Raw genomic sequence first — 134,972 nt, 5'->3', positions numbered from 1 at the left:
TCCCAAGTAAACAAAAATGCCAGAAGGTTTTTGCTGAGTCTACTCACAACCAGCTTCTGCTTCCCTTTATGTACATAGCAAGGCATTTTCTCCTCCCTACACTGCACAAAATGGTCATTATAACTGGCAACTACAGCACCAACACTAAAAGCTCTACAGGGTCGTGGAAGGTAGTGTCCTCTCAGTCCACATCTTGTTTTCTCCAGGACAACACAGGAATGCAGCTATAGTCCAACCACTTGCCTTTAATTGTGAATGCAGGACTTCAGTCTCCAGAGCAGAGTTGTCAGCCCTGTACCTTCCCTCATGCCTGCCTTCATTTAGTGGTGCTTAAAAATGTATGCTTAAAAAGCAAAGTTGAGTTGTCTAAGTGCAAAGGAAAGCCTTTTAATTAGAACTCAAATCAAAACAAGAGGGGGGAAAATGAAGGAAAAGCATAAAGTGATTCAACATTTCCAAGTTAATTTCCCAGACCTTTCCCCTGCTCCCTCCACCTCTTTTATTTTTATTTTTTTTCTCTGAGTCTACCAAGACAACAGCCCCTTTTGGGCCAGTTGGAGTGGAGGGTGTTGTCTGTAAAGCACTGCATTGGGACTGCCAGTTCGTTTCACCCTGGTGGCACTGATTTATACCAGTGCCTGGTCAAGGATTAAGCCCTTCATCAAATTTTAACAGCCCTTGTCCCTTTAACAGTAAAGATTTCAAGCAGGAACCCTTCCTAGACCCTGGGTGTCTCTATGGTAACACAACAAGATCGTTTTGTTCTAGCTCACAGCATTGTGTGCATATTGAAAAGCACAGTTAAGATATTTTGAAGTGGAGAGTCCAGATCAGCCAATTCTGAAGCCCTGCAAGAAAAAATGATTATGCAAATTAAACTCCTAAAGGTGAATGGCAATGAATGCTTTCAACATAGACGGTTACAGTATGAGAAATTAGAGCAGCAGTCTCAGCAAGGTGCCTCGCTCAGCAGTACAAAACACACTACACCAGTTGCCTTTCTTTTTGCTTATTTTAGCAAAATGGTCTGGGACAGAACAGGTCACACCGACAAAACTATTTCTGGGTTTTGTAGCTGTTGCTGCAGTACAGCCAAGACTGAGCATAGCTGCTACATGGAGAAATTAAGTCTCCAGGAATCATAACAGCGTCCCTCTCATATTAAGAGAAAGGAAGTAAAGATGCAGCACTGAGTTCAGGACTGGACTAGAAGAGGCAGAAACTTAGAAGTCTGCTTGATGCCCGCTTCAAAGGAAAATTTTCCCTTGTGCCAATTGACTTGTGGTTGGTAGCAGTCTGTGGTATCTCTCACTTGCTGGCTTCTCCAGAAAACATCACAAGAGGAGCTTGGTCTTACGGAATACCACAAGTTGGAAGAGCAGGAGAATGTCTCACGGTGGAGGCCTAAGGAAGTTATTCCTTCTTACATTAATTGTTTCTCTTTTATTTTTTTCATGCCTATCACTCACCTGCTAACAAGGCCAAGGGCCAGGTCCTGCACATTGGTCACAGCAAGTTCAGGGAGCACTACAAGCCAGGGGAAGAGCAGCTGGAAAGCTGACTGGTGGAAAAGAACTTGGGGGTGCTGGTTGACAGTGGCTCCACATGAGCCAGCATGTGCCCAGGAAGGCCAATGGCATCCTGGCCTGTGTCAGCAGCAGCATGGCCAGCAGGACCAGGGCAGTGATTGTACCCCTGTGCTTGGCACTGGTGATGCTGCACCTTGAGTGCTGTGCCCAGTTCTGGGCCCCTGACTGCAAGAAGGACATTGAGGTGTTGGAGAGTGCCCAGAGAAGGGCAACAGAGCTGGGGAAGGATGTGGAGAGTGAGTGCTATGAGGAGTGGCTGAGGGAGCTGGGGTTGTTTAGCCTGGAGAAAAGGAGGCTCAGGGGTGACCTTATCACGCTCTACAACTCCCTGAAAGAGGTTGCAGCCATGTGGGGGCAGCCTCTTCTCTCAGGCAACCAGTAACAGGAGAGGACATAGCCTTAAGCTGTGGCAGGGGAGGTTTAGGTTGGACATCAGGAAGATGTCCCTTTCACAGGGAGAAGCAATGGAGAAAGAATTGTCAAGCATCAGAATGGGCTGCCCAGAGAAGTGGTGGACTCACCACTCCAGAGGTGTTTTAGAAAAAATTGGATATGGCACTTTGCATCATGGTTTAGTTGACAAGGTTGTTCAGTCAAAGGTTGAACTCAATGATCTTGAAGGTCCAACCTAAATGATTCTGTGATTCTGCTGGCTGGCACAGTTACACTCAAATCCTTTCTTACAGACAATAAAGAAACAAGTATTATATACAAACCTAGGAATTTACTGTTAGTACAATTGAAATCATAAAAGTCTAATCAAGAAATATTATTTACCTAAACCTAATTATTAGATGGAAAAAAATAAAAACTATTATCTGGAAAAAATCTGAGTAATAATACAGCTGAAATCAGTTTCCACGCTTCCTGGCAAACATCCCATTTTTCTCTTTGCAGGGAAGAACATAATGCTGATATATTCTTCCTCTTCCATCTAAGATTCATATGGAGCAGAGTTTATACATTTTTTAGCAACATTTTATATTTCACTCCTCTTTCTTTGGCCTGCAAGTCCTCACTGCATCCAGATTTACTACACATGGAGAATTCTTACATATATTGATTTTTTTCTTCTTCTTTTTTAATACTTGTTTTGTCCAGCTCTCATGTCCCCATTTCTTTGTCTGATCATTAGTGAGCAGAGCTGATGTCCACATTGGTATCCTGCACCTCTTTTGTCATCACCCCAATGCTTCTCCTCTGTACTGCATCCTCTGTCCCTTCTTTCAAGGTCTCTGTTATCACACCATGCCTGCATTTCCCTCTGCTGTATCAATATGAGGAGCAGGGAGCACATTACCTCATCTGAGTTTGTCTTTTTGAAAACAGGGGCTCCCAAAAAGATACAAAGGAATAGCAGCTGCATGTTGGTCAGCCAGAGAGAGCCTGCTCTGCTGGGGAAACACAACAGCACTTCCAGCCCAGCTAGAGGGCTACAGGGGATCAGATTTTTAGGAAACCAATTGGAGTTTTCAGTGTGGTAGCACAGATTCAATTCAATTTAGCTAAATTAAGCCCTTAATAAAAAATTCACTTTTTTCTTCATCTGCCTATTCTTCAAAGGCATGTGGACCAACCTATGGGGGGCTCCATTACCAGTAGGCCCTTGGGTGCAACTAGAATGTGAATATGAAATAATTCTGAGGAGTCCTAGTTACAGTCCCCAGTGTTGTTCACTTTGCCTGGACACATCTGAAAGTAAGCACAGACCTGAACCAAGTTTTTCAACCAAAATTCTACCAAAACTGTTTTCTCCCCATATTGCATCCTTTTGTCAAGAGATTCCAGTTCAGCTTCTATATTTGAGCTTCTCAAATATAGAAAAAGTTTGAGAGATTTTTTCCTTAAAGCTTTGAAGGAATAGTGTTGTCTATGAGTCATCTAAGTTTAGCAAAAGTAATCAAAAAAACCCAAAAAAACCCACCAAAACAAATACCACTCACTTAAAAAAAAAATAGCAAATTAACAATTTCAGTAGGGTCAAAATTTAATTCAGACTATGTTGCTTGGAGCTCTGACCAGTCAATTCTTCAAAATCTCATGGACACTAATTCCAAAACTTCTCTGCCCTTCTCCACTAATTATCCTCAGTAAAAAGGGTCTACATCCATATTCTTTATGACTTTCACATATATATTGGCAAACAGGTGCCTGTTCCCCTATCCCCTCTCTCCTCCAGGCTTCAGAAGCCCAGCTTCCTGAGTGTCTCCTTGTTTTCTTGTGGCAATGGATCAAGCCCTCTACATCCCTGCACCAGTACTTCAGCTCAATCTGATTTAATCAGCAGAGGATGACAGCAAGCTCATTCTGCTAACAGGGCATGCTAACCAAAGCAAGTGTTCTCACAGTAGTATCTGCATAAACATAGTTTAACAACTTAAAGTGCCTGTAGGACAGGAAAGGTCCAAAAAGACTTCTCTGGACATACCAGCATTTGAAAGATGATGCAGGTACTGCTGAATTTGGGACTGGGTTTACACTTGTATGTAAGGTTGTATTTACTGGTGTGTAAAGTTACATTTGAGCACCTCACATGGCCTCCTGATCCTCTCTCTAGTGCTTCAAAGCAGCTTTTTTGCTCAAGTTATCCTCCCCCATCCAATCAACTCCCAGTTTAAGATGGCACAGATTTCTTCTGCGTATAGAAATATCAGCTCCAGTTACCACGGATACTATTTTCTATAATGATTTCCAGGAGGTGTCATCTCCAAGGATGAATCCCTCTCCCAAAAGAGAAAAAAAGCAGCTAGATTTCTCTAGGATATCAAACAGCTACAAACCAGATTTTTCTAAGGCATCTCATAAAATGGATCTTGATGTTATAAAAGAGACAAGAGCACAGTCCTTATCCATACCTGGATCCCAGAGCGACTCAGACAAATGACACTGTTGATTCTTTCCTCCTTAGCCCCATTTTCATTACTGACATGTTGCTAGTAAGGAAATCAGAGGACCGTACAATAATATATTCCTGTTGTTGGATTGAAAGTTTAAAAGCTTCCCCGTTTGATTAAGTAAATGCAGCAAGCAACGTGCAATCAAGGGCCAAAATATTCCTTGGCCTGCAGCCCAATAAATGAATCCTTAAGGAGCTGGCATCTCACTTCCACACAAATATAGCTCTCTGCTCATTACCAATCCAGTCTGAAATACTGGGGAAGGCTACAGGAAAACAGACACCTGGCAGATGCTAAGTTAGTTTCCTGCATATTGATTTATGCAGCGATACTTCTGAAATCACTAACAAGGGGAGCACAAGCTCTGCAGTGAGCAGCAGCCCCAAGGTGTGCCAGAGGTGCAGAGCAGAGCTCCTACAACAGCCTTGCAAGCCCTACAGGTAGGATAGCGAGATCTTCAGTGCCACAATAGCAACATGGGGTTTTGACTGACATCCACTTCACACCCATTGGCAGGCGGTCCTCCCCCACAGTGCAAAGGGGCTGGAGTCCATTTTGAACCTGCTTTTTCCCTTCCCCTGCTTGATGTTGAGAGATGGGCCCACAGCAAGGGCAGCTACTGTCCTTACAGAAGCCCAAAAGCTCCAGCCTACCTAGCTTTCCTCATCGCTTGGGTCATATCTACAACAAGGCACATTAACTTGTTCCTGCATGGGATAGACCCCTTCCTTTACAGGCAAATTCCCTTTCTCTTCTATCATTCTGTCCTACAGTTTCAGCTTACCAGAAAGCGGGAACCCACACATCCCTCATAAGCAAATCTCTGGTGACCCTGGCATCCAAACCCCACATCATCTACAGCATCACTAGACATCTGCCTTTGCAATGCTTGTCCTGCCCTCTCAGCTTATTTCTCCTTGGAATCAAACTTGGCCTCCACGAAGGAATGGCTGCAAAGACAGAAACTGGGACATTTATGGAAATAGTCATCAAGCATGAAAGCTTCAATAGTTCAATATTTCACTGGTGAGCAGGATTGCCTCCCAAAATAGTCTCAACATTATTCAGGTGTGCTCTTTCTCTTTCACACTGTACCTTTATTTCTGTACTTCTGTTTGTGTGCAGCACCAAGCACACTATGGCTGACATCAGGTTTGGTATTCCTAGGCTCTACAATTGTAGAAATAACGAATGTGATATGCCTAACTGAAGGTGTGATCCAGGCTATAAATTATACAGTCTTGTCAAAACTGAATTAATCATGTACCTTTCACCAGCTCAGCTGTACTCTACCCATTAATTCGTCTCCACCAAATGTATTCTAGTGTTACAAATAACTCATCGGTTTCAAAGGCATTTCTCCCCACACTATCCCCACTCAGGACAGTTCAGACAAGATTCAGATTCAGCCTTGGGCAAGTGATGCTTTTCTAGGCATAAAAACCCTGTACAACAAAAACCCTCTCATCTTTAATGCCTGGTGGTTGTGAAGGGATAGAAATAGGAGCCTCATGCTATTAGGAAGGGCAGTTCCCAGCTGCACAAAGGGGACACATGTCCTGAAAAGACTCGAGATTTTAATGCTATGACTTCTCTGCATAGAAATGCATTTGAGTAATTTTTAAATGGTTGCACAGATAATTCCTTTTGAATTCTACACAGTTGGATTCATTGAAATGGAGGCAACTTTGTTCACAGTAGTAGTATTGTTGTAGTTGTGAATTCTTTAGGCTGTAGCTGAGACAACATTTCTAGGGAAAGGAATTAATTTTTATTAGATCACTAAGAGATGAAAAAAAAAATCAGATAATCTTTTGCAAAGCCTTCAAGATTAAAAAAAAAATCTTTGGATCTGAACACTAGGGAGGCAAGGAGGAAGAATTTTTCCAAACAACATTTTAAATTCACTACTATTATTCCAAGGTTGGGTTTTTTTTCCCCAGCAGTAGGCATGCAGTGGGCTAAAAGGTTATCAGGGCTTCTTCAAGATGAGCCACATAAACAACTTGTACTCCAGGATACATTAGGAACAACTCCCTTGTCAACTCATTCCAAAACAAAGCTTACCTGACATGCAACTTGTTCCCATCCCCACACCACACCACAGCAAAGTCTTTCCAGCTGACAGCTGGCACCTGCAGTTCACTCTTAGATGAGAGAACAAGTAAGAACAAAAGAAAACTTTTGCTGCTGGAGTTTTGCAACTTTCTTTTGTTGGTTTGGTTTTTTTTCCCGAGCTGTTTCTAAAAAAAAAGGAGAAAAAAAAAAAGATAAAAATTAATTCAACAAGTGATGACATGAATAGAAGTATTATGAACTGAAGAGGCTGGAAGAAAAGCTAAAACAGCAGAATGTCGCAGCTTCAGCTGGAAGGAAGCCAGGATTGCCAGCCCAAACTTCCTCAGCAGTTGGAAAGTACATAACATACACAGTTGAATGTTTCTCCAAAAGAGAACAAGCCCAGCACTCCCTAACCTTCAGAAGAAGCAAAATGGGCTGTTTCTTAGGGTTAGTAATGGCATGAAGAGCAACACTTGTTACAGTAACAATGCGCCATTAGGAGGGAAAGGCAAGAGGGCTTAATTTGGGAAGATCATTTAAGTCTGCCCTCAGCCAAACTGAGCCAAAAGCTTTTTGGCCTCTTCCAAACATAAGATATTAGCAGTCACTGCTAACTTTGCATCCATTGGGATCTATGGGCATTTTAACACCACAAAGAAGGGAAGAAAACCTCTCATTCAATATCATCTTTGAGCTGAATTAAACTCCAGGAGGCCCACTGGAGACAGGCAAAGGTAGAGGCAAAAATCATTTCCCTCAGTGCTCTAGAGCTCAAAAAACTTTTTAGGCTAACTGGGAAAGCACTGCCCCAGTTTGGGGCTTAGACAGGTCTGCACAGGCTAGTTCAGATCAGTCACCAGTGAGTGTCAAATAGGCACAGTGAAACAAGGCAGAGCAAAGTTCCCATCAGCACATTGCAAGAGAAGGCACTTACCCGCCCTTTACAGGAGCAGATAGTGTAGTAAAGTTTATCTGGGATGGAAGAACATCAAAACCTAGAAGAGTCAAGCCTTTTTTTAATTTACTTTTACTGCTTTTTAAGCAGACCTGCTGTCACCAGAGGATGACCCAACACAGTGCCACAACTGGCCCTGTTTATATAATAATAACCATCAGCAGGACTGCAAAGGAAAACTTTGAGGCCCTGCCACTTGCCTCTATTAACAGCATTTCCTCATTTAGCTCTCACAAGTTTCCTAGCAACATCCTTGCATTGCACATTAACACATTCATTAGATTTTGCACAAGCACCTGTAGAATAGTCAGAGCTGAAAAACTTTGCTTTCATGCTGACTCAGAGGGGAAATCAATTTGCTTCAAGAAGCAAACCCTTTCAGGGCAGCAAAGGCTACCACCACGCTTATGACATGCTTGTGAAGCCTTGCAGCTCCTAGTGAAGGAAGAACCCACTGCATTCAATTTCATTATTGGTATTTTCCATGTAGGAAAGCAGGGGATAATCCTCTCCCTGCAGCTTTCAAAGAAGGCAAATGTCGATACACAGCATAATGCTCTGAATAACACAGAAAGAAGTCCAAGCAGCCAGAGAGGCAGACTGCACAAAGGGTCAAAATGTACAATAATTCACTGCTACACAACCTGTGTCAAACTCTCCATGTGTCTAATACCTGCCTATTGAGGCAGATGGATGCTACCCTTTTTTCTCATTGCCTGTGACAGTGGCTTTCTTGCCCATAGCAGCTAGTTGACTGATTCACCCTCCCCAGCACCATCTCAATGAATCCATAATGCAGGAAGGACTTGTCCCAGTCTGCCAGGTGGGTTCAAACTTCACACTTTGTGCACCCACAGTGTCTGCACAGGGAGATAGGGATTCACCAAGTGCCCAGAGCAAAATCTCAGTAACTATCGGGAATGAGAAAATCATCCTTGTTAAATCTCACTTGCAGCAGTGACAGAGGGAAAAATAACACCCTGGGCTGGGGTGTTCATGCCAAGTTCCTCATACCATTAATGTATACAAGCACCTCCCAGGAGTAGCAGCAGCATTTACCTACCACATTTGCTCTGTGAGCACCACAGAGCTGTGTGACTGACTTGGCCTGAAATGACTTGGAGGCTCCTAGACAAACAAGGAGCATTTGGGACATCCCTAAAGGTGATCTGGAGGGCTTGGAGGTCACAATATTCCCAGTCCTCTTCACCCTGCACTCCCATTTCCCTTCTCTGCAGCAGTAAGTTGAACTGCAATTTTTCACTTGTCTGAAAAGTGATTTGAAGCACTCTTTGAAGCCCAGGTGTACCCCACATCCTGCCCTGATGAAGCTTCATGCACTGGAGACACACTGGTGTGAGAAAATTGCCTTGAGCCAAAATGCACACTTTGGGGAGAGCGCTTTGCTTTTGAGGCAAACACAGCCTCATCTTGCCTGCTGCCTAAAAAGTGGTCATGATAAGCATCCCAATTTCCTGCTGCCTTTCAAATGGGGTCCCCAGCCCTGGTAAAAGCTAATGCTGGTGTGCAGAGCTCCTCCAGACTCGGAGGGAAGCTGGTGCCCTGCAGGGCCATACCCTGTAGCAGGGAAGCGGCAGGGAGCTGGAGCAAAGCCACTGCTGGGAAGTGTGCATCTCTCTGATTAATGCTCTCAGGCTGCCTGTTGACAAAAGCAGCAAGAGGATTTGTAATGCCTAAGCTTATCATCATCACGCTCTGAGAAAATCCTTTGCTGAGAAGCAGCGTAAATAAGTAAAGTTTTACAAGTTAGTGGACTCTCTTAATTGAGTAGCCCTTGTAAATTAATAACATTGAAGTAAATGTGCAAAGACTTTGCTGACTTTCTAAAAGATGTCTAATAAGGTCCAGGTTTACTAAAGTGCCCAAAGGAGCAGGTCCCCAAACTTTTTTTGTAATTTGTTGAGACACTAATGATAGTTAACTTCTAGTGGTTTATTCAAGAACATGAGTATGAGGACAGCAGAACCATCAGTAAGTCTTCCCTCCCAACACAGCCAAGCACCAGTCCTTCTATTCCTACTATCTGCAGTCCTACAGGAAAGGGTGTGGGGGGAATCTCTCCTTCCTTCACATGGGTCCATTGAAAACCATCCTTGGAGCACCTTTCAGAGCCAAAGTGAAAAGCTCAGAGGTATCTTTGTGTACCACTGCTCCTGCCTGAGAGCTTCATATCTCACATCCTTCTATCCTGAGCAAATGTGTTTAATAGTTTAGTCTCAGTAGCTAAAACATGAAAAAATACTTTGTTTCCATTTCTCTTGTACTTTTTGCTTTGCTTTCTCCCATTCCAGATATTAACAGCTTGGTTTCCCTGAGAAGCTGTGGTTGGGTGAATAATGCAGACTGAATATATTTTTTTATTTCTTTGAAGGAACTTTGTCTTTCTTTGTTCATGGACACTGACAGCAGTTCCTGCTACTGCATTGACTGTTTGAATCTGTTAGGTCACCCACACTGTATTTATTTTGACTTTAATGGCTGTGAATATTCACATGTCTTCAGTCATGCTGATCAGAGCTTGCCTACCCATAAAATTGTGCTGGTGTAACACACATTTAGTGGAAGCCCCTCCCGACTTCGCTTGTACTCTACAGGATTGAGAAAAGCTTATGATGATCCAAGTTAAGTCTGTAAGGAAATTATGAATTAAAAAGCAGATGTAAAACACTTTTAGACTAACATGGGAGAGCTCAGGGAGAGGATTGTGGTGCTTTAATTAAACCAGGGTAAGGCTGTGAGTGAGAAAGGCCTCAGGTAATGAAGAGGTGCCTTCCCTCAGGTTCAGCCATGCCAGTGGAAGAGCAGATGTACCTCAGTGTCATCAGAACGGCTGATGTGAGCTAAGCTTGAGGTTTGTGCACAACTTGGATGAGGGAGGGAAACTTGAACAGCTTCCCCAGCAGATTGTGCTGGGCTGGCAACTTCCAACAGGGTAGCAGTGCCTGGGAGTTGGGACAGCCATCCTTTCAGCACCATGGGGCCCTTGTGTGCTTGTGTTAAAATGACTTAAACTGGCCATCCCTTTCTAAGTTGTGGACAGTTTTGGTCAATGAAATACACGTGATTTGTGGAAAAAAATACCAGAGAGCCCTCACGTGGGCACCTCTCTCAGCATGAGACAGCCCCAGCTCAGGCAGTGGCCTATACATGGCAGAAGTGCATTCCCACTTCATGCAGCATGATCAGCACCATGCAAATACACATCCCTCTTCACACAGGGCTGGGAGGCTGCTTCCCATGCTCACAGCTCCTTAAGCTCTTCCAAAAAGGAAATGGATGCTAGGACCCATGGAGCAGTGATACCTACTGGGTTCTGGCCTCCTATAAATTCACTCACTCAGAAACTCACCACCCAGAGGGCAGGTAGACCTGCTGTTACCACAGACAGCAAGCATTTTCTGCAGCCTGGTTACACTCAGTCCAGCAATCTCTAGGACTCTTGACTGGGACCTCTTGAAGGTGGTATAGCAAAGGAAAAATGAATGGACATGGGGACAGGGATTGATATCTGAGCCAGGCTTTTCATAGCCCCCAGATCCCATTCCCTTTGCCCTCTTACACATTGGATATGTGCAGTAAGCTCTAGATCAAGCAGAAAGTGAGAGAGAATGGCTTGTTTCCAAAAAACCAAGTCTTCCACAACACAAAACAACATCCCTTTTTTCCCTGACCACAAGAGAGAAGAACAAGCAGTGCTGTGACCTTTTGAGGAGTATGGAGTAGGATGGGGATGAGGGACACAGTGCACAAGACCATGGCACTGTTCTCTCAGGGGTCAGCTGAGCTTTGGTGGACACACAGCCACCACAAGGCACCAATTGCTGCAGATCAGAGGGGCTGTCACTGGCCAACGATAACTCAGCTTTTTTTTGCACAAATAGCTGCAGTGGACAAGAGACAGTGACTGTGTTGCTGCCTCCTACAACCTCCTGGCCTGGGTAACCTTGTGCCTAGACCAACCCCGGAGCTTGGAACTTGCTGGGGCAGGGTAAAGAACCTGATGGTGCCATCACAGCTACCAAAAGATCTGCTGCAGGCAGGTTGTTATCCCTTAAGGAGTGGCTTGGCCCTCACAAAACCATCCTTCTTTTTCCTCCTCTCTGCTCTTCTCTCTGAGTCCCTGGTCTCTTCTCTGCTTCTTGGTGCAGCACAGCTCATGATCCATTCCCCAGAGGAGTCCCAGAGGAGCACTCCTCCACTGAGCCCAGCATAGAAATCAGGAGTGAGACCTTCAACACCACAACAGGATGTGCAATCTATGTGTTCAAAACAGGAGAAAAATATCTCTTTTATCCTACCAGAAGCTAAACTTACTTCTGAGCTTCTCAAGCTAGAGACACCATGCCATGGCAAGGTCTTGTTCTTAATATTTAAATATGAGTAACATGCCCTTGGCAAGTAAGTGCCTGTCTGGTAGAACAAAGAGATTTTTTTGCCAATCATCAAGCAGAGGTGAAATTTTACTTGCATGCATCCCCAAGATAGCACAAAAAATGCTCCTGAACTTTGGGCCATATTTAAGTGTTAAAGCCAGCTCTCTGCAAGTGGAATTCTATTCCAGGTTCATGGCATTTGCACACTTACAAATTGATGTGCCACAGAAGAGCACAGAGGAGATGATGTTAAAGGAAATACACACTCACAAAGCATCCACATTGTGCAGCTGCATTGTGCATTATTAGACTGGCTTCTCATTTTATTAAATCAGATCACTGCAGAAAAGAAAGAGCTCAGATGTGATGGTCTAATGAAACATCAAATATGAAAGTTGCTTGTTTAAGAAAAAAAAAGCATGAAAGCTGCTGATAAATCCCACAAAATTGACTGGTATATGAAAACATTCAAGTAAGTAGATATAAAGGTGAAGGAAATGGTGAGAAACAGCTGCTAAGATGCTCATAGAAAAAAAAAAAATAAGATAAAGAAGCAACTCAGTAGTGCTTATCTCCTCCCTGAGGAGCTCAAGAAAGCCCCAGAGCTCCTCACAGCCTTACGCTTCAGGTAACCAGGACCCTAAGCCAAGCCAGATCCCAGGGCTGTCCTAGTTCTCATGCAAGCCCAGCCATGCCACTTGCTGCTGGTTAGATCCCCTGCTTGGCTTGTTTGGGGAACAGGTCCTTGATGTCCTTTTGCTGGATCTTGGTGCAAGGCAACTGTGGCACGAGCAGGTGACACAGGTCAGACTCTTCTGCTCACAGCCATCCAGTCCCCCACAGCCCCTGCCAGGAAAGCAAATCAGATCTACCCAGGAAAGTGAGGCACCACGCTTCCCCAGTTTTCATGCTACCAGCTGGTCTAATTTCTCTTGACATTTCTTCTGTAACAGCAACTGCAATGTGTCAGGATTAATTAAGCCAAGCAGTGGGCAAGTCTCAAAGGAGAACACACATCTTCCATGACCTACCCCCACCTAAAAGCCAAGGAGTCTTTCCTCCCGTGGGGATGGAAGGGAAAAGGGAGAAGGAAGCAGGGATGGTGAGGTATCGTCCAGTGGAAGAAGCACAGTGAGCAGCTTGAACTGCTGGTTCAGATGAACACCAGCACAGCTACAGCACTCCAGCTCAGAGCAAGCACCTTGGGCCTGGTTATTTAGTCATTCAGACAGACCCCAGAAGATTTTGCAAGGTGTGCATCAGAGGTCTGGCACACAATTAAGGCTACTTCTCCCCAAATCTGAACATGGCGCGGAGTTTGTTGGAAGATTGCCAGTGAGAAGGTCAGAGATGAGTGTGTGCCTGTGGTCTGGAGACAGGGCTGACCTTCCATTCACAGCCCAAATGGTGGCCTAGCAGTGAGGAGCACAGCTATGCTTCCCAGTTTCAGGCTGAGAAGGAAGATGGATCCCCAATATAACTAAAAAGCAACACATCTGGTAACAACACCACAAGACATTAAGTGCACAGCAGCTGCTTTTTGTGAAGTCAATGCTCCCTTCCTGGCTGTGGCCAGGAGAGGGGTTTGCACCAGAGCCTATGCAGCAGCAAAGGATGCTCCTCCCTCTGGATAGGTGCAATAGCAAAGCAGTGGCACAGTATGCAGCCATTTCCCGGGGGCCCCTTTTCCAGCTGGAAGGCAAGACATGGATCAGCCCCTCAGCTTAGTGGGTCTCAGTGGCAGTCATCTTGTCCACTAACAAGAGAATATGACACTTGGAAATGCTGGGATGTTCTCACGTCCCCTTCTTTTTAATTGCTTCTTTCAGCTCCAGCCCTGCTTCCACACCTTTCATGCTTCCAGTAGTCAGATGAGGAGCCATAGCTAGTCTCCTCTGTGCTTTCAGCATTAATTCACACAAGCTGAGCTCTGTCATTTTCATCAAGTGGTAGGTGGCTCAGTAATAAGAGACATTCCCACAATTATCATAATGTTTTCAGGCAGGAAAGGTATATTTTAGTTATAAAAAGAAGCTGTCTCAGTAACTGGTACTACACGTAAGATAGAGATGTCATAACATCCTTTACAGACATAATTACCTAAATACTAGTGTTGGTTGATTATCAGAAATCCTGATCCGTGAATCAGCCTTCCGCTCGACTCAGTCTGTGTGATGTTGTATGTCAGTGTCTGGATAACAGTGGAAATACTGCACTGAATGTCTTCTAATTTTAGCAACGATTTACATTTGTCCAAAATACTTTAACGACAGTATATTTATTATCATGCTCTTAAAATTAATCTCCTCATCAGAGACCACCAAGAGAGATTGCTGCATAACCAAGGAGGCTAACTACATATACAACAATGAAGAGTACATTGCAAGACCTGAAACTTACTAGTTAAAATTGTTTATTAATAACTTTCAAGAATCTACTGGGAGAAAAACAGGATTGAGACACAATTCATTTACAGAAAAAATAATGTTATATAAGCACTGCACCATTGAGCCCACTTTACTAGGTAGTAATACCAGAACAACAATCTCTAAGCTGTGTTGTACAGATGTTACAATGCAGGGTGTTAAAGGGTTTGACCTTATTTGATATACTCTGCATTCTTCAAGTGCTAAGACAAAGTCTCAGATGAGATACTCCACCATACTTCTGCTCCTTTTCTATCAAAATAAGGAAAACTATTTGGTAGAAGGTACACCAATCAAGCCAGGTTGGGCACAGAAAATGATGGTTTTTTTCTATACATGCTGTTCTTGCAAACATCCAAAGCCGTGGATTCTCTCTCTGAAACACTCTTGACGTATATTGGCCTATACATTATGAATACATATTATTATAAGGGTGTATACAACCCTTTCCAGTAAATCTCTCATGCTCAGACATCTCTAGATATACCTGGACTGCAAAATTCAAGCCTGGCTCCAAATCTAAGTCCTTCCTTGCCCCACCACTGATGAAGAGCTCCATGTCTGTCAGGTTCATAATGAAGAGGCACTATATCTCCAGAGACATGGCATAAAATTCTCAAGGTCACTGTTTGTCCTTAGGCATACTCCATCTGCAACCACACCCCACAGCTTACTGCACTTTAAGCCTGTCCACATGGTAAGTGGTTTTCTAATACCAGCCATAATTTTGCACCCAGTTGGCATGTGGAAGGCTATATTAAGCCCAGACGATTAATGCTGTCTTTGCTAAGAAGCAAGAAAATAGTCTCTGTGCTATTATACTTTGTCAGCTTTCCCAAACACTTCAGGCAACTAATTCTGAGGACTTTTTGACTGAATTGACATAAAATACATCCTTCCCCTCCAGTTGCTTTTTAGCTGCTTTAGGTTAATTTTATATTGCAATCTCAGCAGTCATTGGCAAGAGCATGTTCTGCTACCCACCAGGCACTTGAGGAAATTTATGAAGACAGTCAGGTACCATTTCTTCTGGTCATCCTTGGTGGGTTTACATGCCAGTGTATTGTATATGAACATCAAATTCCTCTTTGTCATGAGAAGCTCCCTGGATCTGTCCATGGGGAGCTGTTTTGGAGCAGATATAGTGGTCATTGCCTTCAACAGACACAGGAAGAAAATGTGGTCATCAGTACATATGAAGCTGGAGAGAGGCCACCTGGAAAGAAAACTCTAGGAAATCCATCAGAGCAAGTCAGGAGAAGAAGTCATTTATAAGATAGACAGGGTGGGCAAAAGGTTTCCCTTTTGCAAGGGGGAAGACATTTATATATACATTTATACATTCTTGACTTCTGGGATTAAATGTTTTGTGAAAATACCCTTCAGAAGACATTCCGACTCAAGACTCAGCTTCCAAACACTTTCTACATCCTTATGGTGTGAAATAAGGTGGAAGGACTGGTCTTGAACACTAAACTGATAATATTCCCAGGGAATTGGAGATTATTCTGTGGCAACCACCTTTTCCAGCTGCTTGCTTTTGTTATTGACTGACATGGTGCACACCAAGGTGAGGTTTGTAATTCAGGAGTGAGAAGAACTGTGCATACTCACAGATAGTGTGAGATGTGGCTGTCTAGACTGTGGGTACCTGCATGTGACCTTGGGGCCAAATGTCTGCTTTCAGTCAACAGAAAAGGAGTCAATGCAGGCTGCAGACTCTGGAGAGCCACTCAACCCATCAGCTGTGTCTACTGCGTCTAACAAGAGCAGCACAACTCTCCAATGCACCACCTGCATTGACTGGATCTCTGCTGATCTCTGCAGTGTCACAGCTTTCCACATACCCGCACTTTAGCAATGCAGTTGGAGGTAAATCTTGCTGTCAGTAAGAATTTTTGGAAATTCACTCACTGCCAGATTCTAAGTCACTGAATATTCAGTTGGCCTTGCCTTAATGTTGTGGTCTGCTTTTCTTGTAGCTTGCTCTAGCCTTAGGTATCTGCCTTCAAAGTGTCAATTGCAAACACAACATGCCCTGATATCAAATAGGTAGGTTATTCTTTTGCAGACTCAGATTGCCTTATAACATCATAATCAGTGAGACTTTAATTTCTCTGACTCATATCATCCAGGTAATGGGGCTTCAGCAATTTTGAACAAAAACCAGTCTGAGGGCAATCAATCAGATCATTGATTTCTATGCACAAAATGAGATGTTGCTCAACTGCAACAATTTGACTTCCACTAAGTAGGAGATGCAGTGGTACAGAAGTGAGAACTGAATGTTTAAACTCCTCACTGTAGATAAATTGTCTCAGCAGCATTTTTCCTGTCCACAGAGTTACCATCTCCTAACCAATAAGCACTTACTGTACAGACACTGCATTTTGCTGGCTGCCTTCCCACGAGATTTGTGAATAGGTAGTTCCAATGGTGCAAGCTCCTCACCTGGAACAGGGAGGGTGTTGATGAAAGCTGCTTTCAAATCAGTTCAATCCCTCTGGGATCAAATGACATTTGGAGACAGAAGACCTTCTGTTACATCAGACAGAACGAAGTTACCTGTTTTACTGTGGTTTACTATGTCAGTGCAGCCATGTGCAGAATACAACCAACAAAACCACTGCTGTTGTGCACCACCATTTCACCAGGAATGCTAGAATCTGTGTTAGTTCCTTGGCACATGACCCTCAAAAAGGCCAGTGAATAGTGGAGGTTTAAATCTTATCTCTCTGCATCTGCTCTGAAGTTGCTGCTTTTTGTTATGGAGAGACCTAGCAGCACACTTTCTACAGCATCCAAATGACTAAATTTTCCAGTACTGGACAATGAAATCTCTGATAAGGCTGAGTTGCCCATGCAGAAAACAAGTAAAGAACAGTAAAGATATCATTCTCTTGCTATGTAAGATATTCTAACATCAGAAGGGATCATGTCTTTCTCATTCCTGACACATTTTGAACTGGCAAAGAAGTCCAGGGACCCATCTCTCCTCTTGTTGGATGGATTGCAGGGCCAACTTCTCAGGTCAGGAGCTTAATGGTGGGAGCTCCTGGGGGATCAGGTATTTCATGCCTGAAGACTATTGCCTTCACCAGTCTCATAAATAACACAATAGGAACTTCAGTAAGATAGACTGTATCTTTTTCTTGAGGCACAAAATCACACACAGTTCCATGATTTATACAAATGCAGAGCAGCCATTTGCCTTGTAAGACAGATGAACATTATGGAGATCTTTTCTCACATGTTGTTGAAAGCTGAAAGGCAATCTACTACACAATCAATAGTAAGGCTTTGCCAAAGAAGGAGGAAATAGTCTTTCCTCCATATCCTGACTGGAGAGGGCAATATACTGACAAGGTGGATTATGACAATGAAACACTGGAATAGCTGCTCAGGTGGGGAGGTGTGGAGCCTCTACCCCACAGATGCTTTGGGAAGTGGTTTTACATCTGTCAGGAAGGACACTAGTGAAGCTGTTGCCATCTTTTGAAGGAGAATTGATTAGCCTAACTTCCCAAAATCTGTGAAGGCCTACAGTTCAGTAAAAGCTACAGTATCTAGTCAGGAGCAAGGCCCCACAGGCAGGCATTGTTAAGCCAGGCCAGACAAGATGGTTGACACATTAATATGAGGCCCCCAGCTCACACTGCACTGACTTCTGCACTGCAAAACATCTGCTGAAGACAACAAGAATTCAGATATGAAGAAAAGCAGGACTTGTTCTTTATATTCAAATAGCAAGAAGCTCCTATGGTTTGGGCAGAAGAAAGCACTCTGTCTCATACAAAGACATTGCAAAATCCTTCACTTGAGTTACTTGATGCAAAATATCTCTGCTCATTCGTGCTGGAGCAGCTAAATTAAGTGTGTTGCTTTCTATAAATCCTTCCTGTTGTCAGTGGGTTGCCTTTTACTTATGGCCATTGTCCCTTTTGTTGCTACCAAGGAAAGAAACATAGCAGAGAGCTTTTGTTTAATGAGCCATCACATTTAAACATCATTTGTCTCAGTTGTTTTCCTTTTCTCATCTACCTTTGCTCATTAAACTCCACCCTGCTTGGATGTTAACAGCATAATCATGGGGAGCAATAGCATCACGAGATTCCTTGTACCAGCGTGATGCTGCTACCCCTGCTGCTTTCCCCCTATTCACCAGCTCTGATGGGGCTGTGGTTGCCTAGCATTACAGCCAGGGTAGCAGCAGCTTCAGAGCCAGCTTACTCTGAAGGCTGAACAGCTGGAACTGTACTTCCCCATATGGAGCAAGGTTTCAGATGGATTTTCTTGGTGCTGCCTGTGACGTTCACCTTGTCCTTCTGCCCGTCTGTTGCAGCCAGTTGCCAGCCCCTTGCCTCTGCAGAGGGCAGAGGGCAAGGGAAAGGGCCATCAGTCTGCTCTGTACAGATGGCACGTCAGCTGTGGCAACATTCACTGGGGACAGGGACAAAAAAAGTGAGGCAGAAGCGTGGCATTTGTGCCCCTCTGCAGAGCTGCTGCAGGAGAGTCTACAGCATAAAGGTTCTCTTGTGCTTCTTTCCCTATCCAGGAACTTCAGCAATCCTAACCCAGGCAACCTAAGCCAAGCAAGCAGGGGAAGCAGTAACAGGGCAAGGCTTTGGGATAAGGGAGCTACTTGTTCCAGTCATTGTATGACTGCAGAGATCATAGCCAGAGCTAGAGTGAGCAAAGACAAACATCATTTCTACAGTTCTTCATCTGTGTGCCAACATATGAGCCAAAAAATTCCCCTTACATCTCTGAACTTCTTTCTTAGTCAGTTTTGGGGAGGAAGGGTACACCCATTGACTCTTACCATGGCTCATTTTAGCATGAAGAACTATAATGAAACTCAGACTCAGAGTCTGTTATTTACCTCTGGCTTACGCTGCAAACTCTTCTCAGCTGCCCAGCACAGGAACATTCAGATCCTGATGGATGCCACTTGGTATCTGTGAGGGTAGTACTAGGACCAGAAAGCTGCAGCAGTATCCTGCAGTACCTGTTGCTTGTCATGTTACCTGCAGGAAGGAATACGTGATGAGTTTAGCCTGCAGCTCACAGCAGCCAAGTCCAGGAACTGGTGGTGGGAGATACCAACTGTGGAGCTGTCACTCTTCTGCCTCATGGGCAAACATCTGAGTCTGGAATAGCCATGAGTGGGACAGTGACCCCACAGTGCTAACACAGGCCTTGCTAGCCCTGTCAGGAAGGCAGGTCCTCAAAGAAAGCGTCCTTCCATCTGCATCACCATTAGCTGGTTCTATCACGTTTCTTGCCTATACCAGACAGATTGAAGGTTTGCATGGGATCTTATCAGAGGATAAACCAAAAACCTGAAGTTCATTAAAACAGGGAAGAGTGGATACAAGGAAGACATTTCTGAGAGCATATTGTAAGATCAAATCCCTGCAGAGATGGTCAAATTTGAATATTCTTCCCAGACCATTAGGAATACTCAGTCGACCCTGTAACCTGATGTTAACCCAGTGGAAAGGTTAACATCAACCTCAAATAAAGTCCACATGCCAGTCCTCCAGTCCTCAACCTTCCTGTGAGCTGAAGGCAGCCAGGACAGAAAATATTCACACATTTGGATGTGCAGATTCCCATTCTATACGAAGTCACTGGGTGCAAGCAACTCTGCCTTGACCCCTGGGTAACCCTGAGCCCCTTTTCTCAGGCTGAATTGGCCATTACAACTACCAGGATCACAAGGAAAAGTATTCCTATGGCAGAATGAGGAACCAAGGGGCAGAACTTTTCTAATGGGTGACAATTGTGCTTCTTTGTCAGCACCAAAATCACGCCACATATACATGCACACACAGTGCTGGGCCCATCTTTCTCAACTAGACAAGTTGTGGCTACTTTCTGCAGACAGCTCAGCCTCAGCAAGTCAGAGCTGAACATCTACTTTTCCAAGGCTTAACCCAGTGAGCACTGAGAATGGGGCTCAACCTCTTTCATAGTGCAAGACCACTCTAGACTTACAGAGAAGAAGAGTTGCAACTCCTCCCTACTCACCCAATGTTGCTGATCTTCATCTCTCCTTTTTGCACTCAACCAGATTGGAAAAAACTCTACCAGCCTTCTTAAATATTCGGTGTACCTTTCCTTCTCAGGAAAAAATGGCACTTTCATAACATCATGTCCAACTGGCACAGCACAGCTAATTTCTCTTTTATGAAGGGCTTGATCCAGAGCCAGTGCAGTCTCTCTTGCTCCTCTTTGATTCTTGTTGTCCAGACCCAACTCATTCTTCTCAAGCTAAGCTCTTTATTCAGCAATACCCTCTATTTAGTCAGTGCAGGGAAATTTTACCAGTATAAACTAGGTTATGAGATTGAAAACTAAATAGTTTTACTGGTGAATATATGGATAGAAACTCCTTTGCCCCTTTGTTTTAGTGATGTTTTGGAAGAGGCTTAAATTAAACCAAAAAGTCATTTATTCTAAAAGAATGTCTGCAGGGGACATAAACCAATAGTGCCTTAATTATGCCTGTATGCTCATTTTGATTGCTTTAATGTTTCTAATTACAGTGTTAACACTTCTCCCATTTGACAAGCAGGGAAGACAATTTGGCTCAACCAAGGAAGCTGGAGCATGGGTTATGGGAGATATACATCACCTTCCAGAATGGCTTGCTCCTGCCAGCTTGGAAAGAAAGGATGCTCTCATTGGCATTCTGTTATTTCAGCTTGTTCTTCTGCTGGGGCACTGATGGGGTAGCATTTTCAATGACAATGCAGTGGCAATGAAAATGCTGCTATTGCCACTTTTGGCAAGAAAACTTTGTGGACATTTGCCGAATCATAGAAAACACAGTTGAAAGAAACTGCAAAGAATGATCTCTGCTTTCCTTGTGGGAGAAGACAAGATTCAGTGTGTTCATCCAAACTTCTCTATAGGCAGAAGGCCTCGAGCCATTTATTCCTGTGCTTAATTACTGTACCATTAGTAAAGGCTTCTTAATGTCTAACGAGATCTTCCTTCTGCTTAAGCCAATTACATATTGTCCTATCCCCCTGGAGACACAGCACTGATTATTACTTCAAAGCATGTTAAGGCCAATACAAATTTAACAGCAAAGGCTGGATTGTGAGTGAGGTATCTCAAGACTGAAACTTACATACATTTGGATGAAAGCCATTGCCTGGACAATTTTTAAGGAGTCTCCATAGATAAGTGCTAAAAAACTTCACTACAGAAAATTTTAATCCAATTTGTTTAGATGGAAGAAAAGGATGGGAGCTTTTAACTATTGCCTGTAAAAACATGCTCTTCTTACATCCAGAAGAATGCTAATTCAGATCCCTTAATAAAATAATCTGAACTATAATGTAATTGGTAAGCAGTAGATGATATTTATATCTTAGTAAACTTAATCAATGTATTGAATGCAGGAAGGGCTTCTAGTCTCTCAGCTCTAAGATTGCAGTGCCCAAGATTTAGACACAGCCCCATGATCAGACAAGGTTTTCGTCACAATGTTATTCACTGCTGAGCGAAGACAACCCATCTAAAACAGTAACAAGGGCAAGAGAAAGAAAAAAACCCACAGAATTCAATAAAGTAATGCTTCAGATAACTGTATCACTCTCTTTGTAATCAGTTCCACCTCATTTTTAGTCTCAGATTTAGAGGTCAAGTCCTCTGAAGTCAACATTTCTTTCCTGGTTCATTATCTAATGCCCTCTTTGACCACATCCCAAGAAAGTTGCCAGTATCCATCCTGCCCCTTTCACCCATCATCCTAGATCACCTGTCTGCAGCATCTGGCTCCCCTGCTCCCAGGAGAGCACATCTGGTCTGATTTCTGTAGGCACCGAGACTGGTCCAGGTTTTCCAGGAACAGTAGGTATTCAGAGCCACGTGCAGCATGCCCTTCTCCAATCCCTACAGATTAGAACAGTCATGAAAGTTAAAATAAATTACCAAAGATGTGAAATGAGTGCACGGTAAAGCATGTTAAGCCCTGCATAAATATAGGGAGATAAAGAGACCTTTGCTTTGCTTTTGTTTAATTGTCACCATAGTAAACCATGGCCATTTTCCTTCTGTATCAGAGCCCCCTCACAGAAGTTAAATGCACTTCAACTTCTGCACATTACCTCACACCTCACACTAATTTGTCTTAACTCCCCATGTAAACAAGCCCTCAGAGGACTGTTTTTTTCCTCTCTCATGTGATGGTTCACTTTGTCACAAAGTGAAATGCATTGGAGAAAACCATTTGCAGTGAATTTTCCCTCAGTTGTGCCTGGAGTGACATCTTTGTTGTGAATTGCTGCAAAACTTCTCCCTCTGCCTAACCTTATCTGTTTTTTTTTTTTCTCTTTCACACACCTATATTAGAACAGCTTATAACTAGTAAAGAACCATCCCTCTACCAGGCAGAGAGGGAACTGTTGGCCTGGTCTACAGGTGAGGTGCAGAGATGATCTAGGGAGATTAACTGCTGGGCTAAGGATCACACAGGCTGTCTATATCTGAGCATAGAAAACATGTAAACCCAGACCTCTTCTGTCCCTGGAAACATATTTTCTTTAGTCAATGAGCTTCTTCAAACCTCAGGATCATGCCAATTTTGTGGGAAAGAAAAAACCAAAAAATACTGCCATCTGCATGACTCCCATCAGGGGACAAATCTTTCCCTCTCCCTCTCCCCCTTGTATTCCATCCTCCCTTTTTACTTAAGAGCAGTAGGAGACCTTCACATTAAGATACTGAACCCATCACAGTTAGAATAGACAAAGTGAAAAGGGAGGTGATGGAGGCTGAGACAATGTATTTTTAGTCATTTCGATGAATTATGGAGATGTGAAGCTGATAATTTATTGAAGAAGGGAAACGGGGGACTCTATGTAAATGTTTTCAGATGAATAATTAATGTGCCTTTCTAGCATCAGGGGGTCTTTAATTAAAGCCTCTGTTAAACAAGGGAAGGCAGACAGGCCTGGCTCCTTGCAGCAGCTAATTGCACCTTTCCCATGTACAGCTACAATTCAGAGACAAAGTATCACTTGCACAAATAAAGAAGGACAGATCCTACCTAGGGTGAGTGGTGGGAGGCTGTAGAGGCCATCTGAGTGACCCCAGGGCTGAGGTGGTCTGCATCACATTTTAAATTAGATGGCATACAGGCCAAATAAGGGGGTGTGCGGAAGGGAGGGTGAAGAGGGTATTGTGGCCACAAGGCTTTGAGGAATGCAGAAAGCCCCTCACAACCATCTGTGGAATACAGCCTCTTCAAGAGGGACCTACTGCCAGGGTTATCCAGGGTCTTGCTGTCACTGCGTGATAAATTTGCCTTCCAAAATCCTGTTCCATATCATGCCTGCCTCCCTGTTCCAATGCCAGGAATGGGTTCACAGCAGAGAGGAACACAGAAATGAGGCACAGTTCGCAGGATGGAGCAAAAAGGCAAACTGGGGTCTTCTTAGTACCCAGCTGCTGTCCTTATGCCCAATATCCTCCACAGGCACCACTCCCTCAGCTGAACTTCACGTCTGGACCCTTCATTCCTTCTGGGGTTTCATAGCTGATGGAGACAGGATTGGATGAAGGTTCCTTGTGGACTTCAGCCAGAACACAGCATCCCCTCTCTCTCATGCCATGTGATAGTGAGACCAAATTTCAGCCCTCTGCCTTACAAGGACTGGGCCTCCCAGAAGGTCTGTGATTATTTTCCAAGAGAACGTATAAAACCATAATAGTTTCAGGAACTAGAATGAGACAATTAAGGAATTACAAAACCAGTCCCAGTTAATATTTCTGAGGACCTTCTAATACAATCCCAAATTTTACTTATTTAACTGCCATAGGAACAGCAGGGAAACTTCCAAACAGTGAAATAAGTCTTGTTTTCCTTGAGAATGTTATCTAAACTAGACACAGATTAATTCTTTTTGACACCTTGGCAAAGAAACAATCCCACTTTTTTCATTCATCTTTATCTCCAGTAACATTCCTGGTAACATTACAAATGAGGGAAAAATAGTCAGCTGAAACCTTATTTTTAACAGAAAGGGTTAAATCTAAGGTAGGCTAAACAGGTTCCCAAAAAAAATATTTCCAAGTAGAGAAGCTAATAACACATCTCTTTCCTGCACTGCTGAAGGCTGGCCTGAAGGCGACCTTGAGGGGTTACCTAGTCTTTGCTGGTCATCTGTGAAGGAGGTTTGCTTATCCTGTTGCCCCCACTTTCTGAAGCCATACTTGAGGCACTCCCTTTCAGGAAACTTCGAGCAGAAAGACAATGTGGAAAACACCTCTTCAAGAAAAGTCTCACTTATTTCTGCAAACATCTTGGTTTTCAGGAAACCCCCGAATCTTCGTTATTGAGAGTATGTGTCTTCTGTTTGCCCACACCAATGCTCTTGGTGAGGCAAACCAATGCCTGACATGCCTGCGAGCTCAGCGAAGATTTACTGACTGCTGTGCTTTGCGGAGGCAAGCGCTGCCAGAAGGTCCCGGAGGCTGCCGCACTCCGAGGCCCTGCGAGCAGCTACGAGGCTCTGCTGCTCTCTGCTGGGAAATGCGGGCAGAGCCCGAGCTGCAGGAAGGGCTGCGGGAAGAGCTGCATTTGCCGGCACATAAACACTCAGAGCCACCTGTACAAGCACAGACACTGGGTACAGGTGTCTCCTCTTCAACATCGCTGCCAGAAGTACGCCCACACCAAAGTTTGTTGGTACAGGAGCAGCCTGGATGCAAATCCGCAGCCCCAGACACCTCTCTTCCACCCGCAGTCCAGCCCTCTATCTCTTGCACTAATACCTGCTCTCCTCCCAGCCAGTTTTTTTTTCTCAAAACCCTCTGGATCGAGAGCAGAACAATTAACCCACCACTGAGGTAAGGAACCAACGTGCAGGGCAACCTCATGACCCCACAGAGTCCGATCAGGACACAGATGAGCAGAGATGTCTCTCCAAGGACCCCAGGCCTCTGCCTCACAGCCTGGGGGGGTTTTTTTGATCATTGTTCCGTGACCTGAAGCTGCTCTTTGTTCACCAGAGGTCAGGAAGGCTTAAACTATGTCTGGCCATACCTTTGCAAAAGCACAGGTCAGATAGTTTTGGGGCTGCAGTGTACAGAGAACGAGGCCCTGGCTGTGGGTATCGACTGGGCTGCCGCAGTTCATGGATCATGTGGCAGGTGAGCTCCCTGCTCCAGCCACCAACCTCAGCCAGGGAGAAACCCCAGCTTTGGACAGCAAATCCCACACAAAGAAGAGGAACAAATCTCTCAGCGCAGTGCTGACCGAGGCCCTCTGCCCCTTTAAGCAATGACATTTAAATTTGCTGATATGTTTCATCCCATGCATCTCATTACGATTTTCAAGCAGTGGATGAGGCGACCAGAATTTGAGATAGGCACTTTCAGGATTTGGCTATTATATACATATATTTACAGCTCAATAAAATAAGAAGAAATATTCAAAGTAAACAGACTGTGGAAAGTGATTTCTTCCAACTCTCCACTGCAGACTTGCAAGAAACCAATCAAAGAGGCTCAAGAGTGGTTTGAGCATAATTTATTAACCCAAAAGGAGCCGCATTGTTAACCAACATTATTTATAGTGAGCAGCTCAACCATCTCTGCTGAACAACTGTGCAATACTGCAGGGACAAATGCAGTGAGTTACTACAGAGATAGGACAAAACCAGCAGCATGTCTTTGTTACAGCTGTTAGAAAAAGCATCCCCAGGAGACAGACACTGAATCTCTAATGGCTATCTTATTTCTCTGACAATTTATTTAAGTTTTAACTTAACAGCAGGAATGATAGCCACAGTTACACAGTGACTCTCAATAAAGGAGTGTATTGCTAATCTGCAGCTGGTGTTTTCTTATTTATTTCAAAGTCTTTAAGTTCCAGACTTAGCATATGGTGCCATATAAATAATGATATAATAATATGCTTTTGCTTTCCATGTGCCTGTGTAGAAAAAAGCCATGTGATTTATCTTACATGAGCGTTGTATTTAAGGCATTATTTTGCTCAGAATTTTTAATGCATTTAAAATGCATCTTCTGGTTTTTTTAATCTGTTCTTTTGAAAGAATAAACAGAGCAGTGATGTTTATTTAATAGAGTCATTCATCTTACTTCCCTGTGCAAAATCCTAGCTTTGCAGACCCAGCAGCCAGATCCCTGCAGTAGGCAGTGGGGTTGGAAATAGAGAGATCTGCTGTTTACCAATGAGGCACAGATGAAAGGAACACATGGGGATCAAGATTTACCCACAGCATGACACTATCTGAAACCAGCAGGCAGCTGAGAACTGCTTAGTTCCATCCAGTAGAGGATAGAGAGGAGAAACCCATGGGAGAAGTCCTGCAGGGAGTCATGCTGCAGAGAACACAACTCTGGGATGGCTCAGCACACAACCACCCTAATACACAACTGATATCAAGATGCCTCCATCAGATAAAACTGTATCAGCAGTTACAAAAAGCCGGCAGTCCCATGCTGTCTGGAACCATCACTGTCACATGGAGGAATGGGAGATGCAAGAAGGGATCAGAGAGGGAATGACCTGGCATCTCATGAGTGCAAACAGTAGTGCTCCAGTGCAAGAGGATCTGAGTGGTCAGCGTGGCTGAGGATATGGACAGCACTGTCATGAACCTGGCACTGAAGCAGTAAGGAAGCTGTTTCTCTTAAAAGGCCAATGGCATAACCTGAAAAACACACACAAAGTGAACTGCTCTGAATGGAAGTGACATCTGTAAGTTTAGAACAGCTTTTGAAGTCCTGTATCTCCCCTCCTCTCATCCCCATAAGCCCCCATGGCATTTTCAGCCAGTTGTTTCAAACCCAGCTCTTGTCAGACTGGAGCATGAACCAGAATATGTCAGAAACTTGTTACTGTGGTAACACAGCAGAGCTTTTATCTTTCTCCTTTCATCTCCTCTTTGGGGAAAACTGGCAGTCTGTTTATTTGCTTTTTCTGACGAAGTTCATCACACAGAACACAAACTGTCTGGATCTGTGTAAAACTGAGGACAGGAGAAAGTACCTCTCATATCAATGTACATGGAAATATTCCTCTTGGCACTCTAATACCCTACCTCTTGCTTCCCTGCTTTCCTGCACAAGCTATTTGACATGTCCTTTTCCAGGACTGAGACCAGAACCAGACCCAGAGCCAGGATGAGGGCCAGGGCCAGGCATCACCACCAGTGACATCCTGGCCCATATCAGGAATTGTGTGAGCAGCAGGACCAGGGCAGTGATTGTCCCCCTGTATTCAGCCCTGGGGAGCCCACTCCTCAAATCCTGTCTCTTCTGAATCGAGCCCACTTCTGGGGGCCTTCACTACAAGGCATTGAGGTGGTGGACAGAGTCCAGAGAAGGCAATGGAGCTGGTGAAGGGTTTGGAGCACAAGTCCTTTAAGGAGCAGCTGAGGGAGCTGGGGGATGCTCAGCCTGGAGGAAATGAGGTTCAGGGGGCCTTATCCCTCTCTCCAACCACCTGTAAGCAGATTGTAGCCAGGTGGGGGTTGGTCTCTTCTGCCAGGCAACCAGCGATGGGAGAAGAGGATACAGTCTTAAGCTGTGCCAGGGGAGGCTTAGGTTAGACATTAGGAAGAATTTCTTCACAGAAAACATGATTAGACATTGGAATGGGCTGCCCAGGGAGGTGGTGGAGCCACCGTCCCTGGAAATGATTAAGCAACGATCGGACATGGCACTTACTGCCATAGTCCAGCAGGCATTGTAGCGCTCGGTGACCGGCTGGACTCGTGGATCTTTTCCCACTGACGAACTCCGGGATTCCCGCCCCGCCGCCCTGGAACTCCGCCCTCACCCAAGATGGCCGCGCGGCCCTCAGCCACCCGCGTGACGCCGGCCGCGCCGCGCGCCGAGTCACGTGACGGCCATTACCGTGGCAACCGCCGCGGCTTCCCGCGCCCACCCACCCACCTCTCCCTCGGCTACGGCGAGCGGCGAGCGGCAGAAAGAGCCGGCGCAGGCGGGGGGCGAAGCGCCCCCTGCCCTTCCCTGCAGACCCGGGGGCAGGTGAGGGAGAGCCCCGGCCGGGAACTGCTCCCCCCGCTTCCCGGGCTGCACCGCCCGGCCCGGCCCGGCCCGGCCCGGCCTCCCACCGCCTCTCTTCTCCTCGGAGCGAACCCCGTTGTCAATAGGAACAGCGCCCTCCCTCCCAGTTCCAGGAGGGTGAGCGCAGCTGCTGCTCCCGCTCGGTCCTCCCCCAGCACCCCGCTTCAGGCAACATTGCAACAGCCGGGACTCGGGATGGGAGAAAGAAACAGGGCCGGACTGCCCGCGCTCAGTCACAGGTCTAGGGATGGGAGTGAGGGGCATGGACACAGCACAGTCCACGGCCAGCTGCTCAAGGGGTACATGGGCAAGCCTGCCCAAATTTCAGCTGCTGCTGTCAGGGAGCAAACCTGGAGGTGCACCAAGCAGGGAATGAGGCAGGAGCTGAGGGCAGCCACAGTGCAGGCAGCGCGCACATCAGAGGGGTCACCAACAGTCACAGGCAAGGAAAGGTCATGGGTCAGGTCTGGGATCCATCCAAGGAACTTCCATAGACACAAAGCTACCTAGTATATACACTCAGAGTCACCCTAGGAAGACTAGTCAGCGAGGATCAGGCACAGATACAACTGCTGAATAGTTCAGTTCTGAAGGCTTGGGCCGAAGCTTAAGTAGATTTCCTGTGATCATGTAGAAGGTGCAGGTGGAGCCAGTCACAGAAATAAACCCTGTTAGTGCATGCTATAAGTGTGCATATTACTCCATCTTCTGCAGCATATTTATTTGCAGAGGATGGAGTAATATGCTATGTCTAGTCTGTGGAGGTAGATGTTTTAAATACTCTTGTTCTTTATCTGCTAAATATTGTAGCAAGGGTTCAATCATCATTCAGAATCTGAAGTGGAGGAATCTGAGGACCACACACCCATAGTTGAATCTCCACCATCACTGGATGACTTACGTGGCGTGGAAACACCAGCATCTGCAGCCCAGCCGTCTGTAGTGGAATTGCCAGTACCTGCAGACCAGCTGGCTGTCAAGAAGCCACCACATTCTGAGCACCACTTCCAGCTCATTGTATAGTCTGCATCCAGGGAAAGCTCACCTGAGATCAGATCACCTGTGGGTGAACTTCCAGGTTTCAAAGTCAAGATGCACACCTCTGAATCCACACAGGATGGCAGTAACACCGTTGAGGCTGTGTTGTCAGCAGCAGAGATTGCATTTGAATCATTGGAGAATCCAGAGGATTTTGGAGACCCCTATCAAGTTGCCATGAATTATGTGGAGGAACATAAAATTCTACAGATATTTCAGGTGAAATACATATTTCTTATCTTCTTCCAGAGGCTTATATGAGGAGCTTGGCCTAAAGTTAGCTTGAATCAAATTATCCCTTCCCCAGATCCCTCCTTGTCCTGTGCTGTCTTAAGTATTGACTTAAGAAAAAGCAGTAGAAAAGGACCCTAGATCATCTTTGGTGTCTGAAGAGATTCTTGCTTTTTAAAATGCAGATGGCATTGGAACAGGAAGTGCACCCATCTATTCAAAGATCAATAATTCTTTCCTCCTGTTTCTCTGTCTCAGGATATCACAGAAAAACTGCTGATCCACAAGCCTGATGACCCCTTGCAGTTCATATTGCTGGAGGTAGGATGCCTTGCTGGGGCTCTGTGGAGACAGGGTCAGCTTTGCAGAGCACATCAGAGTTATGGTCAGCCCAGGACTGTATCCCTGACTGTGTGTCTGCTGTCCTGGGAGGAAGAAAAGCACAGGCAGCAGCAGAGGGCCTGGGGTGCAAGGGACCATGTGTGCCCTGAGAGGAAGGAAAGGTATGGGAGGGTGGGGCAAGAATGGGGTGAGTGTGCCCTGGAGTTACCTGAGAGGTGAGGGAAGCTTAATGACAGAGATCTCTGTGACCCTTCTCTAGCTGCCTCTATCCCAAACTGGGAGGGAGCACTTTTTCTGCCCACACCCCCCTATTCAAGACAGCTGTCTCTGCTGATCCTGAAGGGTATTAAAACACAGGTAATTCAAAGTCAGTGAAGTAAGACAATAGTTGGGAGTGAGTTAGAAGTGTGGATTGCTTCTTGGGAGGAGGAGGAGGTTAGAAGAAAGAAAGCAGAGAGAGGAAAAGAGTGCCTTCATTGCCCTCCAGTCAGTCAGGAGAGGCACTATCTTTGAAGTTTGCTGCTGGGTTCATGGTGCACTAAGCACAAAACCTCCAGAGGAATGGCAGGGTCAGTTCTGGGCATCAGTGGGAAAGCAAATAAGCTCCCAAATGACTCTTTTCCTTTTCCTTTTGCCCAGGTGCAGTCTATGATAAATGCCAGGCAAGCAGAACCAGAGAAACTATCGGAATAGAACGAAGATGTGTAGGTGTTTCTAGAAGAGGGCTTGTGCACTCCTTTTGGCACCCATTGACCTTGCTGTTGTGGTATTGCCACACCATGCCTTCACAGCACTGTGTAGTCATTAGCAATAACTTGGAAAAGATCTGCTTGTCTGTCTCTTGCCTGGTTTCTCTGTTTTGTATGCTTGTGCTTCTCCTTGGGTTTAAATCCTGCATCCAAGTTTTGGTTTGGAATCACAGACTGAGATCTAAGTGTGCATGGATCTGCATACACATATGGCACATCTTGAAGAGGCAGGTCTGCTGAACTTCTAGGAATATAAATGCATAAATCTCATATTTAGGCCAATCCACACTCTGCCTCTCTGTGCAGAGAAACCTCACAGCTCAGACAATGCAAGGACAAAAGCAAGTAGAGTTAAAAAGCAGCCCTGGACAACTCACAGCATTCTTTTCTCATGCTGCATTGGTGGCTTACTGTGTCCAGTTATGCAGCTGCACCAATGCCTATCTTGTCCTTCGATAGTTTGTGTCTGGGCTTTCCCACTGCCCCCAGAGCAGTGCAAGACGCTGTCTCTCTGCCTCTTCATACAGATGTCTCACCCTTAATCACCCCTGCTGGACACTGATCACTCTGCTTTTTGGGATGGCCCTGCCTGTATCATTGTAAGTACAGTGTATAACCAGAACAGTAAAGCAACAGTTGCACACACCCTTTATGCTTTCAGGAGACATTGTCACTCAGGAATGTGGGAGGTGAATAAAAGCAAACAAACCAAAACCAAGCACTGCTAGCCTAGAGAATTAAGAGTCAAGGTACATTTCGCAAGCTCATCCTTTGAACTGTGTTTGATTTTTGAAACAATTTTTTTCTTTCTTTTTCTTGTCTCTTGCCTGACTGTTATTGAAAATGTGCAACAGAGCATACTGTTACTTTGGCTTAATAGATTGTCTTATATGCAGATGCCAGAAAGGGTTTTTATGTCACTACAGGCTTTTCTCTTTTTTAGGCAAGTGCTCTAATTTCCTGATGAATGGTGGTGTATTCCCAAATGACTGTTTCTATGGCTATGAAAAGAGCACCATAAAAACTTACATCTATTTATTTTTAAAAAAATAATGTATGATGATTGGGTTGTGTGATTCTACACAACACAGCTTGGGCACCAAAAGTCTGGGAATAACAGAGGGGAAGTATTTGGCATAAAAATTCCATATGTGAGATGAGTTTCTATCTGAGTTTCTATCTGAGTTTCTCAAAAAGGATCAGTTAACTCATGTGTTTCAAGATTGAAAACAGGTAAGCACCCCTGTCATTCATAGGGAAGGGAGTTTTTCAAGGTTATTGTGGGCCTAAAGATGGCTCAAGATTCAGATTAAATCTTCATTGGCTTTATAAGAATTTTAATGTAGACTTAAGCATCTAGGTGCCACTGCAGCAGTGAGATACTTTTGAGATCCCTATTTATCTCCAGCAACTGGAAAAATCTGACAGTGAGAATCTGAGATTGATCTGCTTACAAATTCTTGACCAAAAATGTATCAGGCTGAAAAACAATGCATCCACGCCCTGTCCTAATGTATCTCTGTGGAACAGGACATGTATGGAAGATGGTGTTTGAAGCCTTCTCATCTCTATGGTCATTTGTCAGCACATTGTACCAGGAGATGGAGAAGCTGACATGTCTTTGAATTTTGTTGTAGAGCAGGATTAGGATGCCTTGGGGTACAGCCTTCACTGTGTATTTCCTGCCTCTGTCATTTGGGTATTGCAGTTTGTTGTTGTCTTTTTTCCTTACAAAAAGCTTTTGTTCTCAGACTATATGTATATGTTCTCAGACCATAAGTATATGCCTTCAACTTCATGTCAGCATTAAGGGAGTTATGCAAGGGAAGATCCTTAATTCCTCTCTCAGGTAGGTTGAAACGAGCTGGAAAGCAGTCTTCTTACAGGTGACAGAAGTTTTGCAAGAGAGGCTCTACTCGGTGTTCCTCAGTAATCTCAGGGCCACAATTTTCCTTTGGTGGCCTGGCCACCTCATCTCGTGCTAACAAAGTTACTGTGTGGCAGCAAGAATTCCTCCCCAGTACACATAAGAGAGAGCATCTGTCTTGTCTATTTCTCAGAAAAGAGAAACTGTGTTTTCTGTTCTTTTCTTTCTATTAAGGAGAGGTCCTTCTCCATTGAGGAGCAGTTTTCTAGAGATGAATGAGGCTGTACCCAGGACAAGCTCTGTGGGCCTGGAGTTGGCATGTGTAGATGGCATGAGACTGGGGAAGGCAGTGGGCCAAGGAAAATCCTTCAGCATTCAGAGTTGGGGGGGGGATATAATCTCTGAGCAAGGACTTAAATCAGAAATGTCACTTCCTTTACCTCAAGCCTCTCAGATGATCTAACTTTATTTTATAAAAACAAAAAAGCGTCCTCTAGAATGTTTGCAAATTACAGTGTTTAAAGTAGTGTCACACAGCTGTATTTTTTGATCTACTTCAGAATTATTCTGAGAAATACACTCTAGCTCTAGAAAAAAATCTACTTCACATTAAGGCTCTGCTGTTTGTATATAAGGCTTTTCTGTGCTGAAGAAAAGAAGAAAAGTTATATTTTAAATGGAAACTTTTACTGTAGCCTTAATTCCAGAGTGACTGTCCCTTTTCCACAATTTCTTTCCAAAACCATTGGATCCTTATTTCTTCTTTGTAAGTGGACATTTATCAACATGACAATAAACTGTCATTAAATTTCTTGCCTTGAGTGCTCAGAAGGAATTAGCAGTTCCTCGTGTGTAACCGAAACTCTTCCATATAAGTCCTTACAGCACACTAGTCACAGCACATTTGAATGCCCTCCAGAGTGCTAAGCAACGTGACTAACATCTGCTGTTTGCTCTTTCTCCTCTCCACAAGGGAAATGGCTGTGCACTGAAGTGCATTCTTCTAGAAAGGGTTGGTTTGGGGTTTTTACCACACCTGTGTATCTCTGTGTACTTCCAATGGGTAAGTCATAAAGTGGAAGGTGTGGAAGTTGGAGGTAGTTTGTAGTTCCCGTGGATGATTTCTCTGCAGTATGAGCTGGGTACTGAGAAAATGCATTCTTTTCAAGGGAGAGATTTTTTTGTTCATCCATGGACAGGCACAGAGGTGCAACACCCATCTAATCTGCCAAATGGCATGGTCTTATGGTGCCCAGACTGTTTCTGTTGTGAACCTTGTGCTTCTCCAGAGACAGGACACAGAGGAGCCAATCAGGAGGAAAGTGTAGTCCCTGTAAAATAGGTCTCTTGGACCAAAACATCAGTTTCTTTTTTCTGCCCTCTCTGTATGGAACTTGAAAAGATTCAGCTGCCCCAAGCAATACTGAAGTTGCCTGTGTACTGCTTCTAACCAATAGAGGAAAAAAAGTTGTAACAGCTGATTAAAAATCCTTTGAAAAGTTCACACAGCCTCTGCTCTGGTTCTTAGGTGCAGGGCACAGGCAAGATCTCCCTTCAATGGGCAGCTGCTTACAGCATGAGACATTTCATTGTGACTCACTGGATATGAATCACTGCTACATAACACCAACTTTAAGCTAGTTGAATGCCATTGATTTCAAAGTTTCACAATCATGTGGAACTCATAGTAGGCAGTAGCAACTGCTTTCATGTCTGAAATGGAAGAAAATAACCTCTGGGTAAAGTCCAACAAAGAGCTTAGCTAAAGAGAGCTCCTCCAGGCTGAAGACTGGAGAATGTGCTTGGAAAGGCAATATACTGAGGCAAATTGATCAAACCCTGTCTGACATGCCTCCAGGTTGTATTCCAGAGAAAGCTTCTCTTGACCATTCTTTCATCCAGATAAATGCAGGAAAAAATGAATAAACATTTCCTTAAGGTCAGGAATTATTATCCATGGCTGCATTCCTTTTTTGGGGACTGTCCTTACGGACAACACTGATGCAGCAGCATCACCAAAAGCTCATGGCCACAGTTTGACATAGAATAATGAAAAGAAGAACTTTGAGTTCTTGAAGAGACATGGATTGGATGAATATTCATTCATCATCTCCTGGAGAAAGGCAGTGGCCTGGAATGTCACTGCAGAACAGATGAACTTAGGCAAAGCAGATGGAAGAGATTTCTGTATATATAATTCAACACTGGAAACTGACTGTGGACACCCCAGTAGTTGGTCTGTTTTAGAAATTCCTGGTATGAATGAATGGTGTGGCTCTTCTCCCTCAAGGCTATCATCTCAATTCCCCATGCAACTCCTCTCACAGATGGGAGTAGCTCACCCTCCTTTGTCACAGACCCTATTGTTCTCAAGCACTAGGAAGGAAATCTCCATGGCTTATTCATCCAGGAGTCTGGGGTAAACTATCTTCCAAGGCAGAAAAGAGGAAGAACTGCTGGTGTCATGTCATAAACTGCGCTGAAATAATACCAGGAAAGAAACAAACAATGAGATGGACTCATTTTCTTTTTGACTTTGTTACTTTGAGACCAAAATGAGCATCTTTGTCATTGTCATTAAAGAGGCAAGAGGTGGAGGGACATACAGTTGCACAGAGCCAGAGTTATGAAGGTGCACAGCTATCTACTGCAGTTCTCAAAATTAAAAGGGAAGCATTGTAGCTAAGGGAGTGCAACTCTCAGTTTACACTTGCCATGAAAACTTCACTATAAACTTAAAAGTCTTTAAGGCAAATACCTTATTTAGAATCTTGTGGTCCAACCTTAAAAATTATTATTAACTGGGAGGCAGGATCCATGTTAGGGTTAGGGAGTTGGTAAGGAAAAGAGATGACCTCTGTCCTTCCTCCTTCCTGTTCCTCAGCTTAACTTCTAGCATAAAACAGGAAATGGGTGAATAAAGGATGTGTAATACTGCAGTTGTTTGTTAATGGAAAAAACAGATGTCATACCAGCCTTTGAAGAAAAACAGTTCCCACCTTGAGGTGCTTTTGGAGTTTAGACAGGTGAGTAGACATTAGAGGGAAGGCTGTATTGCATGCAGGCAAATGGTCAGAGACTCAAAGGTTTTTAACAGTGTCTCAAATTTACATAAACATCATGAACACAGTCTCTCTGAAGAGCAGATCGATTCCAGCTCAATCCCAGTATTGTTTATACTATATATATATATATATAAAAGTATACCGTGGGTCTAGCATATTATCCTGCCTCCCTGCAAGGAGATTCAGTGAAGGACAGCATTGCCAGTTTGCTGAAACCCCACAGTATTGAAAGCAAGCACTGCCCATTGGAGAACCCAGCTTTTGGCCCTTTTGTCTGAATCCTTGGTAGTGTAAGAGAGCTATCTTGAGAGACTCCTTGACCATGGTGTGATGCCATGATGAAAATATATGTTTGCCTTGGCGGATGGGAGCACAGATGGGAGAAGTTTAGCAACAGCTCCCCACGTTTTGCCCCGTTAGATGATTGAATCTTTGTAAATGAAGAGCGAAGCCCTTTAGAAAGGTAGAAGCTGAGCAAACTTTTTCCTAGTTAGCTTTCATAGACCTCTTAGTAGTTGTTCTAAGCCTTCCTGGCTTTTCAGAAGTCACGTGTGGAAAAACAGTGTTGGAGTACCAGGTTAAAGAGCATCTTGAACTAAAAAATAAAACCAGAATAAAGCATAATCTTGCCTATGTGTGCCCATGAGAGGGCAGCACAGACCGGCTGAGCCTTTGCTAAAGGCTAGTCAGAGGCATGAGTTTACATCCCATGGAGGAGCTACAAGCAGAGGCAAAAAGATCTGTGTAGAAGGGCTAGAGGGCCTAAAGCACAAGCTCATCCATCGTCCACCTGAAACTGAAACCCAGGTGCAGCAGCTCGGTACAGGCTTGGCTGGGTCAGACCCCAGGTGCACAGCAGGGTCTGAATCTCACAGATTTCTCAGGGAAGTTTCCCGTTAGATACTGGAACCTTGAAAGAGCTTCAGTGGAAGAATTTTGGACAGTGCCAACAGTTCTGTTAAGGCAATGAGTCGGTGTGTGAGACATCAACCACACCCTTTCCAAGGCAGAGGCTGTCACCCCAGGAGCACTATAAACTCGCCCCAGGCGAGTGCTATTTATTTCCATCACGGTGTTGCACCAGCCAACACCCCTCTGCTGCTCCCGCTCCTCCCACTGCCAAGACTGCTGTGATGCAGCTCTAATTGACTGTCCTCCTTCTTTCTGCTGGGTGCTCCAGCCCTCTGGCAAGGTGGATGGTGGAAATGCTGAGATAAGTGAGACATATGCTTGCAGCAAGTGTTTTGGAAACTGGGTACTGACAGGCAACCATATGTAGATGGCAGTGCTCCACTGCCAGCCCTTTGTGGCCTCCTGCATCAGATGCAGCTAATGCAGAGGAGGCAAGCAGTGGGTTTGGGAGGAATGAGGTATCCCCAAACACTCTTCAATAATAAGCTGGAATCAATGTGTACAAGTTTCTTTGGCACCTTGCAAACAAGCAGTAAACATTCCAAACAAGATCGCTTCTTTGAAGCGTGTTGTGGCTCATGACTGACAGAGGGGATTTTGGAGGAGAGGTTTCTAACCATCAGCAAGATCAATGCAGTCACTAGATCCAGACAGAACAGCTTGTTCCCAGTCTGTTAGGGGAAACTCAACTGAACCAACAGTAGTAAAGGACCATCATAGTGCCAAGCCTGTTTGGGAGCAGGATTGCATCCTAATGGCTGTATTGACACTGACATATGCCACCTTTCAGAGGCCAGGTTTCATAACCAAGAGCAATACAAAGACACTGTCTAGCAGATCTTCCCTGGACAGCCTTTCAAAGAAGATATCTAAAAGGCAAGCAGAAAATTTCTGCCTTCTGAAAAGTATTTTCTCCTGCCAAAGATCTCTGCAAATCCCAGGCAATCATTTGCCAAGGCATAATGAGATTTCTATCCTCCTATGAGCCTTGCCTGTGAGCTTCTCCCCTATAAAGACAGGCTGCCAGAGGTCAGGTTGTTGAGCTTGAAGAAGATAAGGCTTAGGGGAAACCTCATTGTAGCCCTCCAGTACAAGGGACTTATAAAAAGGAGGGAGAAGGACTTTTTTATATGAGCAGGTAGTGATAGGAGAAGAGGCAATAGCTTGAAACTGAAAGAGGGCAGGTTTAGATTACATGTTAGGAAAAAATTCTTTACTCAGAGGGTGGTGAGGCACCGGAACAAGTTGCCCAGAGAAATTGTGGATGCCCCATCCATGGTAGTGTTCAAGGCCAGGCTGGATGGGGCTCTGAGCAACTTAATCTAGTGAGTGGCATCCCTGCCCAGGGCAGAAGGGTCAGAACTAGATGATCTTTAAGGACGCTTCCAACCCAAACCATTCTATGATTCTGTGATTCTATGGTTGCCTGTGGCCAGGCTCCTCTTCAGAGTGGGCTGGCCTGCCCTCATCTGAAGATGAGATGCAAGAGAGCACCGTGTCCCTTTTACTGGCCCCTTTATGCCCTCAAGGGTGTTGGCTGTGGAGCGTCACTCTTGAGCTTGGCTCCCCTTCCCTGCCAGGAGAAACTACTGCTGGTGATAGGGGAGTCAGGGCAGAGCTTGACCTCTGCACTCTCCCATGCTCCTCCGTGCTTATTTTATCTTCTGGTTCTTGTGTGTACAAAAATGTGACCTGTGGGTTGCTGAAAGACCTGGGTGAGATCAGCAGCTCTAAGATGCAAATCCTTTGGGTCTGGATTTTCCTCTGCAGAAACTGGCCTTGGGCATGTGTTGAGGGTCTCCTACAAATTCCCTTCATAGTCAGCATAGTAAGAGACATCCTTAGGGTGAGATTTAGAGCCCAAATCTCTCTCAGTGAGTACAAGAAGGCACCCTGAGGGTCTCCTTTATTAAGTAGTAGCAGCCAATAAAGATTAATCTTTACAAGAATCCACTACTTCTCCATGCTTTTGGGCTGAGACCACTGAGGAGGGGAGCAAGAGCATCTGGTCTAATTGTTAGCAGTGGAGTACCAAAATTTAATTTGTTATTGCCTTTACCCACACATGCAAATATCACTATGAATACTAGCCCAAACCTCCCTGGGGAAGCAGTTCCCTGCCTGACCTCAGTTCTTTATCAGACAGCAGCTTTCTCCAAGTTGTTTGTCCTTTCTGCTTGCTCACATTCAGGAGAAACATTCTCTCATGAAAGGCTGAAAGTACAGATTTTCATGCAATCTCATGATTGCAGTAGCTTGGGCTTTACACAACTACCCAAAATTGCAAGCTTTAATGATACTGAAATACAGATGTGGTTATGAGCTCATGAATAAAGCTACCCTACAAAATTGGAAAGATAAGGTGCATCCCTCTCCTAACCCAAAATATTTTAAAAAAACCCATTCCTTGAGAGTGTGCCCTATAAGCACTCTTCTTAGGAATGAAGAGTGCAATGCCATATTCATGGCTAAATGCAAAACCCCAGGATTGCCAGCATCACAGAGGTGCTTGTATCTGTGTTCTCTGTAACACTCTTTGCCAAGGTAGCTGAGGTTTCAGACAGAAGTTACTGACTGCAAAGTTACTGACTGCATTCCACATCATACTAAATATATATATATATATATAAATATATACAGTTCTGCTTTTCAGCCTATATGTTTGCAGGTTTAGCAGGGGTGGCCAGCCCAGTGGCCCGGTGGTTTATCCTAACCCACTATAATTAGCCCGTGGCTGTTGCTCATGGTATGCCATTTGTCTCCCCACACTCAGCACTGTTTGGTAAACAATTTCAGAGACAGAGTTGCTCTCCCTGATCTCACTAGGTGGTGTTCACTTATTTATTCTCTGCACCCCGCAGTTATTCCTCTCTTTTGAGGTTGAGAGGTATAGAAGTGGCAAAAAAGGGCAAAAATGTTGCCAAAAGGGGGAGGCAGCTGTAGCAAAAGACAGGACTCCACTGGGGAGGCGGGATGCGAGGCTGGCAGGAGGCCAGGCCAGCTGCAAACCCAAGAGGCACCGTGGACATCTGTCCCCCACCGCCTGCATCCTCACCCCCTGTGCAGAGGCACTGAGCTGGGAGAGGAGGCAGCCATTAGGAATTCCCTTCTACTCCGAGGAGGAGCTGGCTCCCAGCCATGGCACGTGGAGGGCTTGGGTGGCAGACACAAGCTTCAAACCCAAATCTGGCCCAGGGAAGGAAGGTCAAACTGCGGACTGGGAAGCAGCTGTTCACAGCCCTCCTGGGAATGCAGGAGCAAAGCTGGGTGGCAGGAATTGGGGCTGGGGCTACTGGGAGCAGTGCCCTCAAGAAGGAGGCTGCTGACCCAGCTGATGAGGTCGAGACTCTCCCAGGAAAGGTGGCAGCCCCTCCAATCATGGGCAGCCCCTCTGCAGCACGCTGCAACAGGGATGCTTGGCTTTACTCTCAGCAGCGCTGCCATGAACTTGCCACCGTATACTGGAGAGGCAATCATTAAAAATGTCCCCTCCCTGGGACAAACAGACAGTGTGTGTCAAGCTGAACCTGTGCATGGGAGCACAGGCTTGGCCAACACTGAAGCCACGTTGGTAGGGACAAGGGATTTCCCAAGCCTGGTCCCTCAGCCGTGAGCTTTGATCTCAATGTGCAACACCGCAAATGCAGTCAGGAGCCTCCTGCTCATGGATGGCAGCAGCTCTGTCATGACACTGGCATGAGGGGGTCACAGAGATGACTCATGGGAGTCTGCTACTTTGACCACAAGCTCCTTTTCCTCTCTGTATGCTCCCTCCCTCCCTAATTCCTCCCTCTCATATTATCTCAGCCTTAAATCATTATTTCCATGCTATGAAGAGAAGAAATTGAAAGGATTCAGGAAGGTGGGAAAGTATTCTGAGAGGTGAAGAGTGGAACCAACACACTGGAACTAACCATAACATCTAATCAGCCCTTCTCAGCAGCTTTGGGCATCCTCTAGCATGCCTTCCATACCAATTTTGAATAAACACAGCATACTTTATGACAGGCATGTTCTAACTTTGCCCTGTCACCCACTGACAATAACAAAATGATAGATCTCTTGAGAAATCCATTTTCCACCTCCATCTGAAAATAGGCCAGGCTGTGGCATCAGCATCTGACCATCCCTGCAGATGAAACCCCAAATGGCAGCATGTCTTCACTCCCAAGTCCCACTTTGCCTTTAACTTACTCGCAGCAGAGGTGTGCACATATGTGCACACATGTGGCTGGATACACAAAGTACACACGTGTATGGTTTTGTGCCTGTGCACATACACACGTCTGGTTCTGTGCAGGGTCTGCACACTCAGCAGTCTGGAGCTTTCCCATGTGCAAGAGCTTGCACAAATGTGTGGGTCTGGCTGTATAGAAGTGTTGGTCCATCTGAAGTAGGCCAGCACAAACACAGTCCTACAGGGGAGGCTAAAACAGCTGCAGACACCCCACTGGAGGTATCCCTGTGGGAATGGGGGCTTTCCAGCCTGGCTTGTCAGCCCCACTGTGCTCCCTCCCCAGACAAGGTCTCTGTCTGACCCTCTGCTCTGCACAGGCATTCATGTAAACTCATAGTCTCACCTTGTTGGCACACACCAAAAGAAGTTCAAAGAAACAAACAAAACCCCCATTCCAAGCCTCTCCTTTCCTATATCAAATTTCTCTCCAGAGATCATAAAAAATATTCTTACCCAGATTCTAAACCACAGATTAGCAAACTGTAAGAGCCAAATGGTGACGGCAGCTGAAGGGTGACCACCACCCAGTCCAGCCTGACCCACTCTTCCAGCCCAAACAAGGATTCACTCTAACAGCTTTTTGCAGTGCCCTGGACAGGGCTACAGAGCTGCAACTGCTCAGCTACACCTGGGTTCTCTTTCAGCAGCTACTTTCAGTTCTGGTGATTGGCAAGACTATGAACTTCACTGCCAGCTTCCCCTTCCCTCTCCTCTCTTTCCTCGTCTTGTTTTCCCAAGACAGCATTTCCACAGTTGCAGCCTCTTTTCTCCTCCCAGCTGAGATGTGATGGAGTGTTTTACCATGGCAGGCATTTGTCTAATCACTGCCCCAAGATCAGCCCAACTCTGATACTCAGGAGATGGATGCACTGCTTTTTCCCCTACCAGCTGCTCTTGGTGTCCAACAACAATGATGTGAGCCTGCCTTCCTAGAGCCCAGGGCACCAGCTTGTGTGAAACACCTGGTCCCACCAGCATTGCCAAAATACGGGGTGGCAACTGCACCAAAATAGACTGCATGGGTTTTAGGGAGCAAAATTAGTGGGCAAGGAGGTCTGAGTCATTTAAGTCTAGACAAATCTGCATCTGTATTCTTGAGGACCAGAGGTACTATTTTCTTGTCCCTTTCTAGTAGATCAGGCTGGCTGCAATCGATGTGTCTCCTTTTGCTTATAGCCGTGGTACCTCATGGAACTGGAAATTCCAAAAGTACTGTCCTTTCTTCAGGGTTAAATCTCACACAGACCTCATGGGAGAGCAGGATCTCTCTTCAGTTGTCTACAAGTACCAAGAAATCCATAAGATCCTTTAGTGAACCATTGCTCACTAATTTCAAACAAAATATTTGCCAGGATTGTCACCAATAGGAAGGACATATAGATGTTATTTTCGTGCTTGTTTTTTGACTTGTGATGGGCTCTATCATGGAACTCCCATTACCTTTCCAAATCCTCTTATTTATTTGGCTGGTTTTTGCATCAGCAGATGAAGAACAAGTACAACCACCTGTGCTTTTGCCAGATTTTGTTCAAGGCACCAGTAATGTGAATCTTGAATTTTGGCAAAGTTGTGCTGGAATGGGGGTGAGAGGGGAAGGCGAGACACATTCCTTTTCTGTTGTTGTTCCTCAGCCTTAGCTGTTCTCAGTTCATCAGAGGCCAATTAATACATATATCTGTTCTTCATTTTGCTCTGTCTTAATAGGACTGACTACATGAAAAATCCAGAGTGCTCAAGGAAATGAAATATTCTCCCCACTTTTCTTGTCATCCACAGTGTCCTGCAGAGTAGCCAACACTTACACTTCTGTTTCCAAAAAAAATCCCAAGCTGAATGAAACGAAAATGGATCCAACCCAAACAACTGGATCATTCCTGTGCTATATAACTAAATGAAAACTGAACATTAATTTACTTTATTTTTCTATTCGATGCATTCTTCTTATACCTACGTTCAAAGAGTGACCCAGCAATCCTTGTGTATTTACGTCCTTCCAACTTGCCCATCCTCTTTAAAGTTCAAGTGCCTCATATGAGTGACTCACTCATCCACCCTTTTGAGAGTATAAGAATAGAAATTCTTTAAAGCTTTGTGTTTTCAGCACAACGACATTCCGATATGATCTAAGAATCACAGAGACACCCTTCGGTCCCAGGAGGACTGGGGAACAGGTTTGGCTAGAAAAAAAAAAAGTTTTCCTCATGTGATGGGCACCCCACCAATCACACAGCACGCTCCTCAGCAAACTGGGCTCTTTAAAGGGCAGCGGAGGTGGGAGAAAGGGGCCTTTTCAGCTTTGCAGGTGGGTTGGGATTTCTGCTGGAAGCATCACGAGAAGAGAGCGGTGAGTGCCTTGCTTTGGTCATGGTCTTCCTCTTTAAGAGGCATGTGAGCCAGAAATGTCTATTACGAGAAAAGACAGCTCTTATGTTTAATGCTTTTTTATTTTAGTCCCTGGACTGTGTTTAGTATGTTGGAGCCTGGTACCTGGATAAGGTTAAGTGCATGAAATTATTAAGTATTTCATTTTTCTTACCTCAGGCTGTGTCTTCTCTACGGCTATTTTAATTTGTTTCATATTTTTTCTCCTAAAGACTGGGGAGAAGGGAATGGAAAAATTAAATCTGTTGTAAATCTGTGTTAAAAGAAAAAAAAAGGAAAAATTGTTGTAGAGGAAGACGAATCTTGTAGTTCCCCCTCACTTGTGAAAATAGGAAAGTTAAAAAAACCTGCTTGTTTTGGCTGTGCTGAATTAATAAAGGAGAGAGGAAAAACCTACCTCCCAGCTCTACTTACAAGGTAATTATGCTTGATGACGATTTACCAGCCACACCACGGTTCACACAGGCTTCGTTTCATAACAATCTCTTTGAAAGGAAACTTAATTAGTCTGTGACCCCTGCTTGATGCTGAGCTATGTTTTTGCTTTATTTTTCTCCTCTGGTAGCACAAAATAATTGTCTGCCTCTTCCATTTCTGAGTGTGGTTGACTCCTAGCACACAAGAAGTTTTCTGTCAGAGGTGGAGCACTGGAGAAGTCCAGCAGGGCAGGAGGAGTGCATGAGTTTGTGTCCACTGGAGATGTTTGCTTTGAAATAAGTAAACAAATGATGAACTGACATTTGTAAAACATTCAGCTTCTTACAGTGGAGTTCAAGCGATTCATCATTAACATATTAAATTACTTCCTCTTAAAAACTGTGTAATTCTCGAGGTGTCCCAAGCCCTTGGTAAATACTTTCATTTTAAGCCCCTTAGGGGAAAAATTTTCCATCATAACCAGTTTAAAAAAAACCCCAAAAGTAAGTGTATTGCTGATGCATCGGGGTTCGCAGGCGGTCTGGGTGTGGGCAGGGCTGTGGCTCACGGAGGCTTCCCATGGCACTGGCACTGGCCTTGGCACAGCATCTCTGGCAGCGGTTCCACCTGGGTGACTTCCCTCCATCAGCACCCCAGGGCTAGCCCGGGCACCTTGCTGCTGCCTGCAGAGACATGCTCTCCAGCTGGGCTGGGACAGGAGGGGAGGTGCCCAGGCTCCTGCCCCGGGGCTGTGCGGGCTGGGAGCAGGATTCTGCTGCTGAGCAGCCGGGTTTGCTCAGCTGCACTCAAGTGGGGCAGACCCCGTGAGTCACAAAACAAACGCATCCTTTGTCTCTGCCTCCTTGCACCAGGGCATGAGAATGCAACGCCCTGAGCAGGGACGCTGAGGCAAAGGGAGGTGGCAAGGGGTGATGCGAAGCCCCACCATGCAAGCCCCACCACCATGCTGAGAAACCTCCAGGAGCCAATGATGCTCACAGGGATGTTTTGTGATGTCCCTTTGTCACAGTGTTTGACAGCTAGCACAAAACACAAGGCAATCAAAATGCCACCTGGTTCTGTGTTGGGCAATGCCAAGTGAATTCTTATCCATTGGGTTTTTTGGCTAGAGATGGAGTAGAGCCAGGCTAAGAAGGGGAAATTAATCTGTAAGGCCACTGAAATCCTGTCCCAGTGATATATAGAAACAGGGTGTGGAGGCTTCAAAAGATTGACCAGCTGAATATATCTGAGGGGTGCACAACAGACCCTAAATCCCATTTGAATCTGGGAATTGTTGCCAGAAGACTGTCCTTTCAAAGCCTGCATGAGGTTATCACCCAAAACACAAGGGCAGAAGCCAGCCTCTGCAGAAAGGAGCTTCTTTTTTGTCTCCCACGGTTGTGCTGAGGATCTCAGATATACTGAGAGTAAAGGAAGTGAGGGGAGGTCAAGAAAGCTTCAAGGGCATGGAAATAATAGATTGGTCTGCAGCTTGTGGGGTACCAGGGGGAGGCAAGGCTACCGCTTCTCCTGGGCTCTGGCAGGCTCAGCTGGACCCCCATGAGGGTTAGGAATGTTTTGGGCATGTGAGGGGAGAGGAGGGGGGAGAAGTTACAACCGGTTGTACTGCTTGTGACCAGAGTGTCAGGAAGAGTAAGAAGTATGTGCCTCAGGAGGGACACAGGGGTTTTTGGTACAACGAGAGCAACAAATGCCTTTCCAAAACTGCTTAGAGCATGGAGCAAAGTCTGTGGCAGTGATAATTGAATACCTCGGACCTAGATAAGTCACAACTAAATTACAAGGTTTCTAGGATGTGCTGAGAAACACCAGGTCAAGGTTGAAATTCCAGGACCTGGCTGCCTTCTTAGTGGAAGTTTTGGATAAAGGTTGCAGGTGAAGCTCCAATTTCCTCAGGGGTTTCCTTGAAGCCCCAGGAAACTGCGTCTGTGTCATAAAACTCATTTTAACAAGCCCAAGAAGAAGGCTTCTCTACCTCCAAATGCATTTGTGCCTGTGGGCAGAGGCTGCTGGCAGCTGTGTCTCTGGGGCTTGGTGGAGGGCTGCCCACCACTGTCACACCCAGGGGTGCCTGTGAGTTGTCTCTGTGCACAGCCTGCCTCAGGCACACCAGCCAAGCTTGCCTCATTCCTCTGTAGTCATGCACCTGTGCCTAGTGCTGTGCAATCCACTCTTGCTAAACACAGCTCACCTCTGAGGCATGAGGAGCAGTGGAAAGCTCTTGGTCTCCCACAGCTTTTCCTCTGGGACATGTTAGAGGATTGGCTCTCCAGCTGCCCAGCTCTTGTCATGGCCTTGGAGCACCTGCCTGGTCTCTTATTGCTAATGGTGATACTGGACCACCTGCAAGGGAGAGGAGGTCAGACAAGGGGTTGACCCATGTGGCACAGGTTAATAAAGTGGACACCAAGAAATGAGCTCTTTTGGCACCAATCGCTTGGAGGCAGAGGGATAATTCATAGAAATATGGCAACAGTGGGATTTTTTAGGTCTACAGTACAACCTTTTTTCCTTCCCTTTTCCTCATCTTGGTCTCTCTGCTTCCCCCTGCACTGCAATCCCATTGAACTTAGTTAAGGTATGGGAGAACCCTAGGTTGTCTGGAAGCTTGCCATTTTTCCGCTGATACCTGTGGTGGTGACTCTGTCCAGCTTTCCTCACAACCATAGCAGCCTTGGAGGTGGGCTCACCCCAAGAGAAGGAGCTTGCTTTCTCCAGCTAATGTAACTGCAATAATACCTGCCCAAGGGGAGACAGGAGTGAGCCAGGTTCTGCCTGCCAAGGAGGAGAAGAAAGCCAGCTTGTGGAGAGGCAAGAGCTTGGTCTGGATAGACTACAAGGTGTCAGTGCTGTTGCTACCCTGAACAGGGTAACACATTCAACCTTGCTTTGTACAGTGCAACTGGAGCAGACCCACTTTTCCATTTAGCAGTCAGAGTTCAAGTGCCTGTGTTCAAGGAGGAAAGAGTTCCTTGCTTTTTGGATTGCTGCCTGGCTTGCAATGTCCCTTAGATGACAATAACTAAAAGGTTTTTTAACATCTCTGGAGTTTGCAGGACACAGGCCCATGAGCCAGGCAGTGGTCTCTCCAGCTCTCAGATGAGTGGGAGACCAGGATTCATCTTAGGTTTGGCAGACTCTGTAGTGTTGTATTACAGAACACATGGCTGAACATTGCTCAGATTTAACCTGCAAGACAGCCCCGGACACCTGGGTTTGTCAGGAAGTTTGGCAGGAGCAGAGATTCAGGTTGACCTTGCGAGCCTGCCATTTTCAAATACAGAGCCATACAGTTTGATGTGTACTGGGTCTGGCTTCCAAACACCCAGCTGGGACTAAAGAGTCTTCTCAACTTAAAAATAATGGCCACATATTATTAAAAAATTCCTACACACGCTATCATACAAAAATACTTAGGCACTGCTGATATAATGGTTAGAGCACTGGGGATGTCTGCATGCCTAACCCTCAAACCACTGCAGAGAGAGTGGTAGGTACCAAGTGCTTGGTTTTCATCTGTCACTGTTGGAGGTCCTGCATACCCCAAAAAGGGCAGCTGCTAAGGAGCCGGGAGGTAGTATCTTTAGAGACATCTCACAATGTTCTGTTCCTCAGAAAGCTCCCCTTCCTTGACAGCTTTGTCTGCTCATATATTCCAACATCTTCTTTGAAGAATCAGGAAGTCAGTGGCCCCAGCAAAAGAGAGGCACGAGTGCAGGCACTCAGGCAGAAGAAGGACATTCAAGCAGCTTTTGCTCAAGCTGGGTTCACCGCAGCCTTTCTTTCCTGGTTTATATTTTCTTAACCATCTGGTAAATGCAGTTGTCTCAGGGTTGGGATTTTTTCCCCTTACCCTCTCCATGCACATATGCTCCATCCCTTTCAAAGAAAAACTTGGTGAGCTCTGGTGTCTGAGCTTCTTTCTCCAAGAGGTCTCACACCTCTGACTGATGCCTTTTTGCTGCTCTCTCTGGAAGGAGATGAATTTGATGCAGGGCGCCTGACTCTAGACTGCAGGATATAAACACTCTTAGGAATTCAGTGGGAATGCCACTTGGCCTGGCTCCCATGAGCCAGCTGTACCTGAGCTGCCCCTCCCTCCTTCTCTTCCTCCCTCACACCTGACTTGGGGCACTCAGCTCCCATTCCCAGCATGGGTGGGAGATGGGGCTGCTCGTAGCAAAGCCCTGTGCTGAAGGTGTGTGTGGGATAGAGCCAGAGCACCGTGGTTACCAGTTCAGTCCCATGGTGGTGCTGGTCAAAATGGCCCAGGATAGGAATAGGGGTGAAGTGAGGGTGCTGAACTTGTTCCCTCTCCATCCAGATGGAGCTGGTGTTTCTGGCCAGGCAGAAATGACACACCATGAGCGGAGGTTGTTGTGAGTGCTGTTGTGAGGATGAAAATCCTCATCAAAAGGGAGCTGAAGACACCAGCTGTCCCCAAAGTGGTCCCAGTCTTCTGTAGCTCCCGTATCAGGGAGAGTTTGAGTTAGCAGATTAACACCTGGAGAGGTCCCCTCTGAAACTACTATAAAGCAAGGGATGGGAGGTGTACAGACAGGCTGGCAAGTTCTGTCTGTCCTTCTCCCCATGGATAATTTGTATTTCTGAGTGAAGCATATTGTACCGGTGATTTAACTGAAGACTGTATTTATTGTTTTCTAGGTTGCATGAAGAATTAAAGATGGCAAAAAGTGATGATTGCGTGCACATCTTGCAGGGTCTGTTAGTCTTTGGGAATGTGGTCATTGGGGTAAGTGAAGTGGAACAAGTATGGGTGGAGGCTTCCTTCCAGTATGACACTTCTTAAAACAGCAGTTCTCCCTCTTCACTTGTGAAATCCACACATACGTGGTCCAGTAAAGCATGAGAGAAGAGGATAAGGAGAGCTGTCCTAATGATCAGTTGGGTGGGAAAGAGACAGCAGGAACAAATCCACAATACCAAGATGGGTGCTAGGGGAAAAGCCTTAGAACTGTCAGCAGGAGCAGACCAACATTTTTCCAGCCACCTCCCTCCATACAGTAATGGAATGGTTCTGTTCATTCTTTCTTAATATCCTCAAGTCCTGGGCCTGACCTCTCAGATCAAGGCTGGGTGAGATTTGCCTGCAATTCTTCTCTAAGTCCCAATACAAGAGATTGTAGAGCTGGGCAGAGGGAGTTGGGTAGCTCCCACTTGGCAGGAAGTTGAATTAAAGGAAAGCAGTCTACACCTGTTTCTGTCTTTGCTATTTCTTTGGGGAACCATGAACTAATGGGTTTCTTGTGCTTCCCAGATGTGCGGCATTGCCCTGACAGCAGAGTGTATCTATGTTGTGTCTAACCCCCATGGTGCCTACCCTCTGCTGAAAGTCACAGAAAACAGTGACATCCACGCTGCCGCCTGGATTGGCATCTTTGTCGGCCTTGCACTCTTTGCTCTGTCTATCCTTGGTATCATTGGAGTCATCAAGGCCAGCAGGACCTTGCTGTTGGTGGTAAGTGTAGCAAAATTTACTTTCCTACTGCTGCCAAACTGAACAAACGCTGCCTTAGTGTCCCTGGTCACCTTGGGAAACAACCAATGAGCAAAGACAGCTTTTATACTGATAAGGAGCCAAAGGTTCTTCTTGGTCATAACTGTGGTGTCCCAGAAAGTGACTCCTGTGAAGACTCATGCCCAAGAAGCTCTTGAACCAGGCTGAGGGAATAAATGGAGATAGTAACAGTGAAGGTTTGACTGGCTTGACCCTGACCTTGCCCTGAAGCAATGCAGGAGCACTTGGGCAATCACATATAGCTGGGATGTGGTTTAGATCCTTGTTTCTCCCCACCCCTTACTGCTTTTCATCTGTCATGCACTATTCAGTTTAGGAGATGATAAGTAATGACTTCTGTACAAGGCATTAGGAAGTGTCAGGATACCAAATATGGGTGCAATGAAGAACATAAGACATCAGCAGGCAGGCAGAAATTACAGGGGTGGGGACAGAGCTTCGGAAAAGCCAAAACAATGTTAAGATGTGGACCATTCTCTGTACAATATCTTACTTAGTCATTTAGTATGGCAGTGGCAAAACTTAATTGGTGTTTGCATTAACGAAGGATAGAGATGAAAACTCTGAAATGAGCTCTCTTACTGTGGGGTTGCAGACTGTCTGTTTTAGACAAGAGGCACTTGGAGATCTGAACTCTTGAGCCAGGGAATATGCCAGAAAACAGCTGAGGAAACAGAATTCCCTTAACTCTGAATTTTGGTGCCTCAGCTGAAACCCAAGGCTCTGGTTTAGGATATATCAGAGGGTACAAGGGACAGAAGCTGAGGTAAGTAGGAAAAAAAATGCTTTAAATCAGAGAAGAACATTATAAAATGTGGGACGAAGAGCAGATACATGAAATCTCCAAAGAAAATATGGAAACTGTCAAAGGGATTATGCTGGAAAGGGAAACAAAAGAGTGAAAGAGACTATGAGAGGTGACCCTTGTAATCTGTTTCCATGAAAGATCTTTGCTCACAATGTAGGAGTGTTCAGGAAATCTGATGATGAAAAATCAGGGCAATCTGAATGATGCCCTAAGCTGCACCTTCCCTTTCCCCAAAGTACAATCTCTCCTGCTAGGAGTGAGCAGCTTCCTGCTGAAAAGCTTAGAGCTGGTAAGTGGAAGTGAAAGGAGGACACATGACACAAACATAGGTTGCTAATGGAACACAACAAAGAAAAGGACAAAGTATTTTCTGTGGAGGCAGGGTAGTCTTAATGCCATGAGGTTCTGATGAAATCTTGTCTGTGAGATGGAGAACAATTGCAGTCATTCACCTTCAAGAAAGCAGATTGCAGATTGGAACAAGTGCTGGGAAGGGCTATGAGAACATTCAGGCTGGGTGAGAGGGAATATGATAGCCTGGCCACCTTTGCATCAAGCAGGGTTTCTGGCTTAATCTTGAAAAAAATGCTGAACAGTTTCTCCAAGAACTAATTCTGCTCTTTCTCCCACAGTACATCATTCTGATGCTGATCACTTTTGCATTTGAAATGGCTTCTAGCATCACAGCAGCGACTCACCAAGACTCAGTGAGTATTTATTTTCTCATGTATTCTTTTAACTTTGCTGTGAAACACAAGTTCTAGGGCACACAGTCACCCTGTTCAGTGTAGTAAATGTGATAATATGGGGTAAACTCACAGGACTACTGCTGAGCAGAAGACAAGCCCACAAGGAAAAACTCCAACATTATTGTTCTAATCAAAGAAATAGCTTTGTTGTTTTGAACATAGTTTTGTTATTTTTAACATTTTAAAATGTTTAACACCTTGTGGTTAAGGAAATAATAGCATGGGTCAGTTGAATCATCAATACAGTGTTTAGTCTTTCAGCTACCGACTGATTAATCTATCATACACAGAGAAGAAAATCTTCAGCTTTGCCCCAGGCAGTGTTACTGGTGAGGGAAAGATTACATGGATTATTTGAGATACTCTGGGGAGGGATATTATTTGTGGTGCTTTAGTTCCAACATACCAAATGCAATCCATAGCTTCTGCACAGCTCTTGTGATATACATCTAGTAGTGCCTGCTTGAGATCTTCATCTTTGTTGCTCCTGCTCCTCAAATCCAGCTCTTTATTCTCATGTGTAAAACCAGAGGAGAAGCAACATTCCTGTTCTCCAGCAGGACTCTGAAACAAGAAAACAAACCCTCCCCAAATAAACCTGGATTTGCTTTACATGGCCACTTATTTACATAGTTTCTGCATTTTTCTCTGTTGTTTTGGTTTTGTTTTTTTTTCTGTAGCAGACTTCAAATGTCCTCCTGAAGCAAATGCTGGAGAGATATCAGAAGTCAGACCCAAACAATAACAGTGACAATGAGGTCACAAAGACATGGGATGAACTCATGCGTCAGGTAACAATACTGAAAAGTCACTAATTACTAAATACTCTGCAAGCCTGGAATTTCAAGTCCTCCTTGGGGCTGCTGGATAATAAAGAGGATGGCACCTGCCTTGAACCTTAAAGAAAGTTCTGGCACACTCCCCCTTTAGCTCGTTTATCAGACGGCAGACTGTCAAAGGCAGGCACTTCAAAAATCTCCCCCATAAATCTGTGATTAATGCCTAACCAGTGTGCTGACATGTGCAGGGCTGTGACCTGGGCCCACAGACACCTTTCTCTTCTGTGTCCCTGCAGAACCACTGCTGTGGGGTGAATGGCCCCTCTGACTGGCAGAAGTACACATCTGCCTTCCGCGACACGCACAGCGACGCCGACTACCCCTGGCCACGAGCATGCTGCGTGCTGGATGCAAAAGGGCTCCCTGTCAACCTTGATGGCTGCAAACTTGGAGTGTCTGGCTACTATAACAGCAATGTAAGATCGTCTCTGTTTTTTCCACTTAGCATACATCAGTGCCTTGCTGGAAGGGAAAGAAACCTTTCTCCTTCACAGTAAGCTACAGGTGTTCAGAAGCTTTCTGGAGGAGAAGAAATGCCTGTAGAGTCCTGGCTATGTTGCTGAACAGGACAGGAATTTTTTTTAGGATAAAGTCTTTCCCGATGGAGAGAAAAATCTCCCAAGCCACTGGTAAGAAGTGACATCTCTAACATGTGGATGGACAGTAGCTAAATCAAACTTAGCCCAAATATGAGAGTATGCAATATGAGTAGGCAAATCAGCAATTCTCCTCAAGGAACCACTTTTCAGTAGACCATTATATCCTATTCACTAGGTCCTATTCACTGCTGGGTCATGAGCATCAGCTTCTGCACTAGCTTGCATTTCTAGATGGCATTCAAGCTTCCAAATTTTCTTGACACTTCTTGATTCTGGAGGTCAATTCTGTGTCAACTGTGTTTGGTTATCTAAGTGTACTTGGCAAGTGATGGCACAGCAAGTTGTCCTTGAAATGTGTGAGATGGGTCTACTTTGTGTTTGGAGCCAGAAACAGGTAGGTTATCTGCAAGTTGTCAATAAGCCATGTAGCTCTGGCTTGGTTTTTTGAGACCCTCTGAGCTACCCAAATTTCAGTAGGAGAGGAGCATGCCACCATGCCACCTCAGTCTCTCTCGGGGGTGGATAAGTTTGTCACCTTGCAGTGCAGGCTCATTGCTGGTGTTGAGTCATTCCCGGTTGTCTTTCAGGGTTGTTACGATGCTATGTCTGGGCCAGTGAACAAACATGCTTGGGGTGTTGCCTGGTTTGGCTTTGCCATCCTCTGCTGGACTGTAAGTACTTAATATTTGCCTTTATTTCCTCTTCTCTTCTCTTCTCTTGCTATTCCACACCCAGCTGGGTGGAGGTGGATGACAGGACTGACGCATTTAAAATGTCCATAGTTTATCGTCATTCATTCATCACAAATCTGCCTGTAGCCTACTCCACTAAGGGCTACATTTACAAGTTCCCCTTCATTCTGGCATCCAGAGGTGAGGAATTAGATGGCCTGCCAGCCTGCCATGGCCTGCTGCTACCTGCTGCCATCTCAGCAATGCAACACAGCAAACAGAGCTTGCAGATGCTTCTTTGTGAAGGGTATTGGATCATCAAGATAGATAATTGAGCTTGTAGTTTGAAGATTTTGTATGAATGTATTCAGTACTCAGGCTTCAGCAGCTTCATGACAATCCCCAGTGAGCAGAGTGATAGTCAAATAGTTACAGCTGCATGTATCTTCTTTCTTAACTGTGTAACTTCTGTGCAGATAAAAAACTTTAAGATCCTCTGCCTGAACAGGCTTTGATTTTTCGAGAATTTCTTTTACTCTCTCCTACCAGTAGGACTAAATGGGGCTGGAGGAGGTATGGAGAGCAGGAAATGGGGGGCAGAGAAACTTAATAGTGTTGTCGTTTCAGTTCTGCGTCCTCCTTGGCACCATGTTCTACTGGAGTGGAATTGAATACTGAAGGCCTGGTGTCCTCAGTGCTGTCCTGAAGAGCCATGTGAAACTGCATTTGTTTGTCTCCCACTCCATTCTCTTCAGGCCATGGAGGATTTGAAGTTTTCCCACTACCTCTCCCGTATATACTTTTGCCCCTCCAAAAACTTGACACAAAGAACTGATGACTGCAGGAAAGAATCTTCTTATCCCTGCTTTGCCCCTTGTTCTGCAGCCTTAATGTCTCCTGCCTGAAGCACAATCCTTCTTTCACTGCGCAAGAAATCCTGGAGCATAAGATGAGGGGAAAAAAGTGATCTGCTTTGTTCTCTGATGACATCAGAGAAGAAAATGTCCATTTACATTGGTCCAGAAAAATGTCGCTCTAAAATTAGTTTGAATGTAAATTATAACACTCCAGCAAGGGGTATGGGAGCAAAACTGTAACCTCCTGTGACCAATAAGGACAGATGCTGCAAGGGAAAAGACTGCAGATATCTCTGTTATATTCTACTGATCAACTTCTCTTGCTGGTCTCTGTCACCCTTGCCTTATTCTAAGGCAAATTCTTTGAACATGTAAGTGTGTCAGCAATAAAAACATGTCACAGATAAACAGTCAAGTCAAGCCCAATAAAAGGCTAGCTTGCTCCTCAGCAGTATGCTGCCTATATGCAAGCCTACCTCCTGCCACTGATGAAACTACTGCATGGGCTCCTACCTTCAGAAGCGCCAGTCCAGGAAAAGCTCCACCTGCTAACAAGCAACTCCTTCAAAAAAGCTGTTATCTATTTTGCACAAGATTTCATACATCTAGGGCTAGAATTTGTGCAGAACACAGGGGGTTTTGTGCTGTAGTTGCCTTTGCAAATGTGGCTGTTCCATGCTCCTGGTTTATTGTGCTTCTTGCTTTAGCTACCTGTGTGTAAATGGTCACACTCCCTGTGTCATTCCCCTTCCACATCCCTGGATCAGGTAGGACAAATGGCAAATAATGGCAGTGAGTAACTTGAGAAAAAATGCAAGGAAGGAGCTAGCTGAACCAAACCCAGTCCTTGCATCAGCACTGGCAGTTTCCACTCAGTTCAATAAAGGCTGTTTACTTTGGCCCAGACTGAGCTGGTGTCTTTCCTAGTGAATGCTTCAGTAGTTAAATGTATTGTGAGAAATGTGCTCATCTGTAGAGTGTTTTAGGGTGAAGCCACTTCCAAAGATGTACTGGTTCATGTCCTGATGCTTGCCATCTGCCTTGATTCTTTGTTTTTGTATATTCACCAAAATACTAATTAAAAAGAAATGGAAGTGAATTTTTTCTCTTGTTCAAGATTGTTTCTTTGGGAAGGGAAATAATAAAGGTCTGTGTCTGGGACATGTGGGGCAGGACAATGACAGGCTGTAACATCCTGTAACAGAGATCTTGCTAAAGCACCAAGATGCAGCGTGCTACAGAAACTCAGCAGCCAAATAATTCCTTGCCAGAGTGCTGAGGGAGAGGAGGAGGCACATATAAGGGTGAAGAGACGAGGAAGAAAGGTTGGGTCCCTGCAACACAGAAGGAGATTTCTGTATGACTGTGCCTTCAGAACTGTCAATCCTCACGGATCAGCCACTCCCCTGGTTCAGTGGTGTGGTGACGATCTTGGAGACCCTGGACTCTGAAAAATTCCACAAGGAAATTAGTCTTCAGCACTTCTGTTGTGAGACTTGAGTCATGGATTGACCATGCGGACCATTTATGTCAGTGGTTAAGGTTTGGTTTTCTAGGGGGTGAGGGAGAGGTTTGGTGGTAGTGATGTCTTAGGTTTTAGCTTTCATATTTTTCAGATTCTGTACTGCTTTAGTGTGTAGTTCTGAACTTCATATTAAAGGATGGTAAGCTCTCTTCACAGAATAGCTAGACAAAACAATTCTTTTCTAGCTTGGGACCAAGGACCACTGATCCAAATTTCAGGCCCAAGAGCATAAACAACAGTGGACTGAAGAGAGAAAAACAAGGGACTTCATAACCTAAAGCTATAGTTGGACAATTAACTCCAATATGCAAATGGATCAGAACTTATAAAAGGGAGAGACCCTGTGACTGGTCACACATTTTTATGACCATTTTGGTTCATCTTGGGTGTAGCCCTGGCTGGGTTCTTGTACTGCCCAAGGTGCATCCATTGAGGCCTTTTAATAAATACCTACTTTATTCTTTAACTCCATCTAGCCTCTCTTCTAGGTCAGCCTTCACAAGGCACCAGTAGGTTTGGATGTTTTTGTGTTTATGCTGCCGAGAGCTACAGCAAAACCTAAATGTAAAGAAATCTAAAGAGAATCAGCATCTGCCAAAGTTAGGGAGCAATGGCAAAGACTAGGCTCTCTGCTACTTGCCAGAAACTGCAAATTCCTGCCAACTGCAACAGCAGAGAGGAGAAAAATGGAGCAGGAAGGACACAGCAGGCACAGAGACTCTGTCTCTGCTCAGCTGAACACCTCCAATAACTCTTGGTTGTGGATAGCTACCCTCCTGCATAAGGGCCTCTTGCTTGAGTTTTTTCTGAAACTCAAGCAGCTCTGCAAATGGGTGAAACAACTGGGTATGGGACCTTCCAGAGGCTAGTAAGGCTTCCTGAATATGGATGTCACTGGACATTCTGCCTGGAGAAAACTGTAGGACCACAGAAGCAAGTCAGATCAAATATTATTTTCCTTCTCTGGTCTTTTGCTTCAGACCTTTCTGCTCCATCTAAGTGTGTTATGATTAAAGCACCACATTTAATATAGAGGAAAATGCTGCAGGATTTTGAAGGAGAAGAGAAACTGGCAATACTTTAAATAGACTATTGCAGTATTAACTGCTCCAACCAGTTGCAAATGATACCATTGACCTATTACATAAATGGCAGCTAAAGTCAATTCAGTTTGGGCTCTTCAAATTTGCTTTCTGCTTCTTAAGCCTTTTCCTCCCATTGCACTTTAGGATTTGTGTACTAAAAAAATAAAAGCTGTGACCAAGTAAACCAGGCAATGGTGGATCTGTGCAGAAGTTCCAAACATGCCACAGTGCATCGAGAAAAAGTCAGGTTAATCTGCCTGAACTAAGGGGGAAGGAGAGGATTAGACTGATGACAGAATGATGTTGATCAGGGTCATGAAAAATCCTGCTGAAAAATCAGAAAAATCTGTGCTTCTCAAGGCTTATTCCAGCCTCTGAAATTACCTGAGGTGCCAGGGAAAGGGTGAGGAAGGGATGGAGTCTGTGACAGGAATGGTGGTGACCAGGCTTAGGTGTCAACTGAGACTTGTAAAAAAATCCTGGTCATTCTCAGCTGTTTGGATTGCTTCCTGAAGGCATGGATGAATGTGGGCTTCAGAGCAGGCAATATGGATGTGAGCATGAGAACTGCTGGACTAAGACATCCTGCTAAGACATGATGAAGGAAAAAAATGCTGCAGGTGAAAGTCATTTGGTTTGTTTGCAGATTTGCTCTGTGTATTTATTCTCTACAGGTGTGAATATTCACAGTTCTGTCGTGGCAATAAAAACACACTTCAATTCTCTCATGGAGCTACCAAATGTATTTTTAGATTACTAACTTACTACAATACTCCCAGCTCTGAGAAATCAAGAGTCTCACTGAGAAGCACCCTCTGTTCATAGCTGATGGAGCGCTGTGTCCTCCAATCCAAAAAGAATCCCGAATGCTGCTCTCCCACACACACAGAAATGTAACCTGGTGTTTTTCACACTGCTGAATGTTTGTTGCTGGCAGTACTGAAGGTGTCTGTTCCTTCAGGCAATGGGGCATTGTGGGGCTGCCTTTGTATATTTTGTGCCTCAACCCCCATTTTTCCAACAAGTTTTCCTGCCCTTTCCTCCTTTCCCCTCACTTGTTCTGCATGAGACCTCTTTGCACAGACCCTTTCAGGCCCTGTTTTTCTTTACTTTGCTGGTTAATGTATGACATAAAATGGCCATTGTGTGCCATACTTACATCTGGCTACCTACCTCACTGGGAAAACTAGGAACCAGGCTGACAGTGGTGTTCTGTATCTTCTGACCTGGATGATTTATTCCCTTTCCCACTCACTGCCCTGGCATCTTAGTTTTTCACATTCCTTACAACAGGGACTCATGCCAAGCACATGTTTATTGGGACCAATGACCTAAAACTAGCTCCTAAATGAATCCTCCTCCTCCCAAACCCTTGGCAGCCCTGCCCTCCTTGGCAACTGGGGAAATCCCCTGCAACGTGTGGTATGCTGGGAACCTCCTGCAAGAGCTCTCCCTGCCATCTCAGGCATCTTTAGGAGATCCTGCTTTGGGAGGAGTGGATTATGACTGCTGAGGGTTGATCCTCAACAGGAAAAAAGGTGAGGGTGTTTCTGACTTGCTTCTAAGGTGAAATTACATCACAGGCAAGGTCATGTGCAGTTCTTGCATGATCACCAGTTGAGATAAACCCTGCAAGAGAGACAAGGGATGAGCAGTGAGCTGCTCTGGCTACACAGGGCTGCTGCTCACTGTAAGCCAATGCAGGACTTCCCTGTTTTTCCCAAAGCAATGCTCACCTTTAGCAGGGTACTGTGGCTGGAGACTGTAAATCCAGAGGCTGGAGACTGTAAATCCAAGTCAATAACCCTGTAAATAACCTGTCAATAATCCAAGTCAATAACCCTGTAAGTCAACCCTGTAAATAACCAGCCTAATCCTTTTGTACTGTCTGACCCTTGATATTTAAAGTAAATTATCTCACAGTGAAAAAAAAAAAAAGTAAAGCAGTTTGTGAGGACTATTTTTTCTGATTTCTTCTTCCTCATCCCTGTGAAGGAAGAGGAAAATAAAATGTTACCTGATATTCTTCAGACTGGTTCAACTTAATCTCATGGCTGTTGGATGTTGGGTTTTTTTTTTCCTTTTTGGATTTTACTTATCTAAAAACTTCCTCAGTTGAATAATCATGTGTGTTATTCTCCTTTCTCCAGTTCTGGTTGTTCCCATGTTTGTGTGCCTTCTGGTTCTTTCTTAAGCAGCTACAAAGTTTTTTTTGAAGTCATTTCCTCTCACTGAATTCAAATAATTCCTGGTCTTTTCAGATAAGGAATTTAAATGACAGAGAAATGTACCCTCTGCAGCAGATGTGCTATGGAAGAAAACAGGTCCCATTTTAAGATGGATCTGGACCCAAATTGCAAACATAATTTCTAGGAGATGTCTAGGTTTGCAAAATGTAGCTCATCTCACACTGCAGTTTGCTAAAAAGACATACGAAAATATGTTTTACTACGGAGTGAGGCTAACATTCAAGTTTTAACACTCACACTGTGTCTAACTTCTGAGGGCATCAGGACTCTGGCAGATCTGAGCTTTGCAGATCCCATTCATTTCTAATCCTCAACACTGAAACTGTTCATCCTTTAGCCTTGTGGTGAGGCACATTCTTTGAATAATTTACCCTGTCCAGATGGAAAATGAACTCAGAAATCTGAGTTCATTTCTCTATTCTTGGCTGTTATGATTCTGTTCTTTTTGTTGGTGGTGCCTTGTGCCAGTCTCCCTTCCCTTCCCTGCACTGCCTGCCTCCCCTTTGCTGCCAGCTGACCTTTAGCCCCATCCAGTGGGATACCAGTGGGATACCAGTGGGATGTCCTGCTGCCCTGAGCTGCTGGACTCCTGGGTTGCAGTGTGAATGTACGAGACACCAGTGTCATATGCTCCTTGGTGCTGGCTAAGTTGATTCCTGGTGCTGGTTAAGGTTGATTCCAGGTTGGGAACTTGCTTAATCCTGGTTTTGGCTTAGCTGAAAGGATCCAAAATGTTGTAGCTGTGGCTTCCAATACAACCTACACAGGGTAGTGCCCTGAGTCAGGCAGGCAAAAGAAACTGGCTGAATGTGCAAGCACTGCCATGTGCTTAAGCACCCTGATTTAGGGCACAGTGCCAGTGCAGCAGGAGCAGGTCTGCAGTGTCCCTTTGGCCTAATTTCTAATTTTTGTAACCATGGGAATGCTGTGGGGCAGTCTGAGGTTCTCCCCTTGCCTTATGGCCAAGTCATTGTGAGACTCTGTGGCACAAAGAATGGGAAAATACTGGTTCTCATACAGCACTCATAATTGGCTCTGGCTAACAACAGTTCCAGAGTTCAACAAACATGGTTTTCTCTCTCAATTTGTATGCCAGTTGCCATGGTAAGCAGGAAGCACAACCCAGGCATTTTCCTAAAGGGAAACTGAAGTCATGAAGGAGATAGGAAAGGGAGTCAAGCCCTGAGTTCAGCTGCTGAGTAGGAAAAAAAATATTTCATTTAACCTGATGATTCATCTGCCTTTTAGGGAGAACAGTGGTCAAGCTGCACTGCAGACACATCCACTGAGGCTAAAAGCACAAAACACTCCTTTTTTTCCCCTCTCTTTGAACCCAGGATGGAATAAGGGACACATAATAACAAAATTCACTTCCATGCTACAGCTCAAAAATTGGCTCAATGAGAGCCAAGGAACTAAATTAATAATTTGTTTAAGTTCTTGCTTGTCCTTTACAAATCAACAGAAGTGCATATATGATGCACCAGCAGCCTTCATAGTAACTTCTCCTGTTCCAGCCTGGCTTCTGCTGCACAAGAACTGGGATCACAAAGTTTTTTCATACTCTACTCTGCATTGCTCTGCATTATCAAAGGCAAGGCAGAATTCTGCAGGAGATGTGCTAAATAGGAGGACATGGTTGCACATCACTGAAACTTCAGCCTGGTAGAACTAGCAATGGTAAGAGAAAAGATTATTTTACCCTTGAAATTTTTAAAGCATTTCAGATAACAGTAATTCCATAGAAATCTCCAAGTCCTCACTTCATTTTCAGAGCTGCAGTTGCTCTGCAGCTCCCATAACCTCCAATCAGAAAAGTGTGTGGTCAGGGCCTAACCTTCAGTCCCCACCATCAAAGCCCACACAAACACAGATCAGTGCCCTGGCCACTCACAAAACAAAAGAGGGGCTCAAACTCCGTGTCAGAGGACGACAAAAGCATTTGCACTGTATTCATAAACCAAATCCAGAAAAAAATGAAATGTTCCACAACATCACTAGGGCACAGATCTGTTTTTATAAAAACTCCAGTTTAATCTCATGGCTGAGACCTGGCAAAACATCTTTCTTTTGTGGCTGTTGTTTTCTTTCCTTTTTTTTTTAAACAATCACGCACAGAGGCAGGCAAGTCCACACAGAGGAAAAAAAGCTTAACAAAACTGCAATTCATCAGAGCTAGCAGGAAAAATAATCACAAAACCAGGGCCAGTGGGATGGAGACAGTCCTCTTCATAGTGTCCAGCTTCCAGCCCTTCTCTTGACCTGGCAGCAAATAACATTCAAAGGGGACTAGTGCCTGCAAGCACAAGATCCAAGGTCTGGACTGCTGTATGGAGCCCTCAGAAAGTTCCTGCCTTCTGCCATCCTTCCTTTCCAGGGGCTGTTAAAGTCCTACTCCATCTCCAGTCAAACTCAGTGGGAAGTTTTCCATTCCTTGCTTGGAGCAGAATTAGTAAGCCTTTACATCAGTTAGGAGCAAGCAAAGGTTAAACAAAATAGGGATCATCCCTAGAGACTTTTATTCTTTTTTTTCCAGAGATGGAGAGAAGCAAAAAGGACAACTGCAAAACCTGGGCATGCCTGAAAGGTTGTATGTGCTTCAGTAGATTGTCTGCATTTTCAAGGCCTGGGGAGAAGCTTGTGGTGGAAAGCTAAATCAGCCCTTGAACTCTGGTCTCCCCTGGTCTTGTCCCTCCTTTCCCAGGACAAGATCCTTCTCAGGAAGGCACATTCAGGCCTTCTGCCCACCACAGATTAACCAGAACTAATTAGCTACTCTGTGGGCAAAAAGCCAACTTGATCTCACACTCTCAGTGCTGCAAATGTAGCAGCAGAAAGCAGTTCCACACATCAGCCCAGGTTTCACAGATGTGTAAAATACTATTTAGGCAATTCCTTCATGTTAATTACATTTTCTTTTTTTAATACATTTACATAGAATGATCTTTTATATATATATATATAAGTAGATATATATATATATATAAATTTAAAATATTCACCATTACAGGTGTTTCAGATTCCATAAAGAAAGAAAAAAAAAATTTTGATTGCACCATTTCGACACTGGATGAGGGAAAATGTTGAAGACTTCACAGATGCTCCCTAATACAGACTTAAGTTCCTCTGAAGCTCTAAAGGTGAAACAATAAGTTTTTCAGTCTTTCTACAGTGATAGCATGAGATGGACAGCCCAGAGGACTGGGGTTTATAAGGTAAAATATAACCTTCATTTCTGTTTACTCTCCTGCCAGTGAGGCAGCTCTCACACAAGCTAACATTATCCATGTCCCTCCTTTCCATCATTCATCTCACCTTTGCCAGCTCAGCCATTTCACTCTGAGCTAGTTTAAGGGAAGCTGCACCAACCCTCTGACTACATGGGAAGAGTAAGTGAAATTTACTCACTCTTCTTCCACTTGTAAAAGCCCACAAGCAACACATGCTGCTGATATTTTGTCATGTCTGCTACTGGGGCCATCTGCAAACTGGGCAACAGCCTTTACTTTTCACAGTCTCAGGAGAATTGAAATGTACTGCAGGGTCTCTGAAGTGATCCTTGTGCAGCTGCAGATGATGAGCCAGTCTTTTTAGGAAGGTCCTTTCAATAATACCAAGAAAAAAACAGCTTTGCTCACCTGGGCCAGACTCATCTCCCATAAATCCAATCTATCCTTCATCATAATGCTTCGCAAATAAACAAAGGATAAACAGAAGCAAAGCCCCCAAACAAACAAACAAACAAACAAACAAATAAAAACAATAAAAAACAAACCCAAAACCAAGGAGAAAAAACACAAGAAAGAAGAAAATCCTTTCTTAAAGAGATCAGGTCTGAGCCTGAAACTGACATTGGGGATATCTTGGTAAAGCTGGATCTCAGGAAGCTCCTGCCACCCAGCCAGCACCATTCAGTGGGAGGTGGCATCTGTCTTCTGGCCCTGTCCAACTCCCAGGCTCTGGTCCTTCAAGCTGACTGCAGGTATCAGTATCAGCATGGATCCATCATCAAAATTTACAGACTCTGCAAAGGCTGAATCTGGAGCTGAGATAACAGGGCACCTGGCAACTAAGAACATGCTTTCATCTCTGCAGGACCTGGGACTTTATTTTAAGTGCTGTGGATACATCAGCTGAAGGCTGGAGATGAAAGCATAGATAAGCAATGGGATCAAGCTACAAAATTGAGATATCATTGCAGCATCTCTGCTTAATTAAAACCCAGGACCCAGATCTGAGTTCAAATTCTGAAATACCCTTAAAAGGTATAGTCTGGATACAGATCTTACTTGAGGCTGATCTTTAATATCAAGTAAAGATTTCTAATAATTTTCTCTTGCAGGAGCTTCACCACTTATGCCAAAAGCAGTATTACTTACTGGAATGCTGTTAAGAGTTGAGACAGTGTATTATACACAAATTGCCAGACCTCATTTCTTGTTCATAGATCAGCTTATATGAGAATAAGAAGGTGAAAAAAATGGTTGTAACATGCCAAGGTTTCATCACATTTTCTTTTCCTTCTGATGCACTACTTTGTGAGCTTCTCCCATCTCCCTTCCAGCTGCCTTGGAAGCCAAAACTTCTAGGACCTGAGAGACTATAAGTCCTTGTCCAAAGCAAACTCTTTTGTTGATGCCAAAAAACTGGGCATCATTTCCACAACTTTTGCTTCCTCTAAAGCCTTACCACAATACCTCGTATCACACCTTCCCTTGGTCATTAACCTAGCCATGGTGATTAAAAGCTTTCTCATGAGGCAGTGCCATGTATATGCAGTGTGGAGCTGTGCTAACTATGAGGAGCATGAAGGACTGGAAATTCCCTACTTTTAATAAGAGGCTGCACAGGCATATTATGGTCTGGGAGTAGAATAATACAATTCTCATGAAGCCGCATATTCTGGGCCTGCTGTCCACAGCTTGCCCGGGTAAAGCATAGGCTGCTGCCTGTGAAAGAACATGGACCCAAACAAGAACTCCAGGCTCTCATCTGGTTTAATAATTTCCCTCAACAAAACTGACAGCACAGACTTAGTTCTCTGCTCTGTTCCCATGTGGTACTGTACACAAATAAAGAGTGCAGTGGGGAGGATCAAAGACTGCAGCTCGTGACGAGGAAAAGCCCTCTTGTTTTTCACATTCCCTTTGGAAATAGAAGGAGAAAATTCTGCTTAAGATGTATTGCTTGCATTTGTGGGCCTATAACTTCTCAAAAATACTCTGGCATATCTCTCCTTTTGCAATCAAAGAGTTCAGAGAAAGTACTGCATGGGGGGGCTCAGGGCCCTCCAGGCACAATGGCACTAATGAAGTGACACAGTCTGTACAGACCAGGAGCTCATGGGGTGAGTTTACTAACCACTAGAAATTGCCAGTACTTCACAAAACAAAGCCCTAAACACACGTCTTTTGGGAAATTCTGGCTGACACTCATTGTGGTGGCTATAGCACTTCCTAAGAGTTTACTGCTTAAACTATAGCCCATCACAGCCACCTGAGGGCCTGCAGACAGACATCTCCAGGAATGATGGCTGCTGCAAGCACATTACAGGGACAATCTCAGTGCTGGCAGCAACATCTGTGTTCCCATCTCTTCTCTAGTCACCAGTGACACGTAAATTGCAGAGACAGCACAGGCTGTACCTGACTTTGCCATCACCCACAGTCATAGATCAGGCAATAGATGAGCCTGTGGTGAATGCAGAGTTAGAGGCTTTATAAAGGAAGCTTTAATTCTATTCCCATGGCAGCTGTTGCATATCTGAACACATATTTGCCTGTAACATTAATGTTTCCTTCAGGAGAGAGTTTAATTCACTTCAAATCTCCCTCTCAGGACTTGTTCATGATCTGTTCTGCAGTCCCACAAATCATCCTCTTTACCATACTCTTAATCAATCTGAAAGCACTGAGGTCCAGGGAGGTGGCAACGAGCCACACTCTCAAAGAAACAGTGTAAAATCATAGGAGAGGAAATTTAAATGGAGAGGAAGCACCTGGGGACATGCCACACAACGGCAAGGAAAGACCAAGGGTCAAAGATATGTCAGTCAGGGTGCCAGAGGGCAATAGCCCAAGGATGTGGAGATAAGGAGATCCTCTTGCTTTTGTCTGCCATTGGCAGTGTGGAGTTCAGCTAGAGACAGCTGCAGAGGTGTCATCTGGCTTTAAGCAATGATGAAAACAGTTGATACTGGCCTTCAGGGTGACCTTGCCTTGGCTTTCAGTGCTTTCAGCCTGAGGGGTCTCCACTGCTGGGCAGCCAGCTGCACACTCATTCCTCACCACACTCATCCTGTGTGCCCAGGGAAGGAGAGACTGAGCACTCAAATTCCTGAGCAAGACCTGGAAGACTGAAAGAACAACTAGGTCTTTCCTGTCCAGCTGCTTTCATTCCAGCCCTTGCATAGGCTGGAAAGAGCACATCTCTGATGCAAGGAGAGAGCTGGAGGCAGCGTCTTCAGGTTGTGTGTGTGTTTATCACTGGAACACCCTTGGGTGCCTCATGCTCTGTGTGATTTGCTCATGCCAGCTTCACCTTCCTCTTCAGCTATCCCCAGCCTCCTGTACTGTGTATTTACACTGTGTAAATCAGAAAGTCCTTCATTGGAGTCTGGGAAACAATGGTAGGAGTTCCCAAACATCTGGACTTACCTCCTCAGGAGATGTTGTGCCCCTGCACCCTGAGCTGTAGTGTTTTGTAACCATGTTTCCTCTCAGCCCTATATCAAAATTATAGAGAGATTTACCTTTCCTTTTTTCCATAGGGAGGATGAGACTTTCACAGAGCTTGTTAGAGAACAGGTGTGAGAAATGCAAGTTCCCTGGGACTGGCTTACCATTAAAAAAAAACAGACAGTGAGGGACTAGGCAGGAGCAACAAGGGGAATGAAAAGCAAGACAAAGATACCATGACCTTCCATAGCAAAAGCCTTGCAGGAAACCATAAAAGATTCAGGTCCATCTTGCACAGAATAGTTTTAACAACAGCAAAATGGTAACAGAGTTGGTCTTGGACACTCCCATTCCAGCCATCACAGAAAAGGAATAGGAGGAGCAGCTGCTACTCAATCTGCCTCCCACTTCGTCCATCCAGGATCACAGAGCGCCTCTGGGGCTGGTAGAAGCAGCTGGTGGAGGTCTCCAGTCTCTGGCCATTCTTGGGGATGGTCATTTTGTTCCGCAGCGTCACCCCCGCGGGGTCGGACAGATCGCCACAAATGGGGCTCAGGGAGGTGCTCTGAGTGGGGCTCCTGATGGGCGACAACAACACCCTGGAGTCTGCTGAGGACGTGGGGTGGTCCATGATGGGGAAAGGGGGACTGAAGAGAATCAGACTCTGGGGCCTCCCGGGCCTAGATCTGTAGGAGGGTTTGGAGAACCCGGATGGCCTCTCTATCTTTGAAGACTGTGGGTTATCTCCAGCTGCCTCCCCGCCAGAGGTGCGCTTTCGGCGCAGAACAGGGGCATCCAGAGCAGGGTGGTGACTGGACTGAGATGGCTCCAGTGGAGAGCCCAGGCTGCCATGCCAAGGGCAGGCTGAGTCCTTTTGAGCTGGGTCACTGTTTTCTTTCTCTGCTTTGGCTTTCTTCTCTGTCAGCGGGCTCTTGGGGGCCTCCAGGTGGCTCCATGCCACCCGTGGAGCTGGCCTGATGGCCTGCTTGGCATCTGATTCCTTCTTCTCAGCAGCTGGAGCAGCATTCTGAGCCTGCAGGGGCTGGGGGATCTGGGTGTACTGAATCTTGGGTGGTATCACAGGCACTGCTCTAGCCTGGCACATCTTAATCATGAAGGAGGTCCTGACTGCTGACACGCTGACGGGGGCAGAGTTACGACGGCCGGTGGTGGCGTGGGCCACTGCCAGGTAGTCCAAGTCTAGATCCATGGGGGCATTGAAACGGGACCCCCAGGGAGCACCCCTAGTGGCAGCAGGGCAGTGTGTTGGCAGGGATGGGACAGAATCGCTGCTCTTTACTTCCTTCTGCCCATACAGGAGGTTCCCAGGGGCAGATGGCATGGACAGGCTCTCAAATGTGAAGAAATCTGGGGCTGGGAGGAGTGAATCCAAGTTGAGGGATGAGGGCCTGGTCTTTATTTTGCAAGGTGTTTCTTCACCTTTATTACTCAGCTGTGACTCAGCAGCAGAACACAATGCTTTGGTGACAGTCTCTCCTCCCAGGGCAGTGTCCTGAGAGATGGAGAACTCCTCCTTTGTGTTCTTAGTCTGTGAAGAACTGCCTGGGCTATTTTGGTATGGCAAAGACAACTCAAGCTTTGGGCTCCAAGGGTTTTCTTTGCTCACATGCACTTTCTTTCCCTCTGTCTCCGAAAGAGGGACTCTGGAGGGTCCTGCTTTCTCACCTGGTGCTTTCTCCCTGATAAGGGGATACTCAGCTTTTGAAGGCTCTTCTGAAGGACTTGGGCTGTTCTCATCTTGCATCGCTTTGCCCAAAGCAGAGGGGGACATGGGTTGTGTTTTGGACAGCTCACAAGTCACTGAATGCAGGATGTCACCACAGGGCTGCTGCTGGTCAGGGGCATCTATGAAAGAGAACGGGGTGGCCCACAGACTCAGCACCGTGTCTTTGCTGTCCAGGGAGAGGCTGCGACTGAAGCGCGGCCTCAGAGAAAGGCTTGTCTCCGCCCTCTGCCTCTGTGGGTGAAACTCCTGGGTCATCTTCTCCTGAATGTCCTTAAAGGTGGGGGAATGGAGAGGGCTTGTAACCCACTGGTGATCCTCCCAAGGCTCCACAAGTTCTAAGCTCTGCACATTATCTGTCCAGGCATCCTCATCATCCTGGTCAGCAGCATCCTGGGTTCTGCTAACAGCATTGACTTCCTTCCCCTCCTGGATTCCAGCTCCACTCAGTGCCTTGGAGGAGAATGTGTCCCTTCCGTCAGTAGTCATTATCTCATGTTTCTCCCTCTCAGTCTGGACTCTGGTAAGACCATCCTTTTCCCTCTGGAGCTGGTAAGTGCCATCTTTTTCTTTCCCTGATTCTGGACATGCTCCTTTGGAACAAGATAATCCATCACTAGTGGCAATCTCACTAAATTCTGATTGACCATGAAGTGTCCAGTCCGGGGTAGGAGTGAGACATTCACTCCTGCTCTCCCCCATTGACTGGTGGTTCTTTGGAGTGGCTGAGCCTGTTGGAAGAGTGCCCAGCTTGGGTAGGGCTGAAGCAGCACCCTGCTGTGCAACCGCATCAGACTGGCAGCTGGGGAGGCTGTCTTGTTGCTCCATGCCACTGGCACCAAATAAAGGCACCTGAGTTATCTGTGGTGCTCTGCTTTCAGATTTCTGCTCAGCAGGTGTTGGACTCTGCCCTGGGCCAGAGCAAAGACTATCTGTTTGTTCTGAAGAGGAGGATTCGGAAATTGGGCTTGTCTTGGGAACAGCTGCTGGCAAGAGCAAGAGCTCCTCTTCAGGTTCAATGATTTTCAGTTCCTGCTGTATCTCTGGCCACAGCGGTTCTAGAAGGGCATTCGATGGGTCCTCCTCAGTCTGAAAAACAGAGGAAATGCCATCACCTGGGAACTCACAACTTCCTAGTAAATACCCCTCCATTTTCCCCAAAGAGCCCTCCTAGAATAGCCAGGCTCCTGGATGAGCACGCTCATGGGTACAGAAACACAGACACACAGACTGCTACCAGTTCAAGGAAGAAAATGCATCTATAAACAAGTGGGTTTATGGAGGAGAAGGTCTGAGGTGCAGCCAAAAGGAGGCCTGGACAGACGTACTGAAATATGTGAGCTGAATGAGTAGCTGAAATGTTCCAGCCCATTTCTCAGCAATTCCCATTCAGGCTCGCTTGGCCTTGCCAGAGAAAATGCATTCCCAAACTGCACACAAACTCGAATGAATAATCTATTCAAGGAGATACGCCAACAGATCTTTAAATAGCTGTCCAGAGATGAGTATCGCTGCAAGGAACTTGGTGAAAAGGCTTTGCTAGAGATACAGAGGAGGCAAAAAATAGTAAGAATTAAAAAAAAATAAAATTGTGTGTAGAGAATAGGAGTAAAAAGGACTGTTCAGGCTGTCCAGGACAAATGGGACAGCAAAAATAGAAGGGGAATTCAGAGACCATGGGTCAAAATGTTCAGACATCCGGACAATCTCACATCTGGAGAGTCTCAGAGCAGACAGATGGTACAGACTGAAATTCTACAGTTACAGGAAAAGATGACCAAAAGGGGACAGCAGGTAGTTACATAAAGGTAAATCACCACATGGTGATTTCACAGAAGTGAAATAAATCAGTTCATGGCCAATTATTGGTGCTGCTTGGCCTAAGTTACAGACTGAGTTTTCACAACTACAGACACACAATGAAACTTTAAACAACCTCCCAGTCACCACCATGACATGGTCCCCCACTTTTCTCATGCCTTCTTCCTTACCACATCTCTTAGGCATGATCCTTCTTCTGTCTTAGCCATCTCAACCTCCTGTTGGTCACAGCTGCCTCCTGAGGAGACATCCTTCATCTTGAGCTGTCCGTGCTCTGCTTTGTCTGCTGGGAGAGGTCCCTTATGGAACTCTGAAGCTGGTGTTTGTTCCAAGGTGGGACTCTGCTCTGAGGACTGCTGGGGGCCGCTGGTGCTGCTTGTGCAGCTGCCTTGCCCACATGTCTCCTGATTTTCTGCTGCTGGCTGTGGCGTTTCCAGAGACTCAGGTTTCCCACCTGCCACCAGCTCCTCAGGATGAGAGCCTGGATCAGAAACACAAACAAATGTAACTACTTGAGAGTGAAACTTGTGCCCTGGGACAAAGCAGTGCTGCCAAGAGCCAACACCAACTAACAAAGCTAGGGAGCTCCCTCCAGGCACAACCAGATGTTTCTGGGAGGTCACCCACCTCCCCAGGCTCCTTACTGCAGTAAGCACCACCCTGACCTGCTATCAAGCCAACACCCACCCTGCTATGGGTTAGTTTCTTTCCTGCCACAAGCTCAAACTGGAGAAACCTCCACACCACCAAGCTGCAGGGCACTTCCAGCAGCCCAGCTGAGGATCCATACCCCCCTCCTTAACACAACTTACCTCTGGGTGCTGCCAATGGCAGAGCTGGCCCCGGCTGTTTCTCCTTGTGCTCTGCTGCCTGCTCTGTCCTTGTGTGGGTCCCTGGCTCCAGAGCAGAGGGGCTTGTGCTCTCCACCAGAGAAGACAGCTCCTCTAGACTGGAAAGAGAATGCTTCTCCTTGGTGGGCAGGCGGCAGGGTGTGCTGTTGGTGCTGATGACTGCCGATACCCTCAGCGGGACAGAGACAGCAAATGGCTCCGAGATGTTCAGGGCTTTCCTCTGGTGATGAGGAGAGGCCTCCAAGGGAAAGAGGCTGCTTGGGAAGCCTGACTTGGTGGCTGTTTCAGAGGTGTAGAACATGAGCACTCCTTTGGCTGAAGTCTGCTCATTTTCAGCATCCTCTGCTACCCGGAAAACCTTCAGCTGCTCCGGGGGTGACTTCACCTGCGGCGTCCGGGGAAGACCTCTCTCCCCACCCAGCTCTGAACTTCCTTTGGCCCCCATGGCAGATCCTTCCCGCTCCCACTCATTCTGCTTGCTGAGGTCATATGAGCTGCCTGTGCCTCCTGTCCGTATCTTGGTGGGAACAAAGAATCCTCCAGTAGTCACTGACCGTTTGAACCTGCTTTTGTCATCCTCCCCTAGAAACAGGAACAGAGGAGCAAGTCAGTGGGAAGCAAAGAACTAGCAAACAAACTTCCTCTGTGAGGAGCCCTCCTCAATCCCTCCAGGGATGAGTCCTGCCCTGCTGAACACTCACATTTATCCAGATAGATGAAGCCAAGTGGCACTGAAGGCTTTCTATGCTCTAGCCTAGGGCTTCCTTCAAAACAGGCAGGCAGCACAGGACTGAATGCTCTCCAGTGGAAGTCAGCTCAGACTTTTATTACACACCCTTCTCCATCCAATGCAGCCAAATCTAGGGCTATCACATAGTGCCCACAATGCACACACCAGCCCTTGTCACCTTTTTGTAAGCCTTTTTCACCTACAAATGGGATTTTTGTGCCCAGAATAACCAAGAAAGAAATCAAAGCAGTCCAACTGCCAAGAAAGGTGCAGCTAAACACAGAGGTAACTCTCAGGTGGATGCACTGAGATAAACAACACAGGAAAGAATAAAAAATGCACGCACACAGAGGTGGGGACACACGTCAGCAGCCATGGCATAAGTACAGGAAGATACACAACCTGATGAGATAGACACAGACTGCTCATCCATTGAGGGTGGTGAGACTCTGGAACAGGCTGTCCACAGCAGCTGTGGATACCCCATCCCTGGAACTGTTCAAGGCTTGCTCAAGTGTTGGTACCACCTGGTGCAGTGGAAGGTGTCCCTGCCTGTGGCAGGGGTTTTGGAACTAGGAGATTTCTAAAGTCCCTTTCAACCCAAACTATTCTGTGATTCTGTGATCCATGCTGCTGAAAATGTAGAGCTGCAATCCTTCCCCCTTATAGTACAGGCAGGCTAGGGATGTCTCACCTTCCACTGGCAGGGAGCACAACGAGTCCATGCTCTTTGCAGGCCGGATAGTTGCTTTTTCTGTAGAAAAAAGTTTTAGAAGCAGGTATCAGATCCTGTGGCTTTGCAGGCTTCAGCCCATAAAGATCAAAGGCTGCATACATATAGACAGGCATGCCAGGCAGACATTTTCCATTTCCAAGCATTCCCCCATGTATCTACACCACATGGCTTATTACCCACAACACTTGTCCACACAGCTGGGGATCTGCTAGTGCTGACAACAGCTTTGCACCTGCTGGACATGTGGAGAGCTATACTTAACCCAGCCAGACAACACCACCTCCACTCTGCTGCAGTTAAGCATCCCCAAAGCTGCCATGTGCCACTCCCCTCCCCAACTTAGTCAGGCTATTGGTTGTGGGGGACTTTTTAACTAAACAGACATAAATGCCTTATCACTTCTCATTCCTGATAGCAAATGTTGGGTTATTTTTACGTTGCACTCCCAGCTCTTTTGCTGATGTGAACATACCCTGCCTCCAGCAAGAACTCTGGGAAATTTCTGAGGGCAGTGAGAGACCTATTTTGCTGGCCATGCTCACTGGACTTGCTTGTCCAGAAACAAGCTGTCATTTGTTACTATACACTCTACAGGTCTGTTCCTGAGAGGGTTTGGAAGCTTGTAGCTGTTACTGCTGTGAAAAAGGAAGGGAGGTGGAGAAATGTAGCTGGCAAGGAAGACAAGTTACTCTCTGGCAGCCCAGAAAGGGTCCATGGAGATCTGGAAAATGTCTGGAAGTAAAGTTTGCTGTTTACAGAGTTGCACAAAGTAGGTAAAGCAGAAAGTCAGCAGGCTTGTTGGACTTCATTTGTTTATATAATTGAGGCTTCTGGCTCTGACTCTCACAAGAGCATAGGAGAAACTCCAGCTACTTTTTACATTTATATGGCATCCTGGCTTTTTACTTTCATAGGACGTGATGTCTTGAGCACTGTTTCCGCTTTCCAGGAGGAACAGAATTCAAGCTGGGGAGCTGTGTAAGTCACATTTTATGTGACTTACAGATTTGTGTGCACAGACTCAAGCTATGCTAAAGCATGTGATGAGTTTCAGCAGCAACTTTGTCTGCTCCCTCACATGAGGCCGTAAGCAGAGAGCACTGAAAAATGTAACACAGCAGCACAGAAAGGCACTGCTTCAGTGCTGAAAACTCTGCACAAGGCTGTGCATCTGTGTGTCCTCCTGGTGAAAATGTCCACCCTCCGTCACTCAGCTCTGTCCTTGGAACAAGGCTCAGCCTCCACGATCACTGGGGCTGCCATCATTCCTGGGCCTCCTTGGGTTAGTGCTATTTTGGGACAGAGTATTCCTTATCAAAGTGAGAAGGTGATCCCGTGATCAATATAGGATAGAGAGCTATTTTGAAGTCTGTCACGGCCACACTGTGTGAGGCCATCTGTACATTCAAAATATGGGGAAGGCAGGGGTCCAAAAAGAGCTGGATCCAGCATTTGGCTTCACACTCATTTCTGATCCAGCTACAGCCTCTCCTATATGTGGTGGTAGCAAATGATGCCAATATTAAATGTTTTATTTGAAGTCCTACAATGTTAGGCAGTGGTCCTCCAAACACCAGCTCCTGAAGTCATGAGGTTATATAAAGAAAAAATCCACTTTCATCTCCCTATAGAAAACAATTCCTTGACTTGGAGATACCAAAAAAAATCTGGAACATATAAACCCAAAACATTTCTTTATAAATTCAAAATAAAAGGGCATGCTTTCTTTTTAAGAATGTGATTACTTTTGAGTCAAGTTCATGATTTTTAGAGCTTGAGTCATCATTTCTTAACACTGGGAACTGGCACTGCCATGTGATTTTCTAGGAAGCAGAGTGTTTAAGAGATTGCAGCCCAGGAGAGTTTAGAACTTGGGATTACAGCCAGAAGAAAACACAACTTCTCTCTTGTAAATTCTGCAAAAGCAATGGCTTCCCTCAAAGTGCTGAGAGACAGAGCTGAAGGCACTCCTGGTGCCTCATTTTTCACAAAGACACTGAATGCAGTGGTTCTTTAAAGTCCTTTAGTGGAAGGACAGCCTGGAAGGACAGCCTAGAAAGATGGCCATTCACCCAGTGCCACATAATGAGCCTCAGGAGACAGAGACTGGCTGGGCTGGAACAGTTTTGGACTAATCCAAACCTACACATTTCCTAGTCCCCAGACTTGACAGCTGGACAACAGGAGCCTGTTTATCAGATACCAAAATGCAATATTTACTGTAGCTATCTGTCCAATCCTCCTGGAAGGGTGTTTCTTGCCATCACAGGAAAATGAGATGGGCATGAAACCAGGCAACAAGGAGGACCCCATTAGACTATCTCAAGCCTGTGGCATTAGTGGCAAGTGGATACAGGCTGTCCCATGCTACCAACAACACAGGAGAAAGCCTCAGAGAGAAATATTCAGCTGTAAAGTGTGTTCTTACCAGAGAGCTTCTGTGCCCTTACAAAGACACTCCCATTTCGACTCAGTTTAGACTTTGATTCTGAGCCAGAACGGCCCAAATTAAATATTGACTTCCATTTCTTGGACTTGGTGGATAATTTCCTCCTGTAAGAAAAAAAGGCTCAGATGGTCACCAAACCTTAGAGACTTTTGCCTTTTTAATGCCCTCCAAAGGCCTCTGAGCTGTCTCCCCTCAACACTTTCTATTTCTTTCTTCTCACACCTCTTTTAACTCTAAAGCATGCAAAGCATAGCCATACAACCAACCCTTGTTGGCTGCATAGGTAGCAATCACGCTGTAAATGATTTATCTGTACTGCTGATTTAACTATTTCATGGATGGAAAGACACCTAAGCCTTCAGATAGTTAGTTCTGGCATCAGGCTACAGCAACAGTGATTGAGCAATCAACCATGCTTGTCTCCAGAAAAGAGTGGTTTTCAAAGCTCAGACTATCCTGAAATAAAGCAAAAGAAATTGCTTTTTTTAACAGGCTTTAATGACACAATGTATGATAAATTCCAGGGAACTGATGTAACTGGTACCATTTCTCAGTGCACAAAGTTATGCTTTAAAGACCATGTCTTATGACAAAAATAAAGGGATTCCTTAACGAGAACTAGCTATTAATGCTTCTCAGGCCAACCTTAATTTAATCACAGGTGTTATATATTCATGTGCAAGTATAATGTACTAACCAAACAGGAGGAGGTTTAAGGGAATTAAATCAATTTCTCATAACCCTCAGAGGAAGTGGGACACCAGTTCCCTGAGTCTCTTTGGAAATCCCAGCTTTTGCAGAAAGAAGCTTCTTGTCCTAATGCAATTTTTCCTTGTATACATATTTCTTTGTGAAGATCTGTTTCACTTCATTCTCATTCTGACTCCTCCTTCAACCTCCCCATCTTTCAGAGCAAGAATTCTCTTAGCTCCCTGTTCTGCTCTCCACATTGGACTTTCTAACCCTATATTTCTGCTTTTCTTTCTGATCAATACATAGAGAAGTACAAATCAGTCCTTCAAAGGGGATTAATATTTGGGGATAGGACTTCTCAAATGAGAAAGGAGAAGACACTCTAGAGGGACAAACATATTTTTGTCTTAAGCTGGTTATCCTCTTGCCAGTGTTCTCTTAGATGACTACTTTATGCTTCAATATATCAAGTGCCAATAAATATCTTTGTTCTGGTGCTTTCTGGGTCAGTAGATTAATGAGCCTCCTGCTGTAGAGGCTATAATCTATCTGAACCAGGCAGTAGAGTGGCCATATATTAACAGTTAGATAGACCAATAGATAAATACTTATTCTGGGCAGCTGTGCCAACAACTGCAGCAACCTCAGCTGCAATCAGACTCTTCTCCTGGCACAGACGTAGCTGGCATAGGTGCCACTATGTAAATGTCTCTCCATGCTGGGAGTGAAAATGAACCTTCCTGCTTGGCTGCAATTGCAGAGGAACCAGGAGAATGAAGAATCTGGAGCAGGTCAGTGGCACCAGGCATGCCCTGGACCAGCCACCAGCAGGTGGAACTCGTAGATGAGCTGTGCCCCAACGTGCTCCATGCTCATCCCGTGTTTAGCCAACTTCTGAGCTGGCACAAGGATGTAGACAACTCATTCCTCCTGCAGGAGGTCTGTGAGGTTCTGCCCTGATGGAGAGAGAGCTAGTGAAGCTATGAACCCAGCGCCTGAAATACTTCTCAGGAGTAGCTCTGCCTCTTTTGAGGACACTGAATTTTCTTTGTGTAGTGGCAGTAGATTCAGATGAGTGCAGGTGTGGGGGTATCACATTAACAAAAGGATCATGCCCAATCACACTGGGGAACCTGCACTTTTCTGTTTGTGCTTTACACTCCTCTTGTCACTTACTTGCTGTCAGGAAGGTCAACAACTGTGTGGAAGAGGGACCCAATTACAGGCACAATTTCAGGCAAGCTGTTCTCTCTCCTCTCCTTCCGAGCAGGATGGGATGCAGACAGACTCCGTGCCTGGGCTTCTTCCAGGCTCACCAGTTTCATTGGCAGGGAGGCCGAGGGGAGGGTCAAACTTTTCACAACTGATGCGCTCTCTGAAAAACAAGAAAATACATTCCAGCCTGGGGTGAGGAGAAATGAGAGCAAGAGCTTCATGACTTTATTTAACTGGAACATCTCCTGTGGAGGGGGGAAAGAAGTGGCACGTGCAGGGAGAAAGGCTTTTTGTCAGATAAGCCTTTCAGCTCCCCAGCAACCTTATCCATCTGAGAACATTCCCAGCAGGGGCTATGCTTGCCAGCCAAAGGCTGTGTTGTGTGGATTTGCTTCCTCTGCTGCAGACACTTCTGTGTGAAGGAGGTGTCTCTGAAAACAACCAGGATTCACATATTCCCTTTACTCCTCCCTCACTCCCTTCCTCCATCTCACCCCCACCCTCCCCCAGTTTTGGAGCAGTTCACTCCCTGATCTCAATTTGGTTCTTTCTCTCACTTCCACATCTTTCTCCTTGTCTTGTTGCAGGATGAGGGATTGTTCTAAAAACCAGCAATACTTTAACTTTTTAATCCATTTCAGGGACACAGAAAGCAGTCTCACTAATAGCCCAAAGTGTCTGTTTGTGGGGGCAGGGGCAAAGCCATGTTAAGGTAAAGATGGGCAGAATGAACTGACACAGGGCTGCAGAGCAGAAAGGTGGATATTGCCTGAGTACTGAAGGTATCAGAAGTCTTTCGAGTGTGTAAAATGGGAAGGTGCATATTTCTGCAATTATGTGAGGTCACTGTGGATCCATGCTTTCTCACTTCCCAGTCTTTGCCAACAAAACCATCACTAAACAGCAAAATCAGCATCTCTGGAAACTATTGATGTCCCAGCAAAAAATACATCTCTTTTATAAAATGTCCACAGAAACAAGATAAAAGTTTTTGGAGCACAAGATTAATTTTTTTTTCCAGGAGTGCCTGGGAGTGTGACCTCTGACTTGGGTGGAAATAGTGGCTGCAGGGCAGGTATTGTTGGTATGAGGAATTGTAACTGGGGGAATCTGACAGAAGAGCTGAGACTGTGGCTGATGGACTTATAGAGAAAGTTTAGACCAATATTGAGAATCAATCAGGTGGTTCTTCCTTTTGGAGAAAGGGTTAAGCCACAGGCAATCATGCAAAGGATGAGACATAAGGCAACCTGAGAAAACACTAAAGGACGCCAGTATTGAGAAAGAAAATGTTGAAGATAGGGATGAAGAAGACAAGAGTAACGCAATATTAGGCTCAAGGTGTCTTTGGGGAAGTCTATGCTGATAGCAAGTGACACGGGAAGTGGCTCAGGGAGGTTGCTACCAATGTTCTCTGCAGAGCTGGCTTTTCTGTTGTTGTTGAAGATCTGATCCACGTGGTTCAGGATGAACTCGATCACCAACTGCTGCACTCGCACCTCCAGGAAAGCTGCATCCCCATTGCAGCCAACTGCCTCAATCTCCTTTGACCTGCATGAGCAAAGAGGGGTACCAGTAGTGAGCATTGCCACACACAGCCCCTGGCAAGGACAGACCAGATTTCTTCCTGCAAGCAAGGCAACTGGGATGATTTCCCCACTCTTGCTGTACCTCTTCCTCTCCTTCCCTCACAGGCCCTCATCTCCTCTTTGTCTTTTTACTCTTTTAAAAATTATTTTCTTTGATTTCTTTGCCATCTCTGCTACTTCCTTTCCTGAATGTGTTATTTTCCCTACATGGCTTTTACATTTTCAGCAGATAAAACTGTGACTCTCAAGTTCCATTCTTCTCTCATTTTCCTATTTTAGCTATGTCAAAGCTGGGCCTGAAAGACAACACAGGAGCCTTCAAAAGCTGCTTCTACTTAGTGCTTCAATGACCTCTCAGTGAAATCCCTTAGACCCTGCTCAGGTCTTCCCCATGCCAATTTCTTCAATACTTCACCAGGTGCCCGAATAGTCTCTTTTCTGCGCCTCCTGTGCTCCCACATTCTCAATCTTGCTCTCAGCAAAGGAATATTCCTTATCTTGACATGCCTAAGTGTTGCTGTGCTGAATTATCTTTGGGCAATGGATCCTTTGTAAAGTTAATGACTGGTGCGTTAGATAACAGCTTGGGGCATTGCCAAGAGGATAACCCTGTCAGGAGACTGCAGTTGCATTGCTTGCTCCTTTCTTTTCCTCCCTGGGACTTGTACTTATTAAAGATTGCAAAGGAAAAACAGACTTCATTTTTTTTTTTTTTTTGACAAGGACAGATGTTAGAATGAAAATGTCTCAGTAGTAAAGTCCCAATTTATGATATTCAATAGAGTCAACATTTGATTCATTTTCAGAACCTGCTCTGGCATTTTTGGGATTCAGAAGGGTGAGATAACTCTTTAGAGCATGCTTTTCAGGCCTGTATCTCTCTAGCCAACGTTCTCTGCCAGCCCAGGGCTACCCTGATGGCTCTGCCATCACCCCTCTCCTGCCCAGCTGCAGTCCTGCACTCTCCTTGCATAGTTCATTCCTCTAAATACAGGGGTATTGGATGGATGGAAAGGGAATTTTGACAAGATACAAAATATTTAATTTTTTTTCCATATGCTATTTTTCCTTGTTCTGCTTAGCTCTACAACATAGCAGCCAAACCCCTGCCTGCATCTAATCCAGGCTTCTTCACAGCAGAGTGCCAGGCATAACAAACATGAAAAACTAGCTGGTGGTCTTGAGATCTGACACTGGCTGCCATTTCAAGCCCAGCAAGCTCATCTCAATTTTGCACAAGCAGATCTGGGAACAGGTCTCTAGTATTATTGCCCTGTTTTTCTCCCTTCTGATCCTTGCTGTCTCTCACTGCCCTGCTGCAGAAGCACTGGCACCATCAAAAATGTCATTAACATTCCCAAGTGATGAGTTAAGTCCCCATTTCTAAATCTATGCTCAACTTGCAAATAACAACTTTTTTTTAATAAGAAACACACAAACCCACAAGCTTCCTTGGACATTGACAGTAAAACCTTAGATTATTCAACCTGGAAGAAAAGCTGTTTGCTCTGCTATGCTCTTCCCTTTAGCTGCTCAGCTTTTCCCCCTCTTTGCATTTCCCTCAGGTCATTAAGCTCAGATGCTGCCACTCCCCTTGGAACTCAGCATGGTGCTCTGGATTAGAGGAACCTCTACCGTACCTGAGGAGATTTGGAGCCCACACCAAGGCCAGGTTTCTGGTGTGCATGTTGGTCATGTTGCTGAAGGAGGCCAGGTGAGTCAGGTGCTTGATCAGGTATTCCAACGTCCTGCAGTGGTTTCACACAAAGAAAGAAAAATGTGTCACGTTACCAGGGCCTGCCTGCTGGGAGAGCGAGGCTCAGAGCCAGCCCTGTCCCCTCCCCAGGTGTCTGCAATGGCACCACAGAGCCCGTGGGGCAGAGGAGACACAGCACCAGCATCTGCACGGGATGGCAGTCAATACCTGAACAGCTGAGCTCCAGCTGGGGTGGCCAAGGGTGGGGCATGAACCAAACTATCCTTAGCATGATGGGAGCAAAGAACACGGGAGGTGGGTGGAAGAGGGAATGGCATGATGCAAAGGCTGGGCTCAAGCACCTCCAGCAGATCATCTTCTCCTTACAACACCCAGGACACTGCCCAAGGGTGCCACAGTGCTCATACTTGGAGAAGGAGGATGGTAAGACTGCAGCAGGGACACCTTGTTCTGTCTCTAACAAAGGTTTGTTCAATGATATTTAAATGCCCAGATAAATTGTTGCCAGATTTGGAAATAGTGAGTCAGCTTTTGGAAATTGATTTCTGGAAATGAATCCTAGAGCTATTTCAGGCACTATTCCCTGATGAGGGTGAGGTCACCAAGCTGATCCTCAGCACCTCTGTGGACACAATCTTACCTGTAATGTGATGGTGGGAGCTCCTGGATGACATTTTGAATTCGTGCCAGCTGCTCGTCCTCGGGGAAGCGCGACACTGCTTCCTGCAGGGACACAAGGAAACAGTACACCCTGGCAATGGACTCAGGGGAAAAGGAAGAGGGATAAGAAGGGTCACACGAGACACCCTGTCTCAGAGGGAATGCTCTCTTGTTACCCTGCAGAGCTATTGGAAGAAGAAGTTTCTTTGTGTCCCCAGCACAGCAGAGATTTCCTGCACTGTTATTCCATGTCTCAGCACACCATGCCCAGACATTCAGATATGGTGGTCAGTATTTATGGGAGAGGGGCAATCAAGGACTTAGACCTTCAATTACAAATTACAGGGAGTTTTTTGGTTTGTGTTGGTTTGTTTTGCTTTGCTTTTCATGGGGTATTTTTTTGATTCTTTTCACTTTTTTTAAATTGTGTAATGATGGATGAAATAAAAAGAGAGGAGAAAGAGAGAAGTGAAAATAATGGAAAAAGCAAAAAGCAATGACACCCCCAAAAATAACCTCTTAAAACATGTTTTTCAAGCTGTGTTATGAGAATACCTTGGATATACATGTTCTGTATTCTTCAAAATAAACAATATTTTGACTGTCATAACAACATAGCTGAGGGGATTATTTTTGTGGGTTTTCATCTTTCATGATGGAAGAAGCCATAGCAGAATCCCTGCCCAGCAGATTAATAAATTCTTATACTGAGGCTTAGACAGAATCAAAGTTATACATCTCAGTCTTGAGCAAATCTCTACAGACCAAGAGCTCAGAGAGCCATGAGGAGCTTTTGTCAGCATTCCTAGGAGTTCACTGCATTGGCATTCATCTGTTCAGCTATTCCCTTTCAATATTTCTGCTGGGGGAGGACAAGCAGTTCAAACAGTGCACAACTGTCTGGGAACCTCCTCCTACCCACCCGCCTGCCGCTGGAGTTTGGAGCGAGTTCAAAGGAAGATGCTGTGACCCACACAGCCAGCACAAGCTTTGCCTCCAGACAGATGTCAGCTCTGCCATGGGAGGAAAGGAAGGAAGCAACCCTTCCCAAGCCATCCATCACTTAAACATCATGAACCTGAAATTACCAGCGACTGCCAGAGAAGCATCTTCCTGCAGTAGCCACTACAGCACCCCCCGTGATGATGCTACCACCGCTGGTTTTGTCACTGCCCTCTTCCCTGCAGATCACTTCTCATCTGCAACCAGCACCTAACCAAACACTGCCAGTTTCCAGAGAAGTGATGGCAGATCAAAACAAGTGAGCTCACTAGTTAGGGATATATGAGATGCACATGTATTTGGTTTGCCCAAACTAAAGGCAGGTTAACTCCTTCTAGTGATTTTACAAATGTCTATGTGTTGGAATGTTGGGGGACACAAGATAGATGATGGACTTTGGACCTGGTTAACATAAGAGATTTGGTAATAAGATGCCTTGGCAAAAGCAAACAGAACTTTGAAAATTAGACCTGGATTGCAAGAAGATTAAATCAAATGGGTTTACCAGAAAAAGAAAATCCCATTAAACTCTGCAAGCAAGACATGTTGTTATATGCATAAGTTTGTGTATGTGATTTTAACCTAATCATTGTAGTACACATTACTAATCTCCCTGAAATAGTATATAAGTATTTGTATCCCACAATAAAATCAGATTCTGATCACTGAGTCAGTCTCTCCGTCTCTCTCCATTGCCAACATCTATGGTGCCTTAAAAAAGAAGCCCAGAAATCTGAAGCATAAGAGCTCTTGTAATCTTAATACAAAGTTTCCAGTTGAATAGCCTTGTCCAAAAATGGTGACTGAGAGAAATAAAAACTTTAACTGGTGCACCTTAGATTTCAACTAGATTGTACAGCATATTTTCTCCCCTGGTGCATATTTTCATTCCCATATTCAACCTTCAGGTCTCAAAGACCTAATGATTAGACAGCAAGTGAATACCAGCTTCTCTGAGGTCATGACCTGTTCAGTCCTCCAAGCCACATGTCTGACCCACACAAGCTGTGCTTTTGTGACCTGAGGAGCCCTCCAAAACTGCAGATTACAGCAGCAGAATACAAAATTCAAGGAAGAACCAATAATTCAATTTCTTGCATATCTGTTCATCATGGTATGGATTTATGCCATTTAAGATTATTTTTTAACTCCGCTAGTGATTCTGGGAGTCCACAATTCATGAGCCCTGGTTAACAAGTGGAATACAGTCCAGAGAGAGAAGGTAAGCTTGGCCTCCTAGAGCTGGTCCCTCTATGCCCAGGCTAGAACAAGCTAAGCAGAGTCAACTTAGCTATCCTGAGAAACAACCATCCATCACTAGGATACAAGATGGCAATCATTTGGCAAAAATTCATAGCCAGTGAGGTCATGACCGGGATGTTACACCTGTGAACTTGACATAGTGATGACCAAAAGGACAACCCTTCCCTAGTCATAAAGAATTTGACTTTCCTTAGACAGAAATCTCTGAATCACTGTGGTGACTCAAAGTGCAGCCTATCCCAGCTCGGAGCCAGCTCTGGCTCAGTCAGGCTGGGATTAGTATGTGTTCTTTATTCCTACCAGCACTCGTCTGCTGAGGTAGAGCTGCCACTGTTCCCTGCTCAGACACCCCACGCACACACACGCTCCTAGGGGGTTTTCTGCTCCTTGGGGAATTGGTCTTTCTTCTTTCTTTCCTCCTAGTATCTGACTGTGCTTCCTGTCAGCTGGGTTACCAATTATAAATCCCTTCTGAGCAGGCTTACATGAATAATGGATTTTGTGGCTAAGTGGAAAAACTGAAAAGCTAGAGATTTAAAAAAACCAACCTTTTAGGTCAACCCAAAGTGATAACATTTTGGGAAGATGGCATAAGATTTTAGAAAACAACTGTTCAAGGCTGACCAAAAGCATCACACTCAAACATTAGTTACAGAAATGATAATTAAAATTTGGAACTGCTTAACCCTTTTCTGAAAGACATTTTCTGTAAGTTAGATGTGTTGATGTAACATTGAAACATTTCCTTTAGAAAGTACTTGTAAAAGAAACACTCAGACAGTTACAGAAATGTTTTCCCTTTTGTTTTTGAATAAAGCTATTTACCAAATGTATCTACTGAAAATCTGCAAGTCATCATCCCAAAACTTCACTTTACAGCAAACATTCTTTCCTAAAAGAAGCTTCCATCTAAATCTTAATGTTTCCTTTAGAGCATTTTTTCTTCCATAAATCAGTAGTGATAGCCAGGAAGACACCGGCCAAATAGCTCCAACAAGAATGAGACTCATCAGTTACAGTGAATGGTTGAATGATACCCTGTATTTTCAAGATCCTATTCATCCTGACTGTCTCCAGCAATCCTACCTCCTATCCTCAAAATCCTTATGTCCTGAGGATACAGGTCAATTTTTCAAATCTGTTCAGGATTTTCCCTGAAGATTTGACTCTACATCACCTTGAAACAAAGACCAATCTTACTTAAAATTTGGAACAGCAAGACACCTAACATTACTGCACGGCTGTCAGGCAGCACTGCAAGCCACTCCCACCCCAAAATCCCCAGCAGAGTCATGTCCCTAACAGCTACCTGATTTCTTACAGCAAGTTCCTGCTTGGCTGGTCCCATCTGGCTTTGCCCCACAGCAAGCACCCCTTGCACTGACACCTCTTTCCAAAACAGGCAACAGGGAGACTTTGGAGAGCGTCTCCTTGTGAGGACCCCATGGATCTCTCCCAGTGCCTCCTGTCCCACAGCAGTGTCATTTGGAAGTGCTTGATTCAGGATAGAGGCAACTCAGATAGCAACACCTGATTTTGCAGAACTTCTTCTCTGCAACATCTGACATTTTTGGCAATGGCTGTCACCTCCTCCTCCCAGCAAATGGGAAAGAGCAGGATGACAGAAATTCTTAACAAAGGACGGATGTTTCTAACACTGAGAAAACAATCTTTCCCATCCCCCACACCAGTTATCTTAAGAAGTTGGTAAATTCTTTTAGCTGGACATGCATACCTTCAGCATGCAAGATTTCAGCCTCAGTGATGGAATGTAAATTTGCTGGTGGCATAAAAAACTGAAAGTAGATTTAGAGTGCTAAGAAACACGCAGCTTTAATAACAAGCATAGCTTGCTGTGCCACCTTTTAATAAAATATTATCTGTCATCAAAATTAGCCAAGTCTCTTAAAAATTCAGGCTTTGTGGTCTTATATTTCTGCTCCCCCGCAGTCTGCTCCTAAGCTCCAACTGTATCCACGTATAATCTATGGCTGTTTTCCAGAATCAAGTAACTACTCTTTGAATTGTAATCTCTTTAAACAAAGTTAGAGATTTCTGCTTGGCCAGCTGCCACTTTCCTCTGCCATTTGTATTTATAATGTCATCATCATGGACCCGATATGCCGTATCTGGCATAACCAGTATCCTCATCTGCAGCCCTACAAACAGTATGAAAAGTGTGACAGATGCAGAAATGTTGATGCTTTACACATGGGCTGGGCAATCAATTTGTGCAGGTGTCAGGGACAGTTGGAGGGACAGGGATGAGGAAACCTCACCCCTGTGATTATGATCACAAGCCCAGGTGAGCCAGAAGACTCTGTGATGGACAGTAATGAGGAAAAGAAAGAGAATTAGTAGTGCTGGGAGGAGGTGCACAATGGAGATAAAAAGAGGCAGCAGAGAAGTAATGCTCAAAGTGAAAAAATGAGCAAGATGAAGGGGAGGAAACAGCAGACAAATTGAGAGAAATAAACATGAAATGGTGAAAAGAAACAAGGACAGGGAAAGAGAGCCAACACGAGATGAGAAGGGAAGAGCACTGAGAAGTGTTTATATGGATAGATGCACCAGAAGCCAGGACATTGGAGTGAATCCCAAACAGCTGTCATGGAGGAATCTGCAGCACATCCACACTGCTGGAGAGAACAAGAACAGCCAAGGGTCTTACCGTGAATTTCTTGTAGAGCTCATAAGTGAGGAGAGGGTTGGGCAGTTCCCTGAAGTACAGCTTGCAGAGTGACCCCACACAGTGGATGTCCTGGAGGTAAACTTCCCTTGTCAAATCTGGGCATTGGTCAGAAACAAACTCTTGTCTGAAACAATATGGAACCATAACAATATGGGTGAATAAGAGCTGTAGCAGGCCAGTACTCCACCCTAAGTACTCATTTACAGCTAGAGAAAAAACAAATGGGAAAGCAGAGATGTCTCTTCAGGCTGGCCCAGACTGCATCCCAAGTTCAGGGCCTGAGGTTTCAATTAGTCTCCATTATCCTAAATGCAGGGAGCAGACCTCAAACTGATATAAAGAGATTGCTTTGTCCCAAAGTGAGAGAGGGCAACTCAGTATTTGCACTGAGACCCTCTTTGCCTTTCCCACTAATAGATGCAGAGGGAGACATAAGTTTTTTTGAGCTAATCCCTAAAATGTTGTTTTCTCCTGTTAGCAACTTCAAAGACAGTTTATCTTCTGCATCAGTGTGGAGCTCTGTTGGCCACAGTCTGTACCTGAGGGACTAGCACCAAAAAGGTACTGAGCAATGTCCCTGACACTCCCAAACATTGCCCTTACCTCAACTTCTGTATGTTGGATGTCACTCCTGAGAGCCGGTAGATCCCATCCACGATGCCATGAGTCTCAATGAACTCCGCACAGCTCTTCAGCACATAAGGGACTACGAGAGGAGAGCAAAGCAAGATGTCCAGTGAATACACACTGACAGCTCCCACAAGTCACCACAGAGGAAACAGTTCCATGAAAAAACAGCAGAGGCTCTCTGTGGATGCAGGGAAGGGTACAGCAATGAAAGAAATACAGGGCAAATCAAAAATAGCCCCTGCAAAGTGGCCGTGAGGATATGCTGTGGTTGTGCCATGCAACGCTCATTGACATGTGACAATGACTGACCCTGAAGTCAGAGTAACATAGCAGAAAGAAAGGTAGGGTTTCCCTCTCTTCCTTTTTCTTCCAAAATAAAATAAAATAAGCTTTTTCATTCTAATTGAAAGCATGTGGTAAAGCTTGAGGTCCTGGGAACCTCCACCCTCCTCTGTATAGAGCTCCAGCCTTGCTGAATTGTGCCAAAAGGTCTCATTGGCTTGGATAAAAATCAGAGAAGCATTCACACTTCCATATAAGCCTACATACCCACAGTTTAGTGCTCATAAATCCCACTGAGGGGGTATAAAGTTCAAATATTGACTAGATCTGCACACTGACAAAACCTGACATTGGCTTCAAAAGAACTCCATCAGCATAACTAGACAAAGACTTAACCAGTCTTAAAGCTGAGAGGAGCCTGAGGCACAACATTTACATCCAGACTTGGACCCAAAATATATGTTTATTTTTTCCCCATTATATAGGTATAAGAACCCCCCATTCTCTTGGTCAGATCAAGGCTCCCTGTCCCCAGTACTATAACAACCCAAGCTATAACAATAACAGTAAGAAAGCCCTTCCTTATTAGGTGCTAGAAACTACTGTGTATTTAATGCAATGCTTCACACAGCCATAGGCACAAAAGTCAGTAAATGCACAAGTCAAAAGTTCCCTGCTGTAATGCTGACTCTGCTGCACTGCACATTTCAAAAGCTGTATGGAGAGAAACCAGCTAAGCCATAGATTTAACTGGAAAGCCAGGCATAGCAATTACTGCATCTTTGTGACACCCCGGAGACAATGCCTCTGGCTGGACCTTCCCTAAGGCCTTCTGCTCAAAGTTCAGGACTATAATGACATATTAACATGTGCTTCATCAGATGGCATCCAAAGACAGCCCTCCAACGACAGCCTGAACAAAAACAGTTAATAAATTATTATTTTTCTTTATTTTATTATTTCTCATGGGAGTCACTGAGGCCAGAGCCAGCTTATGGGTGGACCTGTCCCTGCCAAGCACTGCAGGGCACAGGCTGTGATGAGAAGGGCTCCAAGCTTGCACCCACCTCAGGGACACACTGCTACTGAGCCAGTCAGTCAGGGAAGGGCTGCCCTTCTGCCTCCTGACTTGCAGAGGGAAGTAAAGAAGAAGTCCTTTCATGTGTCCCTTCTCTTGTCATTTGGCCAACCCAAACGCAGGCGTGCACAAAGTCCCAGTGATTACTTGGAAGCCTGAATGGTCCAAACAGACTAATTTTTCTCAGCCAAAGGAGCTTCTCCAAAACACCAGGGAAAAATTGACTTTATGGGTTTTTTGAGGAGGCACTCATAACATGGGTACATTGGTCATGGTGTGTCACACTCAAAGCCCTTGTGCTGATTTTCAAGACCCTCAAACTGTTGGGCAGAGCTCATGGCACAGGCCCTAAGCCTAAACAGTGTTCATGAAACCATGGAATTGCAAAGAAAACAACTGAAGTCTAGCGAGTGAAAGCTTTGTCCACAACAGTCACAGAGCTATGGTATTCTCTCCTCATGGACTTTGGAGGGGAAGGTGCAGCAGAGCCTTCCAGAAAGGAAAGAACCTGGGAAGCATTCCTTTCAGTGCATGCAACACCTACTTGCTATGTGCACTGAATGGTGTGGAAGGAGACAGAGCAAAAAAAAAAGCACTACATTTCTTTAATAATATTCCAAGAAAAGTCCAAGTGACACATCAAAAAAAGAGGACCTTCCTATCTCTGAGTAAGTCCTGATTAACTGCAGTAGGGAACTCAGATCATATGATGATGAGAATGCTAAAAAAAAAGAGAAAGATAAATTACTTCAGGCCTCATTTCCATTTCTGGAAAATCAGGCTTTAACATCTTTATGGCAGAAGCTATGCATACATAGCATATTAAAATTTCCTTCTTGGTAGGGGTCTTGGAAAAAATGATGTGTAACCAGCAAAAATGAAAGTTAGGCAGATCCATGTCCATCTCAGATCTGTCTGGGTGAGGGAATAGAAACCATTGAACTCCATGCAACCCAAAAAAAAGAATTAATTGAACAGAAAACATATTTGATCACGACAGCCACATGACAAGATTTTTCTAAAGGTTAACAGTCTTTCATGGAGACAAGCCTCATATGATGGTGCCTGGCTCCCAAAAAGTGGGGTACATGCACAAAGCATGCTTTATTAGATACTTTTTAAAACCTCAGTATTAAGAATAAGAAAACCAACTAAAAATGCAGATAGTGATATTTGTTGTGACTAATTTGATCTCTTGAATGTAAGACCTATTAAATCACACCGTTTTTTGGATGAGTTCTAAGTTTCCTTGGAGTAAATTAGGTCAAGAGGCCTCAGGCAGGTAAGCAAACCCCCTATACAGAAGAAGAGAGGCTAGATCCGTCTGTTGAGGACGGGTAAGCAAAAAACACAGGCCTGAGGGGAACAATCTGTAGCAAAGGTATAAAATTCAACCCATTTTTAAAAGTAGGTGAAAACTGCACAGCAGAGACAATGTATAGATTGCAAATAGGCAATATACACTGAGCTCTGCCCGTATCTCTTACTGCAGCCCTGCATTTTTCCTTGCTTTTCCAACCCTGGGCTTCTCATATATCTCTGCCAGTGCCCTTCACTCATCATGTAGAAGATTTCCTGCCATACCAGGTCTTTGGCTCATAAGAAGAGAAACAGTCCGTTATGCCAAAATTTGTGGCAGGTTTGTGATGTCAAAAAAAAAAAATCCCATAGAGGACACTTTTCACTTGCAACTGAAAATTACAGACTTCGACCTCAGATCCCTGGAGGTGAAGGGACTACATCGACTTCCTGCAAATCAAGCCCCTAAATGCAGCACTTGTATGGAACTGGAGCACAATAAATGTTTTCTTTGAGCAGGACCTGTAGCTCTGGCGTTCCTGAGCAGCTCTGATCTCTACAAAGCTTAGCCTTTTGGGCTTTTGGGGGTGGTGAGGTTAGTGCAGCAGTGAGCAGCTCTCTCCCACTTCCAGGAGTTTCTGAGCTGGTAGGATTATTTCAGACGTGGCTCCTGATGAACTGAGGCTGGGAACAACCCTGAATGGAGGAAGGTACAGGCTCTGGTGTGTGCTTTACAACAGGTCTCTATCAGAGTCACAGGGCTGGGTGTCTCCCAAAGGAAGATCAGACGTGGATGGGGATTTGCAGCAGGGACTGTACGTGCAGGCACAGAAAGGAGATGGGGGGCAGGGAGTCCAGTCTTGACACTCCTATAATTAACACTGTGCTGGAAGCTTAGGAGGCTTAGGAGCTGGAAGGGGCAGCTGGTGTCACACAGACCCTGCTTGTTCTGCCAGACAGCCAAACTGTCCTCATTTAAAACTACAATAGAAACCAGATGGAGGAGGACGAGAGAGCGTGGAGCAAGGCACCAGTCAGAAGGGAAATTGAGTTATAAACACTCTGCACACAAAAGACAATACTTCTCTTCCCCTAGACAAAAATAAACCAGAAGGGCAGTCACAGTAACTCATTCCACTGTCACTGGGTATCACCTCCAAGTTCAGTGTGCACCTTCACCAGGGTCTTTTCCAAGACAACAGCCATGCCACCTCCTTTACAGGTGTCTGCTAATCTCGCTGGGTCAGGCACCACTTCTCCTCCTTCTGATCCCCACAGCTCCCAGTGGCAGCAGTGGGCACTGAAATTCCCACCTCACTGCCCTCCTGCCTGTCCCTTCTCCTGTCCCTTCCCAGCCATGGTGCTGCCACCCACCAAACCTCCCCACCAGCAAGCAAGGTGCCCATTCTTTGCCAGCCTGACAAAGGCTTCATCTGGCACTGGACTGAGCACTTTGGATCCCCAAGCAGCCCAAGCTGGAGAGGTCACTAAGAAAAGAGGGAGTGACCCCATCCAGTGACCAGTGGGAGGATGGCATCCTGGCCTCCCACCAAAGCCAGCAAAGGGCAAGGAGGATGCTGGTCCAGAAGGAGATGCAGGCAATATCCTGTGGCTTTCAGTGCCACATTCCAGAATAAACTCTGAGTGTCCGTGGGGTACAGAGGGACTCAGGGAGGAGGTTGCTGAGTCAGACACCCTACCCAGTCAGTGTAAATAGTGCCCAGTTAGACAGTAAGTCAGCTAACCTGGACTGGGCCATGTGCTCAGGGTGCACTGCACTGAGCTGGACTGAATAGCAGCACACTGAATTTTCTACTTTATCCTTCTGTTATTTTCTCAGACTACTCCTTGTAAGGATAAGCACTGGTGACAGACATGCTCAGGGCCTCCTTGGTAGTTGGTTTCTGCCACATGGTGGAGGTTTTATGTCCTCTCTAATTTTATTTTAATTTTAGTTCAGCTATTGGGAGAATAAATGAAAACCTTTCATTTCACCTGAAACACCAACTTTTTGATTTTTGACTTGCAGGAAGTAGTTTGGATTTTTTTTTCATGTCTCCCAACTATGAATCCTGCACCATAAAAAAAAAAGTTTTAGACATTTTTATTTCATTATAAATATGATGAAATAAAAATCATGGTTGATTTGTTATACATAAGTATTTTTTAAAATTGTCTTCAATTACCCTCAATAGTAGTGCATGCTTCATATCATGCTATGTCAATACCACAACAATAAAGGTGAAAAGTCTCCTGTTTCAATTTAAATGACTAAAATAGGAAATACTTCCTTTTAAAAAGTGTTTCAGTCTGTACTAAGCGAGAGTTGTTATTTTGTACAAAATAATAATGAAACAGAACAAACTAGTATATTCAGTTGTCCTCCTAACCACAGGAAAGGAACAACATTGTACAAATGGCAACATACTTGATCATCAGTATCTCTGATATGATATTTTTCTGCATTTCCTGTCTTTCTACTGTAAATCACGAGTTTTAAAGCTGATTCACTATATTTTTTTTTCTTTTTTGCTGACATGGCCCGAATTTCACTAGGCATAAGGTTGGTTGAGAAACAGACTTGAGAGCAGATGAAACAGTGCTCTCCTCCCTGCCGCTTGCCCAAGCCCTGGTGCAGCACATCAGTCACAACACCAGATTTTCTCCCAGTGCATTGCCCGAACCAGTGGCAGCTAAGGATAAATCCTGCCTTTCCACTTTCCCTTCCACTATCTCCTTGCCAGCAGCAGCCAGGGATGGAAAGGACCACAGCATCCATGCAGAGGGTCTCTCCTGCTCAGAGATTAAATTGGCAGAGCTGGGAAAGGGGATGGTTTGCCCTGTCAGGACATTAATGCTACAAGGACAAAGCTTCAGTTTCCAGAATGTCTGTGCATACTTTTCACCAGCACTAAATTCATTTTACAGAAAAAAAAAAAAATTCCAGTGTTGAATTTGGCTGTTAGCTGTGGCCAAGCTGCCACAACCCCTCCAGACACGCACACACCTGTATTTGAACAGCATGAGACAGTAAATAGCATCAAACAGGCTTAAAAACAAACCAGCTTGGTTTGTACAATTCACCTTGGCTTTTCTCCTTTAGTTGCCATAAACACAGTTTAAAAGGATGAATGGTTGGCACCAAGGTGATCCTGTCCACATGGACAGCACAATTTATTCACTGTGTAAGTCACACACTTCATGTGTTTTTTCCCCTCAGCTTCTGTGAGAAATGGCCCTGCAATGTCACAAAGGTTATCACAACAGTGCCATTCCCTGTGATGAAAGCACTGTCCTGTCACGGTTGTGATTTGGTGGGCAAAAATGTAGGAAAAACAGATCTCAAATCTGTCAGATGCTGCGAGCCATCACCCTCCATGGCCTGCGTGGGAAGTGGAAACACTGAGTGCTGTTTGGGATGTGCCCTTCTGATTTCAAGCACACACATTTCAACACAACCTGCAGGCTCACACATTTCAACACAAGCTCCCTGCCTGGAAGTTTGAGTGAAGCCAATGGCACCACCATCAAGGATTTTTTTTCCCCCATTGATATTGTACCCAGCTTACATCTAACATATCTAAATAAGACATGTAGGAACACCTGATTTTCAAGAGCAGATCTGACAACTGTGATGTTTGAAGCAGGAATGAAAAAGCCCTTAGCAGACCCAGCCAGCTTACAGACAGCACACATCAAAGAAAGCCTAAGAGAAAGCACTGCCAAAGCAGCCAGTGAATGCTGACTCTCAGCCCCGGCAGTCACTGTGCCCCTCTGAAATGTGACTTCACCTTGACATAGCTGGCAAATTCTGTCACGCAGGCACTTTTGAAAAAGGTTGTACTAAATACTAGAATAGTTTTGTTAGGAAAACATCCTGCTGAGAATTTCCTGCAAAAAAAGGACCAGATAACAGAACAGGATATCTCCACTCCTAGCTTTTATGACTCTGTGGTACAACCACCTCGGAAAACAGTGGCTCAGGTTCTGCATGGCAGGTCAATGAGCTGTGCACGTCCTCAGCTAACCATTCAAATCCTAACAACCCTGATCCACAGCAGATTAGGGTGGATATTGTACAGCATTTTGTTTACCACATCACAAGCAATCAGGATAAATAATTCTGGAGACGGGAGTAACTGGACAACTTATGCTGTGTCTGGGAATGGACTTGGGTGTACGTATAGAAAACATCAGAATAGGTGCATGTAATGAATTTGGAGCTGCATGTAGTGAATTGACCTCTGTCTTGGTAAATGCCTAGATACTGTGATGATAAGTAAGCTGTAAGACAGGAATTCTGCCATGGACCTTGATTCTGGTGACATGTACTAAAACCAGTAACAAATCCAAAGGCTGCACCAGCTGATGGAGTGCAGGAGAAGGGCGATGCCAATGCTGCAGCTCAAGGGATCTGGGAGAAGCAACCTGCCAGGTAAGAGCCCAGGTAAGTGTTGGGTGATGGAAAGGAAAGCCAGCAATGTAGGCTTCATCTGAAGTCTCTTGAGAGCCTACTGTCTTTCATCCAGATTGATAAACAAGCTCATGGCATGTTTTCTGTATCATGCTTTCCTTTCTTCTTCTGCTCTCCTCTTAAGCATAGAAATCCAAGCCACGCTAATCCACTAACTTCTGGCAACAAAACTGCATGGACTCCATAAGTTTCTTCCTCCTCTCACCAGATTTTGATCTACATGTTTTCATTTACAAAAGCTTCAGAAGAAATTTAAAAATCAAGCACATCTTTTACTGGGCCTGCCACCTGATATAGACCTCATTTTCTTACAGTCCCAAAATTACTCTGGAGGCAACCTGTAAGCTTTAACACATGCTTCTTGACTGTTGCAAGGGTGTAGAACCCAAAATCTCCCTTGACACTTTGAGATTCCTACATGGGATTATTAGGATTCCAGAATCAGAGGAGCAGCAAATCAAGGGGATCAATGCTCCCTACCTGAGTATCAGTGTTAGTTTGTCCCTTAGTTCTTTTCTACTTGGACTCTAGTGTGCAAGGCAATAGGGATTCCAGGTTTCTCTTTATAATACAGACTTTTGGGGCTGTTAGAAGGAAATTCTGAGTGCTTAGGTCTTGGTGTGCACCTGAAAAATACCAGTGACTAGGTAAACAGTTTTGAAGTCCTTTGTACTGTGCCCTTCACAAACACCATCTCCATACACTGAAATCTGTAGCAATCCTCAGAGGATATGGAATATGCCTGCAGTTTCTGTGTTGCCCTGTAATGATCTCCTACTGCTTGACAGGTCCTTACTTCACTTTTGTAGTGATGGCATGGTGGTGACAAAGCAACTAATTCCAAATAAATGCTATTGGAAGGCTGCAGAAGAGACAGGATGAAGCAAGGAACTGGGCTATCATCTCAGGAACACCCTTGCTACAGCAAAGTGGGCTGCTCTGCAGTTCACTCTGCTATTCTTTTCCAGGAAATTTCTGGAATGTGCAATTTTCCTTCAAATGTGCAAGGAGAGGATGGAGGTCCACCGGCACTCATGGTTCTCCTTCCATGCTTGCCACACATTCATACATGACAGCCACTCCCACGCTTTAAAGCACACATCCAGCTGTGCCAGCTAACTCAGGATGGCAGTGCCAATGAGCTCAGGTGTGTAAAAGGGAGAACAGGGGCCCATCACCCCACTGAGAGCCCAGGTTATCATTCAGTAGCAAGGTACAAACTAACAGAGAAGCTGGTCCTGGACCAAGCTCTCATATGAAAGAAAAATGGCTGAATCTCACAGAACTTACTTATATCTTCTCCCTTCTTTTTCTTTTGCCCTCTGTCACACTGATGGACTGATGCAGACTGACACTAGGTTATGCAGCAATGTTCTTTCACTCAGGCCTCTCCCTGATCTTGCCTCTAGGGCTCTCCTAGTCAGGAGTGGTACAGCAATTTCCAGAGGTTATTCCAAATGGGCTGTTTTACAGACAGTCAACAACTTAGGGCAAAGAGCAGGAGAAATTGTTGAGGATCATTACATATCACAGGAAGACAGATGAGGAGCCTGAATGCAAACCCATAACGGCTGCAAATGAGAAGTGAAAGGCAAATGAAAACAGACTTTTGCTAAAAAGTAAATAAGGCTTTATGATGTCAGTCTGATTGAAAACAAACATGCAAAGGCACTAGCAATAATCAAGCATTATAATTTGTAGCCAAGCAGCATCAAATCCATTCCATCTTTGCTCAGTTGCTGAGCATATATTTAGACTGAGTGCTTTCATTGCCAGGTTGCCTGGGCCTGACCCAAAGAAACACACTTATACAAAAAAATCCCATTGGACTCATCAGTATGTTCCACAAAAGAAAATAAGATCAATTTGTTCTACACCCTCTCACCTTTTACTGTGACATGCAAATACTAGCAAAGGAGGTATACAAATGATAGAAGCATTTTCACCAGCTTTACAGGAGCACAAAATGATGGTGTGAGTTTCAGCACAGAGTGGAGAATTAAGACTTCTGCTGACAGTGGAAGGTCACCTAGAAATGCTCCCCTCAACCCTGCTCAGAGGAGGCTGAAAACAGGTCAGTATTTCTTTGGAGAGGATTAAGCTGTGGGTGACTGGGATTGATGATGTTTTTCAGGTGAAACAAGGGGCTGTTCTACCCATCCTAAGTCATGCCCTAGGATTACGATCACAACAGTCTGTGGGCTCAGTTTCCGGGTCTGAAAAACATGGGGAAAATTCTGCCAGAAGCAGCATCTGATCAGACACACGTAACTCTACACAAAAATAAATGCATATATCAGCAAATAAATGTGTATACATACATATACAGAAGTTAATATATTTTTACACATACAGCTATATTTGTTTATGTATGTATGTGTGTGCATGTGTGAGGTTTCATGTGCATTACCAGGAAATTCTTCTTAGAGAAACAGATGGGTTTTATTGAGTTGTCAATCAAAGCCTAACAAAGTCAAAAGATGTGAAAGTCATGCTAGGCCAACGTCATAGGTTTGGGGGACACATCATGACATGCTGGTCCTCCTGCTTGTTGCTGCTGAGGGCTTTGCTGGGTGAAGCACTCACCCACAGCCAAGGAAAGCTGTTGGTCTGGGGGACTGTTCCTCAAGCATGCATGGACATCTGCATCAGCAAGTCCAGAGCCAGTCTCAATGGACTGGTTTCACTCAGCAGTTTAGTTAAGAAGGGCAGCCCATGGGATATGGATCATGTTGGCTACACCTTTTCATCTTCAGAGGCTGCAGTACTCTCAAGTGTATTCTTACAGCCGAGCTCACAAGGATTTTGTTTTCCTTTCCATACACCAGGGAGGGTAAAGAGCTCAAGAAAAAGCTGCTGAGCAGCCTGGCTCAAACATCTGCATGTGGTGCTGCTCCTTCAGGGCTTCTTGCAGAAACAGCAGGGAGCACAGCACTGCTCCATCTGCCAGCCTTGTGGCACATCAGTGCTCACATATGTTGCAAGAGGGCAGCTTGCTCGCTCTCCAGAGCTGAGAGAATCAGCAAGGACAGCAAAGGAGGCAGAACAACATTTGCAGATGGTGTCACAATGCCCCCGAGCCCTCCAGAGGCTGAGCTGGGCTAGGATTGTTTAGAATGTTTCCTGCCATGCTGCTTGTGTCTGTCCACCTCCACCTCAGGACGTCAGCACACAACTACTGAGATGCACCCAGAGGACGAGGAATGGTTTCTCCAAGGCTAAGCTGCAGGGACTGGACCTCTGCAACTGCCTGCCAGAGGTGGAAGGGCATCAGAAATAGAAACTAATTCTGTCAGATGGTCAGTGATGAAAGGAGGCACAATGTTGCTTTTAAAGACACTAGTAAAAGAGGAAAAGAAATAAAGCTGAATAAAATATTCAGCATGATGGTATCTCCTTACTTCTCAAGAAGGCTTCCATCCCCTCACCTAGTAAGGACAAGTCAGGAAAGATATCCATCTACACAACACTTTTCTTTATACTCACAAGGCCCTTCTGCTCCCAGTGGTAGCACTGTCCCCATGTCTTTCTGCACAAAAAATCCTCCACAGGGGATACAAGCCTCTCACTCCCTTCACCTCTCAATAAATATGCTTGCCAGGGGTTATCAAACTAAGGGTCATTCTCAGTGCTAACAATAGGAAAAAACCCAATATCAAGCAGTTACTAAAGCAGTAAATCTAATCACTTGGCAATTGTGTTCCTCGGTTTCCAAGCCCCCAACAGATTCCCGATAAATTCCATATTTCACACTTTAGTTTGTTTTCCATTTTGCAAAGGGCAGGCTCTGAAGCTGTATGAAGAAAAACAACTTTCCTGCTCCCCCTCCCCCACTTTTTTTTCCCCCCCATGCTATCTGTGCTCCAAGTCAGGCCAGGTAGTGCTTATCATTTCCTCTGCACAGCAAACACCAGGGTGCATGCATTTCCTGCTGGCTGGTCCTAAACTGCGAGCTGACATTGTTTTCAGGGCCCCCCTCTCCCAGAGGCAGGAGCAGCTCTGCTGCACAGCTCTTCCTGTTGATGTCAGGCTCCTCTTCCTCCTAAAGCAAATGGGCTTCCTGACGGCATCTGTGTCCTTTTCCATGAGGACTAGCAGGAACCATTTTCCTACCCAATGGCAGGGAAAAGAAAAAAAATAGTGCTGGAGAAAGAGATGTAATAGGGAGGAGCAGGGGTGGATGGTTTTTTTCCATACTTTTTCCATACTTTTTTTCCAAGTAGTCTTGGAGAACATCTGGGGTCCCTCTCAATGAGGAGGAGGGAGAAGAGATAAGAGGTCAAAACAATACAGTTATGTCTTAGGGATGCTGGTATTTGCAAGTAGCAAATAAGAAAATCACTTATTAGCAGAGAACATCAGAGACTAATTACAGCTGCCGATTTCCCACTGCTAAGGAATGCAAGCTCACAATAGAACAGCTACAGCCACAGCCCCTGCGTTCCAGCAGCACTGTCATAAGCTGTGGGAAATGCCAAGACCTTTACACCAGACTATTGCCTTCCTTTTTATTCTCTCAAATGGAGGAATCACTACCACTGCCAGTGCTGTTTCATCAGCAGTGGAGAAAATGGGCGACGAATGCGCAGAACACAGCTCACACCGAGCTGAATCACTTCAGCTCCACAGACTGCCACTGTGTGTGTCACTGCCACAGAAGAGAAGAGGAAACCTAACCAGACATCATTTCAGGCCTCCCCCAGCCCATGGTACTCAAGGTTTGCATTGTCCCATTAGAGAAGCCAATGGGCTTGTCCCATCTCCACCAGGAAGTCTGCAGTTTGCTGCACAGTGTAAGAAACAGACATGGAGCCTGTGGCTACAGGGACACACAGCAGGGCAGAGGGTGAGGAGCATAGCCAGAGGGTAACAGTGCTGCCTGCCCTTCACAGGATTTCAGCCACAGGGGTCCCATGGCCTCCCTCACAGAGCAAGGAGTTGGGTCCCCTTAGGACATGCACCCCAGTAGGAAAGGGTTTCCTTTTGACTGGGGAAATAGAACCCCCCCCAATAGAACCCCCCAGGTATATTTTCTATACCACATCCATACCACTGTAGCCAAACAGGTGGGGTGGGGAGGGTGTTTACTAAGGAGTGCACAGTAATAACCAGAATAGGACCTGTCCCTTAGCAGACTGTCTAGAACTAGTGCTCCTAATGGTCCTCTGGGATGAGTCACAGGTGTATGTCAATAAAATAAAATATATTGTTATAATGTGATTTGCTCCTTTTTTTTCCTATCTGTGGCCTAGTCACCTTCCTGTGACACTGCAGTAAAACTAAGCAAAGGACTATACCTCCAATTTCTGCCCATAAATTGCCACAGAGACCAACAAAATTATTCCAGCTGTACGCAACTATCAGATGTGGCCCCAAGTCTGGCAGAGCCAGCAGAGCTGAAAGAGAGTGAACTGGTGCTTAGTTTTTCCTCACCAGAAGAAATTCTTACTCAAGGTGCAGTTGCAAAATCTTAAAGGCTGGTGAGGGTGTAAGACACAAAGGAAAAAAAGCCCAAATACATCCTCCCAGCAGGAGCTGGCCAGGGCTGCTGAAATTGGCAGTGCTGACCCTGGAGCAAGGCACGGAGGGTGTGTTCCCCATGGCTGGAGCCGTGCCAGTGCTCACACACCACAGCGGGATGGGGGACCAGGAGCTGCTGCAGGAGCAAAACCGCCCTTGGCTGGAGGGTGGCACAGGAGACACAGACCCCACCGAGCCCACATCTTCCTGCCGCCCTCTCCCCCTCTCCAAGCACCGCCTGCTATTCGTGAATGAATTACCTCAATCCCTCTTAAGCAGTGTACTGACCAGGAAAAGGGCGTGGGGATTATGAATGGAAAAATCCTTGAGTCTTTCAGCCCTGCAGTGTGGCTACAGTTACAAGGCAAACAGGATACCAAGCGGCATATGGGGAGGAGGAAGAAAAAAGGAGCAGAAACTCTAATGACCTGCAGGGATTAACTGAGGAGGAAGAACAAAGTGCTGGTGGTGAATAGGCACAGCTGGCCCAATGACCAGGAGAGAAATGAAGGCACACAGCAGTGGTCTGCACAGGGGAGGCACAACATCGAGGGAAAGAGCTGCTTCTGGGTGATCAAGGGCTTGTACACATGAGTGAATGAAACTGTTAGAGGGTATTACAGAGTAGGGAAAACCTCCTAACACTGAGACATAGTATCATGAAGAATTGCCTTCTCAGGGACAGGGTGGGAGGCAGGCTTCCTGGATATTCAAAATCCATCAGGAGGTTACTCTGAACGGAATGCCACTGAGACAAAGACAGAACCATCTCACCAGCCTTCCCATGTCATTATCAGGTGATGCCTTTTAAGCCACAGAAAGATTCCCTGGAAGAGTTTGCTGTGTTAAAGGAAAGCATAAGTGCCAGCACTCAGTACAGCAAGGGACGACCATAACCAGCAGCTGGAGTTTAAATTGGATACTAGAGCATGTGGGAAGAAAGGCCACTTGAAAATCATCCAGCTGAAAGATTTTCCAGTAGGAAAGTGTGCGTTTCACAAAATCAAAATGTTTCACCACAATGCATGGCTTCTGTTCAATTTTTCAACCAAACACTAAGATACACTCTTTCTAGAAGGTGAAATATATTTACTCCTTTATTGTTATTTTTAACTTAATTAAACCTTTTGGAGAATTTTTATTTAGGGGTAGTTTCTCCTCTTTTATTCCAGTTCTGGATGAAAGGAAATCTTGTGGTAGGGGAAGATGGAGTACAGTACAGTGCAAAAGAGGAACCAGCTCTAATGGTCATTGAGTGATATCATCAATGCCTGCCTAATGTTTGCTCCTCTCTGTACACTTCTGAGGATGGCAGCACTGTTCCTTGCAAGCTGAAGCCCAGAATATTGCATGTGTTTCTTGTCAATGAATGAGAAAAAAGGAGGTGAATGTCCTATGGTTTGCTTTTCAACCCTCAGGACACAAAAACCCCGTCTTGAAATCTTGCTTGTATGTCACGTCCCCCATTGTGAGGATAAAAACCTCAGCACAGCCTCACAAAATGTGCTTTGCTTATGTCAGCAAAAATCTAAGCCCTCAGCAAGGAGTCATGAATTAACAGAGGATAAGGATCATTCTCATCCCATAGGTGCAAACAGGAGGAACAGAAATTTTTTGGCAGCCTGAGTCATGTACTGAGATAGTGGAAGACCTAAGGTTAAGAGACAGTTTTCTTGTATCTCAACTCCGGGCAAACAGAAACTTACCTTCAAAAATTCAGAAGTTGGTAAAGCATGCAGAAATTGGAACTGGTTTGTCAGAATCACTGGCCTATAAAGTTGAGTTGAAAATCTCACACAAATGTGTTTTTCTGGAAGAGGATCAATTTGCCCCAAGCTTCCACCAATCCAGAAAGAATCTTCCTAACAAAAGTCCTATCCTAAACCTGAGCATATAGGTTAAAACCTCAGGAGATTTGAATCAGAGATAGCAGATCAGATGGTCAGAGAAACCTTTTGCATTGTTTGTCCTAGAAGTCAGTTGGTGCCATAAGACCAGAATTCAGTAACCCTTCCTGGGAATGTTTGGAATTGGTCCTGTGCTTTGTGGCTTGGTGTCACTTCTATAATTCTTTTCTTTTTTTCCTCTTGAATGGTTGTGTCATAGCTTGATACCACAATAATAGCAAGACTGTATCAAGGGGTCATCTATGGAGAAACTGCAATATTTCTGATCATTTCAGGGAAGGGAGGTTGGGGGTGGGGGGTGGGTGAAGAGAGGCCTGAATTCCTTGCAAAAGATGCTCTTTCTATTTACATATCAGTTATACCACACTTCTTGCCTTCCTTGTCTACTGACTTCCTCCATCTCTTCAGCTACCCATTGTTTTCTTTGTTTTATCTTTCATTTTAATTTCACAGCACACTCAGTTTTCAGCATAACTTTCTTTCCCTGGAATTCAGACTCAAGCCCCACCTTTGGGACCTGGATGGAGGTTTAAAATCCCTCCCCAGCAAAAAGGCACTTGGATCTGGCATTTACAATTCAGGCCCATATCTTCCAACTGCAGCTCTAAACTGCATCAAAGACTTTTGTTCCTAGCTTTTGTTCCCAGCCCTTGTTTCCTTCTCTGTTCCCTTGAAATGTCAGCAAACATGACGGCTTTGTTGGTGCCGTCAGGGTGGTCTGCCCGCTTCCCACGCCGGCCATGCGGATTGGCCAGCCATGGAGCAGTCAGCAGTTCACTGGGTGTCTCCTCTAGGATGTTGTTGTTCCTCACACCAAAGCAGTGGCCTGAAGCAGCAACACTGCCATGAAATCAACAGAAAACAAATCCACCTCCAGCTGCCCTGGCTGGCACAAGGACACGCAGACTGTTCCAAACCAGCAGCTGCTGATGCTACCAGGCACACAGGAAAACCATGCTGGGGGCTCAGTGCTCTCCTTGGATATTGGGATGGGTATCCACCCCTTCAGACACATTCCCTGCTTTGTCTGGAGGAAGAGTTCAAATATATGCCTTACTGCTGCCTCCTTAGCCAACTGACTGCAGGGCTATCAGAACTCAGATCTCATGCCTGTTCTAGCTCTGTTGACTTCTCTCAAATCCAAGGGTAGGTGTGTCAGGGTAGGGATAGGGTGGCCAGGCATATCCTGCCCCAGAGACCTCCTTAGATGCCCCCAGGACTGCTCTGAGATGATCTGGGACCTTCCTGAGCCATGTTGCTCCCTGTAAGATTGCCGGAGAGTCTGTGCTGAGCTGAGCAGGCTCTGCCTGACCTCAGGGAACGGCCCGTAAAATGTGTCTGCCTGCTGTCACAGCATCCCAGGGCAGAGCTCTTGGAAGGAAAGGGGAAAATAAGCTGAGGCAACTAGCAACCACAGGCCATTTCTTTCTGCCCCATCACAGGAAACATTTTTAGCCTGCACTGCCCAGTAAGAGTTGCCCTAGAATTGCTCCTCGGCTCACCTGAAGTGGTTGTGCCAAAAGGGATCTTCATGGCTTCCAGGGCTTTTGTCCTGCTCTCTTTCTGCTTTGCCCTCCAATATGCTGCAAAATTTTCATGGCCTCTCAGTTGTTCTGAAATAACATGTTTGGCTTCAGCCTGAGAAGGCTGAGCAGCGCTGCTCTACTGAACTTTCCTGGGAAGCATTACGGTGAGGATGTGATCCAATTTAGGAATGAGCTGAGGCTCTTCCTGCTCTCTGCTCTGCATCTCTCAGGTTCAGTTGATCTTTTCCTATCACAATGCTCTTTCCCACTCTTTATTTTCCATTAATTTCCTTCAATTACAGAAAAAGGGACCCTGGCCAAAGAGGAATTTTTGCTGCAAGTCTCACAAAAGATCATATTTGTCTGCAGCTTAGTTTCATTCAAGGAAGGTCATTCTGTGTCTAGCACACTCAAATCAGACAATGCCTTGTCTCCAGGTCTCCAAAACCTCCTATCCAGACACTGTCATCGAAGCTTTCAACTTGGACACTCCTCTGATCCATATCCAACCTCACCAAGAGTTTCTCAGTAATCTGAGAAGAGTTCTAGGCCAACGCAACCTACTTCTTTTGGAGCTGATGGCACCACCGCCTTCAATGTCAAATGCAGCAAATTACAACAGTCTACCTTCTGTTGACAAATCCACCTAAAATTTGATTCTTTTTTTTCATTCTTTGCATCAGTTGAGTTCTGGTGCATTCCTTGGACATCCTTGGAATTAAGTCATGGCTCACTCTGGTAGTAACAGGGAAAGTGTGGATGTTGCAGAAACACTTTGTCACAAGGGAGATTTGCAAGTATCCCCATCACACAGAAGTTGCCTTTGATCTGCTGTTTCACTAACCTAAATCATAAGCCCCTTTATGGCTGGGAATACTTTCTGTATATTCAGAGCTGAGTACTTCCATACCAGCTGGCTGCAGTATCCCAGATTTATACTAGTATCACTGAGGTCAGAGGCTGGCCCCATGCCATGCAGGCTGTGCCTCAGGAAGAGCTCAGTGGTAAAAGGCAGCATGCTGAAATGGAGGCAAGGAGTCAGAGGGCTACAAGGTGCTGGAGAAACCTTTCAGAGCCACAGTAACAAAATGAAGACACTCTTCTTCTGACAGCAAGAAAATCCCTTAAACTGCTTGTGTCCCACTGCGAGAGACTCTGTGTATGGAGTGCTTCAAAGGACACATGGAGTGATGAGAGCTCCGTGCTAGGGAAGGCTCGTGGCACAACATACAGACAAAGGGTTTGCTCCTAACTGGATCCCTTGGCTTGCACAGCCCTGCTCCATCCAACTTTGCCACACTGCTCTGCACAGCCCCTTCTACTCCACAGCTTCACACACCAGAGGGTGCTGGGCAGGGGACATTCAGTGAGGCCAGCTGTGCCTCTGGCCCACCTGAGCAGTGGATGAAAGGAGTTACAAGGAAACACATCAATACAAATCCATGAGGAGCAGATGTAGCTGCCAAGGCCTAAAGAACAGTGCCCTCGTCCCCTACGCACAGATGGCCCCATGTAGAGACTGGTTTCACACACAGCATTCAGGTCATCCCAGTTTCTAAGAGAGCTCTGGGCAGAGATGGGAGATAGTTGTATGGATCCTACACATAATGCACTTCCCTTGATCTGAAATGCTGGGCATGATGGCATGATTCAGCTGCATAACCTGGTTCATAAATCAGTTTGCTTTGCAGAATGCAAGCAGATATTTGGGGGGATGATGTCCTGTTGGACTAGGAATGGAAGGGGAGATGGCAAAGTGGGTGGGAGTCACAGTCAGGTGTACACAGGCAAGCTTGTCCTGCTCAGAGAAAACTAAGGAAAAGTTGCAAAAGATAGTGGTGTTCTCAGGAAATCCAGTTTTGAATCTGGCTTGCCTCACCCTGACCTGAGACTCCTTTATAAATTACATCAGGAAGGCAGCACTGGCCAACAGAACACAACAGCTAATCATAAAATGTGAAGAATATCTATTATGTGCTCAGCTAGTGACATTTTAAAGCCTATAATTTTTTGCATCTGCAGTCTCCTGGCCTGTAGTATTATTCTCTTTTCCCTTGGAGCCAAGCTAGAGACAGACTCAGATAAAAATCCTGAGATGAACACCCTGTATTTCAGGGAAATTGAAGTCAGGCGTCTGTACTTCAAATTCAGCCCTGATCAGAGCAATCTGAGAAGAGTAAGTTCAAGAAATGAACAGGGCTTCAGAGAGGCATCTTCATCTCTCATTTTGGCCAAGACACAGCAAAGGCTCCAGAGAGCTGCAGAGTGTAATCTAGCAGGCTTCTGAGATATGCAAAACTCAAATCCAACCCAAGTCAGCTTTGTGGGCCTCTAGACCTTGGCTGACAACAGGCACAAGGTCTGTTTCTTCTGACTTCAGGTTTTGTTGGGGAAATTTCTTAACTTCAGTTTGGTAGCACTTGGGTAATGTCCATCCTCCTTTACACAAAAGCCTGGGCACCCCTGATAGGAACCTTTAGAGAGGGTTTGAAAAAAAGCCATTGGAAAAACACAAATTCAGGAAACAGGAATGCTATAACCCTGCTAGTGCAAAGGCAAAAGCCATTGTGTGCACACAAATTTGGAAGCAGCAATGGCAAAAAACTTTGAAGGAAAACAGCAGTGATTTTTATTATTGCCTTATATGAGTTCAGAATGTTGCAAAGTTAAACAAAGCAATTATAAAGCTGGGTATTTAAAAATACCTAATGTTTCACAGTCTTCTTTGAGATGAATCAGGTATCCAAACATCTGGGGATTGCAACATCCATCAGGAAACACAGACAGATGAGACACATCAAGACAGGAAGGTTTAGGACTGCCATCGGAGAGACAAGGAACAGCAGGAGATTCCCGCAGCTTCTTTTGGGTCAGAAATGTTAGCTCTACATGAATGTGTACGCTAAACAAAAAGAGGAAGAAAAAGAGAGAGCTAAAAAAGGTTTTTGCAAGTCTCCTGCTGTTCTGTGTCTTTCTCACTTTGCTCTGATCTCTCTGTACATGTCACTGGCTGGCAGGATGACTGCTTCCTGATTCATGATTTCATATTTAATTCTTTCTATATAAAAGGAATTTAAAGGAAATTATTACAAATAGTTTGGCCACACTGCATCAAGTCACTGGAAACTATTTCTTTATCCCTGACATTCTCTTTTTCTTTTTCTCTCCTTTATTATTTTTTCCCCTTTAAGAGAAAAGCTAGATGCTTTCCTAAACACTTTCCAGACTTGAGCTATTCACAGATTGCATGTGGAAGGCAAATACAGCCCAGGCTTGGAAGAAAGACTCCCTCATGCTGGTCACCCCAGTAGCTTGGGGCATTGCAGGCGGTGTCCTCAGCAGTGTTTCCTTTCAGAGGGCTGTGGCTGCATGAAAATGCTTTGGGTGTAGCAATCCTGTGCTCATCCCACAGGCACTTCATGAAAGAGGCAACTGTTCCATGTTGGGAATTCAGAGAAACCTCTGGCCAGCAGTGGCTGCTGGAGGCACCCTGATTAAAGCCCCATTGTTTTGCCCACTCCAGCTAAATTGCTCCCTGATGAAGCCCCCGTCTGTCCAGTGGTTTGGGGAGAAGTAAATAAGTAAATAAAGTCGTTGCTGGGAATAACAAAGACTGGAGGAAGCAAGGAAAGAGGAAGCAACCAAAGAAAAAATACTTTAATGCACTACATTTCTCAAAGGCATATGTCCAGGAATTGGGTTTCTGGACTGTGTTTCTTTTGTCTTTCTGACTCCTGGATCTTGCTGTACTAAGGGCTTTGAGACACTAACAAACACTTTGCAAACACAAGAAGGGGTGTTGCAGGAAAAGGGCGTTGAGATTCATACTTAATCAAACTTCCTTACATTTTGATAGCTACAGTACTGCTGTACAAGTCCATCATCTCTTTGCCTTCGCAGTTCCCCACAGCCAACACAGCTGAGCCACACTTCAGGCCATGACCTGTATCCTGATTTTAGTATATGGTTGACCTGTTTCAGAGAGAAGAAAACTCCAGGCTAAGTTCATATTCTTGCACAGGTGTGTCTCGAAGGGGGATGAACAGAATGATCTAAAAACAGGACCTTGCTGGACATTGTAAAATCAGAGAAGTTTTGATTCATAGCACAGGCTTCCAAAGCAAAGGAAGCTGAAGCACCACATCCTTCAGCAGGTGATGAAGATGAGCACATTTAAACATTGAGACCTTATCCAAGCAAGGCAAAGCTGCTCTTGTCCACATCCATAGACTTTGGAACTAGTCAGAGACTGAAGCTCATTTTAGCATCAGTTAGGCACCAAAAGGGGAATGAAAAAATGTAGTTAGCTGATTTAAAAAACCCATCACTTGCAATGTAGTAACTCAATGCCATCTCCTTTGCACTTCATAAAACCAAGCTTGTTCCAAGAGCTGAAACAAGTCAGAAATTATTCTTTTACCAATTGCTCTGTCTCACTTTTGGGTAAATATCTGGAAGAGGAGTTTTGTATAACAAGCGTGGTCAACACTTTGAGCATGTTCCAGTCTATTCTTCAGCTGTCTGTACCCAGAACAGTGTTTCTTCCTCCATAACACCCCCCCTAACAAAGCTGCCACGATGTTGAATTTTCTTCCCACTTACAGCCCTCTCTCTTCCACCATTCATTAGCAGTCTCCATTTGTTCCAATACAGTCAGTTTTGCCCTCAGACTAGTTTTTCCAGCCGTCACCTCCTCCCTTTCAAGCATGTTGGAATTTCCTCACATGCTTTTCTCCATACTACTTTTGCCCTTATTCCCTTTTCCCATTCATTTCCTCCAGTATCCTTTTCCATTTCTCTGCCACACTTCTTTCCTCCCAGCTGTTTCTTTGGATGCATTATCATTAGCTTCTATCCATAAATTAAGGTTGGGCCTGGTCCCAAAACCAGAAAAAATCGAAGTTGCTTCAGGCAACTTGTAAGGGGCAGTCCTATCCATGAGTCAGTAATGAACCCATCCATGGTGTGCAAAGGGAAAGCTGTGTTATTGCATATTCTCCCTTCTAAATCAGAGACTATAAAATGAAGCCTTGCAGAAATTCTTCATAGCGTTTTTTATTTTTCTGCTTGGTTTATTTTCTTTTTTTTTTTTTTTTTTTTTGCAAGATTAGCAGAAGCAGCCTGGCCAAGCTCCAGTCTAGGATAATCTCTTCTGCTATTTCAGATCCATGCTGAATCGTTTTTTCCATTTCCTAAGCCCAGAGGTTAGATGGTAAATGGCTGTCATGTTCTCTTCAAAGCTGAATTGTCATGTTTTGGGGCAGAAGCTTTGCCAAGTCAGAACGAAGCATTCTGGGCACGTGATGCCACCCTGGTGCTCCTCACACGACCCTCAGAGGCTCTTGGTAAGGAACCTGCTGAGACCAGCAAGCTGGGTGAGTCCAATCCTTCCCTGCCCTCACTCTCACCCAATGTGTAACTCCCCAGAGCTGCAAGAGCCCACTTTTCAGTACTGGGTGATGAAAACAGCTAGGACTCTTCCCATTTAGTAACAACAATAATGGGAACTTTGCACCAAAAAGAAGGTGATACCAGCATCATTTAACCACTGAGGGAGGTAAGATGTGGAAAAAGAATGAAAGCCCTACAGTCTCTCATTGAGCCAGGCAGTGGCAGGAGCAGAGCTTGCCACGGCCTGTGGCATGCCATGGATGGGACTCCTGCCACCTCCTTCATGCAGTTCAAACTCCAGGCTGAGCAATTCAGCCCTCACTGGTGCACAAATGCTGGAATGCAAAGAGAAAAGAAGAAGGTGTGCTTTTATGCTGCTTACATCTCCAGCAGGTCACCAAACTGGATGAGGGATACAGGTAGCCAAGCTGAGGCTGCAAAATCTCCCTCCACAGGTGAGCACCCATGTTCCCTTGTAGCCACCAGCCCTGCCTCAGCACAGGGCATAGAGTGGGTGGCACTGCCTGGGGTGCACACTGAGCTCTTCCCGATATTTCAGACAACTATGCTGCTGGTAGCTCACGAAAGCACTCAGCCAAAACTGCTGACACGTGTCAAATTCCCCAAGCAGCGTTACCGGGCCAGCCAAGGGAGTTTGAGGAGCCATCTGGCCAGGGACACGCAGCCCACGTGTCAGGGAGTGGCCTCTTGCTCCCAGGGCTGGGATAATTGGACATTGTTCAGCATCTGAATTGTCGCTCTGTTGGCTGTGGGCTTGTCTGGTAGGGACGAGCTAATTACCATGCAAACTGCTGAGGGGAGGAGAGGGTCAGGGATGGCCCTCACGCTTCTTCTGCCCCACAACAAACAGGAGGGTTTTGTGCCCCCACAGCGCCCTGAAGCAGAGAGGGGAGAATGGGTGGGAAAGCAGAGGTGAAGGGAGAAGCCTCTTGAACGCTTCCCATTCAAACACAAACACGGGACCCCTGTCAAACCTGGGAGCGGATTTTCCTGCCATACACAGAGTTTTGTTTGCAGTCAGTTCCTTGGGAACCAGCAAGCAGCCGTCAAACTTGCCCAGAGATCACAAAGCTCATGGTGCCACGCTTGTTACCTTCCCTTCCTTGTCCCACATCAGCCAAGGTGCTGTTTTTCACCACCACAGCCCAGCCAAAGAGCTGAAGGTACTGCAGAGACAGGGCTGCACTGAAAGTCCCAGCCTCCACCCTGCCATCATCACAAGGTAAAGTCAGCAGCGCTGCTGCTGCCAGCCACTCTTGAAGGAGGCAGGACTGGGGAAAGGGACAGGAATAAGGCATGTTACAAGCGACAATATCTTTCCTTAACCACAAGAATTGATATCAGGTGCACCTGCACTGTTCCTTGAATCACAACTACTCAAAATCTTTTCATACACTGAAAGCATGCTCTGTCAAGAGGCAGGAACACATTTTCCTAATTTTTCCATTCTCCTAAAGAAAACATGCACGTGTCTTTCCCCTTTTTCTACCAAAGCTCAATTAGATTTGCTTCACAGGTATATAATGTTGTAAAGAAAAGCCTTGCAGTCACCCTTTGTCCATCTGCTAAATCCTTCCACCATCCTGCAGCGAGTTCAAATCTGCAGTGAGAGATGCATGAAAATCCCAAACAGGGAACCATCATTAGGGCAGGGATATGCCTCTAAAGCCCTTAGGATCCAGAGCTGCAGTTCACATCTGTTTAATGCCCAAGAGCTAACATCAATAATTTAATGAGTGCCTTACATCCTGAAATATTTCACAAACTGCAAAAACAAGACTCACTCCACCCATCTCTAGGCTGGGAGGTGGCAGCTGTTGAGCCAGGCAGAGCAGCACTACGTGACAGTTTAGGACACTGGATAAAAAACAAATCCTAGCTCCAGCAGAAATTGCTTCTGCAAAGAAAAAGACACAGCACAGCATGTGCATCTGTAAAAGAGACCCTATGCTCTAGGAAAGAAAAAGATAAACCAGGGATTTTTTAAAATATTGGGGTCCTTGTTTTACCATGTGCCCAAATGGTAACATTTCCCCAAATGATGCCTAGACAGCAGCTTGACAGAGCTGATACTACACTTGCCATCTTCTGAATCACCCACCCCATTCCTGTAGCAGATTTTTTGGGCCACTCCCATGCAAGCACTAACCAGACATAAAAATCTGCTTGGGGTGTAATTGCTGCAAGCGTGGCTTAAAGCTGAGCAGCAGCACACTTACAGAGCTGCCATGCTGAGGGGCCTCACTAGTATCCAGTTAATCTCCTCAAATCTCATTATTGCAGCAGAGTGACAGATGGGTGTTTTAGCAGGATAGAAATTAGGACTAATTAGGACTCCTAGGCCTCCTTTGTGTTTGTCACATCAGCTCCTCCCCGCCTCAAGCAGGTTTGTGAGCAGTGATGGAGGGCTGCCTCTAGCACCGTGTTCTGCCTGCCACCCCGAGGAGGACAGCAGGCACTGGGTCACCTACACCCACCTGATCTACAGACGGGGCTTCAGGGGATTCCATTCCTTATCTAGGTTCTGGCAAGTCTGGAGGGTGACCCCAAACTGAAGTTACTGGGATATGGAACTGAATTTCCTGGCTCAGCTCCCATTTGTGGCTTTATGCAGCGAACCTCAGGCAGCAGTGTGTAAGTCACTATCAAGCCGGGAGGGAAGAATGATGGACCCAATGGATCAAGACCAGCTCTTCTCATTTACTGCTCCTAAGCCTGCCTTGGGCACAGAGCTTGATGTATTGACTTTGGCAACATGTGCATACTGCCATCCTGGCAATAAAGTTATCAAAATGGAGAGAGACGGGGAGGGTAGCACAGGGGGAGGTAAAAAAAACCAGCTAAGCAGGGGGAACTGAAAACACTTGAGAGAAGGGAGAATCCTCCATGCCCCCTCTGGACCCCTGCACCATCACCTCAGGCCAAACCCCATACTCTTCTTAGAGATTCCAGGACATTTGTTTTAACTTTTTTCTTTTTTTTTTTTTTTTCTGCATTCCTCCTTGTTGTACTTCTGGTTTTCAGTCAGGACTGGAATGGAGAGAACAGGATTACAGAAGGAAGTCTGTTGCTCTATTTTTCTGGCTTGATTAGAAGCAGAAGATGCAATAAATCTCACAAGAGAGTTTGTTCACATTTAGCCTCTCATGTATCTGAAATTACCTGACCAGAACAAGGGTAAGGAAAATGCACTACCAATTGGAGCACACTGAGAAGATAAAAACAGAAAGAGCAAAATGGTGAAGCTGTTTCCCTCTCTGATTTTACACAAAGAAAGTAAACAATTCAGTCCCACTGACAGCTTATTTATTTCACATAAATTGCAGCACAGATGCAAGGGCTCAAGAAGGAAGCTCACCCTGCCTGATCACACCTCTGAACCTCCTGAGGTGTGACTGCCACCACCAGCAGCAACAACACAATGGGAGAGGAACAGAAAAACCAGCACTAGTTGCATGGGCAGCAAAGGGTTTCCACATGCTGGATGGCTCTGTTGTGCTGCCAAGCTGCCTGTCTGCAACAGGACTGACGGTCACATTCACTGCTGAAATGGTAAATGCAGAATGTATCAAATGTATCAAAAATATCCCAACTGAAATATTCAGCTGCAGATAAACACACACAGACATACAGACACCCTTCCTCCCAGTGTTCTGTCAGCTAAATCAGCATTTTTTGATGAGCCAGTGAATATAGATGGTGAGTACAGGCACAGATCCAGCCTGGATTCTCAGCCTTGCATCCCACGTGTATAGAAAATTTATGAGCATGTTCAGCATCTTTCAGGTAAAAACACAGTATCAATGCCACTGTGCTTAGTGAACACCAGCCAGGGCATCCTTAAATGAAGTTTGTATCAGAGAAGCTGACCTGGTCTCCTGTCTGATGCTCTTCAGGAAATAAATTACACAACTTAGTTATATCAGGAATATCTCCTGGCTATTTGGATGTTCAATCCCCGTTCTAGAGATGCAGGTATATCTCCTCTAACCATTTCCTCATGTCATAGTATCTAATGACATGACAAAACAAAATACATTCACCTTCCCAGACTGGCAAGAGCAAATAAAGGGCATGAGATTTAAAGCGAGTTTTGCATTGGGTTTGGCGTTTATTTTTTGTTCTTTCTTTAACTCCTCTGTACTTTATAGAACTAAACAAAGCCTCCCGTTCCAGATGATCAATCTTCGCGCTGCTCCTGGCCCCAGAGAGCACAGGAGATAATAGCATTTCCAAAGGCATTTAGTTAGCTGAGCCCTGAGTGTAGAGGAGGGCAGTGAGGAGCTGGAGACAAATTGCTATGCACCCAAGTCAGCTGCTCAGGGCATATTTCTAAGAACAGCGGACACAGCTGAGAATCCAGCAAAGGGATGTGAGTTTCCCCTCCCCTTGCTCGATCCCTGTGCTGGAGATATAATACAGCTTCTGCTCCCCTTGTTCCCAGTGCCTTTCTGCTCTCCCTTGTTGCCATAGAGGCAGGTATCTGGGACTTGAAATGTGATGCTCCACTTGTGAGAGTGGGTGGAGAAAAAGCAAGGTTTGCATTATTAATAATTTCCCCTACTGTATCCATTTTGACAGCAAAGTTTCTCACTCTCCAGTCTGCTGGACATGCTTTGGCAGAAAGGAGCTTGGCCACAATGCCCTGGTTCTGTGCACTGTGGCTTTGGGGGAGGAGAGGGGAACAAACACCACCTGAGAAAGGTGTGCTGCTTCAATGCATTTTTTGTAGACTTTCTATTAAGCCAAAGCTCTGCATGGCTTTTAGAAGATGCAGCAGAGCAGTGTATTATATAAATTAATTTATTTGGGCTGACCAGCAGCAAAACTTCAGAAACCATTAAAGAACCGGGGCTCTTTTATGAAAAGACAACTCCTTTTGGGTATTAACCAGGGAAGAAAGAGCATTAAACAAGGTAGAAAGGATCCTTTACAATGTCCTGATTGCACGTTACTTATTGATTGAATTGCCAGCAAAAACTGGAATACCAAGGAAAATCTCTGCTAGTAACTGCATAGATTACTAAGAACATCAGAAGAGTTAGGAGGTGAGTTGCCAGCAGGGAGGTAACTGAGGGAGGTGATCCTTCCCCTCTGCTCAGCACTGCTGAGCCCACAGCTGGAGTAATGTGTCCAGCTCTGGGCTCCACAGTACAAGAAGGACTTGCTGGAGCAAGCTCAGCTCAGGGCCACAGAGATGATTAAAGGACTTGAGCATCTCTCATGTGAGGAGAGGCCAGGATCATCTTCTCCTGTATAACAGAAGGATCAGGAAGGATCTGTCATTGTTTATGAAGACCTGCTGGAAGGGAATGAAGAAAAGGGAGCAAGTCTATTCTCAGCTGTACCTATTGACAATACAAGATACATAAATTAAAAATCAGGAGATTCCATCTGAACACAATATTTTTTTACTCTGATGGTAGTCTGAGGCTGGATCAGTTTGCTCACAGAGGTTATATCCAAAATTCTGTGGAGATATTCAAAATTCAACTGGACACAGTCTTGGGCAACTGGCTCAAGCTGACCCTGCTTGAGCAGAGGGTTTGGTCTAGTTAATCTCAAGAAGTCCCTGCTCAGAAATTCTGTGATTCTGTAACATTTTCTACTACTGTTAAGGTAACTCTTCCTACATGGACATTAACTCACCTAAGTTGAGGCAGTCATGAAGCCAACCTGACATTGCCTGGAACTGAGTCTGTCACACCCATCATCAGCTGGCGACACCAGGATGGAAGAAGGCTGGTTTGAACCTAGGCCAGGTGGCTGCTCCCAAATGGGAACACAGCAACTGAGCTGAAGTAACTGAAGGCAACTGCAAAAAACATGAGTTTTGCTCTTCCACTTTTGATGCACTGTTAAAATCAAAAGGGCCCCCACTCAGGTGAAAATGGGGAATCTAATCCAGGTTCAGGGTCCTATTCAAGGCAGGGGGTAGAAACAGAAGAGGACTGGCACTTCCCTGTGCACTTATATGCCACAAGACTTGTAGCATTTGGGGCTGAACTCCTCACTGTCACACACAGAGGTAGCAGGGATCTGGCACTTGAGTGAGCATGAAGGTCAGTACTGGTAGCTATAACTTCATTGTATGCAAAGGCCCCAGCATCTGACAAAAAGGTAGATTTTAAGTCCATGGTTAAGTACTTTCATATCTGCAATCACACTGGTGCAGAAGATCACAAAGTCTGCTTGTGGTTTCAGATAAATGTAGAGAACAGAGTCTACATTATTGAATTAAGTATGAAAGTTATAATAATACAGTCAGCACAGTTGCACAATGTAATTTCACTTAACAATAAATTCAATTTATGCTACACTGTTCTCTGTGTGCATTGTAAACATACTGCAGATTTTTTTTGCTTGGGGTTTTTTGTGGGTTTTTTTGTTTCATTGGTTTGTTTTGGGTTTTTGTTGTTGTTGACAATGCAAAACACATTAACTAAAGTTATCAGCAGAGAAGCTGAAGGCTCTGGCATGCGAGCAAAGGACAGCTGAGGCTTGAGGCTCTGGGAATGTATGGAAAGGAGCCACTGGTAGGCGGCTAGGAACACTAGTTGCCCTTGAAATAACCAGCAGTGCAGCCATTTAGCAGCCTTTGCATTTCAATAAGGTATCTGTAGGTTGCCATGTCAGAGCTCTAAGTGTATCTGGCACCCTGCTGGTGGTGCTGGACTGGAGGCAGATGCTGGTAGCTCTCCATCCTTTAATCACCCTCCAGACAGAGATCCAGTCCAAGCCATGATGTGGGCAGTCAATCTGACAGCCACTCCACCCCAGCCCTTCAAAGCAGGGCTGCTTATACCATCACTGACAGGCTGTTTTCATTTCCCTTATTACCGTTAAAGGAGAAACACTGCAACATACATTTTTGGCACAACCCTGCCTGCCAGCAAATGTTGCTGCTGTAGAACTGCATCATATATGCCAAGCCCAAGTTACAGATGCTTTCTGAGCTCTCCAAACTAGAACCAGGCCTGCACCAAAGCTTGGGACCCAAGCACCCCTGACCAATGGGGATCTCCCAGACTTGCCCATCACTTGCTAGATCAGCCTGTGTTGCACATCCACCCTGTGCAATTCCTGTGTTTCATCCAGTACAGCTGTTTCCCTGAACCTTTGAGAGCTGTGACACCACAAGCAGTGGAGTCCCCACTCCTTGGTTTCCAAGTTCAGATGAAATCAGCTGCTACCAACAAAGAGAAAACATTTGCTAAATCAAAATACGTGCCCTAACCTAAGATCTGCAGGCAAGATGTGATTCATGCTGTTTGCAGGGGGTGGGGGAGAAGGCAGGATCAAAGTGGGGCTCAGTGCATGCAAACCACACATCTGCCTCCTGCAGTGCTCAGTAAGGGAAATGTAAAGCAGCAGGCAACATGCAAGAGTTCTCTGCTAATCACACAGTGCTAGCAATGGAAAGTCAATACAGAACAAGGAGCTGAGCTTGCAACAAGAATGTTAAACAACAGTAACACTGTGCCACAGAGACACAAAAATCCAGGTCCCAGGAACCAGAAACAGATTGAGGAAGTAACACAAACATAATCCAAAACAAGAAGGAACAGCAAAGTAACAGAAGCAAACAGATGGCTTCTGTTCCCGTTGTTCCCAGTGTCTTTTTGCTCTCACTTGTTGCCATAGAGGCTGGTATCTGGGACTCAAAATGTGAAGCACCACTTGTGACAGAGGGTGGAGAAAATGCAAGAATTTACATTATTAATAATTTCCTCCACAGTATCCATTTTGGCAGCAAAGCTGCTCATCTCTTGTCCACCGGACATGCTTTGGCAGACACTGAAAGGCCAAGGAGCTGTCTTCGCTCAAAGCCCAGCCTAGCTCCTCCACCTGCCAATACATGTACTCAGCTCTCAGACCCCACTGCCACAGCTCTCCTTCCCTGTACAATAACACAATCCCACTTCTTTCCCCCCAAAACTTCAGAGTTCAACTGTCCCTTCTGCTCCTGTCACACGGATGAGGGGATGCAGCCTTAAATATCCACACAGCCTGCATGACTAGAGCCAGGAATAGACCCCACAGAGTGCAGGCCATGTGGCCTCCCAGCATATCAGCAGTGTGAAAATGTGGATCAGACCCCAGAGCACACCACACACACAAAGAAAGAGGACTAGAGCATTTCTGAGCCAGCCCAAGAGGCCGTTCTTGTCCTGTTCTCCTCCCAGCCCCTGCCACTTCCTTCCTTGAATGGAGACAAGTGTTTGCATAGCCACAGAGTAAGGTAGGTCAGGAAAGAGATCTAGATTGAAGGCAATTTGGCTCCACAAAAAGGTTTCTTTTCAGCTTGATCAGTTCTTGAGACAGAAATCCCCAGTGCCACAGTTTCTAATTTTGAGAGAGGGATGAATGCAGCTCTTCATTCTTCTGCAGCAGATTAAATGAGCGTGTGGCATTTTCATTTTTCCACGGGGACTTTAAAAAAAATAAATAAAAGCTTCGTCTTTTTCCTCCAGTTTGCCTTTAATGATTCTTCAGCAGTTTTCCCAGGACTTGTTGCATGCAGCACTAACCAAAAGCACCTACCCAAAAGTATGGGCATGCCTTCACTTTGAAACATCACTACAGGAAAGATGGCTTAAAAAAAATGTCCTAAGTGAACACAAATGCAGTCTTGGTTGGCACACACTTATTTGTGCTATGGACTTGCATGCATCCTCATGCTCATCCCAGCATGCTCCTATCCCAAAAGACATGCCAGGGTGAGGAAAGAAAGCCACAGGGCCCAGAAAAGCTGTTTCACATCTGTGTAGCAGGTTTAATGATTGACTCAAAGGGAGTCTGTTCTTGAAGCAAGAAATTTTTTTCCTGAGTGACAGGTCTCCTTATCCAGTCATGTATGGACAAGGCAGCTTCACAGTGAAAAGCATGATGACAAAACCACTGTGCAGAGGACAGGGTGCTTAAGGAGCTGTACCAAAACAAGCAAGAAGTATCCAAGCCCACCTTTCCTTTGTACCCAGCACATTACTGCTGAATTATTATTGCTGCTTTCCCTCTGAACTACCTGCCTATGCTACAGCAAAGCCTTTGCCTACTGCACCTCTCAGATGCATTGAAGAACCTGCCGGTAGAGCCAGGGCTGGCCAGAGCCAACAGCTTTTTGGGACCACTAAAAGCCAATAAAGCTGCATCAGCTGAATAGATAGGAAGGGGTTTGGGTGCTACAGGCTCAGGGTGAGAGCCATTGAGGGAGCTGTGGGGAGTGTGGGAGGGGGCTGAGGGGAAAAGCTGAGCTCATTGCATCCCAATCAGACAACATCAGGCAGGAAACAGATGTGGAAGAAACCACAGAGGGGTACAGCAACAGCAGAATTAACTCTCCAGCAAATACGGGAATCTCAGACACACAGAGATGACCTGCACCATAAGAACAAGGCATCAAGTCTGAGGTTTGGCTTTATGCACACCTGGTAGCACCTCTTAGCCTAATATCTAGACACTAGCATACCAAAAAAACACAGGAAACATTCAGCCTTTTTCCAAGTTCTACCTGGCTCTAAGCATATGAAGCAAAGGTAGGTCTGGATTGCTAGAAGTTCCTATACAAAAGACTGGATTATCTTTTACCATCACAATCCAATTCTTGTAGATGCTGTGTGCATTTTAAAGAGTGGAAGTTGTATGTGGCTGTATATCTGAAATCCCAGCTTGAATTTCCACAGTTAGAAGCACTAGGAATATTAAAATTTCTTTTGATTTAGCTCCTCTCACTTTAAGAGCTTTGACTCTTACAACAGCCTCCTGTTACAATACTTTTGTGATATAACCAGAAGCAAGACTGTTCTTTGTGACTGTTTTCTTAAGCAGTTCAGACTGTCCTGCCCCAGCTAAAGATGGTGCACAAACTTGTGCCTTGTCTTCTCTGCTGGCCCATTCGTCACCAGAAAATTACACTGTTGTTATTGCAGTAACTGAGAGCCTGATGTGCAACTCCCACTGACTTCAGCAGAGGCACAATGCATTTTTCTCCTCTGGAAACCAAGCTGGTTATCAAGAGGCCAGAACATGACTTTAATGTTAATCCTTCAAGACTATTATCTGTTAGCCCCATTACACTGATACATTTCAAGAAAGTTTGGCATGGTAAAAAGTTTTAGTAAAGGGCCATTAGTACTCATTTCCTTCTGCATGGATGGCTATCCATGTCCAAAGTCTGGGCATGGACACTGCTTTCTAGTGAAGCTTTTATATTCCAAAAGATCACTTGCCTTCAAGTATGGACTCAGTGCTGGAAGTGACACAGGAGGGACTACATAAAATTACACAACTTTTCCTCATTGGTATTGCCAGCCACCATTCCTTTATGTCTGATGTGAGCTTGTCCTCATACATGCTGCTATTTAAGCCATTGTTTGATAATTATGGTGAGGAGGAAGAGAAGTTTATTTTTCCCCGAGTTTCTAGCCCTCTTACCAAAGAAAGACTTGAAAACATAACCCAGATGCACACTGAAGTTTTGGAAAACAGAAAGCGGACAAAGAACCCAGCAAAGATTTTATGTGGTGGTTTTTGTGGTCTGAGTCATGATTTTAAATGCTTGTGTGCACTGATAGCAGTCTGCCCCCATAAGAAGTGTGACCAGTGTCTGTGCAGAGACTGCCAGCAGGAAAAGGCCAAGTAGGGTCAAATGTGGTACTGACAGGAACTGACTTGAAACACAGTAAATTCAACACATCTGAGTGTCCAACCAGCCACCAGACATCCACATCTGCCCATCACCACTGACCTGTGTCAGATCTGAAAGAATCAACTCGAGGCTAAAGGCTTTGTATCACGTTTTTGGCTCCTGAGCTGCTTCACTGTACCTGCTAAAGTCTTCCTATTTGATCTTTTTTAAATACTTGGTAGTTCTGCTGCAGCTTTTATTGTATTATCATAAAGTTCTTTCTAAGAGAGGCTTAGGTACATGGATCTGGTAAGGGAGACAGCGAGATCTTTGGCTGTCTCTGAAGAGAACCATAGCCAGTCATTAAAGAGTTACATGGGAAGAGAGGAAATGCTGATACCTTTAGCAGAATATAATTCTCTCCACTGGAATTTGGCAAGAACACAGGGACTAAGGTCCTTACAGAAAGTACAAGCTGCTCATCAACAACCGCAGGCATGTAGGGACTCAAGTTGTGCCTCTCCTCCACAAAGCATCGTGCAAGTAGTGCAGCATCCCCTAGCTGTAAAGGTCATGTACTAACCCCGAGGGGAAAATTCCAAATTGAATCGTCTTCACTAGCCTTGACCACCCCCTGTGCTCCCTTGGCCAGCACCAGCAAAGCAGGTCTCAGCCTCTCCTTGCCTGTGCAGCTCCAGTCTCACACAACAGCACTGCAGGACGGCCTAAAGCAAACCTGAGCACGGAAAGCACAACCAATATGACTCACGTCCTGCCGGGCCCACAGCACCTTCTTTACAGTTAACCCTTCTGGGTACACTTTAAAACCTGCTTGCAGAAAGGCCCACAACAAAATGTTTGCTGGACAGCAGCCAAAAAGCTCTCCTGCTCCTCACCACTCTCAGATACCAGGAACAGTCTTAGAACTTCATTGCTTCTCAGTAGGGAATAACCTGAGCCTGCATCCCACCAGTTAAACACACAGCACTGAGAAGAAAACAAAGCAGAGAGAAAGCTACAGCTTCATGTCCCTATAAAATCTGCTGCCTACAGGAGCACTGACTTGTCACTGGAAATAATTCTTAGCAGAACAATTCAACTCTCCCCAAGTCAACCATCTCTCATACCCTGAATGCTCTTCTAATTTGGTTGCAAGTTTGTGATGTCCTGGTGACATCTCAACCTTCCTTTTTTCCCTAAGACATCACTTTAGCATTCTTGGTCATTCCTATTTATCCTGAGAGTCCTACTACCAACAAAATTAATATCTCTAATATTTTAATTTTTTTCCCCTTGTCCTGATGAATCAGAACTTCCAATCCAACTTAACTTACACCCTTACCAATTAACCTACAACAACTGAGTCCTTCATTTCTGGATCCCACAGCACTGGGCAATGGGATGTGCTACTGAACAAACAGCAGTACTGCAGAAAGGAAAGGAACTTCCTACTCTCCCCACTGCTCCTCAGCATGGAGAGATAAGTACATTGGAACTGTGAACCATGCCACAAATGAGATTTGAGAAAATGTCCTTCCTTCTTGTTCTCAAAAGACTACTAAAAAAAAAAGATGGGATTTTAGGTAATAGATTTTGCTCATCTGGCCTAATTTCAACTGCAGTTAGTATGTTTTTGCCTTTAAAATTCCCCTTGCTGCTTCACCTGAATATACTGCCTGCGCCTGCCTTCCCTGCGTTGTTTTCCAGTGCTCCTGTAAACAGCTGTAAATAGTTCCTTCACCACAGAGGTCCATGGTAGCACTGGATGGAATTTATCTGTCTACACCTCACACTGTCAAAGGGACATCAGCTCATTAAGTCTGTTATTTTTTTGACACTTAATTCAATTGCTGTTAAGAGCTATGTAAGTTAAAAGATCCAGTACCTGTTGCAGACAACCCACAATGCAATTGAATGGCTGGTTTTCCCCCATACCTAAATAAATGCACATATATAACAGTTCATCTTAGTGATACATTTACTGCCCTCTTCACTGTGCAATGGAAAGTACTCCTGTTATGCAGCCCATCCCTCTGCCAATGCGGTTCCACACTGCACTTCATCAGCCATGCTCATCAGCAAATGAAAGACCTGATTGTACAGCTCTCCCTGTACAAAGCTGACATTGCCGCTAGAAGTCTTTTTTTTTCCCCTGAAATAACCTGACATTGTTAAAATTGGTCAATTCAAATTGGAACATCACGCTAAATCGGGATCATAATGCTAACATCACGGATGGTAACAGGCATGTATTTATTTTTTCCTCTTGCTAAACTGCAGGTCCTTCTGCTGGCCAAACTCACAACCACTTCTCTTGTCATTCAACTCACTTTAAGAAAAAATGTTCTGCTACTTCCCTCATCAAGGACTGACCATTTCAAACTCAGGGCCCTCTTATTTTATTGGAGTTACCTCTTGTCTGAGCTACTGTGTTCTCATTCAGTACCTGGGAGCATGAAGGTCAAGGGGAGAAGGAGTGAAAGCCAACAGGCAGGGTGGTGAACGTGTTAGCTCAGATGTCTCCAACACCACACACCGTACTCCACCCAATAACCCAGTCTCTGTCCTGTCTCCATCCAGCAGTTCAAGGACAACATTTGAACTGCACTGGAGTCCAGTTCCTCCCCAGAGTCCTCCAAAATTCTGTTGTCATGGATTTAAGGTGGATTTTGAAATGCTGGAGGAGGCAACACTGAGCACCATTCAGATTTCCAAACCTGACTCGCTAAAAGCCTGTTACTCCCTTCCACTGCCAGGCAGATGGGAGAGGGCATCACGACTGATGTCAGGCTGTCTTTTACACACTTAGGCAGCCCGAGAACCCCAGCCCAGTCCTTTCCACACACACAGCACTACTCATGCAAGGTTCATGCAGATGCATCACCAAAGCAATCTTCCGACCGCTCATTCATTGTGAGTAACGGGGCAGTGACTCCACTTCCCAGGGATAAGTCAGCTCCAGGCTGTCTAACCCTTTGCTTTTGGAAAGGTCTGGTTTGCAGTCCTGCCAGTAAGAACAGGGGGACACGCGCTTGGCTTTTCTGCAACCAGAGCGAGAATAAAGAAGCATTTACCATCCTGCCCAGAGCTCTCCAGATACTCCGTCAGGTCGCAGCCGAACGCGCTCGCGGCTCCCTTCCTCTTGAGTTTCTGTTTGGCTCCCTTGTTCTTCATGAGGTTAGTCCCAAAAGAGGTTCACCCCCCTCCTGCCTTGCCCCCCTCCCCCCGGCCTCACGCTGGGCGACAAAATTCTTGCTCTTCTCCTCAGACCACCGCCCGTGTCCCGCTCCCAGGGAGCAACATCGGGGGTCCCGTACAACGTCCAGCCAGAGAAGTAAACATTAATCCCCACCAGATGTTGGGCTGCTCCTGTGGCAGAAGAAGGTCAGGGCGAGAGGAGGCTCCACAGCCCGCAGCAGCAGCGATCATAGCCTGAGCCCAGAAGGGTTCTCATCAGAGGCAAGTGGGTGGTGGAAGGGTGCCCGCATCAGAGCTGGCAAGTTGGGGGCAGGAGATGGTGAGGGGACGTCTTTTCCCTCAGCGCAATCCCGGGACCCTCCACAGCCACCTTCTGCGTTTCGTCAGTCGCGCTGTCGCCACTTCCAGCAGAAGGCGTCCCAGTCTGGTCGTACTCCCCTTGGCTTTCGGAGGAGACTGGAAGTTCAAACGCACTAATGAAAAGGGACTGGGGAAGAGTCTGCACAAGGCTCCTCTTTGGCTCCCCCCCCTTCCCCTCCTCCTGCTTTGGACAGTTGGAGGAATGAGAAACCAGCTTCCTGTCCTGACTCCCGCTCACTCGCTCTCTCCTTTCCCCGTTTTACAAATCCTAGGATAATCCAGCTCAAAAAAATGCTGAAAGGAAGTTAGCTGAGGAGGGGGGCGGAGGACGCTTTTTGGCAGTAAAGTGTGTGTGTGTCTGTGTGTGTGTGTGTGTGTGTGTGTGTGAGCGAGGGCTGAGGGAAGGCGGGCAGAGGAGTTGGGGGAACAGGGATGGGGATGGGGGAAGGAAGAGGGAAGATTTGCCCCGGCAGATAGCGGACTGCCCGGCACGAAATCCCTGGCGCGGCCGGGCGCTCCCTGCTCTACAGCCCGCAGCCCGGCAAGGGCCGGGCAGGCTCCGGCGAGGAGCGGAGAGGCCGGGAGCCTCTCCAATAAAGCTCTGCCTCTGCTCGCCGAGTCCTTCCCTGCGAGGCGCCTTCCTGCCCTCCAACGTGACTCTGTCACTGCAGGATCTGCCTTCCTCTGCAGAGGTGCGGGATGGAGCTGCTGAAGTGCAAGGAGGGGACCGAGAGTTGGGGCATTAAAAGAGAGGGGGAAGGAGGGAAACCTGCAGCTCCCTCCTCCCCGGCAAGCAGAAACAGATGCTCTCCGGGCATCCGAGTTCACATACTTTCGAGTCAGCTCCCAAAAAAGGTTCCCCCTGACCAACAAAGGGATTTAGATAAGGAGCTGAAATGACTCAGTACAGCAAGAAGGGAAATGGGACAGGTCTGCCTTCAGGCCCTGAGCCCTGTCTGTGTTGTCGCCTCTTTCACCCCACAAACACTTTTCTGGTCTAGTTTTCAGTACACACAGATGTCAGCTCATTAGAGCAGTTCCTTGCACTTACCTCACATTTTTCATCCCAGAAATTCAGATTTCTTTACAGGATTGGGTATGCCCACCAGCATACCCAGGGAGACAAAATTACTTCTCCTAAGGCTTCGCTGACCCCTCTTACATTGTGCCAAATGTAGCTGTATGGGTCAGGGTTAAAAAATGAACAAACAAATGAAAAACAGTATGTTATAGCTTTTCACTAAAAATCGGGCCAAAGACAAGGAAAGTAGCTTTGGTTTGGAGGAAAATTGGCCAGGAAATGGGGCGAAGGACACACTTAACCCACCTCCCTTCACAAGCCTTGGTTCTGCATTTTCATGGGGCAGAGGAACCCCTCTGCAAACTCACCACCTCACTCACTTGAGGTTAATTTTTCAGAGAAATCAAGCTCTGTCTGAGATCTGACCTCTGCCAAAATCAGTTCAGGTTCTGTTGGTATGGTGACTTTTTTTTTCCCTTTAGAAGTGTTGGATGTTACCACTTCACACATAAGAAAAAATACCAAGGGACCTGGTGATGGACCTTGCCCAATTATAGCTCCGATTGTGCAGTTTATCACTGCAATTATCATAATTATCTCCATTTTACAGCTTGATGCCTGACAGGTTGAGGGGAAAGTGATTTGCAGAATGTCATAGAGATGTCTGGCCTGTCACCTCCCTGCCTTCTGCTCCCACTCGCAGGCTAAGGAGGAAAACTCAGCTCTCACCACCAGACCAGTGGTTGTTCTCAGGAACCCTCAGTCCTCATGAAACACTCAGAACTTCCTTGAATTTATTCTGAGCTTCTCACAGCACCTTGATGTCGAGTCAGAGCATGGGATCCCTCTCTGTACCGGCGTGCCGCCAAAGCCATCGCGTGCCACGGCGCATCCTGCCTGCCTGCCAAGGGCTCACTTCACACAGCTCACACAGACAGCAGGACGCTCAGACCTGTGTGCCTTGCCAGACCTTCCTCCCCCTGTCTGGGTGCCTGGAAGATGCAGCCCTGTCCCAGCCCCCTCAGGGAGGAGGCATGTCCTGCTGCACTTGCCAGCCCTTTCCCACATGGCTGAGTCCCCACACAGGACCAGCAGGGAGAGAACAGGTTCAGTGCGGTGAGTAACCACACCCAGTTCTTTGAAGTCCTGAACTCCCCTCTGCAGACCCCCCCTTCCCTCCCTTCCTGAGCTGAACAAGATGTTTAATCTCACTGTGCTGGTCTCCTCCACTGCTCTACATCAGATGGAGGTCACATCTCTAATAGGGTCTGTGTCCACCTGTACTTTCCTCTGGTCACCCCCTACATCACACTCCTGCCCCATCTCCATTGCCCTCCCTCATCTTAGATATGGTTTCTCTACTCCTCTCTTGCAAATCTATCCAAACAGAATGTCTTCAGAAGAGAATGCCTCCATTTTAAAATAAATGAATAAATAAATAAATAAATTCAATAAATAAAATCACCCCCTACATGAGTAAAGCTTCCTTATGTCACCAGTGAGGGAGTTCTGGCCCCAAGGGTCGGGGAGAACCCTGTGCAGCATGGATCCCCTCCCCTTCCTTGTACAGCCCTGCTCCAAGGCTCACAGTCCCAGAGCATGGGCACTCAGCAGCACTGCTGGGTCAGCACATCACCCTCACCCCGTGGTGTTTATTTCAGCCCAGCAGGCATTTTCAGCTGGAAGTACCATTTCTTGGTGCCATCTTTAGAAGCCATGGTGGTGGGTCCTGCTGGCTGATGAACACTGCAGAAATTAGGTGCTGCCATTTCATTTTGGTTATCTGGGGTCTGTGGTCTGCTGCCCTGATCCCAGCCAGGACTCTGGACCCTGAGTATCCAGTGCCAGATGGCAGGACCCACCAGCAGCCATCATCACCATGATACCCTAGTGGGGAAAGCAGAGACTGCCACCTCCATAACAAGAAAGAACAGTATTTGAAGCACAATAGAGGGAAGAGATGCTAGAAACAAAACAGGCAATATTCCCACTTTATTCACAGAAGCTCTTTCAGATGCTGTAGGTTTGCTCTCCAGCTCCTTGTTCCCATGGAGGGAAGAGAGCTGAAGAAAGGAAATGGCATGGCAAGCTGGGTGAAAGAGGTGTGTGCTGCAGTGAGAGAAAGAAACCATGAGGAGCTCCAGGAGAGCTCTTGCCAGGCAGGCTGGGCTACAGGGGTGGCTCTTCCCGTGCCAGGACAAGAGGACAGAGGGGAGGTCGCTACAGGAGTGCCCAGAGAGCCTGTGGCCAAGAGGAGGAGAGGAAGAAGGAGGAGGAGGAGGAGAAGGAGGAGGAGGAGGAGGAGGAGGAGAAGGTCAGGCAAGGTGAGCGGGAGCCAAACAAGGGAGGCTTTACAAATAAAGCACTTCATATCGGAGCCTGAAATCAGTGCTGAGCCAAGGGATTTTTCTGAGGGAAAGGGCCGATGTTCTCCAGAGAGGAAAAAATAGGAAATCTGGATTTGCGCAACCCAGGAGGCAGGGCTCTGAGCTAGCTTGAGTGAGCAGGGCTAAGGAGCGAGCTAGTGTCTCTCCTGTGAAAGCTTCCACAGACAAATTCAAGCAAACCTGGAGAGGAAAAGTTCTCAGGCAAGAAGTACGGAAAACAAAACAGAATTCAAGGTTGAAACAACTGGAAAAGAAGGGGGAAATTCTCTCCATCCTAAAAAAAAAATAGCAAAAGAGAAAAGTGAGTGCAGAATAGGAGCAACAGCATGCCAAACCAGGGTTCTCATAGCAGCTATCCCTCTGTAGAGATTCCTTCCTCACTCTGCCAACATGTGCAGAAATGTGCCCCCACAGCGGCACAGCCCAAGTCTGAAAGCCATGACAATGCCTTTAATTCCCTCCTTTTGAACCTGTAAATATGGGTCAGGATTTTAAGTCAGTTACAAAGGCCTCCCTGCCAGCGAGGGCCACAGGTTCACACAGGAAGGTGGGGCACCTTCCCAGCCCACTTCACTGCTGATCTGCCATGCCTCAGCCGCCCTTCAGCTTGAGAACGGATGTGGTGAGCCAGCCTCGTGTGTGAATGAACACAGCGTGGATGATGACTTTACAGTTCTGTACAGTTCTCTCCGCTCTCACAGACAAGGTATGGGTGACACCAGGAACACTCCAAGGGCCTGGGGAACAAGCTTTGGCCATTAGGTCTAAGTATTTCTTCCCCTTCCACTAAGAGCTGGGGGCTGTGGCTGAGGTGTTGCGCAGGCTATTTCTGGGCACCCATCTCTCCCCTCCCTGCTGCATTTCCTTCATTGTGTTTGAGCTCTTTCCTATCTGTGGCCTTTCAATCTCCACCGATCTGCCAGGCGCCACTCAGCGCAGAGGAGAGGGGGAGGCAGACTCAGAGAGGGGGAGATCTGAACCCCTAAAAATAGCCCTGCCGAGTACGTCTGTTTTCCTGACACAGACGGTTCATTGTTAGACTCTGACACGCCAGTTCACCCTCCCTTCCCACCCCTCAGCACACTCTCTTTCCTCTCCTGCCCCTCTCCAGAGCAGTTTCCTGTCTACTCCCATCTCTGTGGCCAAAGCTGGAGTGTATTGTGAAGCTGAAGGCTGGCATGGAGTCTTTTGTTTCTCTGAGTACATTTTGGACCACAGACTATGGGGTTGATCCTTGTCACAGGGCACCTACCACTCTTGGTTCCTATTTTCACCCATTCCCAGCCACACAAGCCCTGTCTCCTCAGCTCCCAGCTCCCTTTTTGCCTTCCACCCTCTTGACCTACACCCTGACATACCTTGTTTTGTGTGTTTCTCTGCCCTATGCAACTATTTGTTCAGCTACTTTGCAGATTCCAGCACCCCAGGAAGAAATGGAGGAGGCACCCCACACATGCTACCGAGTCTCCTTGCTGCTGGCTGCCTGCCCATGACATGACAGTGTAACCAGGGGCAGGAGGTTTGGTGGTGGACTTGGCAGTGCTGGGTTAACACTTGGATTCAATGATCTTAAAGGTCGTTTCCAACCTACATGGTTTTAAGTACCCCAGTATAACATGATAATTCAGTATGACCATACAGAGCACAGCTACAAAACATGCAACTATGTTTTTAGCCAGATTGCCTTCTCTCACTGTTCCCAGTCCTTTCAGAGATGTCTTGGATACAGAAAACAGGATGAGGAACACATCTCCATTCCCTAACTCAGAGCACAAACTTTTTTGAACCATCATATTTGCCTAATTCTGTGTTTGTCCAGCATCTAGCACAGAGGATCTCTAATTCTTGACTGGGGTCTCCAACTGTTCATTATTTAAACAACATGAAGACCATTATAGAAAGGCTTTATGTCCCCCTGTGTAAAACTCTATTGCAAGCTCAGTAATATATGACAGTATTGTAAAACAAACATTCAGAGAAAAGAAATCTATCAGACAAGCCACACAGCTAGCAAAAGCTTCCTTCATCTCAGAGGCATGATCTGAACCTCCTCCTAGCATCTTACCAGCAGGATGACCCATTTGGTGAGGCAGGAAGACCACAAAACTTCCATGATAGAGACATTCCAAAGTCACACAGGCCTTTTTGAGAGCATCCTGCCAGCAAATTTTTAAAAAACTTCGAAGAGACAGCTGGCAACTTTATGCTGAGTACAAGCAAGGTAGTGTGTCGCAGAGGGTGATTCCTTTAACACATTGCCTCACTGCAAATATCAACCATAAGGATTCCCACCAAGCCAGGAAATGGTTTTGCCTGCTTCTTTTGTGCCAAATCAGCTAACCAAAGAGGCCTGCAGAAATTAAAAAACTCGCTTAAAATGACACTGTGACTCCATAGCACAGCAAAAGGCCCAATCAGCTAGACCTGTGAACAGGGGGAATGTCTTAACCATACGGCCATTTCTTCTCATGTCTTACCAGTCTGTGAATACAACTGATAATCAGAATTTTCAAGCACAGATGGAGTCTCTAGGAGCTGAGAAAACTCAATTGGGGAAGAAAATCCTGAGGAGCTCTATCTAGCTCTCCCTTCAGATACCCCTTGCTTTGTCACTTTTTGGCAGCTTTACTACCACAACCTAAGAGATAAGAGAGTTTCAAGCATCAGTCTCTTCCTCCACATTTGCAACTCACTGGTTTAATGGCAGTTTCCCCAGCCCTTTAGCCTATAAACACTGTTCTAACAGTCATGAAAAATCTGTTAGGCCAGGGGCCTATAATAAAACAACAAAAAAAAAGAAACTATTTTATCTCTCCTGTCCTCAGTTCTGCCAAACAACAGCATTGGTAGCACTCTGTAAAAAACCCCACGTGCATAATTTCTGATTAGCCCAGCTCACCACCGCACAGAGGACACCGAAACCAGTACCCACTTCACTGCCTGTATTTCCACTTTCAGATGTACCTCCCTTATCATCCTTTCTGCTAATCATGTTGCCACAGGAGAAGGAAGTTGTGGGTTAACATGACTGCATAAAAACAGCAGCCTTGCATTATTTTAATGGTGATTCAAGGCTAAGGGCTGAGAATTAATCTCTATTGTAAGGACTAAGCTGGAAGGGGGAAAGGAAGCAGGTTTAGGGGTTCACTCCAGCAATCACCCATTTTGGTCACTTTCTGTAGAAGATAAGGGCTGTTTCATAATAATCTTGTTGTTGTTGTTGTTGGAAATAAAAACCCCAACAAATAGCTCAGGGGACACTTACTATTTTAGGGATAAAAGGTAGCCTGTTACATGCTATTTTTAAAAGTCACTTAAAACCTGACTTCTTTTATTCTGAGGTCTTCTCTTGATCACTTGCATGAATCATCTATTGTATGAGAGACTTATATCTTGTTTTAGCACAAGCTTTCAACTAAGGTTCCTTTATTTGTGCCTGAATATCCAGCATAAAGATGAAGAATTCTTCCTGTGAAGAATTACTAGCTATGATGGTGGTCTTCAGCTAGGACAGTGTGCTGCTACTGTCTGTCTCTAACAGGGCAAAGCATGATTTGGTGGCAGGAAGGGGGAAGAGAGGAAATACAAGTTTGCAAAAGCCACACGTTCTCTTTGCAGACACCTCTAACGAGGGCTGGCAGCTGTGAGGGGTAGGGAGTGCTGGCAGCTGTGTCAGGCAAGGCCAGGTGTTCCTGCATGTGGCAGGCCCCTGGCACATTTGTTGTTTCTTATTTCTGCTTGCTGAGCTACATCCCTGTAGGAAATGCTCTGGTGGGTCTGCACAAATGATCTCCTATTGTCTTCTCTGCAAGGCTGATCATATTCCCTCTTCCTTCATGTTTTTTTCTTCCTGCTTCACACCACATCTCTCTTCATAGTCAGGCATGCTCCTAGGTTAAGTGGAAAAACAACTTGCCTTTCTACTGTGCCCTCAAATGCTGAAGGTACTGAGCAGGAAAATCAGCTCTGTGGGGAGATTCCTTCTGCCTGAGTGTCCCCTAGCTCAGGATGTGTAAAATTAAATCCCTCCATATACTACCTCAGGAAAAGCCATGTTTCTCCTTTAACATTTCCTTACCTGTGCCCTGGCTGTTCTAGCGGGATGTGATTTCTGTGGGGATATGCCAAGTTAAGGAGGATGTTTTTAAACTTCTTTAGCAGATTTGTTTTCTCTTTTCCTTTGCTTTCAGAAATGTCACCAGCTCTGCAGTGCTGTCAGCAAAATTATTTAGTTTGAATCCTACTGAGTCTCAACACCTCCAATCAAAGGTGGTACAAATTTCTCTTCTTTCCATCACAGGTCAAAAGGGCTTGGTTTGCCTTCATTCTGACACCTCCTTGCCTAAATCTGTAGCTCAGATTATTTCCTGACTAATGCTGAAGTTGGAGTGGGTGTAAATTATAGCAGAAACTACTCAGAAGACTTCAGCCTAAAACTGGTTATATTCTCTTTGTGCTTTGCAATTACTTACTCAGCTTAACAGGCTGCTTTCAACTTTTATGGCTAGTGTAGCATTGTTGTGGCTGGCCAAGAGGACTGGGACATCTAGAGAGCCCTCTCCTGTGTAACTGGAGTGCCTACAGCAGGACTGGTGCCTTTTCTGTAGACTAGCAGAGTGGGTTTGTCATCTTTAGAGTAAGCTTTGGCTAGGAAGCCTGGCTCCCTAATGCTGCCCTGCTATATTTAGACCCTCTTCTGGTGTGCCCACCCAGTGCTGTTCCCCTTGTTTGTTTCCTACCAAACAATGAGACCTGAAAGAATTGCTTGGAAAGGGGCCAAGGCTCTTGCAAACGAAACTGTCAGGCGGCCAAGCTTTGCAATGGGCCCCTTGTAACACACTGTACTGAGAAATGGGAAGCAATTGTGCCTCTTCACTCCAACCTCCACCATGGGCTCTTTCTCCTTGCTAAGAGCTCTGTGGTGTGGCCCTGCCGCAGGGACTGTGTTTGAGGAGGTGTCAGAGGACACGGGGCGGGGGGTGAATGCCAAGAGACAGCAAATCAGGATGGCAAGGAGCAATGTAAGATCTGCTCTGTGTTCTCCCTCACCCCTAATCCTGTACTCCTGCCAGAGCGCATTTTAGGAGCAGGTTGTTCCTGGAAAACTTTTGCTATCTCTGCCCTGATTGTAGCAGGAGCTGCTCATGTACATATAGGGTTACAGGTGTGGTCAGATGCCTTTCTCCCTCACCCCATTGTTCTTTTTTGTGCTCTTGTGGTGTTTGGCCACCGTTCTCTGCTACAGCAGCACTGGAAGGGGAGAGAAAAGGCAGCCCCAGCCCTACTGGTGTGCAGAGCAAGAACAAGATTACTTCTGCTTGTTTTAAACAAATGGAGCCAAATTAAAAAACAAAGAGGGGGAGAAACAAATAAACAAACAAACAAAAAAGCCATATAGGGAGAAGAGAGAATGAAAGTGTTTTTTAAGACCGAGAGGTCTGCCTAATCCACAGCAGCCTAAATGATGAGAACCTGGAAATCACAGATTTGCATCCAAAATGGATTTGTTCCATTACCTTAAGTTCCAACTTTGCTGCTTCTAATGGGCCTCTGAGCCAAAATATCTCTAGCCAGAAAAGGACATGTGTATCCCTGAGGGAGATTCCAGGAACATCCTTCAGCTGGATCAGGTTTGGGTCTTCCTTTAAACCCATGAGCACTAGAGAGATTTTCTTGGGGAAGAAAAAAAACCAAAAAAAAGTGCCAACAAAAAAGTTTCCAACTGTGTAAAAAGGTGCTGAGTACCAGAATGATGGCAAAATTTACAGAAAGATAAAGACTAGCTAGAAAAGTATCTGCCTAAACCACACAGACATCTGCCAGTCCTACCTAGAGGAGGGGTATAAATCTCTTGTGAGGAGGAGGGCAGGAGTGAATGTGACCCCAGTGTCAGTGTCATAATCTCAGTCCACTGATCACCCCATACACACAATTCTCTGGCAAATTTAAGAGATGCTGGGACAAATCCAATGGTTTGAGTTATATAGCATCTTTTTGTAACAATACCAAGTATTTCCAATTGAAAATGGAACCAACTTTTAAGAACAGCTTAGGGGAACACATGCTGTCAGGAAAAATGCAGCTGGGGCAAAAATAAGTAGATAATAGTATTTTGAGACCATGAGCACACAGCACTGATTCATGGGCTTCGTAGGAGAGCAGTCTCATGGAGAATCTGTATATGAATGGAGGGTACAGGGAACTGTACCAAGTGCTACAGTCCATGTTTTACGGGTAAATCAGTAAAAGGGAGAAATTCATGCATCAAGGAGAGGCTGCATTTCAGACTGACCCCTAGCAGACAGGTTCTATAGGATATAGCATGCAAGACCCTACAGTGTTGCACTTCAACATATCACAGAAGACAATTTGAGTAACTCAAAGGCCTCCAATAAAACTGAGTCAATTGGGAATTGCCTTTGTCTAGGAGATAAGGGAGTTATTAGAAAACCCAGTATGTGTTGTGTTTTCTGGATTGTAATGTTATTGTCACACAGCAACTGCTGTAAATTCCCAGCTCCTGGTGTTAGGAGGTTTCTTGTAAGACTCAGATTTCAGGATAAATCACTACCAAAAAAGCTACAGCAGTCATTAGTGCATAGAGAAATTTTAAAGATACGAGCCCAAAAAACTTGGAAAATTTTGAATATCAAGCTGAGAAAAAAAGGCCTGTCTCTGTAGCAGCTCCTGATTTAGTGCACACAGGCTGGACAAGAAATCTGTGATCTTGGTTTGTGTTGCAATAGAGAAGGAGGTTATTTCATACTTGCTGTTTATTGCAGAACACAGACCCACTGTGTTCGGTGACTAAAGATCATTTATGGAGCCTTAACAGTCAACAGGAAATTATATTCACATTTTGCCAAATCACTTTATCATTATGCCATTTTGAAAAGACTGTTCATCTATTTCAGTGGTTGCTTAGGAGATGTGACAGGGACTGGTCTGCAGCCACATCCTTTTCTGACTCTCCAAGACAGCACTGCAGCCCCTTACCTATAAGAAAGCTGCTGGGCAACCGCTTGAATTACCAGGGAGATTTTGTGCTTGGGGTCCTTTTGTGACCTGTTGCGGCAGCACAGTCAGGTGGACAAGTCCTGAGCTCCAGCTGAACATGAAATGGAAAAGGTTGCCAGCAGGGAGAATCAGAAGAACATGGATTAATAACATCCTGAGAAGCTCAGGGATGGCAGTGAAATAGCTGCTGAGGTAGTGCAAATTGTTTGAGGAACATGCAACAAAAACCTGTGTTTGGTGATTGCAGAATGGGTCCTGTTGTGGGAGGAGCCTCTTGCAGAAACTTCTGTTCAGATGTGAAATGAGTAGACCAATGGGAGGACTGCTGGGACTGCAACCATAGCTGGTTTGGGGTTTTTTAATTGTGTTTTTAGCTTTTAAATTGAATGGTCCTTCCTTTAAGAAAATGAAGCTGTTTAAGAAATCAATGGGAAATTTTGTGTATTAAAGGCCTAATCTCTCACCAGCAATGTGAGGTAAGTCACCAGTGAAAAAAGCTAGAAAAATCTGCTGAAGTCCAAGAGCTCCTTTCCCTACAATTTGCAGACTTCTTCTGGAAGTTCTGGGAGGTTTTCTTAAGTTTATTCATTATTTATTTATTTTTGTTTTTATTCAAGAACTACTGCTCTTATCAGCACTACAAAGTTCCTAGCATGTTGGAAAACCAAGGAAGACTAGATTTTCTTCTTCCATCTCACCATAAGTGAGGCTGGAAAGGCTGAGATCTATTAGCTCTAAAACCTTGTAAGACATATGAACCAAAATGAAACAATTAAATGCACACCTACAGATACTATTTCCTTTCCTTACTAAATCATTGTTATCAGCTTCTATGTCCTGCACAACTATTGGGTAGCTCCATTATCAAAATAAAAAGTAGAATTTAAATGCTGTCTTTCTGCATCTTAATTGAATTCCAATTTTTTATCTAAAAATAGCTTGACACTAGTCAAAGTAAAAAAAAATAATTATCAAAAAATAAGCAAAGCCATTTGCTATTTTCTAACATAAGGAAATGCAAATTGTGGATTTGAATAAAAGTGAGTGATTAGATTGTTCTATTTACATGTGCAGAGAGCCCAGTCTAGCAAAAAATTACCAAATTTAGAGGAAGGGCTATATTTAGTTTCAAATCAGGATGTTTTAATTGCCAGCTAACAGGAAGCAACCTTTTTAGTTCAGTTTGTTTTCTGGCAATTTTTATGGAGTTTTAGAAATAACTACAAATATGAAGCATAATTAAAATAGATTACACCAATCATCCATTTTTTGCTATCTGATATTTTTAAAGCACACCATCTCAAACAATCATACATCAGTCATGTGGAAACTACAAATGCTTTTCTAAGATATCCCAATTTGTGCCAACTCACAGTTGTCTCCCTTTTAAACTATCTAGGCTACCCACAAATTAGTTTGAGCTAGATCATCTCTTTTCAGGTTAACCTTTGCAATAAGTAACATGATTTCTCACATGTTTCCTGGCTTTGCTCATTCTTTATGTCCAGAGAAGAAGTAGATAGCAGTGGAGACCCCCAACACCTAGTATGTGCTTGGCAGCCTCCAAACAAAAGAGAAAAAAATTACAAAACACCATTTTTTCTGTTCACTCCAGGATAACACTAGCTCCTGCTTATTACAGGCATGTGAAACCACAGCCACTCAATACCTGAGGGTTAGGAACACTTTTTGAACTCACTGTGAAATGCCAGAGCACCTGAGCCCAGCTCTTGCATCAGGGGTAGTTAGGCGCCGCATTTCCAGGGGACCTTGGAGTCTCTGTCACCCTCTGAGTCCTCCTGCTCTGCCCTTTCCGGGTACAATGTTTCCCAGAGTTCAGCTTTTTGTGCTGTCCTTGGGTTCCCAGAGCCCGTTTGGAGACTGCAGAACAATAGCAATTGCTGAAAATATGAAATCAGAGAAAAAAAAATCTTGGTAAAACACTCACACACTGGGAGTAGGATATAAAAATAAGATGTGACAGCTCAGCTCTGGGGCCCCAGGATCTATAGGTTGTGGATAAAAATGGCTTCTATTTTTCTTCTGGAGTCTTACCTCTTGTTGTGCTTCTGAAAAATGTCAATAAGGAGACAAATCCTCTTGTCATCTCTCCTAGGAAGTACATTTCTCCTGTGCCAATACCATCAAACCTTCTATTACCATAAAGCATCCTTCTCCCTCCTTTTATTTGGCTTCTAATCTCAGTGAATAATTTTGCCATGAATTGTTTATTCAGCAAATCTCACTTCTTTTTCTATTTTTGGAGTATCCCAGAGCAGATTGAAATTTCCTCAGATTCTTTATTATCTTAGGCTATCTGGCAAGTTTTCTGCAGTTTCTTCCTCTTGTCCATGGATTGACTGTGAACTTTGACTAGTTGTGGTTTCAGGCATTTGGGCCAGCTGTGATGAGTGAGACCACGTGGCCTGAGAAAAATCAAGAGCACAGTCTCATGATAATGTTTGATTATAAAAAGATCATTATTATTAATTCAGGTGCTGTTAACTTTTATACCTGTATCTTTCACTTAAGGAAGATGCTGAAGGGAGAAAGATTTAAGTATAAAACTGCGTGCTATTGAAGGGGAATAACTTTTTTATTATATTCAGAACAGGAGACAACCTCAGATCTAAACTTCAGAGAGAGCAATGATGACAGAGAAATTGCATTGTCAAGCTGCCAAAAAGCTGCTTCATTTCATTGCTATCCTGGGGCACCCTCATGCTCTCCATGTCCCCATCCCTGCCCCAGTAATCTGTTGTGCAGTTGCTGGAGGCAAGTGGGGCAGGTAGTGACACAGGGATAAGCCCAAATGATCCTTCTTTTAAATACTGTGTGGGTGTGGGTAAGGAAATCCCATGAGAGGGTGTCCCAGGGTTGGTGTAGTAGGAAGGAGGGCTCTTTGAAGGGAAGTGCTTCGCTTGGCTGGCCTCTGCTGGGGTGTGCTGGCCACACCTTGCTCTGATGAGAGCTTTGCTGCAAAGCTCCGGCTTATGCTCACTCCTGTCATCCCTGAGCTCCTTTGTTTACCTACTGAGTGAGGGAAGGAGAGGCAGAGGGTGGAGAGGAAAAGCAACATGGTTTCTTTGGACAGGCACTGTCCAAGAGCCAGAGCACTTTGTGGAAAAAGAGGAAAACAAGGGAGCTCCACCCTTTTACCACTGAAACGTCTCAACCACATCCCAAACCTCGGCTAGCTGAGATTCCTTCCTCACACTGAGAAACAGAAAGGGAGCCAGGAGAAGTGGGATGTACAGGGACCCAGAGATATTTTTAAACATGCTGGAGGTCTGATTGCATAGTTTTGGCCTGGTTTTGTTGGCACAGGGCCCTTTCTTTACTGGTTTGGATAGAGCACGCTTGCTGAGGAGGCCCTCCTCATGTGTCAAAATGAAATTTTCTGGCTGGAGAGACAACTTTGGGGATGGGTAACCAGACCCAGCAGCTTCCTTAACCATGCTTGTTCTGCAGCCTGTTTTGTCCAGGAGATCCTCCTCTCAGACTTGCTGCTCCATGTAATAAAGCAGGACTGCCAGAGAGGATCTGCTGTGGGCCTTGACACAATGTCTTCAGATGAGGACTTGGGGCCGGCCAGCCTTTCCTTCCCACACAGCTCTGTGGCTGTGCCACAGCCAGAGCCTCCATTCCCTGTGTGGGAGGCAGACAGCCACCATGCCAGGCTGGACCAGACCCTCTGTCCTCACAGAGCTCTGCCTCAGGGCCTCTTACCAGCTTGCCAGCCACGAAAGAGGAGCACAGGAGGAGGGAATTGAGGAGCAACCAGTTAGGGACATGAGCCATGACTAAAC

The 134,972-nt window shown here is 45.4% G+C and overlaps 2 protein-coding genes and 1 long non-coding RNA gene across 4 annotated transcripts; 2 read left to right on the top strand and 1 right to left on the bottom strand.

Moving 5' to 3' along the window:
- Positions 1 to 28,270: 28,270 nt before the first annotated feature.
- Positions 28,271 to 33,449, top strand: LOC118684172 (uncharacterized). Of its 2 annotated transcripts, none has more exons than XR_004979786.2 (4): positions 28,271 to 28,362; positions 29,212 to 29,658; positions 29,929 to 29,991; positions 30,652 to 33,449. It is a non-coding gene; the product is annotated as an uncharacterized LOC118684172 (long non-coding RNA). The 2 variants fall into 2 exon arrangements; XR_004979789.2 differs by lacking the exon at positions 28,271 to 28,362 and adding an exon at positions 28,398 to 28,518.
- A 14,900-nt stretch (positions 33,450 to 48,349) lies between these two features.
- Positions 48,350 to 54,826, top strand: UPK1B (uroplakin 1B). The gene is made up of 7 exons (XM_036385360.1): positions 48,350 to 48,418; positions 48,944 to 49,144; positions 50,645 to 50,719; positions 51,442 to 51,552; positions 51,837 to 52,016; positions 52,787 to 52,870; positions 53,498 to 54,826. The coding sequence occupies exons 1-7, from the start codon at positions 48,350 to 48,352 to the stop codon at positions 53,546 to 53,548; spliced, it is 771 nt and encodes a 256-aa protein (XP_036241253.1). The 3' UTR covers positions 53,549 to 54,826.
- Positions 54,827 to 60,508: 5,682 nt separating this feature from the next.
- ARHGAP31 (Rho GTPase activating protein 31) lies at positions 60,509 to 120,432 on the bottom strand. Its single transcript, XM_036389312.1, has 12 exons — positions 120,255 to 120,432; positions 85,029 to 85,131; positions 84,405 to 84,549; positions 79,449 to 79,531; positions 78,732 to 78,839; positions 76,908 to 77,053; positions 75,464 to 75,662; positions 73,574 to 73,698; positions 71,104 to 71,163; positions 69,641 to 70,261; positions 68,999 to 69,309; positions 60,509 to 68,096 (listed from the first exon to the last, which is right to left on the bottom strand). Exons 1-12 carry the CDS (start codon positions 120,352 to 120,354, stop codon positions 65,652 to 65,654), a joined length of 4,446 nt encoding a protein of 1,481 aa, XP_036245205.1. The 5' UTR covers positions 120,355 to 120,432; the 3' UTR covers positions 60,509 to 65,651.
- Positions 120,433 to 134,972: the final 14,540 nt, after the last annotated feature.

The sequence above is a fragment of the Molothrus ater genome, chromosome 2 (assembly GCF_012460135.2).
Source record: "Molothrus ater isolate BHLD 08-10-18 breed brown headed cowbird chromosome 2, BPBGC_Mater_1.1, whole genome shotgun sequence".
Classification (NCBI taxonomy): domain Eukaryota; kingdom Metazoa; phylum Chordata; class Aves; order Passeriformes; family Icteridae; genus Molothrus; species Molothrus ater.
The sequence above is the reverse complement of the archived record's forward strand: the minus strand, read 5'-3'. Positions and strand labels throughout refer to the sequence as shown.

Excerpts from the sequence above, each read along its gene's own strand:
- UPK1B (XM_036385360.1), top strand. The coding sequence starts at position 48,350 with ATGGCAAAAAGTGATGATTGCGTGCACATCTTGCAGGGTCTGTTAGTC. Across the intron at positions 49,145-50,644 it reads GCAGGACCTTGCTGTTGGTG|TACATCATTCTGATGCTGAT; the intron begins GTAAGTGTAGCA and ends TTTCTCCCACAG. Across the intron at positions 51,553-51,836 it reads GGGATGAACTCATGCGTCAG|AACCACTGCTGTGGGGTGAA; the intron begins GTAACAATACTG and ends GTGTCCCTGCAG.
- ARHGAP31 (XM_036389312.1), bottom strand. The coding sequence starts at position 120,354 with ATGAAGAACAAGGGAGCCAAACAGAAACTCAAGAGGAAGGGAGCCGCG. Across the intron at positions 79,532-84,404 it reads AGCTCTACAAGAAATTCACG|GAAGCAGTGTCGCGCTTCCC; the intron begins GTAAGACCCTTG and ends GTGTCCCTGCAG. Across the intron at positions 75,663-76,907 it reads CAGCTCTGCAGAGAACATTG|AGAGCGCATCAGTTGTGAAA; the intron begins GTAGCAACCTCC and ends CTTGTTTTTCAG.